A 144,179-nucleotide genomic window follows, 5' to 3' on the forward strand; every position below is an offset into this window, starting at 1 on the left:
TAGTCCTCTTTACCTAGCTATAGTAATATTCTCCTTCAAAATGCCTCCCAAAATCACCTCCTGAAAAGAGAGGCCCTCTCCTAACTCACTGTCTCTTCCTTAATAATCAATAACATACTACTTCTACCTGAAATATGCAGTGAAGACCAGAAAACAATATTTTTTAATCTGAACAATCAACATAAAAAATGGCAATTAAATTTGTGCTTTTTCACAACCTTATTTAATTTGATCTCCAAAGCAACTTTTTGGAATAGGTGGTAGAAGTATGATTATAACCATTTTATATATAAGGAAGTGGATATTCCAGTCCTACAAAAGTCAAATGACTTTTCCCAAGGTCACAACAAAGACAAAGGCAACATTTGAACCCAAGTCTTTTGACCTCAAATGCTAAGCCTTTTTCATGATGTCATGCTATTTCTTAAATGGACATCACAAAGCTCTTTAGTCTTACTCATAGTAGAGTCTTTTGAGACCTCATTCAGAGCCTGTCGATTTTGGGGTCACACACTGTTCTAGAAAGGTTGATTATCTGTTTTCCAAACCCACAACAAATTGAATACAACTTAGGAGGAAGAGACGGATTGTAGAGACAAAAACTATTGACAATAGCAAAAAGGGATGATTGACAGCCATGACAGAGGGGCAGTCACAAGAGTGGGGGCATTGAGGACAGAAAAATAACAAAGCACATACAAGAATCCAAAAAGCACAGTATTATGGGACTGCTGAGTATAAATAGAAGTCAATAGTCTCACACACCAGAGTAAATGCAGAGGGTTTCATTGTATTATGGCACAGGCCAATCATTAATGTTCCTGATGATGATCTTTAATCAGTGAAAATAGGTTGGAATTGTTATATTTTATTATTATTTATCATGTTATTACAACATATTTTGTTTAGATAGATGTGGAAATTTTTAGAAAGATTTCTATTAACCATACTCAAGGTGAACCCTCCACCCCCACCCCCAATGGCACTTAAATGTTTCGCTTTCACTTACTCAGAAAACTCACCTGTCTAGAATGAGATTCATTCACAAGAATTCTAGGTAATCCTAGTTTTTATTAATTGATTCAAAAATATTTATTGTCTAGAATTTGAGAGACAGCATGGCATAGGGGAGTTTAATATGTATAATTCAAGAGACAGCAGAGCTTTAGAGAATTGTCTTCCTTCTGATACATACTGGTTATATGACCATAAGCAAGTAGCTTGGAGTCTCTGACAACTCTCTAAGATTCTGCATTACAAATGGACTGCCAATCTATATCAGAGAAAAGAGTTCTTACACCAGGAGTTCTCCACCCTGATGAAATCACAGATTCAGACCCCCAAGCCCATCTGCACATATACACACAAAGAGAAAAATAAAATGCATTGTGCTAGACACTGGGAGAAATATTGTATAATATTATTGGTATTTGTATATAAGGGAAGGGGATAGGACCTGTGATTTCGGCACTATAGGGAATTTCCAGGTGAAGAAACCTCTCGTCCTCCCAATCATTATACTTTTTCTGCAACTTACAGTCCTAGAGAGCTTCCTTGAACACCTAGAGGTTAAGTGATTTGCCTAGGATAACACACAAGGGTGTGCTAGTAAATGTTTAACAACCAGCTTTCAAAAACAAATGCTGGCACAACACTTTTAAATTTAATCTGTATTATTAATATTTTCTCCATCATGTTCCTAAGTCTAAACAAACAACAGAACAATAAATCAAGCCCTGATCTGTTGTGTTTGCCAATTTCCTAGGTGTAAAAGTTCATACTAAAAATTTAACAATCAGCTCTGTGTTGGAGCTGACTCCAACACACCCCTGGTTACTCAGCTACTGTGTTAGAGCTGGGACTTGAAACCAGATCCTCTGGGCTTCTAGACCAATTCTATCCATCACACGACAAGTATAGACACTATAGGTATAGACAAAAATGGCTGCATAGATATAGACGTATTTTCCAATTCATCTCATGTGTGTGTTTGCATTCTCCCTTCAATGAGATTGTAAGTTTCTCTAGGACCGAAGCCAGTTATTCTCTTTTAATTTCCCAGAACTCCTGGACAGGGCACAGAACAGATACTGAATCTGCTCCTGCTGACTACCTACCTACATTCTACAGCCAGACAAAGGCCTACTGAGGAGTCTGCCACAGCTAGGATACCCATGAGCTTCTCCTTGGAAATTCCTCCCAGAGCTCAGGGCAGGGAAGAGGTGGGAGGGCAGGCTGTGCACATGGTCCCCACCAGCTGTCTTCTATCCTAAGGTAAGCTCCTTTGCATATTATTTGCATAAATTTACATTCCACTTTCAGGAAACCCTAAAATCCAAATATGTAGAACAAGATAAAATTATTTCATTCATGCTGCCTTTCATAATTCCATTCCTAGCATATGTAAAATCAATAGATTTCCCCTCAAAGTGAGAAGGATGGGGGGAGAGGGTCTGCGTGTAGCACCAACCCTATGTGTAGGCAGAATATGTTAGGGGAAGCAAACCTCCCATTCTCAAAAATTTTCCACTAGCCTGCCAGGGTACTACTCTCTCCTTTGACTTGGCCTATAGCTCCTCATCTAGGGGTCACTCCTTTGGGTTATATAACAAAAATGGCAGGTCATTTACTCTAAAAGGTATATTAAGAAGGATAGAGGAGCAGCTACTTGGCACAGTGGATAGAGTACTGGCCCTGGAGTCTGGAGGACCTGAGTTCAAATCTGACCTCAGACACTTGACACTTACTAGCTGTGTGACCTTGGACAAGTCACTTAACCCCAACTGCCTTGCCTTCCCCCCTCTTAAAAAAAAAAGGAAGGAAATGGGCATCTATGAACCACCTATTATGTTTCAGAAACTGCTAAACACTATGCAAATATTATCTCATTTGTTCCTCACAATCCTGGGAGATAGGTGCTATTGCTAATCCCATTTTACAACCATTTTACAAGGCAAATGAGGCAGAGGTTCAGTGCCTTGTCCAGGATCACATAGCTAGTAAGAGTCTGAGGCTGGATTTGAACTCTCATCTTCTGCCTAGCATTCTATCCACTGCACCCACTAGCTACCTAATGATGGGAAGGCCCCAAGAGAGATGTCCTCTCAACCTCTCTCATCAAACATATTTCCAAGAATCAGCTATGTGTCACCTTAGAATGCAAAGAGAATCCAATCCTGAGATTCTGCAGCACAGGAAGAGGCCATTATGACGGATTTGCAAAGAGAGGGTGAAACAAAGCTGAGCAGCAAGGCCTGAGTCTGGTGACGCTGATCTGAGGGAGGGTTCAATGCCAGAGGAGATATGAGGGCAGATATCTGTTACTGTTGAAAAGGGGCAGCAACTTCCCTTGAATGGACTAAAATTGGGCATGGGGTAGGGATGAGGAAGAGGAGTGGGCAGAATCAGGGATGTAGGAATGCCCTGATCTGGACCCATCAGCCACAGGGAAGGGGAAGATGGAGGAACAATACTCCTGTGCCCCAGTGAATGATGCTTATCCTTCTCCTTGATTCCCCCTACGTCTGTCTTATTTGTTCTGCCCCCCCCCCCTTTGTCTCACCCCCAGTTCTCTTCATTTGTCTTTGAAGGCTTTTTTTTTGGTCTTTTTTTATTTTTGGTTTTATAGAGAGGGGTGAAGAAGCTTCTACTTTATTATTAATGCTGTTGCATTAATAATGTATAAATTATACATTGTACCTTCCACCAGCCTCACCTGAATGAGTACTGAGGGTTAACAACTTGCTATTTTAAAAATGTTTTGAAGACCTTGTGAGAAAAGTGAACACACCAGCCCTCCAGCCTGAGGAAAGCTTGTGTGTCTAATAGGATAAGTGCCCACTTCTCTCTCCAACAAGGTGAGGCAGTAACCCAAAAGAGACTAGAATCCATGAGATAGATCATAGAATTTGGAGGTAAAAGAGGTATCAAATATCACCTAGTCCAACTCACACATGAGAAAATGGAGGCCCAGAAAAACAACCTAGAAAGGATTTCCTAGTTCCAATACAGGTCCCCAGATTCTAAGTTTTCTGATTCCCAAATGTTACAAGAAAAAGGAAGAGAAAGGAAGGGTAATGGGATTTTTTAAGTTTGGACACATATCTCTGCAGTTTTCTCCTTATCCTGCTTCGAAAGATGTCTCATATGTTAACTGTCCAAGCAAGAGGCAAGACCTTCCACATTAGCTAGCTTTCTCTGGAGGAGCAGAGAGAAGACTCCTATCTGGTGTGACAAATGTTTCTGATTGTTTTAAATATTTTTTATAAATGCACAGCACCTGATACAATGAAGTTGCATGAAGTGAGTTCCTACATGGGCGATTTTTAGGATATTTTAAAAATATAAATAGCATGGGTCCCACTGAGGCAACTAGGTTGCAGAGTGGATAAAGCACCAGACCTGGAGTCAGGAAGACCTGAGTTCAAATCTGACCTCAGACACTTAATAGGTAGGTGACCCTGGGCAAGTCCCTTAACCTCTGTTTGCCTCAATTTCCTCATCTTTAAAATGAGAATAATAACAGTCACTACATCCCAGGGTTGTTGTGAGGATCAAATGAGACAATCGATGCAAAACCCTTAGTAGTATAGTGGCTGGCATACAGTACATGTCATATAAGTGCTGCCATTGCTGGCAGTCGTGGTGGCGGTGTTGTCAGAGCCCTTGACTACATCAGATTCAATGTGGGATGGTCTGGCTAATCATAATTATTGAAAGTATAAGTACAATTCTGGCATAATTTATCATAGACAAGATAGGAATCATATATGCAATAGCAAAGCATTTAATTAAGACATAAAGGAAGGTATATCACAAGGGGAAAAGATCAAACAATAGAACCATATTCAGAGCCTCCATACACAACCTTTGGGGGCTCAAAACGCATTATAATTGGGTCCCCTCTTTATCTTCATCAATCCCTAATACAAGGGGGAAAGAACAGTCATTTCTAAAATTGTGGGTCCAGTGGTAAAAACCTTAATCCCCCCACTTGAACTTTACCTCTAGTTTGCTTCTTGTCTCTATCAAAAACCTCCTATATCTTTAAAACCTCCTAGTTCCCAGAAGGTTTCTCACTGATCAGAATTCTTACCTCAAGATGGAAACACTCAATAATCCAGACACATAATAACCTAGGATTTTCTTCAAAGAACAATATTTTCTGTGCTTCAGACATTATACAAGATGTAGTCGGAAACAAATGTATACACATATGATGGTATAAAAATATAGTTAGCCTGCATTAAATCAGGTCTCATTAATTTGGAATTTGTGATAATTAAAGGAGAATATATGAAATGAGATTTAATTTAATACTGTCTGATTCCCTGTTTGCCTGCACGTGTGTTGATCCCCTCTCACTAACTGCAGTTTAATCTCCTGGAGAGTATGGACTTCTCCTGTCTCCCCCAAAAGATCTAGCATTCTGCTGAGCACATGGTAAGCATTTCGTGGATTATAATAAACTTGTTATTCCAAAGTGAAGCTCAATCTGTCACTTCTTCCTTTGCATTCTAATGGGCACTCAGCCTCAGAACTAAGAGTATCTTTCTGGCACAGGGATTTGGACATGACTCTTCTGAAAGCATTCAGAACTCAGGGAGGAAAAGGGGGAGGTGTTAAGGGTGGTGCTATGGCCATGTGGCTGGAGCCTGATGGGGGATCAGCATCCACCATCCCCATAGGATGCCCTCCTTACCTGCCCTTTGGTAGACTGCCTAATCTGCTATTTGCACATCCAGATACCACTGTTGACTCTGCCTCTCCCTTTAGAAAGTGTCTCCCAAACGCTGCATGGGGTTCCAGGATCAAACTGAACCTTCAGCTAGACCACAGTGAAGTATTTGAAGTTAGTCCTCTTTGCCCCCTTTCCTTTCCAATAACCCTTCCTCTCTCTCTCCATCCCCCACTGGGGCAAGTCTGTTTTCTTACTCATGGGGTTTGTCTCTGCCCTGCCTTTATTCCCTCTACCATAATTTCCTTCTCTTCAGAAACTGCAGTGAAATTGCCTCTTTCCTGTGCCTAATGCTTCAGGCTCCTACTTGTTACACAATTCATTCATTTTATTCATTCAAAATATTTATTAAGCACCAACTGTATACAGCTCTAGGCACTGGTTGAGAAATAAAGTGTAGAAACAAAGTCCTTATGGAGTTTATAATCTGATAGGAAGATAAGGAATAAATGCAGACAACGAAACTACACAACCTTACATGGAGATATTTTAAACTTCTCTAAGGTCACAATCACTCACCAGAGAATGTCCACATTATCAGCATAGGGTTTTCCATGAATAAGGATGAAGCTTAAGACTTTAATGGAAAGCTGGTCTAGGAGCCAGAAGAACTGGGATCTAATCCTGACTCTTCTACTGATTCAGGAACATAGGCAAGGAACTGAGCCCCAAGCCTCCTCTTCTGCAAAATGGGGATAATTGCTCCCTAACTAGATTGCACAGTTGTGAAGGAATTGCTTTGTAAGCCTTAAGGTGGTATAGAAATGCAATTAATATTTATAGTGAGTGAATGATCCCACACTCAGAGAACTAAGTCCCATGGGTGGATTTGGAAAAGAACCAAAATTTGAGAACAGGAAGAATGGAGAGGGAGGGATGGCTTATCCCTTTTCTCTACTGGCAAGTGGAAATCTCACTTCCTTTGCTTGGTGTTACAATGGGACTAAATATGCCTCTGTTTTGATAGAGGAAACTCTTCACTGCCTCAGTAAAAATTAATTAATTAAAGAACAAACCAATACTGAGCAGTATTGTAGAATAAAGTCAGATTATTAACCCCTTTCTAGTGTCTTTTCTTTCTGACCAAATCAAGAGTGAACTTGTGCTAGCAGCCCTCAAGTGTGCTGTGTTTATCTGTCTTACATGGGCTGACCAGAGTTTTGTCTTAGGGTCTTTCACTCCCACAGACTTGGGATTTTGAACTCCAAAATCTCTCCCCCAAATTGAATTTGTCTTAAAAAGTCAATTTAAAGTGCCTCTTATTTTTTTGGTTTTTCCATCATCTGTTGCAGGACTCTAGCTAAAGAACTGTTCAAGCCATAGAAGGAAATACTCAATTAGTGGCAGATCATAAGATAATCAGGGAAAGGGAAGACTTCATGAGAACCAATGAAATCAGGCTTCATAACCCTTGACAAATAAGGAGAATTTGAATCAATATACTACAGTAAGAAGAGCATTCCAAACAGGGAAAACAGTCAAAACAAAGAGACTAATTATTTAAAACTTGGCTAGATATGTATAGGGAAATAGCATAAGATAAGGATAGAGAATTAGAACGTCTTACATTGGGCACTGGGGAACTACTGAAGGTTTCTAATGGGGGAGGACAAGAACTAAAGCTCTTACAGCAAAGGAGGGATTTCTCAGTGCTCCCAGGTCCTCCTGGAACTCCCTTTGACCCCCTGGAATCAGCTGGTCCTAAGGCTTTAGACAGGAGACAGCTGAGCCTCTGTGGGAGGTGTCATAGTTTGATGGAAAGCAACAATAATGCAGAGCATTTGGATAGCTTTACAGTTTGTAACGCACTTTATTTACAAATATTACCTCATTTTATCCTCACAACAGTCCTGGGAGGTAGGGAATAATTATCTCCATTTTACAGATAAGAAAACTGGTTGGACAATATAATAAAAGACTGCAATGTACTGTGTAGATAACATCTCATTTGATTCTCACAAGTCCATGACGGACTCGCTATTATTATGTCCTCTTTGTAGATAAGGAAACTGAGGTCAGGAGAAAAAAAATAACTTACCTATGTTCACACAGCTAATAAATGTCAAAGGTTAAAATTGAAACCAAGACTTTCTTGACATCAAGGCTGGTATTCTGTTCACCATGCCAGTGATGTCCAAATTTTTCTGATCACCTGTCCCTAAAAGAAAAAGTTTTGAGCATACACTGATGTATGTATATAAAAGATATATTTATACATTAGATAAATATAAAATTAGATGTATATGTTTATATATTAGATATAGATGCATTTCTATATTTTAGATATATATGCTAGTGTACTAATGTATTATGTATATTACAAAACATGCACAAAAATAAAAATTTTTAAGTGGATGACATGATTAAATGAATAATACTTTAATTTTTATTTTACATGTTAACTAAGAAAAGATTCTTTTGCTTTCAAGACCAGTGTTATTGGATATGTTTTATTATGTATGCATATACTTTCCTCATACATTCTGGGGAACAGGACAAATTTGTGCATTTTTATTTTTTAGCAATTATTTGGGTAATTTGATCAATGTAGCTAGGCAAGCAGGTAAATTTCTTTTTTAAGAGACTTTTTATTAAAAATATACACTATAGCAATCAATTAATAGGTAATAATGGACAGAAAAATATAGCACCTTTTAAGTAGAAGTCATATTTCTATGCATGTAGATATTCATCATACACAATGCCAGGTCAAGCAAAAATAAATTGTATCCGATTTCAACTCAACAGAAAGTTTTCAGTATAATTTCATTCTTCTTTGTTTGCGTGGATCTGCTTAGTGTGGGGTATTGTAACTTAATTTTCTATTCGTGTCTGGATATTTTTGTGGTGCTTTTCTACAAATGTAAGAAATAGTGAAAAGACCACAATGGTCCAGTTTGGCTGGACCAGAGTGCAGGAAGAGGGTGATGGGTAGTAAGATTAGAAAGGTAGACTGAGGCCAGGAACTGAATCTGTCAATTCATTGGCATAGGAACTTCATTTGTCAAAGCATACCGGCATCTTCTCTGCAATTTATAAACTTAAAATGCTGCTTCAAGAGTAGAGAGGACAATAAAGGAAGGACACAAGCTTTGAAGTATCTATTATACAGCCAGGCGATGTACTAAGTGCTTTACATTAGTAAAGCTTTTGTTTCATTTGGTCTTCACAACAACCCTATGAAACTGATGCTTTTATGATTCTCCCATTTTACAGTTGAGGAAACTGAGCCAGACTGAAGTTAAGTAATTTGCCTAGGGTCACACAGCCAATATTTGTCAAAGGTGAGACTTGAGATTGGTCTTACTAGAGCTCTTTGTTCATTTTACCACAGTCTGTGTGAAGCCAGGAGTGGCCAGGCTATGAAGGGCTTTAGATGCCAGAGAAGTTATATTTGATTCTACAGGTAATAGGGAGTCACTGAAGCTTATTGAGTGATGGGAATGAAATGTTTAAACCTATACTTTAGGAAAATCTCTTTGGAAGATGAATTGAGAATGAAATAGAATAAAGACATGAAAGTGGAGTGACCAATTAAAAGGCCTTTGAAATCATACAGGTGAGACATGATGAGAGGTTGAATAAGAGTTTATTGATAATGCATTTTGCTTATTGCTAATGTAATTTTACTGGGACCTAGGAAAGACCTGGGAAAGACCTTAGCTTGAAAAGGCCAAGGTCTCCCACTACATTCGAAGTCATCTCCAATCATCCTGATCTATATCTGGCCACTGGACCCAGATGGCTTTGGAGGAGAGAGTGAGGCTGGTAACTTTGCACAGCCCTCCCTCACTTAAACCCAATAAATTTGCATGTCATGACATCACCTTCCTGATGTCATTGATCCTCTTCAAAAAGGAAGAATAAACAACAACAATAATAAAACAATAAGCATTTATAGGACGTTTTAAGATTTGTAATGTACTTTACAAATATTATATAATTTGATCCTTAGAACAACTCAGAAGTAGGTGCTATTATTATCCCCATTTTACAGATAAAGAAAGTTGGGTCAAACAGAAGTTAAGTCACTTGCTGGTAAAAAATAGAATTTAGGGAACAACTACTAATGCAATTTTCCTTGTACTACTACAATTTGTAGCATTCATAAAGGGAAAGTATGACATAATGCCAGAAAGGAGCCAGATCGTATGGATGCCTCTGTGTGTGTGTGTGTATGTGTATGAATACATACATATACATATACACATACATAAACACACACATATACTATAAAGTCGATATAGATATGGTCCATGTATGTATGTATGTGTGTGTGTGTGTGTGTGTGTACCTATAGGTCGAGTAGATATAGATTTAGATATGAGTCATATCTAAATCTATACCTGTTTCTTTGGATATAGATATATATAAGCAATGAAAAATTACTAAAGATTTTTTAGCGAAAGAATGATATGATCAGACCTGTGCCTCAGAAAGATTATTTTGGCAGCTATGTAGAAGAGAGATTAGCAAGGGAGAAGACTGGAAACAGGAAGACCTATTAAAAGTGCCATAACTGCAGTCCAAGAGAGAGGTGATGAGTACTTCAAATCAGCTGATGACCTTTGGAGTGGAAAGAAGAGGATGGGTGGAGGAGGTGCTGAGGGTGTTGAAATAACAAGATTTAGCATCTTAATGGGCACCATGGGGGCTGAGGGAGAGGGAGAAGCCAAGGATAATCCAAGATTGTAAACCTGGGAATATGGCTGTACCCTCAAAAGAAGGAGAGAAGTTTAAAGACGTAGTTTGACAAGAGATAAACTCTGTTTTGGACATCATGAAAGAATTAGAAAAGGCTGTTAACAGGTTTAAACAGAATTCAAGGCAGAAGATAAAAAGTTGGAAGTTAGCATCAGAGAGATGGTAATTAAACTCATGAAAACTGATGAGATCAGTGTCCAAGGGAGAGAATAGGGAGATAGGAAAGAAGAGTATTTAAGTGTTTCACCTTGGGAAACATCCATGATAATGAAGCAGGTGATGGATGGTGATTCACTAAAGAAAAGTGAGGAGAGTCGTCCAAATAGAAGAGAACTGGGAAAAGCAGGCACACAAAGGAGAACTATGTCCAGTATACTTTTTTTCATTCTTCTTTTTCTCTCCCTCTCCCTGCTTCTCTCTTTCCCTCTCACTCCCTGCAGTACTGGCAATTATGGGGCTGGTTTGAAGAAAGAGCCAGAAATGTTCTATTGTTCTTTGGATACACTGGATAACTGGTCCCTCTCATGTAGAAGTAGCAGAAGTGCATATGTACTTCTCAGATTAGCAACCATGCTGGCAACTTTCCCCACCCATACAAGATGCTTATCTTGTGCATGTATACTTGCACTTATGGTTGCTTGCCCCATTGTTGCTAGCAGATTTGAATCTCTTTACTCCTAGTCTAGTGGTCACTGCACTATTGAGTGCCTAAGTGACACTGGCACTTGTAACACTAATTCCCAAAGTGAAAGATGCAGGCACACTTTCTTGAAGCTAAACAATCTGCTAAAGACAGAAGCACTTAGATGTCAGAAGCTCAGATCACAGCTGCAGTGTCAGAAGGGGTAAAGAAGGGAGGGTATCTTGGCCATGCTCCCTGTGCCTAGGAAACTACCACTAGGAATCTGATTTCTTCAAGTTGAACATTATCTGTCTGCCTCCTCTGACTCTTCTCAAGCTGTTTCACTGATCACAGGATAAAGATGCCTTTATTTCTACCGGAAGTCAGGACTTAAAAGTCCTTTATTTTTAGGCCACAAAAATTCTTTCTTTTCAGACTGACCCTAATCCTTTTTTTAAGTTGTCTTTAAAACAAACTTTTTTTTGATATCTTTTGTCTTTATATCACTTTCTTTTCCAAATATCTCCCTCCCATTCTACTACCAAGAGAGTCCATGCCTTAGATCAAAGAAAAAAAAAAAGAATGGGAAGGGGAAAGCAAATTAGCAAAACTAACCAACGTATCATCTGAATCTGAGAGTATGTGTAATGCTCTATATGCATAGTCCCTCACCTCTCCAAAGAAGAGAGGGATGTGAATATTCTCATTCCCTCTTTGAAGCCAAGATTTTAATTTTACAGGGTTTGGTTTGTGGTTTTATTGTTTTTTTCATTTCCAATGTTTTCCTATGTATGTTGTTACCCTGGTTCTTAACTTCACTTTGTATCAGTTCATTTAAGTCCTCTTAAGCTTCTCCGTATTCTATATATTTATTATTTTTTACAGTTCAGTAATATTCTATTATGTTTATGTACCATAATTTGTTTGGCCATTCATCAATCAATGGACATCTACATTTTCTGGTTCAATTCCTAAAGTACAGAATTAGAACTTGAGGACCTTTTTATAAGACCATGAGAATTGAAAAGGCAGCTCAGAAAATTGAAAGAAAAAAAGTTTGAAGAAAAACTGGCACCTGTATTGAGTGGGATGAAAGAACCTGGAACAAATGGTATATCTTATCAGCTTGCATTATCTTATCTAGGTAGACAATTGCTGTACTTGAATATGGTCATCTTCATCACTGTCAACAAAATATATGGAGATTCTATCGCTGTGTCAAGTCTGTGAGGGGTAAATATGACACAGGCCCTGTCCATAGGGACTTTATATTGCACTGTAATAGGAGAGATCTCTACATGTTGTCTTCAACTGGTAGTAAAGGCCAAAGGAATGGTACACACTGCTGTTGGGATATATAAATAGATGATATTGCTGTGGTCTTGGATGTTCAAGAAAGCTTCATGAAGAGGGTTAGAACTTCAAGTCTGAGGAAGATTCAATTAAAGGAAGTTAAATTCAATTAACAGAGTGGAAATTCCAGGCTAAACATTCACCAAGTGACCTTTTGCTCTTTTCCCCCCCACCTATTGCTGGACTGATGTAAATATCTGTCTGCTTGGTACTTATAGTTTTTATTCTTCTCTATTGAATTGGCCCTTTTCCTCTTCCCTGAAATATTTTACCCACTCCTTTCTGCTTACCTAAATTCTACTTATTTTTCATGACCAAATTCAAGACCCAGTTCCTCCAAACAACCTTCTCAGACCACTCAGCACATAGTGATCGATCTCTCTCTCTCTCTCTCTCTCTCTCTCTCTTCCCCCTCTCTTTTCTTTCTCTTTCCTTCTGTCTCTCTGTTTCTTTCTGTCTTTGTCTGCCTCTATCTCTCTACCTCTGTCTGTCTTTGTCTGTGTTTCTCTCTGTTCCCATCTCTCTGTCTCTCTCCAGAGTTTTTTAGCACTTTATTCTCTGTTCTACTCAATGAATGGCTCATTTGGAACTTGGGATATGTTATATCATCATTTCTCATGGATATAGTTTTCATGCCTATGCAAACAACTTCCTTATCTAGCACTAATCTCTCTCTCTCTCTCTCTCTCTCTCTCTCTCTCTCTCTCTCTCTCTCTCTCTCTCTCTCTCTCTCTCTCTCTCTCCCTCTGGAAGTTCAGTTTCATATTAACACTACCTGTTGGGAAAATGATAAATGTTGGAGAAGATATGGTAAAATTGGAACATCAATGCATTGTTGGTGGAGTTGTGAACTGATCTAATCTTCTGGCAAGCAATTTGGAACTATGCCCAAAGGACTATAAAATTGTGCATACCCTTTGATCTAACAATATCACTACTAGGTCTATATCCCAAAGAGAGCATAAAAAAAGGGAAAAGTGCCCACAAATGCAAAATATTTATATTAACTCTTCTTGTGGTGGCCAAATTGAAATTGAGGGGATGCCCATCAGTTGGGGAATGGCTGAACAAGTTATGGCATATGAGTGTAATGGAATACTATTGCTTGATAAAAAATGATGAGCAAGCAGATTTCAGAAAAACCTGGAAAGGCTTATATGACCTGATGCTAAGTGAAATGAGCAGGACCAGGAGACCATTGTATGCAGTAAGAGCAACATTGTTTGATGACCAATTTTGATAGATTTAGCTCTTCTCAGCAATGCAACGATCTAGGACAATCCCAAAAGACTCATGGTGGACTCATCCAGAGAAAGAACTAAGAAGTCTAAAAGTAGATTGGAGCATACTATTTTCTCTTTCTTTTTTCTTTCTCATGGTTTTCCCCTTTTGTTCTGATTCTTCTTTCACCACACGATTAATGTAGAAATATGTTTAATACAATTGTACATGTATAGCCTGTATAAGATTGCAAGCCATCTTGGGAAAGGGGGAAGGGAAGGGGGGAGGAAGTTTATAATTCAAAATTTTATAAAAATGAATGTTGAAAACTAAAAATAAATAATAAATAAATTAAATTAAATTAATAAAAAATAAATTTAACTTAAAAAAACCTTTCTGTTGGACATCTTATTTCATCACAGCTGGAAGGGATCTTAAAGGTTTCATTTTATAGATGTGGAAAATGGAAACCCAAAAAGGTTAAGTAATTGACCAAGGTCACATAAGTGGTGGGTGACACAGTAGGGATCTGAACCTAGGTCCTCTGACTTTAGAGCTTAGAGCTCTTTCTATTATAGGATGGATGGATAGTTGGAGGATGATGAATGGTTAGAGGATGAAGGATAGATGAATAGACAGATGAAGAATGGATAGATGGTAACAACAATAAGGACAAAGGAATTAGAGAAGAGGAAGATCATTACAAGCTGGAATAGTTAGGAAAGACTTTACTCCTAGAGATAGTACTTGGGCTTGCCTTTAATGAATGAATAGTACTATTTTGAGCTCCTGAATCTCACTGATCACCCTGTAGTTGAAACAAGCAGGAAAAGTGGGGGCAGGGAGGAGAGGGGAGAGAACAAAGGTGGAATCAAGAGTTCAGTGACTTCTCTTTGGCTCCCCTCAACTTTGTACACGAGTCCTTATCTCCTTATCCCACCTATGTACTGGCAAATGACCCCATGGACAATGACACTGCTGCCGGTAACTTGTAAGGAAGATTTCCAGTTGTTTTGTTGTCTTTGCTGCCCTGAACTCAGGCAGAATCTAGCCACCCTCTATCCAGAGGAACTGGGGCCCACAACCCTCTGTCCCTCCCTGGCCCTAACCAGCAGGGTTGTTTTGGGAATTGGACTTCCCATTACCTCCTGACGCCTGCTTGATTTAGCACCCTGTGAATTCAACACCTTTTCCCCTGGCAATGAAGTCAACGGGACCCCATGACACAGGAAATGGAACCCAGCTGAGACAAAAGTGCTGCCCCACTGACAAGAGCAGTGACAGCTGCGGCGAAGTTCCTGAAACTGATGACTGTCCCTCTCAGCAGAAATCAGGTGACTAATGGTCAACATGGGTGAAGGGTCTCAGCAGGAATTACTCTCCTTTCTGCTGTACTGGTGGGATAATGGAGGGAGGCCAAGGGGGACACTGAATGGGAGTCAGGGTCACTACTTTGCAGACCTTAGAGCTTTCTAGAAATGTCAGCTATCCATTGAATTAGTGTTACTTGCTGTGAAACCTTTCTCATCATTTTCCTTTTCTTACTACCACCATACAGTATCCAAGATGGAGCTTTCTTTCTACCACCACCCCCATTCTGCAACTCTTTTTCTTCCTTCACCTTGTTCACTAAGCCTTCATTTGGCTAAGATTTGATAAAGGTGGTTAATAGGCCTATTCTGGCTATGAAAGAAAGACAAGCTTTCATCAAAAGAAAATAAGTGTTGGTGTAACTTATATAACAGTTTAAAGATGTCAGTATTTGTCCAGTTCTAGAATCAGTTCTGTTCATTGGTTTCAATCTTCTATCTTAATTAGTCTTACTCTCACAAAAGCTACTCCTTTGGTTTTCATATTCAGTCTACTTGGCTTACACTATCAAGCTACCAGGGCAAGTCTCTTGACCTCTATGGGACTCAGTTTCTTCATCTATAAACAATCATGGGAGCTCTCCTTTGACCACAACCTTTTCCTAGGTATTTAGGTTGCTAGTCCTAGAGAACAGGGTAAAAATTTCAGGAGCTTAAAAATCACTCTTTAAATTTAATTTTACTTTATTCTTGTCTAGTTATCCCTGGGCTTTGTTTCCAGGGATTGAGGAATTACCCAACCTAGTGCAAACCTAGTCATCTATTTCTGGGGGAAATTGAACACAATGCCCATCTTTTCCCCCCTTTACGTTACCCCCCCTTCTCAGTTTTGCTATCTGTCTACCCCCATGCACCCTGTCATGCACTCCTATTTTTTTTCTAAATTTATTTATTTATTCAGTTCCACAAGCTTTTGAGTTTTAGATTTTCTCCCCCTCTCTCCTGTCTCCCCTCCCCAAGACAGCATGCAATCTGATATAGGCTCTACATAAACATTCATATTAAATATGTTTTCACATTAGTCATGTTGTAAAGACAAATTATAACCAATGGAATGAACTACAAGAAAGAAGAAACAAAAGAGAGAGAGAGAGAGAAAGCAAATAGTCTGCTTCAATCTGCATTCAGACTCCCTAATTCTTTCTCTGGACATGGATAACATTTTCCATCATGAGCCTTTTGGAGTTGTCTTAGACGTATACTACTATTAACAAGTAGCATTATCACTCCCTAACTCCTTCAAAAATATCCTAGCCATAGTTGCCCCTTTACCCCCAATTGCAATGTGAGAGACATCAGGGGAGCACAAGATTGGTGGAGAGAAACATAGAACCTCTTTGTCTGGGGTAGAAGTAATCACTCTTCCAGGTTTCTCCAGTGTCCACCATGATTAATAAAGTAGCTAGGCTATGGGTCCATGCAGAACTCAACTGTTCCGTCCGTTAATATTTGGCCCTACAATTATTCTCTCCTCCTACTTCCCTGGTCCCATTTTTATTCTTCAGGAGGAAGAAACCAGAGAATAACGATGGGAGGGAAGAGGAGGATTTATCCCTCTCTCTGTCATATCCTTCTTCCAGGGACCTAGTTGAACTTACTCCCAACTCCTGCCTTTCCCCAGTCTAATGAAATAAAACTTATGATAATAACAAATGCTTTTCTCTAGAAATGGATTTTCTGACTGTAGTCATTTAATTATGGGCATGGTGGGGGCCTTTGTTGTGTTCTGTCCCCTCTTTTTTTTAGGAAATGTAATTTTGAATTTCATTCCTTACTATCTCAACATATGAATAAATTATTAAACTTGGAAAAAAGAGCTAAGAGGAAAAAGTTGACATATTATTTTATTTAAGCCTCACAACAACCCTATGAGGTAGATAAAAACCTCCATTTTATAAAGGAAAATGTGGCTCAGAAAGGCTAGGTCACTTGCCCATGGTCACACAGATGAGATGTCTGACATGGGATCTGAACTCAGGTCATCCTAGCCTAGTTTAAATACCCCTTTCATTCTACCATAATAAGAGGATTGGACAACATTACAAAAAAAGCTGTAACATTCTACCTGCTATGCTGAACTTTTCCCATGTCCTGTGTTTCTCCTCTTTTTTTGCCTTTTTCCAAATCAAGGCTGTTCCTCCTGTTTACCAGAACCTGGGCCAGACCTATTAGTTCTCTGGATACAATCAATCTTCCTTGAACTTTAGTCTCTACAAAATCAGACTCTACCATACTCTAAGGTATCCTTTTTCAACTCTGCATTTATACTATAAAACACAAACCTGTTCTAGCTAGGCATCTTATTCCAGATACCACATTTTAAGAAGTATGTTATGAATCTATAGCTCATGCAGAGGAGGGTGACTGTTGATAATGAGGGACTAGAGACTATGCCACACAATGTTTAGTTGAAGGAACTTGATGTGTGAAACCCAGAAAAGAAAAGGAGGATGAGGGCAACATTCTATCTGTCTTCAAGTATATAAAGGGCTGTTGGGAGGAAAAGAGATTAATTAGATACATCTAACTGGCTACAGAGAATACATGTAGGAGCATTAAAGTGAAAGTTACAGGGAGGGAGAGTTCAGGTTGCTGTGAAGAAGAACTTTCTAACATTTATAGTAATCACAGGGATGATAGATTTAGAACTGGAAGAGATCCTCATGGTTGTCCAGCTGTTTCAATTGTGTGTGACTCTTCATGATCCCATCTGGGGTTTTCTTGGCAATGATATTGGAGTGCTTTGCCATTGCTTTCTCCAGTTTATTTTACAGATAAGGAAACTGAGGCAAACAGGTTAAGTGACTTGTGCAGTGTCACACAGCTAGTAAGTGCTAGCCAGAGGCCAGCTTTGAACTCAGGAAGATGAGTCTTCCTAATTCCAGGCTGGACATTCTATCCACTGAGCCACCCAGCTGCCCTGGAAGGGATTCTACAGATCATCTACTCTAACAGATGAAAAAACTGAGGTCCAGAGAGATTAACAGAATGCAGACTCCCTAGCTTAAATAGAAGACTCTTTTCATTGCTCTTTGCTATATAAAAAATGAATTAACTGACATAGGAGGCATTATATTCTGTTACTGGAAGTCTTCAAACAGGGACTAAATGACCTCTGAAGAACATTCCACACTAGAATTTTGTTGATGATTCTATTTTTTGTGTGCCCCTAATCTCACCTCATATAACCTCGTTGGGAGTCTGCTTTATCTTCCTATTTTTCCACAGCAAGTAGTAAAGTACTTTGCATATAGTATGTCTTCAATAAGTTTTTGTTCAGTGAATGAATAAATGAATGGGGGGAAGAGGAAATCTTATCACAGAGAACATGTGATCAAACCTACCGCCCTCTCCTCTGAGTCTTTCATTAGAAGTCAACATAGAATGGGCTCCTCCTTTGAGATGAACACATTAAAATGGGGTAGGAAAGGAGTGGATAGATAGAAATATAAATGAAAGAGAGGACCCCTGAGACCTTAACCTCTCCTTTGGTTGACAGTTGAGGACATGGTAGCTACTCCCTCTTCTTTCCATGACCTTTCCCCCATTTTTATTGTCAATCCTCTTTACTCTCCCGCTACCTGGGGGTCAATCTTTCCCAACACTAGAAAAGTGATCTCATGTGTTAATTCACATTTGCTAAGAGATCTGAGGAAAGGGTAAAGCTGAATTCAAAAACTAATGTGGGAATGGCAGACTTTCTGACAGAATCCTCATACTATATACCACATAGAAAACTACCTATTCTGCCTCTACATAAGATCAGATCTATTTAAAAGAATCATCTCTGGCTATAAGTTTGAATTACAGGTCCCAAGAAAAACTGACAAAGTCTGCACCACATTCCTTCAACCTAGGCACCTAGAAATGTTCTCAGAATATACCATAAAATGTGTGTGTGTGTGTGTGTGTGTGTGTGTGTGTGTGTGTGTGTGTTGGGGAAATCTCTCCTTTCAAGAAAATCCTGAAAGAAGTTTCATTTCATTTGTATCCTCTGGCTTCATTTAACTAGAGGAAGCTCTCCTTCCCACTCCCTTCAAGTCTCCAAAGCAAGCTCACAACCTGTGGGCAGCTTCCTAGGCCTCTTTAGGCATATACAGTATTTCCTTGTTCTATCAAAGGATAAAATAAAAGAGCCAGACAAAATGACTTTCTTAAGGTCACATAGCAAATTAGTAGCAAAGGCAGGAATAAAGCCAGGGCGTCTTGGCTGCTGGCCAATGAAGGCAGATCATATAGCTTCTCTTTATTCTGTACTTTTAAGTTCTTAATTAAAACATTTATTTTGCTTTCCTAAAAGTGGATCCTATGTGTCTCAGCCTATAAAAGTTAAGCCAATCTGAATAGTTGAAAATGAACACCACCCCTTTTCTACTGGGCCTAATATCTTTTGCTGACTAAAGGCAAACTGATGATAATATTTTAATATTCAAATCTTCTCAACAAAGGGGCTGGGTTCTATATGGGGGAAAAAATGTCTCCATAGTTCAACATCCTCAGAAACCTTATACAGACTGCTCAGATATCACCCACCTAATCCCATAGGGAAAAAAGGGGGGGAACATTTCTATGTCAGGTCAATAAATAAAGTCAACAAATATTTACCGTTTACCTAGGATTGTTCTGAACGCTGTAGGGAAGACTAGAGATATTTTTAAAACATGGTTCTCTTTGTTAAAGGAGACTCATTTAGTTGAGTGAGCACCTGGTTTTTCACAGATATTTACTGAATAAATGAACAAATTAATGCATACATGAATGAATGAAATATAGGGTATTTCAATAAGTACATAAAACAGCTAGAGAATGAATTAAGACAGTGCCACAAACTAGCACTGTCTGTGGATGCATCTGGGTCTCATTTTCCTCATCTATAAAGTGAGAGGGATGGAGTAGATGATCTTTTAGAAAATTTTGCTTTTATTGACCTTTTTTCTTTAGATGTTGGTCTTTTTTCTTTACATCATAGTTGGTTCTCAGACCCACTCCCTTGAACCCTGTCTTGTGACACAGGGAAAAAAGGAAACACAAAATCCAATATAGAAAGCTTGTCTGACAATGTATACAACAGTCTATCCTAGTAGCCATCATCCCTTTGCTGCCAGGGAGGAGGTATGCTTCATTCTCTCTTCTCCAGGGTTTGTCATAGGTTTTTCCATTACTCAGAGTTCCATTTTTCTGGTGACCTTTAAACAAATTTGTATTGATATCTTTTTGCTATTTATATCACTCACATTCCCATCTTATCTCTTCCTATCCAGAAAGTCACCCCTTATAACAAAGAATTTTTAAAATGAGGTGAGGAAAAAACAGTTTGGCAAAATTAACCAACATATTAACAGAATCTGATTGAATATGGTAGTTTCTCCATCCCTAGTTCCGTCTCTGTACCTCTACAAAGAAGGGTGGGAGGGGTTTTTCCTTATACTGCCTAATGCAGGAGGTAGCTAGGTGGTATAGTGGGTAGACTACTAAGCCTGGTGGAGTTAGGAGTTAGGAAGACAGAGTTCAAATCTGGTCTCAGATTTGGTCTCCTAGCTGTGTGACCCTGAGCAAGTGACTTGACCCTGTTGGTCTGTTTCCTCATCTGTTAAATAAGCTGGAGAAGGAAGTGTTAAACCATTCCAGGATCTTGGCCAAGACAACCAAGTAATTGGGTAATTGGGCCTACTTACTTCACTTTGTACCAATACTGTGAGCTTTTCATGTAAACTATTGTAGCTATTGTACATGTTTTCTTAGTTCTGTTTCCTTTGCTTGGTGTGGACTAGATGATTTGAAGCTCCCTTCCAATGCTGATAGTCTATGATTCTAGGGGCTGGATTGTGTGATACCAATTCTAAATCCTACAGGAGGCCTCTGGGACTCAGTTTCCTCATCTGGAAAAGAGGGACTTGTATTAGGTGATTCCTTCAGTTTCTAGTCCTATGATTGCTTTTGGCTGCAAGAATCAGGAATGGCTTTAGAGAGTTGAGACTGGAGCTGGGTCTTGGAAGGTGTGAAAGGAACCACTCTTCCTTCCCACCCTTGGCCTGGCAAAGAGAACCAGTCCCAGTCCTTGTGGAAGAGATAGTTTAGTACTGATGAATGCTGGACTGCTGATTCTCAGGAATGTGAAGCACCTGAATTCTCTTTTTGCCAGTCCTTTTTTCCAAGACTACCTCCCCCAGTTAAATGTTTAATAACCAGTTCTCTGAAAAATTCAATGTATTTTTAAATTTAATAGCTTAATTATTAAACTTTTCTCCACTGCTTTCTTAAATCTAGACCAGGGGTAGGGAACCTGTAGCCTCCAGGCCATATGTGGCCTTCTAGGTCCTTAAGTGAAGCCCTTTAACTGAATCCGAACTTCACAGAACAAATCACCTTAATAAAAGGATTTGTTCTGTAAAACTTGGACTCAGTCAAAAGGCTGCAACCAACGACCTAGAAGGCCTTGAGGTCACAGGTTTCCCACCACTCATCTAGACAATCAATAAAACAATGAAATAAATTCTGATTTGTAGCTTTGTTGTTTTCTTCCCCCAAGTTGTAAATGATCACACTGAAAAAAAATTCAGCTTTCTAGGCTTAGAACTGGCTCTAGCACACCCCTGACCCCTACCCATCACTAGTTTACACCTTTCAGTAGACTTTTTTCAGTCTTTTCTTCCCCAGACTCACCAGTCCACAATCCTTAGTGGATTTTTTTTCAGGGGGCTCATTTTTCCTAGCCATATACTATTTATCATCCCTTTGCTCTGAACTCTCTTCCCTCCCCATCCCTAAAAGACAGAACCTCAGGGATATGATGAGCTGAGCACCCTGAGAACAAAAACTAAGGTTCCATTTCCCAGGCTTCATTGATTAATGGTAGTCCAGACTGCTGACTCATGTTAAAGACACGGAGAGAAAGCCAAAGAATTTTCATCAGCATCAACAAACATTTAATCAGAGGATCCTAGAATCTGAGCTGGCAAAGCCCCTAGACATGACCTAGCCCAAACTCCATCCAATGGCGTGCCCCTGCCAGGATTTACAGAACTTTCTTTGTGGGGAGCACTATGCTAGAACCTGGGGAGGGATCAGATCTGCCTGCCCTTTAAAGGCTTCCAATCTAGTTCAATACAGAGTTTATGTGTACAAAGATAAACAATATTAGACCAAGTGACTACTAAGTGGGGTAGGCAGTAGCTGCTCCTAAAGACGAGGAGAAGACTGTGAGCTGAGACAGTCAGGGCTTCTTGGAGGAGCTGAAACCTGAACCAGGCCTTGAAAGATTGAAACAAGCAGAGAATATGGAGCAGAGTATTTGATATGTGGAAAATAGTGTGATCACAGGTTCAGAGTTAGGAGATGGGGTTAATTCTGAGAACAAGATGGCTAAAACAGTGGATTAGGAGAAGAGTTAGAGATGAGATTGGATAGGTCCCTTCAGGAGTCTCTATGGGGTCCCACATCTACTTCTCTCCTTCCTTTAAGTGACAAGTCTCTTCCAATGTGGAATGGAAGACAAGACCAGAGGGGAACCTCTCTTGCTTGTCCTTTCTTGGGTGGGGTGTTGAGGGCTTAACACAACATGAGTTATTGGATACTGCCCAGATACCTCAATTCCTCGAAATCAGACTGATCAGGAGAGGTCAACCTGCTCTGCCACACAACTTCCAAAATGTTCAGATAAAGCCTTTCTAGCTCAACTAGCTTATCTCCCTGACACAGGTTGACCTCCTCTCTTATATGTGTTTTTTTTGGGTTGTTCTTTCTTGACTTAGAAAAAAAGGTTCATGGAAGTAATTTAGGGTACTTTTCCCCCAAGAAGAAAGTACACTTAAGGGAGAAGAAGGGGGAGGTCTTGATCTATGATTCTGTCAAAGTTGGGAAATCCTGGTGTGGAAAACTCTTGTGCCAACACAGATGGCAACTCTTTTTCATCTCAGTCTTAAAGAGATATCCTGGGTACTGAGGGTCACATAGCTAGACAGAGGGAGTAATTGTACCTCTGATATTCTACAAAAGAGCCTTAGATTCCTCCATGTTGGGGAGTTCCTTCACTGATGTAGGTCATAGCCCTTTCATGCCTTCAAAAACACTTTCCTGAGTTTCTGTGGCCAAAAGTACTAATCTAATGATGAATCCTCCAGTGAGCCTCTCCAGACTTACTCTTGGAAGACACCTAGTTCATTGCTGGGTCTGTAGTCAAAGCCCTCCCAACACAGCAAGATTCACCAAAGTTGGTACGTAGATGGCATAGCCTTAGGGATTTAGCATCAGTGGAAGACTTTAGTGGAGGAAGCTGATGGTAATAACTAAAGTGAAGCCTGGGTCAGATGCACCTGAAGCCTACTGCTATTCAGGGGTTTTCTAAAGACAACCTCTTTCAGAGAACCTGAATTCATTTAAGTGAGGAGGGTCTGGGAACTCATAACTGGGCAGTGGAAGATAGCAGGAGACAGGGTTCAGCTCCTCTTTAAGAGGACAATACAGTGGAGATACTGAATCCGGACCAGATATCCTTCCCTCCCGGTACTAAAGACTAAGGAAGACAGGAACATCTCAAGAAAACCTTGGGAGTAGAGTGGGAGTAGTGGTTTGCTTCGGGGAAAATTCTGGAGTGAAGGTATGAGGTTCCACCTACAACCTCGGAAGAATTTAAACTTGAAACACACGACTCAGAATCAAAACTATCTTCTTTATCTGTAAAAGGAAGGGGTTGAATTAGACGGCATCACGGTCTCTCTCAGCATTGGCATCCCAGAAGGGTGGGGCTGGTAGGGACCTTGGATAGCGATCTTCTCGTTCTCGTCCAACCCTTTCATTTTCCAAATGAGGAAACTGAGGTTGGGGAAAGGGAAGGGAGCTTTCCAAGGTTACAAGATGTAGAAGGGGCAGACTGCTTTCAAGGCCCGAGCTATTTCCATCACATAAGAAGGGGGCCCTCACTCTTCCCCGTCCCCATCCTGCGCCTTTATGTGGAGCGCAGCCCCAACACACTCCCGGTTCCTGGTGCTTGTAGACATCCCCCCTCTTCCCGGCCTCATCCCGGCAGTATTAAAGGGTGGTCCCCACCCCAGGCTTTAATGTTCTTTAGGAGGGGCAGGCTGCTGCTAGGCCGGGGCCGAGGAGGCGGCTGGAGCGAACAGGTGGGGGCGCTCCCTCGTCCCAGCCCCAGGCGGGGCTGCAGGTGCCAGGGAGGTGGGCACTGCTCCCAGCCCGGCCCAGCTCCAGGCGCGCCCCGATTGCGGCGGGCGGGAGGTGGCCGTCCGGGATAAGAGCGAAGTGGCCTCATCGCCCCCATCCCCCTCCCACGCTCCTTGGGGCGGGGAACACAGCGGGAGGAGGAAGAGGAGGAGGAGGAGGAGTAGCCCGGCACGCTGCAGACTTGGAGCCACCGCCGCGCGGAGGGGCCCGGGCCGCAGGAAGAGGTGAGTGACAGCCGGCGGCCGCTCCGGCTCCCGCCCCGGCCCCGCGCCGTCACACCCCAGCGCTCGGGCGCCGCAGGGAGTCGGGGCCGGGGGCCGGGGGTGGAGGAGGCTGGGTACCGATCGGCGAGCCCCCTCCCTCTGCCACCGCCTCCCCCTTCGGCTGAAGCCACGTGCGCCCTACCGAAAGTACGGGGTAGGGGCGGGGTTTTCGGAAAGCTGGCCTTGACCTTAAGGATCCTGGAAGGGTGTCGGAGATCCGCCGGGCGAAGGGAAACCCTGGGGCTGGATGGGGAAGCCGGGGTGCGCTGCCCCTGTGCCAGGCCTGAGAGCCTTGCCCTAGTCCATCTGCTGTCCTGATTCCCCACCCCCCAACCAGGAACTGCAGCCCACCCTGGCTGTGTGTGTGTGTGTGTGTGTGTGTGTGTGTGTGTGTGTGTCTCTGGGTGTGCAGGATGGTGTATGTGTGTGACTGTGGTGTGCGGGACGGTGTATGTGTGTTGCTCAGGACTGGGCTGGGTGCTGAGAGGGAGGGGCCTTCCCTTCCCTGACGGCCCTTCCAGCCCCCAGGGAGCCGCGGGCTACTTGAGGAAGTGATGGTGGGATGGCAGCTGGGGGTTCAGCCCATGGCAGCCCTGGTGGAGGAGGGTTACCTTCCCACCCTTTCCCTGAAGTTTGGCAGGAAGGCACCCAAGGGAGAAGGTTGTTGACTCTGGCTTCCCAGTGGAGTTTGGGGCTTTGAAGGGAGGAGGTTCTTTTGAGGGCCTGTGGGGTGCGTGCCAACAAGGAAATGCAGGCTCTTCCTGGCAGACATAAGGAAAATACTATACTCACAAAAGTATAGAGACCTTCCAACCTCTCCTTGGGAAAACCAGAGACATTTGTTGTGATCCTGGGTGCCCCAGCTCTCATTAAGAAGCGACTTTCAGTCAGTACGTGTTTGTTGAATATCTACAATGTACCAGCCCGTGGTGGTAACGATGGGGGTTCTAAGAGTCTAAAATGCCAGTTTTACAGTTGAGAGAATACACAAGTAAGAGGGCAAATAATGCCAGTATTTGTAGCCTAAATGCCAGATGAGGGATATAGGTTTCAAGTTCTGGAGGAGGCTGGAGGGACGGAGCACTGTGGATGATTTAGGAAACTGATTGCTAAACTTGTGCGTGACAGGAGCAAAAGAATTTAAATAGGGAAGTAGTGGGAGGAAACAAGCCTGGATGGGTAGGTTGGGTCCAGGTTGTGGAGGACCTTGAATGCCAGGCCAAAGTTTTTGAACTTGGTGTTTGGACAGGGACTTGAGTTTTCCTGTATTTCCACTTCATTTCTATCCCTTCTCTGGGTCAATGTTTAGAACCCTGGCCTCTAAGTACCCCCAGAGTGGGAGGTTCTCAAAGGAGGTTGGTGAAAGAGTTTCTAAGGACCAATGGCTAAAAAAAAAAAAGGCAGTTTGCAAACTTTTGGAAAGGGCCCCAGAACTTAAAGTATATATGTTCCACTAAAGAGTTATTGTTGGCAGCCTTCATACCTGTTTTCCGCAGTCCCTAACCTTCCATTTCTCTTTCCCTAACTGTCAATGCTAAGGAAAATCAGTTAATCCTAAAATATTAGGTGGGAAGCACTGTGCTAATAAAGACCAAAGGGGCCACAAAAACCTGTAACAATAAACATTAAGTACCTACTGTGTGTAGACCATTGACCTAAGTGTTGACTGGGAGATTTAAAGTTTATACATAGTCCCTGCCCTCATAAAGTTTATTAGGAGGAATAAATACAAACACAGATAATTGTAATAAGCACTATTACTTATGTATATCAGAAAAGCCCACAATAAAATGATAAAGTTTGAGATAGATAGAAATTACTGAAGGGAAGGAGAAAAAGTATTGAGGAAGTTTTCATAATAGAGTTATACTAAGGGTGGCATCTGATTTGATCTTTAAGAAATGGATTAGAATTCCAAAAGTAGAGGAGTGACAGCACGGCAGGCATAGGGAACATGATGAAGAAAGCAAACAGTGTTGGGGACCAGCTTGGCTGGATTATAGAGTGCATTGAAGGGAGCAATGTGAGACAGAGCTGGAAAGGTGGAGTATCACTATATTGTTGGAGGACCTTGAATGCCAGGCAAAAGACTTTGAACTTTAGGGATCAACAGGAAGCCTTTGAAGACAGGAGTGATGTGACCAGATCCCTACGTGAGAAAGATTATCCTGATGTTATAAAGAATGGATTGGAAGAAGGAGGAAGGGAAAGTAGGAAGATCTGTTAAGAGGACATTGCAATTAGGTGGTAACAAAGGCCTGTAGAAGAATAGCAATATCAAAAATAGAAATAACATATTCCCTCTTTTCAAGGAGCTTACAATGTAATTGGGAAAAAATAGTGTGGTTTGGTGTTTTTTTCCACTTAATAGTATTTTATTTTTTCCAATTACATTTAAAAATAGTTTTTCAACATTCACTTTTAAAAGATTGAGTTCCATTTTTTTCTCCCTCCCCTATCCCCTCCCCCAAAGGGCAAGCAATCTGATGTAAGCTATATACATGTACAATCATATTAAATATATTATCACACTAGTTATGTTGTGAAAGAAGAATGAGAACAAAAGGGAAAAATCAGAAGAAAGAAAAAAAGAGGGAGAGAGAAAATAGTATGCTTCCATCCACATCCATGTTGAGCTGTATATCAAACCTGCTGTTGGAGTCCTATCAGCTTCAGGTTTGAGCCACCTTTAATTGTCCCCTCCCTTTCCTTGCTGCTCCTGGCCAGCTTGGACTGGATGTGGATTTTCCATGATGAGTCCCTTGGAATTGTCTTAGATCGTTGCATTGCTGAGAAGAATTAAATCTATCAAAGTTGATCATTGAACAATGTTGCTGTTACTGTATACAATGTTTTCCTGATTCTGCTCACTTCACTCAGCATCAGTTCATGTAAGCCTTTCCAGGTTTTTCTGAAATCCACCTGCTCCTCAAAAAATAGAACTCTGTAAGTAAAAGATATCTAGGGAAATCAGTAAAACTTAAGCAGACAAAATTGGTAGACAAACATACTGTATTTTACAGCAGAGGTGTCAAACACTGGGTCAGGGTCTAAGTGCAGCCCACAACATTCCCAGGTGCTGCCCTGACAAGATTAAAATATAATTCAGAAATCAAAAATACAAAAAAAATTTTAAAATCCAATGAAAGCTAGATAATATTATAAAACTAAGTCAATATATAGCCCATAAGGATCCTTATGTGTGGATTAGTGGCTCTGGTTTCTATTTGTATTGTGTGGTATAGATAGTAAATTTGACAAGAGTTCACAAGAGGAAGAGTTCATTAAAGGCAGTAATAGCAAGAGAATGCCTCATGCAGGGGGTGGGTGATCTTTGGGTTAGCCTCTAAGTATGGGAAACAAAATGAGCCAAACTCCCCTCTTAGATCCCAAGTAAATTATTTTGACTATTATAAATACCCAAATTAACTATAAAGGACATATGAAGACTCTTCATCCAGAGAAAGAACTGATAAATAGAATATTTAGAATAAATAGAATGTATAGAATAATTATATGTATGTATATATATCTATATGTAGATATATACACATATATCTGTTTGTGTCTAATGGTAACTATCTCTTGGGGGGAGAAAAATTTACATGATAATTTTGTTGTGTATTTGGAAGGAATAGCAAATTGTGCATAGTAGATTTGCAGTTCCGTGGGAAATCATCTTTTTTATTATACTTTGTTATGGAAGTATATTTGTTATTGTTTTATTCCATAAATTAAAAATAAAATCAATTTTAATTTAAAGGTCCCCAAAAGCTTAGATATGCCTTGGCCTAGAAACTTCTTAAGGAGGAGATAGGGCTTCCTACTAAAGTGTGCATGGGATAATCCATTCTGGGTCCTAACAAGACTTGTAATGTTGACCGTAGAATGAACTGCTTTTCCTGACACCTGGCCAGACCATGCCAGCTGCAAAGAGGAACCGGACACTTGTACTGGGGAGGGGCATCCTCAACCTTCAGGACCATGGGAGCTGCCTATGGCAGAAAGTTCCAAGCTGGCCAGGAGCACCAAGGAAAGGGAAGGGACAATTAAAGGTGGCTCAAACCTGAAGCTGATAGGACTCCAACAGCAGGTTTGATATACAGCTCAACGTAAAATTTGGTTCCTTGGGGCCTGTTTAGTAAAAGGCAGAACAGCTTCCCTCCAGTAGCCTGAGTTTGTTCTGAGGAGGCCCGGCTGGGCAGAATATGCCATGGCTAGGGCCACTGCCACGCCCCTCCCCAACCTGGGAGAGTTCAAACAAAGCAAATTTCCTCTTCTAGGTCTATTTTTGGGCAGCTATTCTGTTGTCTTATCAGAGAGCCCACCTCCTTATTTATCTAAAACCTGTGAGATCAAAAGCAAGTTTCCAGGCAATTACAAAGTAAGTGTCTTTTTGAAATCCAGGGGTCTCTTGTTGAACAATATATGGAAGTTGTAGTTGTTCAGTTGTGTCAAATTCTTCCATGGAGTTTTCTTGTCCAAGATATGGGAGTGGTCTGCCATTTCCTTCTCCAGATCATTTTACAGTTGAGGAAACTGAGGCAAACAGGGTCAAGTGACTTTCCCAGAGTCACACAGCAAGTAAGTGTCTGAGGCTGGATTTGAACTCAGGTCTTCCAGACTACAGACCCAATCACCATCTTGCTGCCTCCCTCCCACTCCACCCCTACCCCTATATAGGAGGCAGTTAGGTTTAGAGGATTTAGAGTTAGGAAGATAGGATGGGAACTCAGCTACTGTGTGTAGTACAATGAATGTCTCTTAGTAGAGACTGTGGGATCTCATGGCTTTCACTTCTCTTGTGAACTGAGGCCCCCAAGTCATTGAAACTCTTTGAATCTGTTTCCTCCTTTGTACAATGAGATACCCTGAAAAACATACCTCAAAGGGTCCTTATAACCTTCAAAAGAGATAATGTATGTAAAGTGCTTCACAAAATTTAAATAAAGTCTATGAAAATGGTGATGATGATCATTACCTTGTGGGTGCTGTATGGATCTAAAATGAAATTCACAGGGTTCTTTTTGAAGCCTCTGTACTAAATTCATTGATTCAAAGAATACCTGAATTGGTAGAACCCTAGAAATCACTTAGTCTCTAGATTGAGGGTTCTTAATCTCATGACTACAGAACTTTAGAGAATCTGAAAATAGACTTCAGGAGATCTCTCATCTTGCGGGGGTGGGGGTGGGGGGAGGAGGAATACATCTTTATTTTCGCTAATCTCTAACTGAAATTTAACATTTCCTTCAATTATGAATTTTAGAAAAAACCTAACATTCTAAGAAAGAATCCATTCATATATTTTACCACACTGTCAAAGGGATCTGAGAGAGAGAGAGAGAGAGAGAGAGAGAGAGAGAGAGAGAGAGCGCTCTTCTTTCATTTTGCAAAGGAAGTCCAGAAAGAGGATGCAATTTTCCTAACACCTGGGCAAATCAGTGACAGTCAGGATTAGAATCCATCTCTTTACTCCCCTTGAAGTGTGTTTTCCCATAATGCAAATTAAACTCTCATGCCACCCTTCAGTCTGGGACCTGCATACTATTTCGGTAGTACTGTATGACTCTACCATGTGTGTCTAATTTCCTGGCAAAAAAGAGCAAATGAAAAGACCTTAGGCAGGCTGGCATGAATTTTCAGGCATCTGAGAGGCTCTGATGGTAGGGATGTGGTAGAGGAGGAGGAAGAGGGGGAGGGTTGGGCTGACTCAGTTCACAGGGTAGTGGAAGCTATGCTCTTCTGTGGTCTCCACTTAGAGACCCTCCTTGTACTGTCCTGTGAAGGGACAAATAAAGCTTGAGGTGGAGGGGTATTGGAACCAGGAAAGGGACAGCTGGCATATTAAAATGTCTCCTTGTCTCTGACTGGAGGAGGCTACCAGGGGACAAATTTTCTAAAAATAGGACTGCTACCTTACATGGATTTGTCATAAGTACCAAAGGCTTTCCTTGCAGAAATCTTTTGAGGTTAATGGACCCAAGTATTGTTATCCTCAATTTACAAACAAGGAAAGTGCAGCTCATAGAATGGATCACTGTGAAGGCCCATCTGGGGACTAGAATCTGGCTCTTCTGATTCTGATCCCAGGCTACCTCACCCTACCCTCTCCTACCCTCCAAAACAAACAATGGCTTCCCAGAGGCAGTAGCCTAGGTAGTACCCATAGTAGGGTGGGAGGAAAATGGATCCTCATTGGTCCAGTCAGTGCCTATAGAGGGAAGCTGATTAAGTTAAGCACTTAGTGAAATTGCTTTCTAGTATCTGCACAAGCAATGAGATTCTTTATTTAAAGTGAGACAGCTGCCGGCCTAAGTGGTTATTAAAAGCTAAGGTCAAGGCTCATTGTGTATTGGGGCAGGAAAAGCTTTTCTTTCTTTTTTTTTCTTCACGCTAAGGGATTGTGGGAATTATAGGACTGGAGGAGGCAGCCGCAGAATAGGAGAAGAGGCTTGAAGTAAAAAAAAAAAAATAGGGCTGGAAATTTTCTCTCTACCATATCAAATCTCAGCTCCTCTTGTTGGTCATTAGGGCCCCTCCTAATCTGACCACAGGCTTCTCTCTCACCAGTCCCAGTACCCATTTTCTAATCCAGCTTGAATCTTGTCATCTCATGGAACACACCTCCAAGATTTCCAAGGCTTATCTTGTCATTCCTACCTTCCAGACGCCTAGAATGCTCTCTCTTTTCATTGCCTATCCAAATCCCACTAGACTTCAGGGCCCAGCTAGATTTCCACCTCCTCTGTAAAGCTCTACCTGATGACTCCACGACCCCTTGCTCATCTCCCACTGCCCTAAATGTGCACTTGTGGTCACTCCCGCTTAGTTGAACGTTTGAAAATAATAATTGCCCAAGCACATTCAGTAACCCCAGACACCCCAAATTCCTCAGAACACTCATCTTAAATCTCTTCTTGCTCTCTGGGGGCTACAAACTAATCCCTTAAAGGTGAAAGATCCATTTCTAGACTGAATAAGATACAGGGGAAGATGACCAGGTCACATCATGAAAAAGACAGTGATTATTTGGAAGAAAAAACAACTGGGGTTGTTTGGCCTGTAGAAGAGACAATTTGGGGGATGAGGGATGGGGATGCTTACTGACTTCAAATGCAGTGAACAGAGCACTGGATTTCCAAGAAGGAGATTTAGACAGACCTCATTCAGAAAGCCTGGGCTCAAAATCTGGCTGTTACTTTTTAAGGCATATGTCTTCCCTCCTCAGTTTCCTCATTTGTAAAATAGAGGACGTTGAATTAAATGGAGAGAGTTTCTTCCTGCTCTAAATTCTGTGGTCCTAGGATCATTATATTCAGTCTTGTATTTTCTAATTACAAGCTTCTTATTAATTAATGGATTAATTCAATAGGAATTGTTGAGTGTGTGGTTTTTGTGTTTGTGGCCTCATTACCTAGTGCAGTACCTGGTATAGAATAGGAAATTAATAAATGCTTATCAAATTGAATTAAGACCCTACTCTGTGTGTACTAGGCTTGGGGGATATAAAGAAAAAACCAAAACACACTCTGTCCTCAAGAAGCTGACTTTTTCGGGGCTACACCTTGTAAGTCTATGTGAGGCACAGAGCATGGCATGTATTAAGCATTCAGTACAAGTTTAGAACAAACTTTTCACCATATTCCTTCAGGGAATGTGGCCACTGGGTGTGCAACCAAAGAGCAGCCAGATGTCGCAGTGCATAAAGTATCAGGCCTGGAGTCAGGAAGGCTCATTTTCCTGAATTCAAACCTGGCCTCAGACATTTATTCCCTGTGAGACCTGCACAAAGCACTTAGCCTGTTGGTCTCAGTTTCTTCATCTGTAAAATGGAAGAATGAAATGGCAAACCATGCCAGCTTCTTTGCAAGGAAAACATCAAAGGGGATCAAGAAGAGTTGGACACAACTGAAAACTACTCAACAATAACACAGCAGTAATCAAAAGATCTGAATTCAAATTCTACCTCTGATATTTCTTGTAATGTATAAATTTTTGCTGGTCTCCTTTAGCCCCAATTTCCTCATCTGCAACATGACAGACAGTTGGGGACCTCTTGAGTTTCCTTTGAGTTCTGCATCTATGATCTATGTATGCATGTGAGCTAAGCACACATTAATATATTATGTTTTAATTATATTGTATATTAATATAATTATATAATTGTATTATATTACATTAACTGTAGTAATATATATACAAAGGCTTTTTCTTCTTAAATTTGACCAACTCTCTCAAAAGACCTTCCAGGAGAAAGAGAAGCTTCTCAGAGGAAGAAGACATTTGTTTCTATAAAAATGAAAGAGCCCATTTAAGAATAAGCGAATACCTAACTGTTACTCACTAATTTGCCAACACACACACACACACAGACACACACAGACACACACACACACACAGACACAGACACACACACACACACACACACACACACACACACACACACACACACACACACACACACACACACACACACTGGCAAACAGGTGCTTATAGCTTTCCAAACTCCCCTGGCTGACTCCAGTTGCCTTCCTCTTTCATCTTTTGCTGATGAGGGTCCTTAAATTGTAGAAAAACAGCAACAAAGCCCCTGCTGACTTCAAGTCAGCATTATGGAGCAGATGGGTCATGAACATCACGTCGTGAAAAAGGTCCCAGGACCATGAAATTTATTCTAGGGGGATGGGGGGAAGGCTTGGGTACTTTGCCAGTTGTCTTTCCAAGCTGGGATCAGCAAGGCTAGCTCTTTTTCTTATATATTCTTAAGTGTTCAAAAGTGTCATTATAGGAAGAAGGCAAAAGACCACAGCTTAAATCCAGACTCTGACATTTGCCATTTGTGTGGTCTGGGGAAAGTTATTGCACCCTTTTTCTTGTCTGTAAAGTGGAGATTATAATACTTGTACTATTTACCTCACAAGAATTAGTGGGAGGTAGGCCTGGAAGCTTTGTATTCAATTCAGCAAATTCAATAAACATTTATTAAGCCCCTAAAGCACTGGTGTTCCAGGAACCCATTCTAGGCCATTGAAATACAAAGACAAAATGAAACAACCCCTAAACTCAAGGAATTTTCATTCTGTAGATGAATAATTATTTTTAGGTTCCCTAGCTCCCTATTTACTAGATGTGCTTACAAATAAAAGCCAGTCTGTGGCCTTTGGAAATGGGATGTATTTATGGCACAGATCAGCACACCTCTAAGTGCGTGTAGCACAAACATTCCCCTTTACTCATAACAAACATGACTTTTTTCTCATAGCATGGGGAAACATCACTTTCTAAGGATATTAGAGATGAGATTATCATAGTAGATAGTAGAGATATAGGGATAAGATTAGCACACTAGCCTTCCAGGGATAGCTAGCATTTATACAGGGTGTCCCCAAAGCCCTAGAGCAGCTTTCACTAAGACTTTGGGGATACTATATATTGATTTAAAGTTTCCAAACCACTCTGTACACATTATCTCATCTGACCCTACCCTGTGAAAGTGGGTACCACGTGTATTATTATCCCCATTTTACAGATGAGAAAACTAAGCCTGGAAAAAGTTGCATGCCTTCTTTATGGGCACATAGCCAGTAAAATCAGGTACAGCACTCTATCCACTGTGCCACTGATCTGGGGTAGGGGTGGTTTGTCCATAGGAATCAGGAGATTTTGGTTTGTTTCTCTTTCCTATTACCAACTTGATAAATCTAGCCACAGTTATCTATGGTGGCTTTGGTATGAGTAAATCCCATCCATACCACTGCACCCCATAGTTTGTCTATTTTGTTTTCTTCAAAACCTCTGGAATTTGTCAACTTCCCTGATCATTTTTCTCCCATTGGCTATTTGGATGATTTGAGCCCCACTCCCTTTATTTTTCCATCTGCCCCTCAGGTTAAAGGGCTGTGTTGATATTCACTACCTGGTAAATCCAAAGGGGAGCCATCTCCAATTATCCTGATGAATATCTGGTCACTGGACCCAGATGGCTCAGCCGGAGAAAGTGAGGTTGGTGACTTGCACAGCCCTCCCTCACTCAAAACAAAATCAAGTCAAAGTCATGTCATCATTTCTCTGATGTCATGGTGTTCTTCAGCAGCAAAGGACAAACGCAACAAAATCCAAAGGGATGTTATAAGGATTCATTTATCCATTCAGTGAGTATCTTTGTTCACTTGTTTCTCGGTTGTATCCAACTCTTCCTGGCCCCTTTTGGAGTTTGCGCGGCAAAGATTGGAGTATCTACTGTCTATTAAGTGACTGGCATGGTGACTCTAGAATGTGGTGTTGTTCGGCTCTATGAGACAGTGGATATAAAGGACTTTTCAAACCTTAAAGTGCTATATAAATGCCAGTTATTATTAGCCTGTAGTCTGGAGATGACTTTATTCTCTGAGCCTTCTACTGTGGACCTGATGAGAAGGTGGTCCAGTTTATAGAGGGTTGATACAGGGGTGTGCTGGTAAATGTTTAACAATTGTGCAGGGATGGGGTGTTAAAATCTATATGTGCAAATACTAACACTTTCTTTTAGACTGGGCAATCAACAAAACAATAAACCAAAACCAGATTTGTCCAGATTGCTGGTTTCTGAGGTATAAATACCCAGGAAATTTAACTGTGGCCTCTTAAGAGTCCTTGGAGCTGACTCTATGGGTAGGTAAAATGTGAACTCTCCCCTCAAGGAATTTAAAGCCCTGCTGGATAAAAGCTCTTTTCCTTCGAGAGAGTATTTTACCTTTGCATCCCTCAGGCCTAGCACTGTGTGAGGGAGTTAGAACAGGCAGAAGTTGTTTTATGTTTCACTTTGTTGCCTTGCGCTTTTTCCAAATTGAAGTTCTGTAACAGCCTTTCATGAAGCAAGTCTATCCATGCCATTTCCCCAACAGCATGTGCTTATATGTCTCTATGTCACATTTTGGTAATTCTCGCAATATTTCAATTTTTTGTTATTATTATATCTGTTAAGATGCTCTGTGATCAGTGGTTTTTGATGTAACTATGGTAATTGTTTTGGGGTGCCACTACCCATTCCCATATAAGACAATTATAAACGTTGCACGTGTTTGCAGTGCTCCACTGACAATATTGAAATTAGGCTTATTAGTAAACCTTACAGTGGCCTTCTAGGGTTCAGGTGAAAGGAAGACTAAACCCATGTGGCAGACTTCATTGTTGTCTTAGGTTTTCCCAGCCTTCTGGCAGCTACAACCCTGATCAGTCAGCAGCCTGCAACTTTGAAACAAGACCCCTACCAGCAAAAAGATTACAACTTGACAAATGCTTAGATGATGGTTAACAATTTTTTAACAATAAAGTACTTTAAGTAAGGAATGCACATTTTAAAAATGTAGTACTATTGAACACTTAATAGATTAAGGTATAGTATAAAAATAACTTTTATATGCACTGAGAAACCGAAAAATTCATATAACTTGTTATTTAGAAATATTCGCTTTATTTCAGTGGTCAGGCACCGATCTGCAACATCTCTGAGGTATGCCTGCTGATGCTTAATAAATTCTTGTTAATTCATTAATTGATTGATAAATGCATAAAAACAGTTAAAAGACAAGAATTAATATGAAATGTATACATGCTGCTCGAATGTGATTAAGTACCAAAGGAGTGGAACAGAAAACAGGTACAGTGAGTGCGGAGGAGAAGGAGGTTGCTAGGGTTAGAGATGGCTGGGGAAAGAATCTATGGGTGTGGTGCTGCTTGGATCCGACTTGGAAAGATGGGAAAAGAGGTGTGATTTGGTTAGAGGAGAGAGGAAGACATTTCAAATGGGAAAATCACATGAGTAAAGACAAGAAGTAGGAAGGAATTACTGTGTGTTAGGGTTCGGATTTTGTTGTTTTTGCAGGTATAACAAATAGACCTATCAAATGCTTGTATTTCTATAATGCTTTCTATCTTACTGTCATTCACTAGTTGCGTGCTCTTGGGAAAACTGTTTTCCCTGTCTCTATATATTTTCTATGTGTCTGTGTCTATATCTATTGATAGATAGATAGATAGATAGATAGATGCTTTCCCTCATCTATAAAATGAAGAATTTGTATTGGATTGTTTCCAAGGCCCTTTGTGTTCTACACTTGGAATCTTATGAAGTAATTAGTGAAATTACTGTTATTGTTCCTATCATTATGAATTAGTTGACAGGTCCTATGGAGTCTTGATTATGTGCCCAACCCTATGCTGGAGGCTAGGAGGACACAAGAGAAGTCAGACAAGGCATATGTGTGCCTTTTGCCAACCTTGGAAATTTTGCTGCACCAATACACTTGCTTAATGTATTTGAAAATTGTACACTCAGGGATTCACTGTGAGATGGAACTTGAAGGCACAGAGTTAATACTATTAGAGATTGGCGTTTGTAGAGATTCTTGATTTCAAGACCAGGTCTCTGGCATGACTTTCACTAATAATAAACAGTAAGCTCCTGTTAGTTCAGAAAGGGTAAGGAATAGAATGGTCATTTTAATCATATCAATTTACTTAGTTATATCATATCCATCAAATATGGATTTCTGAATTTCAAAGAATGAATGTACTCCTTTTTATGTTTATTTAATATTTAATATTTTTCCCCAATTACATGTATAAACAACTTTTACTAATTTTAAAATTTTGAGTTCCAAATTCTCTCTCCCTCTACTCCCTCCCACCCCATTGAGAAGGTAAGCAGTTTGATATAGGTTATACATGTGCAGTTATGTAAAGCATATGTCCTCTTAGTCATGTTGGAACATCCATTATGAGAGCTCACAAATATATGCTTCCCACTAAAGCTGGAATCTATCCAATAAGACTGTTCTTTGATCACCCAGGATGCACTTTGGGCCTTGGGCCCCCACCATAAAATCTGTCACAACCAGACAAGATGGTGAAATAACCATTCTGGGTAACTGAACTTTGCTGCTTGGTTGGACTGAGGATAAATGGGTGGTTCCCATAAGAGTGCCCAGAAGCCAGGTGCTTACAAATTGCCTTCTTTGGCTCAGGTGCATTATAGCTAGCTGCCCAAGGGGAAGAGCAGAAAATCTGGGTTCTGTTTCCCTCCTAGGTCTGTTTTCCTCTGCCTGGGACTGGTAAATAGAGATGAACAAAGACACAGAAAGTTGCAGGAATAATCACCAGATAATGAAAGCTGAGATGAGTAATATAGACTCCCTACCCTGGCAAGGGGCAGATTGCCACTTTCATCTGGGTCATTACACTTGGCCTTCTGTCCCAAAGATCAAACAAGCTCTTGAAACATACAGTTCATTTCTTGGGTGTAAAAGTTGGAAGGCAATGCATTGAGTGACTTGTGAGTTGTCTTTATGTCAGGATCTAGTGATGGTCCCACAGCCTAGAGTCTCCTGTGGCTGGCCTGTAATTAGCAGGAATGAGATTTCCTCCCCGAACAGGAAATATCTGCCCAGAAACATACAGTCTAGCAGTGCACTCTCTAACCGTGCATCATTCACCAGCCGACACTCCTCCACTGTGTGGTCTGGCATCCGGAGCCCGGGCTGATGAGATATTTGGACCCCAGCCCTGCCCCCTGCCTCCAGCAAGTGGCTCAGCTCTTGCCTGGAGTCCCAGTCTGGACCATCAGACTCTTCTACCGGAATTGTTTAGACTGGGCTTAAATAAACTTAGGTTGGGCTCAAAAGAAATCAGGCTTTGGGAAGATCTGAACCCTGAATGGGAATGGAAAGATCCAAGTCTGTTCAAAGATTAAAGGAGAATTAAGAGTTCTTCAGGATAGACCAGTCATCACTCAGTTGTTGGTAAGTGTGCAGAGGGGCAGGGGGCATGGAAAAACACTTCCATTTGACATTAGAGGGCCTCATTTAAAATACCTGCTCTGCTTCTTAATAGTTGTGTGATGTTGGCAAAAATAACTTCATCTGTCTATGGGCCTTATTTTTCTCATCTGCAAAATCTAACTCTATTATGTCTAAGGCCCTCTCCATCTCTTAAATCTGATCCTAGGACCCCCAAGGCCCTTGTCAGCTCCTATTGCAGCCCTCATTTATCCATTATGCCTCAGTTTGCCTCCTCTTACTGAATGGGCAACGTGTGTGTGTGTGTATGTGTGTGTGTGTATCTTAGGGGTGTTATGAGGACAAATTTGAGCTCTCCCTTACAGGGATGATTAGATTGGGGGACAGGATCAGCAAGACCTGGGTTTACACCTTACTCCTAACATTCCTTAGCAGTGTTACCTTGGGCAAGTCATATAACCTCTCTGAATCTCAGTTTCCTCATCTGTAAAATAGGGATATTGCCTTGTAGCACCTACTTCACAGGGCTGTTGTGATGCTAAAATGTGATAATATATACAAGGGCTTTTGCAAACCTTAAAGCACTCTACAAATGTTGCTTTTTATGTTTCTGCAGAGTGGCACTAAGTCAATTTAGACCCTTCTCATTTGGAATTTAGACATGTAGTACACTAGGTTTTTGCCAGATAAAAAGGTAAGCATCATTTATACCTCTGAATCTTAGAAGTCCTCTTCACATATGAGGGGAGTCTGATAGACAATGGGTTTTTAATAACAGGGCTTAACAAAATGATACCCTACAGGTTGTGGGTCCAGCTTTTAGTATTATTATTAAAGGGTTTTTTATATTCCTGATGCTGTATTACATCATGCAGCCCAATTCTGAATTTAGAAATTTGTATTAACTTTTTTCATTTCAGTTCTTAGTACCTGCTTCTAAGTTTGTAAGCCATATTGCCCTTAAAAGTAATAAAACTGTACCTCTTTAGAAATAGTTTGGAATTCACATTTTCTTCTTCCATCCTACCCTTCTGTCATTTCTTTTTTAAAATAATATTTTAATTTTTTCCCTCAATTATGTTAAAATAGTTTTTTCAGATACACAAAAGCCTGTGAACTGTGTATTCATACAGTGCCATTCTCATGCCAAATGGTGGTATAACCATTTCCTTTTCCCTGTCTGACCAAATTTAGGATTTTCACGTAGACAAATGGATACCTCTGCCATTTGCATTTTCTTCTTTTGTAGAAATCTTTCAGACTTTGGAAGAAGGGGGGAGATAATGACTTAATTTTCATGGTTTCTGCATAACAATTCCAGGCAGTATTACAACAGCCAGGGCCCTGGAAAATGCTTATCACAACCCCTTAGGAAGGGGAGAAAATAGGAGTGCTGCAGTTAATGTGTTTGTGAAAAGAACACAGCTTTTAAAACCTGATTTGAGACCAGCTTCTTGCTTCCTCTCTTATTTTGTCTCAGGTCGCCAGGATAATTGCGTGGGCGAGAAAAGGACAGCAGCCTGCCCATGGGTAGGTAGAAGAAAGGAGAGGATGGCCTTAACTGGACCCCTCATTTTCTTGCTGGAGAAGGATAAAGAAAAAGTATAGAGGGATATGGGACCAGAGAGAGCAAAGTGTTAGCCCTTCTTGGGTTGGCATGCCTGGTAGGCCTAGCAAAGAACTGACACTTCCATGTCTGACTTAGAAATGAGAATCTGGTCTGGGTCAGAGACTGCCCCAAAGATGATAATAAGGAGTGGGAGAGGTCTGAGTAACTAAGATCCTTCTGCTTGGAATGGAAAAGACTGAGTGAGGGTGGGGAAAGTCAAACATCAGTTCTGACACACAGGATAATGACCAGCTATTACTCATCACCCACCCAGACCTTCCTCTTTTCCTTTCCCCTTTCATACCCCTGCCCTGGAATACAACTAAAATAACTACAATCAGGGGAGCTGAAGGCAAGAAATCCAGACAAGTTACATCTTTACTTTTAGAGGTATTGTGAAAACAAAGCATCTTAGTCGAGGGACCTCAGAAGTTATCCAGCCTAGCCTGCATCTAAAGCATGAATTCCGCTCTACAGTATTCCTAATAAATAGTCATATTACAATGAGCCATTAACCTCCTGTAACTTCCACTCATTGTCAGTCAGTATTATTAAGCACCTACAGTGTGTCAGGCACTGTGCTAAGCCTGGGTTTACTTAAAAGGGAAAAGACACTCCTTACCCTTGAGGAACTCACAATCTTGAGGGGGAGATGGGGAGATAACAAGCAAACAAATATGTACAAACAAGCTATTTACAGGATAAATGGGAAATAATTAAAAGAGGGATGGAACTGGAATTAAGAGGCATTAAGAAAGACTTCCTGCAGAAGGTGGGGTTTTAGCTGAGACTTAAAGGAAGCCAGGAGGCTGAGATGAGGAGGGAGAGCATAGGGGATGGACAGAAAAATCCCTAGAGCTGAGAGACGGGAGTGTTTTGTTTGTGGAACAGCCTGGAGGCCAGTGTCACTGGATCAGAGAGAACATGGGAGGGTATAAGGCATAAGAAGTGTGGAAAATGGTGGGATTCAGGGGAAGCTAGGCTATGAAAGGTTTTGAATGTCAAACAGGGTTTTGTATTTGACCCTGGAGATGATAGGGAGCCACTGGAATTTATAGAGAATGGGATTGACGTAATCAGGCTGGTGCTTTTAAGAAAATCAGTTTGGTGGTCCAATGGAGGATAGACTAGAAGGGAAGAGACTTGTGGCTAGCAATTTGTGACAGACCAACCAGCAGACAATTGCAGTAGCCCAGGCATGAGGTGATGAGAACCTGCAGCAAGGTGGTGGCTGTGTCTGAGAGAAGGGGATGTATTTGAGAGACATTGCAAAGGTGAAATCAACAGGCCTTGCAACAGATTGGACGTAAGGGGTGAGAAATAGTGAAGAGTAAAGGATAGCACCTAGATTTCTAGCCTGGGGGACTGGGAAGATCTTGGTACCATAAGAGGGAAGCTTGGATGTAGGGGAGGTTTTAGGGCAATTCTATTTTAGACATGTTGAGCTTGAGATGGCTGTTGGATATCTTGTCTGAGATGGCTGAAAGGCAGTCAAATGTACTAGCCATAGGTCTGCAGAGAGGTTAGTAGAGAATAAGTAGATTAAAGATTTAATCAAATAGATGATAATTAAATCCTTGAAAGTTGATGAGAACATCAACTGAAGTAGTATAGATGGAGAAGAGGGCCCAGGACAGAGCCCTATGGTTAGTGGGCATGACAAGGTTGAGGATCAGTCTTCTTTAGAAGAATGAGGAATGGCCAAATAGGTAGGAGGGGCAGGAGAGAATGATGTCCCAAAAACCTAAAGAGAATAGGGTAATTCAAAATGTACTATAGGGAGAAAAAAATTAAATGCTTTGCAAAAGCCTTGATGATAATTATGTTTCCTATGAATCTGGCCTTGACTTAAAGTAACATTGGCCAGGTATGTTCAATAAGCCCTAGACACCCCCATCCAGACAGGACACCTTTATCCTGTATTCCATTCTTTCTCTCAATTATCTACAAATTGATCTCGGCCAAGAAATTTCAAGTGTTACTTGATAAGGCTGAAGGTACCACGTTTTAGAAGGGATATTTACAAACTGAACCAGGTCCTAAGGAAAATAATCAGGATAGTAACCTAAAGACCACTTTATCTAATGATCAGTCAAAGGAACTGTCATTTTTGAGCCTATAGAAGAGAAAACATGAGGGTGAGGTGGGAGGCATGGTAAAAAAGAGTTTAAATAAAAAGGCGGATTATAATTGATGGAGCGCTAGATTTGCAAGAATTAAAAAGAATTGTAGATGGACAAATGAGTGAATGAATGAATGAACAAATGAGAATTTTATTTGTTTTATTGGTTTCTTTTGTTTTTTTACATTGCCTAGTTCTATCCCTTTATCCCTTCTTTCCCCTCTTCCCAGAAAGCCATTCCTTATAACAAAGAATTTTAAAAAGAGAAAGAGAAAAATATTTAACACAAAAACTCATCAATAATTTAAAAAGTCTGACATTATATGCAGTGTTGCATAGCCATGGATCCCTCACTTCAGCAAAGGAGTAATGGAGATCTATTTTTATATTTCTTTTTTGAGGCTAGTCTTGTTCTTTATAATTTCACAACATTCATTTTCTTCTTTTGTAAAATAAATTTTTATTGCCATCTTTTTATGTTACCTCTGTTTCCTTCTATATCCTTCCAAGAGAGCCATTCTGTATGATAAGTAATTTTAAAGGAAAAAAAGAAGAGAAAAACAATCAGAAAAACTATTGAATTGAAAAAAAATCTGAAAATATATATAATGTTTCAGACCAGTGGATCTCTCTCCTTTCAAAGGAGTGAGGGGGAAATGTCTTTTCATATCTTTTCTTTGATGCCATGCTTGTTTGTTGTCATTTTGGAATATTTTGATTGTTTGGTGGTGATTCTTTCCATTTAGGTTGTAGTTTCTGTGTATCTTGTTTTCCTGGTTCTGTATAATTTACTTTGCATCAGGTCACGTAGATCTTTCCATGCTTCTCTGTCTTCACTGTTTCTTATAGCACACTAAAAGTCCATTACATTCATGTAATACAATTTGTTTAGCCATTCCCCAGTTGATAGATATTTACTTTGTTCCATTCTTCACTACACAGAAAATGCTGCTCTAATTATTTTGGTATATATAGAATCTTTCATTTTGTCATCGACTTCTTGGGGGCATATGCTCACAATGGAATCTTGGGTCAGAGGAAAAGTACATTTTAGGCATTTTATTTGCATAATTCAAAGTTGATTGAAATGAATTGAAATGAACATCAAGCATTATGCTGAGTACAGGACATACAAATAGAAAAAAGGACAGTTCTTGCTCTTAAGGAATTCACACTTTAATTGGGGAAAATATTACAGGTGATGTGGATGGCAAGCCTGGTGGATTTTTAGTTACCTAAGCAGATAGTAAGGCCTGGTAGTCTGCCACCTTAACAGAAGAGAGTTGGTGACTCCCATCTTAACCAGGTTTTCAGAACAGTCAAGCAGAAAAGATGGATTCTGGAGAGCCTGAGGCTGGGGAATGGGGTGAAAAGGTAAGAGAGAAGGATGCCCCAGGTGTTAATGGGTCTTCCTATAGCCCTGCCATCCAGGATGAGTTCTAGGTGGCTTGGGTCTGAAGGAAAAGGTCCCAGTTGCTACATAATACCTGCTACTCGGACCATGTCACTTTATCTTTGGGGGCCTCCACCTACAAAATGAGGTGGCTTTTCTAGATCTGGGGTTCTTAACCTGGAGTTCACTTATATAAATGTCAGGAAGTCCATTAACTTGGATGGGGAAAAAATTACATCTTTATTTTAACTAACTACTAACTGAAACTTAGTATTTTCTTCAATTATGAATGTTGGCAATAAACCACAATAATATTAGGCTTTACCAAAATGCCAAAGGGAGTTATGACACAAAAAAAGGTTAGGAATCCCTGGTCTGGATGATCTTTATGTCCTTTTCCAGCTCTAAGGATTGTTCTGTGAAAGAAAGATTGCATAGGAAGTTGCATAGGGAAGTTCTAGGGGCTTAGGATGGAAGTTATAGAGAGACAGATTCCAGTTCAGTATAAGGGGACACTTCATAATGATAAGAGCTACTAAAAAATGAAACAGGATATATTGTGAAATAATGAGGTTCTCCATTCCTGGAGACCTTCAGGCAGAGGCTAGATGGCCACTGGTTGAGGATTTTATGGAGTGGATTCCTACTCAAGGATGGGTTAGACTAGAGGACCACTAAGGTCCTTTTTTACTCTAGGATTCTGTATTCTATAAAGGTAAAACCCATGCCAGAGGCATTTGAAAAAGTCTTTAGGAGAGAAAAAAAATGAAACTATAATAAGCTCATGGCAGATTAACAGGTTTGTTTTGGATTGCTCATCTCTCTACTTAGTAAGGATGACCCTGAGCACAATGGCCATGTTTGGAATAGAGTATTCCAAGAGGTGGGGTTAGGGAAGGAAGGAGAGTTCTGCTCACCCTCCCCAATCTTTCCTTTTTTCCTTATTGTCCTTTTGGTAGCCAGAAGGCTAAAATTCAGAGAGCCTGGGCTATCCCCAGCTGCAACTCTGCCAGTAGGCTCCATCAGACCTCCTTGTGTCACTGTGACTTCTCAGATACCTCTTTACTCAATACTACCTGCCAATGGAAGAAGTCAATAATAGGATTTTTCATGCCTCTGAAAAGCTTACAGACTCTTATCTAGTAGTGCCACCTTCTGAGTAGATACTAATGCAAAACAAGAGTCCCAGATCCCTTAGATGAGTAAGGAGGGTACATTAAGTCATCCAAAAGCTTGGCATCACAGTAACATGTCTATATGGATAACATTTTGAAGTTTATAAAACACTCAAATGAGATAATGCATTTCATAAACCTCAGAGCACTATGAGAACATCTGCTATTATTACATCATCATAATCTATTCATATGATCAAGCAGGAGGGAATCTGGTTTGTCACCCTTATCATCATGTAGACAGGACATTTTTATTAGAATTTTTGGTCTGTACTTGTGATTTCATCAGGACTGGCAAGCGTAGTGAAGAAACTCCTCCTTGAAAATGCATGTCAGCACGTGGCCTATAACTTACAGGCTTAGAAAGTTGTTTGGGGACACCGAGAGGTTCAGTGCCTCTTCTGTAGTCATGTAGATAGTACATCAGAGACACAACTTGAGTCTTGACTCCAAAGATGTCCCTCTGTCCAGTATGCTATGTTGTCTTGAGTAGAGTGTCAGGGGTTAATTCTTCTTATTAGCATCATAGTTACTAGGATTGGATGGGAGCCAAGTCTATGTATCCAGGATAGATTAGATTTGGGATTGAATTCTGGTTCTGCCATTTTCTGCCTGTGCCACTTTGGGCAAATCACTTGCTCTCTGAGCCTCGGTTCCCTCATCTAGGAAATGAGATCAGATTACATGACCTCTAAGGTCCCTTCTCGTTCTGAATTGATGAACTTACGATCCATGTGGCCTAGGCAATGTGCCATTCTGTCTTCCAGAGTTAGCTTTCTAAGTCTCCTAGTGACTTTGAGCAAATACTTAGTGCTTTTAAAGTATCTGATGCTATGCTGGGTGTTGTTGGGAATATAGGCTCAGTATGAAGTATTTTCTCTGCTCTTTGGGAGTTTACTTTCTAGTAGGACAGACACACTTGAAACAATGAGGCAACAGATGAAATCAAAATGAGTGCTACTAATTCTAAGTGCTGGGGTTGTGGGGGTTCAAAGGAGGAAAAGTCATTGTGGTGAAGAGTGATCTGGGAAGGCATACTGGGGTAGATGGAACTTGAGCTGACCCACTAAAAAAACACAAACATAAATAAACAAACAAAAAAACCACTGGGATCATGTGTCCCTGAGCTAATCATGCTAAATCCAGGAATAGCAAGCACATGAGAAAAACCAGCTCCCTCGGGCTCTGTGTCACATTTGATCTTCCGCAAAAGTCCTCCGAATAGGGAGTGCTTTGTCTCGGTGTCTCACCCCCTACAGTCTCTGACCTTCTGCCTGAACCAGACAACAGAAGGACTAAACTGGTGGTGGGGTTCACCTGCCTTGGAAAATCCCAGTGTCATAGAAGAGGAATTGGCGACAGCATTAGGGAGTAGCCTTTAACCACTGTAAGACTTCATAATCCTAAAACTCCTAATCGTTCTCTATAAAAGAAGAAAGTACCTAGTGGAGAGGAGGTTGGGGAAACTGGAGGGGTGTGTGTGTGTGTGTGTGTGTGTGTGTGTGTGTGTGTGAACTTTTGGCAAAAAGATAAGTGGAGGAGTAAGGTGAAATGTGGGTAAAATAGTTGGCTCAGTATAGTAGGGAACCTTTGAAGTATTCACCAATCAGGAGCTCAGCAGCTCTAAGCATTTTGGGAGAGGGTCCAAGAAACTGAAAGGGCTAAGTCCTCTAGGACATTGTTTCTGCCCTGGGTTGTCAAGATATTTGGGGGAGGAAACGGCAAGTGTCATTGGCATTCAGAATGTCCTAGAAGGAAAGTAGATTCATGGGATTTTAGAGCTGATTGGGACCTTAGAGATTACATAGTCCAACTCACTTTATTTTACAGATTTCAGAAACTCAACATCCAGATGTTGAGTGAGGATCATACAGCTAGTTACTGCTACATCTGGGGCTCCAAGCCCTTTTGCTTTTTCCATTACACAGGCACTGAAGAGTGTCTCAGCACTATGATACCTGAGTTTGACACGTGGTTGAAAAAGTGCCTCTTAAAGGCTACTATCAACACATATTTCCCACTCCTTCCAGCCCCCAAAAAGAAAAGCATTTTTGTTCGTTGTCTGAGAGGGAAGTACACACTACCTCTGGGCCATTATCTTACAGCCCATTTATAGAATTTTCAAGTCTTTGCATTCGGCAGAGAACACAATATATTGATTTAGTTGTATCTATTTCTGTTTTTCACAGAAGAAAAGTAGAAAAGAAAGAAAAAAAGGGAGTTAGTCCCAGCTAACTGATCATGAACTGGATAAGAGCAGTGGAGTCGGAGCAATCCCAAGAGAAGGCAATAGTGCCCACAGGGTTCTGAAGTACCATCTTTCCTGCTCTTAGCAGAGATCTCTTGGAGCCTCTTGCAAAGACAGCAAAAACAGATTATTTGCCCTGTGATCAGATTCAATTTTTTTTTAAGAGGCAAGGTGGAACAAAGGGAAGAGAACTACTTTGAAGGCAGGAGACCTTTATTTGAGCCCTGATTCTGCTACTCAACGGCATTATAAGCATGGTTAGACATGCTACCTTTCTGAGCCCAAGCTCACTTACTTTCTCTGAGTCTCAGTTTTCACCTCTATAAAATGGGAGGGTCAAAATAAGAAAACCTGACTTTTGGCATGAAGACACTCGGCTAACCATAAAGTGCTGTAGAAACGTGAGCTGTTGTCATTGGGAGGTAGAGAGACAGGGCACAGTGAATCATTTTCCAAGGGTTTGCTAGGTTTTCTCTAATGCTGGGCTTGGACCTTGCTTTCCTTTTTCTACTTGTCAATTCTTCCCTGGTCTTTTTAGTTCTCTGGAAGAGTCATTTCCCCAAATCCCCTCAAGATCTGTATCCTTGGTAAAACCACCCTGAGAAAATCCCCTTGAGCTTGACTGTCTCGATGCTAAGAAGCTTGAAACAAGCAGCTGCACAAGAAGGCACCAAACTCGTTTACATGAAACAAACCCAAGCAATATTTTTTAACCAGACCTTGAATTTATTCAAGTTTTTGCTTGAGCCACAACCAAAGTCATGGGTTTTCTAAAAACGACTGAACCAGAACAAGATATTTTCCAGATTTAGCCAATGAGGTTCTTTCCCGTTCTCGAGCTTAGGATTCCAAACATGGAAAGGATACATATTGCAGAAGCCAGCTTTTGGGGGGAGAGAAACAGAGAGAGAAAGAGAGAGACAGACAGAGAGGGGAGAGAGATAGGGAAGGAGGGAGAGAAACAGGAGAGAGAGGAAAAGGAGAGAGGGAGAGAGGCAAAGGAGGAAGAGGGAGAGTGTGTGTGTGTGTGTGTGTGTGTGTGTGTGTGTGTGTGTGTGTGTGTGTGTGTGTGTGTGTGTGTGTGTGTGTGTGTGTGTGTGTTGGCAGGAAGGAGAAGACTAGGGGAGAACAGACAGACCAACAGGTGCCAGGGAACTGCACCAGGGAACTGCAGATTCCTAAATTACTTACAGAATTGCTTTGTCACGATTTGGCAAGCATGAATACTCCTGCTTCTGACAGTTTAAAATGATGGTAATCCCAGGATAATGGGAAAGGATTAGGAATGGGGTGGTAAACTAGGGAGAAGAGAAACTGAACAATAGCTAGAAGTAATCCTAGATAATCTACAGATAAGGATATTGAGGCTCAGAAAGGTTATCTGACTTCTTGAGGTCAATGGAGAGCCAAGATTAGAGTTCACAATTTACCTATATGACCTTGGACAAGTTGCTTCCTCTCTTTGGGTCTCAGTTTCCCAATTTGTAAAAATAAGGGTGTTGAACCAGATCAGGGGTCTTAACTTGGAGTCTGTGAATATATAAGCATTGTACCCCTGAGATGAATATGTCTGTTTTCTATGAGTTATTCTGTGTTCAGTGCATCTGCCTGGTAACGTAACTCATAGAAAACAAACTCAGGGGTACTTCCACAACATACACATATATAGATATACATGCATACACACATACTATACACACTATATTTCAATATAATTGGTTTCCTTTATAATCCTATGTATTTTATTTTATGCATTTAAAAATATTCTGAGAAGGGGTATAGGTTTTTACCAAACTACCAGAAGAGTCTGTGACACAGAAAAGTTAGTTAGGCAACTAGCACTTATTAAGTGCAGACTATGTGCTGTGCTAAGCACTTGGGATACAAAGAAAGGGAAAAAAAATAGCCTTTGCCCTAGAGAATCCCTAAACTGCTTTCTGACTCAAAAATCCTATGAAACCACCTGTAAAGTCTCCCTGCTCCTAGTCAACATATTTCTGCAGCTTCCCATCTTCTATGAGAAGCCTTTTTTGATGCACCTTAATGCTAGCGTCTTCCTTCTGTGAGTTCGCTCCAGTTTATCCTGTGTGTCCATATACATACATACATACATATATATGTATATGTGTGTATATATAATATATACACACATATACATATACTTTGTACATAGTTGTTTTCATGTTGTCTCCTCTATTAGACCATCAGTTCCTTGGGAGCAGGGACTACCTCCTTTTTGCCTTTTTTTGTATTTCCAGCACAGTGGCTGGCACATAGTAGGTGCTTAGTAAATGCTTATTGACTGATTGGGTAGTTAACCTGAACTGTAATCCCTACTCAGTAGAGTTTTGTGTTTCTTGTTATTAACTAACACATTTCCCTTTCCTGTATTTTCAGTACCTTCTTTTTTCAGTGACCTCTGTGGTTGGAGGATAGGCCCAGATCCTCTGCATGCTCTCTGCCTTTCCCCATTGCACCTTCTATATGAAAAGGGAGGGCTGGATTACAACAATATGGTGGGGAATACAAAGGCGGTGGGAGGGAGGGGTTAGGGGGGAGGGAGGAGTGTGTGGGAACAGATGGAGGTAGAAGGACACATCCTTAAGGAATAGATCTGGGAACCTGACAGATTTGATGTACCAAAACTGTCCCATTTACAAAATGGCAGACCAGGCTTGCCTAGAGAAAAGAAAAACTTTAGCTCTGGGCTTAAGAAGGCAGTCAATTACAAAAAGCACTTTTATTGAGGTGTTATTATTTATTCATTCAATTTAATGTTTATATACTTCCTTCTTCCAAAGGGACTTGAGGTTCTTAGGCCTCTATTCAGGTGAAAAACAATGGATGCCCAAAAAAAGCACCATTTTTTAAACTTTATGTTATAGATACATTTTACCTTTACTTCTTACAAAAGACACAAACCTTCAAATGTATAATAAAGAAAGACAACTCAAGCAAAATCTTAACCAAGAACGATAAAAAAACTTGTAACCCCTCAATAGCTAAAATGATTAAACAAAATGTTTTTTAAATGATTACAAATCATTATACCCTTTGCCTTTAGTTTAACAAGAAAGGTAGCACTAACATTGGCTATGACAAGTTTGTTGTTTTTTTGATATCTCATTTCACAGTTGTAGTCACAGCTCCTTTGGGATATGCTTTTTTCAATCTTCATCACTTCATACAAGTCTTTCCATATTTATTATTCCATACAATTCAATAATAATCCATTGTGTTCGTGTACCATAGAACTTTCAGCCAGTCTTTCATTGTTGGGCACACACAGAGTTGGTTTCCAGTTTTCTGCTTTGGTAAATAGTGCTGCCATGAGTATTTTTGTACAGATCGACCCTTTTCTTTCTTTTACTTTCCTCCTTAGGGCATAAATTTACAAGTGGAATTACTGAATCAAAGGGTCTAAACATTTTTGTAACTTTTATTATGTAATTCAATATTGTTCTCCAAAATAACTGATTTCAATATTGGTTTTGTTAACTCAAGAGTGGTGGGGCTTCCTTCTTTCTTTCTTTCCCTTCCTTCCATGCCCATGTCTCCCATGTTGTATGGAACTGTATGCCCCACCCAGTACCTGACCAAAGTAGGCACTTAATAAATGTATCAATTGGTGGAATGATAAATACAAGAAATTATATTTGTTTCTTGAGCCTTTAAAAAAAATTCATCAGTTTCACCTCATTTAACATTTTTTTTTAGTTTATCATTTTCACAAAATTTTGGGTTCCAAATTTTCTCCCCATTTCTCCCCTTCCCGCACCCCAAAACGCCAAGCATTCTAATTGCCCCTATCACCGATCTGCCCTCTCTTCTAACATCCCTCCCTTCCCTTGTCCCCATCTTCTCTTTTGACCTGTAGGGCCAGATAACTTTCTATACCCGTTTACCTGTATTTCTTATTTCCTAGTAGTAAGAACAATACTCGACAGTTGTTCCTAAGACTTTGAGTTCCAAATTCTCTTCATCCCTCCCTCCCCACCCATTCCCTTTGGGAAGCAAGCAATTCAATATAGGCCATATCTGTGTAGTTTTGCAAATGACTTCCATAATAGTCATGTTGTGTAAGACTAACTATATTTCCCTCCATCCTATCCTGCCCCCCATTGCTTCTATTTTCTCTTTTGATCCTGTCCCTCCCCAAGAGTGTTGACTTCAAATTGCTCCCTCCTCCCATTGCCCTCCCTTCCATCATCCCCCCCACCCTGCTTATCCCCTTCTCCCCCACTTTCCTATATTGTAAGATAGGTTTTCATACCAAAATGAGTGTGCATTTTATTTCTTCCTTTAGTCAAATGTGATGAGAGTAAGCTTCATGTTTTTCTCTCACCTCCCCTCTTTTTCCCTCCACTGAAAAGTCTTTTGCTTGCCTCTTGTATGAGAGATAATTTGCCCCATTCCATTTCTCCCTTTCTCCTCCCAATATATTTCTCTCTCACCCCTTAATTTCATTTTTTTAAAGATATGATCCCATCCTATTCAACTCACTCTGTGCGTGTGTGTGTGTGTGTGTGTGTGTAATCCCACCAACTACCCAGATACTGAAAAGTTTCAAGAGTTACAAATATTGTCTTTCCATGTAGCATTGTAAACAGTTCAACTTTAGTAAGTCCCTTATGACTTCTCTTTGCTGTTTACCTTTTCATGCTTCTCTTCATTCTTGTGTTTCAAAGTCAAATTTTCTTTTCAGCTCTTGTCTTTTCATCAAGAATGCTTGAAAGTCCTCTATTTCATTGAAATACCAATTTTTCCCCTGAAGTATTATACTCAGTTTTGCTGGGTAGATGATTCTTGGTTTTAGTCCTAGTTCCTTTGACTTCTGAAATATCATATTCCACGCCCTTTGATCCCTTAATGTAAAAGCTGCTAGATCTTGTGTTATCCTGATTGTATTTCCACAATACTTGAATTGTTTCTTTCTAGCTGCTTGCAATATTTTCTCCTTGACCTGGGAACTCTGGAATTTGGCCACAATGTTCCTAGGAGTTTCTCTTTTTGGATTTTTTCAGGTGGTAATCGGTGGATTCTTTCAATATTTATTTTGCCCTCTGGTTCTAGAATATCAGAGCAGTTTTCCTTGATAATTTCATGAAAGATGATGTCTAGGCTCTTTTTTTGATTATGGCTTTCAGGTAATCCCATAATTTTTAAACTGTCTCTCCTGGATTTATTTTCCAGGTCAGTTGTTTTTCCAATGAGATATTTCACATTATCTTCCATTTTTTCATTCTTTTGGTTTTGTTTTGTGATTTCTTGGTTTCTCATAAAGTCATTAGCCTCCATCTGTTCCATTCTAATTTTGAAAGAACTATTTTCTTCAGTGAGCTTTTGAACCTCCTTTTCCATTTGGCTAATTCTGCTTTTGAAAGCATTCTTCTCCTCATTGGCTTTTTGAACCTCTTTTGCCAATTGAGTTAGCCTATTTTTCAAGGTGTTATTTTCTTCAGCATTTTTTTGGGTCTCCTTTAGCAAGGTGTTGACCTGCTTTTCATGCTTTCCTTGCATCTCTCTCATTTCTCTTCCCAGTTTTTCCTCCACCTCTCTAACTTGATTTTCAAAATCCTTTTTGAGCTCTTCCATGGCCTGAGCCCATTGAATATTTGTTTTGGATGTTTGGGATACAGAAGCCTTGACTTTTATGTTTTCCCTGATGGTAAGCATTGCTCTTCCTCATCTGAAAGGATGGGAGAAGATATCTGTTCACCAAGAAAGTAACCTTCTATAGTCTTATTTTTTTTCCCTTTTTTGGGCATTTTCCCAACCAATTACTTGACTTTTGGGTCCTTTGTCAAGAGTAGGGTATACTCTGGGAATCTGTGAGATCTCAGTTCCTCCAAGGTGGCACGATCAAGCGTGTACTAGTCTGGACGCAGAGAGGGATTTTTATGCCCAGAATCTTAGCAGATACCTCTCCACAGCCACTTGGCCTCCAGTTCCCAAGTCAGCACTGGGGGATGATTTTCAGATAAGCTGGATGGGCAGGGCCGCCATTCAGTGTGAGACAAAGACCAGCTCTCCCAGGGCCTCCACCCAGGGTGGAGGCAAGACTCAGCTCTTCAATGCCCCCAGGGGTTTTACGCTTCAACAATTGAGCTTCCCTATGGGCTGCTGTGTGGGCTCTGTTGCTGCTGCCTGCTGCTGAAGCTATGAGAAAGCCCTTCTCCCTTCCTGGCCTGCTGATTAAACCCCATCACTGACCTTTGGCACCTGTGGGCTGAGGGATCTGAGGCCCTGCTACTGCAACTGGAGATTCTGCTCCTGAGGTATTCTCCTCCCAGAGTCTCCTTGCGCCATGCTGCTTGGCCAAGGCTGGGCTGGGCTCTGCACTCAGCTCCTCGTCCTGCGCACCCGACATTTCCATGGGCCTTTCAGGTCACCGTGGGCTGGAAATCTCCTTCACTCTGTTGTTCTCCACTTCTGCTGCTCCAGAATTTGTTGAGAGTCCCTCTCTACAGGTATTTTATGGGCTGTGGGGAGGACCCTGCATAAGTCTGTCTTTCTAGTCTGCCATCTTGGCTCCACCCCCTCATTTAACATTTATTGATAGCTTCACTATGAGCTTAGGTGTTATGGGTAACACAGCAATGAATCAAACCAGGTCCCTGCTTTCATGGAGCTTCCAGTCTGGTAATGAAGAAAAGGCATGTGGGGGGATACTAATAATACAACACTGACTCCTCCCTTCCATTAGTTTTCATATTTACTGTTTAGATGACTCTACATGGAAACCTCAGAGGTTTTTTTGTTGTTCTTTTTAGTTTTCAACATTCACTTTTATAAAATTTTGAGTTCCAAATTTCCCCTTTTCTTTCCCTTCCCCTTTCCCCAAGATATCTGTTATACATATGTGTGTGTGTATACACAATCATATTAAGATATTTCCACATTAGTCATGTTGTGAAAGAAGAATTAGAATGAAAGGGGAAAACCACAAAAAAGAAAAAGAAAGAAAATAGTATGCTTTGATCTGCATTCAGATTCCATAGTTCTTTCTCTGGATATGGATGGCTTTTTCCATCATGAGTCTTTCAGCATTATATTGCTGAGAAGAGTTAAGTCTATCAAAGTTGGTCCTCACACAATGTTGCTGTTACTGTGTACAGTGTTCTACTGGTTCTGCTCACTTCACTTAGCATCAGGTCATGTAAGTCTTTCCTGGTTTTTCAGAGTTGTTTTAATTGATATTTCCCTTGTTATTAGTAATTTGAAGCATTTTTTTTTAAAAAACACAGTGATAGATTTATTCACATTTCTTGTTCTGAAAACAGTTGTTCATATCCTATGATTACTTAACTTTTGCGGAATGGTTCTAGGTCTTACATCAATTCCTTGTACGTCTTAAATAGCAAACTTTGGTTGGAGATTAGATGTGAAGCCTTTCCCCCCAAACAATCTTCTATTTTTCCCCAACCTTCTTATTCTAATTACATTGTTTTGTTTGTACAAAAGGTTTTTCGTTTCATATAATCAAAATGGTCTGTTTTTTCCTTTTCTGATGTCAAGAGCTTTCATTTGCTGAGGCCCTCCCCCTCCCCAATGTAACAGCCACTCCATTTCCAGCAGAGCCTTCAGAAGACTGTGCTCCCTGGCTTTGCCTCCATAGCAAACTTTCCATTTTGTATATGAGTCTTTGTCCTGTCATACAGTTATAGACTTAGAGGTGAAATCTTTGAGGTCACTTATTCAAACCCCCTTATTTTACAGATAAGGAAACAGGGAAGTTAAGTGACATACCCAAGGTCACATAGGTAGTTAAGTGGCAGTGCCAGGATTTGATTCCAGCTCTTGGAGTCCAAATCCAGCTTTCCACTGTACCACCCTCACTCATTTCCACTACCCCTCACTTGCCTCAACATAGCTCCATTCCCTTCTATCCCCAAAAAAGTGGAACTATCTGGTTGCTGTTGACAAGGATTATTTTAAAATAAAAATCAAATCAGGCAATGGAAACATTTGCAGTAAGCTCTGGTCTCCTCCCTTCCCCAAGGAGGGCCTAGTTCGTTTTTATCTTCTTCCAGATTCTTGTGATACACTTACATAATGGTTTTCTCTATTTTGTGTAGTTAGGAAATTATTTTTTTTTCTCTGCTGTGACTTTCCTTCCGTGCCTGCAATGGTACCTGATTCAAAGGATTTAATTCTGGAAGCAAAATCAATCCCAAAATGTTGGACTCCAGGTGCTGTAAGAGATACAAAGCCATGTAAAACACAGCCCCTTTCCCTTGTCATCAGAGCACATGTAGACTAGAGATCACTTAACAAACAGAATAGCAGGAGGGAGAAAGGCTACATCGACTAAATGCCAAATGGTGGGTACAGACCGTCAGTGCTCCAGGTGTTCAGGGGAAGCAGATCACTTCCAGCTGGGGTGGTCAGAGTTTACAAAGTGTGTCCCTCATAATAATCCCATGTGGTGGTTAGTAAAAGTGTAACCCCAACCCCAGGGATATTTGGCAGACCCCTAAAGAACAGTTCTGTGATGTTGTCCATTGAGTGTGGGGAGGTAACTCCTAGATTGCAAGAGAGATTTCTAGGAGAAGGGGAAAAATGCAAAGAGATCAAATTAGTAGGTTAGTGGCTTTCTCGAGTACATCAATTCCAGTTACAGGTACAGTATACCTGCAGGTGCTCTGAAGTAGAGAAAATAGGCCTCTTCAATCGGCATGCATCAGGCACTTCCAGATGATGGCTCACTAACCCTCCCCACCCCCACCTCAGGACATTGCCAGCTGGCAGATCTATTTTGCCTGCTCCCAGAACTGGATCTTCATTGGTCATTACACAGGTACTGTCCCCATTTTACAGATGAGAAAATTTAGATTCATTGATTTCCCCCAAATGACACAGCTAGTAAATGTCTGAGCTGGGATTTGAACTTAGTCTTTGGAATCCATGATCAGTGCTACTTCCCATCCTTCCATTCTACCTCAGAGAAAGTTAATGGGAGAGGGGTGGTGGTGGAAATTAAGCCAAACTTTTATGGATAGGTAGGCTTCAGTTAGGCAAGAGTAGAGGCAAGGGCTTAAAGAGATAGGGCACTCAATGCTGTTTCCCAGACATGGGAAACTACAAGGTATAGTTGGAGGACAGTGAGTAGATGGATCTTTTAAAAACAGAGGATTCATGTAGCAAAGTAATGGTAAATAAATCTATAAAGACCATAGGTCTTTCCACAGAAAGAGCCAGAAGGTGCCTTAGAAATCATCTCATCCAACCCCTTTATTTTTATGAATGAAGAAACTGAGGACCACAGAAGTAGACCAATGGGTACCAATGAGCAAAGGCAACCTCCAAAGCCAGTATGCCATGACAGATGCATTGAGAATATGTTGTAAAAGGTTTCATATACCAGATTAAGTTTGTACCTGCCAGAGGTTTGGAAGGGAAGATAAATTGTTGGTATATGTGGAAACAGAATATGGGCTAAGGACATTACCTGGAAGGGAACCTTTCAGCAGTAGAATCAGATTGAGGGAGTTGTGACAGTAGATCTGAGTTTTCCACATTGCCTTTGGGTGATGTTCCTTATTTCTCAAATGTCTCTTTCCCAGTGAAAATGAGATAGTGTCAAATCCAATGCAACCAAAATTTGGAGGGATGTACTATATTGGGAAAGAATTTTTACAGCTAATCTCGAGGATAAAGGCCTCATTTCTAGAATATATAAAGAACTGAGTCAAATGTACAACAATACGAGTCATTTCCCAATTGATAAATGGTCAAAGGATATGAACAGGCAATTTTCAGAGGAAGAAATTAAAGATATCTATAATCATATGAAAAAATGCTTTAAATCACTTGATTAGAGAGAAGCAAATCAAAACAACTCTGAAGTACCACATCACAGCTATTAGATTGGCAAACATGACAGAACAGGAAAATGATAAATGTTGGAGAGGATGTGGGAGAGTTGAAACACTAATTCAGTGTTGGTGGAGCTGTGAGCTCATCCAACCATTCTGGAGAGCAGTTTGAAACTATGCCCAAAGGACTACAAAAATGTGCATATCCTTTGACCCAGCAATATCACTTCTAGGACAGTATCCCCAAGAGATCATAAAAATGGGAAAAGGTCCCACATGTACAAAAATATTTATAGCAGCTCTCTTTGTGGTGGTTCAAAACTGGAAATCAAGGGGATGCCCATCAATTGGGGAATGGCTGAATAAATTATAGTATATATGGTATATGAATATAATGGAATACTATTGTAATATAAGAAATGATGAACAAGAAGACTTCAGAGAGGCCTGGAAAGACTTATATGATCTGATGCTGAGTGAAAGGAGCAGAACCAGGAGAACTTTGTGCACAGCAATGACCACAGTGTGCGAGAGGTTTTTCTGGTAGACTTGGATCTTCATAGCAATGCAAGGACATTAAAAAAAAAAAATTCCCAATGGTCTTCTAAGGCAAAATGCCTTCCACATTCAGAGAAAGAACTATGAAATTTAATCACAGAATGTAGCAGATCATTTTGTGTGCGTGTGTGTGTGTGTGTGTGTGTGTGTGTGTGTGTGTGTTATGTTTTGGTTTGTTATATCATTTCTCTCATTTCTTTTACTTCTTCTACACAGCATGACTATAGTGAAAATGTATTCAATAGGAATGTATGTGTAGATCCTATATAGAATTGTATGTCGTCTTGGAGAGGGAGGGAGGTGGTGGAAGGTAGGTATGGGGAAAAGAAATCTAAGTTTTATAGGAGTGATTGTAGAACATTAAAAATAAATAAAATTATTATTTTAAAGAAAAGAAAAAGAAAATGAGACAGTGTCATTGACACTTTAGAGAAGGGAGTTTTAACCTTGGGTCCATAAATGTTTTTTAAAAATATTTTTAAAATTATTTTTAAAATACTTTGATCACTAAAATTGATTTTCTTTGTAAACCTATGTGTTTTATTTAATATGTGTATGCCATTCTGAGAAGTCCATAGGTTTCACCAGCCTGCCAAAGGGGCCCAAGACATATAAACAAGGTTAAGAGCTCTGTCTTTTCATTGTGGGGGGAGGGTCACAATCCTAGTTATTTTGCCCTAATTTTCTGTTCAGGGTTTCATGGGGAATTTATGTCTCAGGGTCACCACAACATAACACCACAATATAACAATAATATTAGCACCACACTCCCTCCATTATCTGGCAGCTTTGGCTGTACAGCCCAAATATAAACCAAAGAAAATAAGGTCTCTGCTCTAAGCAACCCAAAGTCCCCACATGAAAGTTTGATAAGATTGATAAGATCATAAGATTGATTCATAGGGCAACCACAGAAGACTTGGCTAAAGCCTGTTTACTCTGCATTTACACAGAATTCTAACAAGGGTGAAGATCTCATTTCTAATCTTCCATTAGATTAAGCAGCATTAGGAGGAGAGGGAGAGCTACTCAAGGCAGGTATGATGTCACAGATGACAATGAAGGAGGAAACCATACCAAGAATATCCAATCAACAACCCCATATGCCTCAGTTGTTCCAGAGAAGGTTCCTTATTGCAGGATAGAATGACCACTGCTGTTCATGACAGAAGTTTGTCACTGTCATCAAGAACAAGTTACAGTATATTCCTCATGCTTTCTTTTGGGAATGTATAATGTATTTTACACCAGCAAAGGTGGCTTATGTCTGTTCAGGAGTTGTGAGCTGCAGTGGATTGAAAGGTGGTTGGGTATCCTCACTAAGTCTAGCATGAATTGGAGCATGGACTGGGTTAGTTACTGGGATGACTGGGAATTGGTCTAGGTCAGAAAAACAGCAGGTGAAACCTTCTGTGCTGATCAATATTAGGATTGAGCCTATGAGTACATTCAACCTGAGAGATAAGAGTGATAACCAGTGTGAAAGAGAGGAGAAGAGGGAAGGGGAGAGAAGAGGAAGGGAAGGGAGATGGGGGAAAAAAAGGCAGAGAAGACAGGAAGAGGAGGGCAAGGGAAGGAAAAGCACAGGAAATATTATGTTTCAAAAAAGATTTTCACCAAAAATGAATAAAATGATACTTCATTGGATGCTTGAAGGAATACTTTCATATACTGCACTTACTTGGGAAAAAAATCACTTGGAACTCCAAAGAAGCCAGTTAAATGAAAGGTTATGGTAATAATGCCATGTTCCTTTTAATTGCTTTGCTAACAGGAGGTAGGTAAAATGGTATGGTTGTCTCCATTTTATAGATGAGCAGACTGAGGAACAGAGAAGACAAATTACTTGCCCAAGATCTCAAGTCTAATAAGTGACTATCTCTGTATTTCTAACACTTAGCCAAGCATTTTGCACAAAGAAGGCAGCTGATAAACTTGTATTAGATTGGAGAGGACTGAACTAAATCAGACAACCAACAAGCATTTCTTAAATGCCTACTAAGTGCCAGCATTAGGGATACATGGGATGAAATAATCCCACTCTCAAAAAGTCTACATCCTAATAATTCTAATGGTTGAGGACAGATTATAAATTCTGAGAACTATGTTTTATTAATTTTTTGAAATATTTTTTGGTACCTAACCTTGCACAGACAGTAGGTTCACAATAAGTGGTTACCAAATTGAACCACTGTCTCGACTCCCAATCTGGTGTTCTGTTTTCCATTAGAATATGCCACCCCCGTGGTTTTTTATGGTGTGAATTTTGGTTGTAAATGCTATTGGTGTCTTTTTTCTTTATATCATGATCTTTCATTACTGTTGACCTATATGTTCCACTGATTTTGTTTACTTTGCTATACATCTATTTATAGTTTGTTATAAGTTTGTTTTCCTTCTGAAATTTTTCTATTTATCATTTTTATAGTATAGTAATATTTCATTATATTCATGTATTCCAGTTTGTTCAGCCATTTTCCAATCAATGGACATCCATTTTGTATTTTCAGTTAGTTTGTTTTTTAATACAAGCAGTACTCTCACAAATATTTTGTTTCATATGGGACCTTTCTTTTTTCTGCCTCCTTGGGGTACATGCCCAACAGTGGGATGATCTCTGGGTCAAAATCTATATTGTTTCTTAACTTTTCTGTGTGAAACACTTCCTTATAGGACTTTTTGTGCTTATCAGTCATTGGCCACAAAACCTGGAGGGTGAGAATAGCTTAACCATTTGACAGTATGTGCTCCAAAGGAGCTGCGTCTTCTGCAGCCATGTTGCAGATTTCCTGTAATTAGTGTTACACTGCAAGGCTATCTACTCGCTACCCTCACCCTGACAACTGGCTAGCTACCACTGACCCAGTTTAATCTTCAGGCTCTCAGAGGTCACGAATTCTTTTAAATTTTAGCCCAAGCCAAATCGAAATCAGACTATATGATCCCTGAAATCTCTTCCAACTCTGGGAGGGATTCTATGAAATAATTTTTTGGATCATCTGTGGCTTTCGTTTATCCATTCCCTGGCTCTCCTGTTAGTTCAACTGATTGAGAGTTGAGTGAATTGCTAAACTGTGACACAGGCCAAAGGAGTGGAATTCAAATGGCATTTCAAGCCTTCAGAAGAAATAGATATTGTGTCATCTATCCCAAGAAATGTCGTTCATAATGGATAGATACATGCTTGCAACATGGTGACTGTGGAGTTACAATTACAGTGTCAATCGGTCACTAGGTCCCTCAGCTGCCACGTGTTAACTGTGTGTATACAATACTCAGCCCCTGATAAGGAGGGAGTCTTCAGGTCTATATTCAGAATATATACTCTCTGGCAGAGTACACAATTGGATACCTCCCCCTGCCCTCATCCCATGAATCTGCTTGTACATCATCCAATCTCTTTTGGAGTTCAAAACCCAGAAATAGGTGCCCACATGTCAGAGGGGCTGATATAATGGATTCTTAGAGACCTCTGCAAGTCATCAAATCAAACTCCATGCCTTTATAGGTAATTTCAGGCAACAAGGAATAATAGCGATATTCATCTAGGTCTTTACAGTTTGCAAAGTGCTTTGCATGTATTTTCACATTTAAGTCTCATAACACCTCTGAGGTAGGTAGTATGCCTATTTTACAGATATGTAAACTGAAGTTTAGTGATTTGCCTATGGTCACATAGCTAGTAAGTGGGACAGGGTAAGGGACTGGTAAGGTTCAAATCCAAGTCTTCCTGCCTCCCAAACCTCATCCATGGTGCCATAGTGCCTGCTGGGAACCGAGCTCCATGTTGGCATTGAGGAGTGAAAGGGGTAGGGTAAACAAGTTTAAGACCTGGGCTCTGCCCTCAGGAATCTGGAAAAACAGAGCACATATGCACAGAAAACAGAAAACAACAATTCTGAACTATCTGGTTGTGAAAGAGGAGTTCAAAGACATAAGTGTGGACCAGAAGAGTCAGGGAAGGACTCTGATTAAGATGGCACCTTGAACTGGGCCAGTTCTGCATCCCAGTGATTGACAATGGCTGTCTTTATTCATTCTTCTTAATGAGGCCAAAGTCTTTTCCCCACTAAAGATCACTGAATTTTCTTGGAATCACAGAATGTGATGTATCTATATAACTTGAGAGATCATCTCACCCACACTTACCCTCTTGCAGATGAGGAGGCTGTGACCCACTGAGTTGAAGTCACTTACCCAGCTAATTAGAGACAGAGCCAGGATAATTACTCAGGGCTCCAGACTTTATATTTCTACCAGGTCATTCTGCCTTTTTCAGGAAGTCATTCTCTAAATAAGAAGTGTTCAAAAACAGCCCAGAATAACACCTCCCAAGGTTAAATTAGGCCTTGTGATTTTTTTCTTAGGGTTACATTTGTGGCAGATGAAAAATCTTATTTTTTGTTTCACTCAAGCTTTAGGGATTGGATTTGAAGGATACACACACTATTTTTAGTTTAAAGGATTACAGAATCAACTTTTCTCACCAATAAAATGGGGATAATACTTGCAATATGTATCACACAGAGTTGTTATGTTTCTAACAAAGCACTTTCTACTCAACAACAGTCTGTGAAGTAGGTAATTACTATTGTTCCATTTTCTACAAATGAGGAAACCGGAGCTTAGAAAGATCATTAGCTCCTATAAACTATAGTTATTAGCAAGCAGCAAAGCCAGGATTTGAACCCCAATCTTCAGCCTGCAAGTTCTTTTTATCATAACAAAATTTGCCTGCACTGTCCCCTTCTCCTTTTTCTGCCTTTTTACCTCCTTCCTACTTCCAATCAGGTAAACACATCCCTTCTCACGAACCTAATAAAACCTCAGGATCTCTTCCTTGATAATTTAAAGACATAAAGCCATGAAAGTGAAACAAAGAAGGAACAAAGAGGAGTAAATTTTATTTATTTGTTTATCTGTTTTTAAATTTAATTTAGTTTTAGTTTTCAACATGCACTTCCATAAGTTTTTGAGTTTTAAATTTTCTCCGCCCCTTCTCTCCTTCCTCCCCAAGACAATTTGATATAGGCTGTACATATACATTCTTATTAAACATATTTTCACATTTGTCATGATGTATAGAAGAATTAGAATGAATGGGAGGAACCATGAGAAAGAAAAACAGAACAAAAAAAGAACAGATAGTCTGCTTCCCTCTGCATTCAGACTCCATAGTTCTTTCTTTGGATGTGGATGGCATTTTCCATCATGAGTCTTTTGGAGTGATCTCAGATCCTTCGTTGCTAAGAAGAGCTAAGTCTGTCAAAGTCAGTCTTCACACAATGTGTGTGTACTGTGTACAGTGTTCTCCTGGTTCTGCTCACTTCACCCAACATGAATCATAAATTTAGAGCTGCAAGGGACCTTAGAATCCAAAACTTTTGTTTTTCAGATATGGAAACTGAGGTCCACAGGGGTGAAGTAGTCAAGCTTTAGGTCACATGGGTCACAAGTGGCAGATCTAGGGTTCAATTCAGGTCCTTTGACTGTAAATCTAGAGCTCTTTCTACTGGACCCCAAACACTTGGGTGTGCCCGTGTGTGTGTACATGTGTACACATGTGCATGTGTGTATACATGTGTGCATGTGTGAGATTGTGCCCTTTAGCAGTCTAGAAATTTATGACCCTTTCCCAGAATAATAAAATATATATGTTTACAAAGAAAACAAATGCTCCTAAAATACAATTATCAGGATACTAAAAATCCAAAACAGAACCCTCAAACCAAGGTTACAGACTTGTTGTAGTATAACCCTGATGGTAAGGCTAAGAACCCTTGATAGTGTAATCCCTGTAACATGAAGCTTACTGTCTTACTTCTCCCCATGATATGTGCATTTAAATGGAAGACAAAATACAGGAAAGCAGTATCTCTAATAGTGAAATCAAATGCTTGCCATAGTAGTGACAGAGCCTACAATCACACATATGACATGGTCTACTCTGTCCCTTCATAAAAAGATCAGCTTTGCGTCTGCTGTTAGAAGAGGGATCTAAGTTCCCACTGCCCCCATTCACAGATATATAGATACACCATTTCAAGAAAGTCCAAATGGAAGGGTAAAGGCTAAATTGCAGCCATTACATTTCTTTTAGGTCCGAGGGCCAGAGCCATGGGCAAGTGCACTGATATACTTAGGTGGTCCTGTCAACCCAGACTTCTCTTTGACAGATTTTATCCAGGAAGTTAGAAAGTTATGGAATAAGGAGAAGGGGACACTAAACCTGGGTTCTAGCTCTGGCTTTGCCACTGGTATGATCTTGGAAAAGTTGATCTCTAAGGTCCCATTCCAGCTTTAACATTTTGTGAATGTATGTGTCATTGACCAGGGGACAAGAAAGGGGAGCAAGTGTGGCATGTAGAGGTGTGTGTGTGAGTGAAGAAAGAGACAGGCAACAAACATGATAGAGTGAAAGAAGACTGACTGAGGAATCCTGATATCTGGGTCCTAATCCCAGCACTGCCCCTAACTTGCTAGGACACTTTTTATCGTCAAGAATCCTTTCTTGAAGTTCAATTACCCCCTGATGGGGTCATATGGTGAGCTATTTTCAACAAACATTTTAAGGGTGGATGATTTTATACATGTCTAGGGAGACCAGATCACCTTATAAGTGAAGTGTTAAGAGAGAAGATTGGTTGGCCTCATAGATAAATTTCACTGACTCAATTTTTCTTAGTTATGACCTTGACCTAAAAATCTCTAACTTTCCTAATTATCAAAAGTCTATCATTCATCACATCTAAAACTTTCTTGACCCCAGTTATTATTATGAGGCATTATATTCTTATTTCCCTTAGTTTACTCTCTAAACATAGAATCAGACTTCATTCAGCACCACCCCTAAACACACACACAGACACACACACACACAAAACCACCACCACCACCACCACCAAATCTTTCAAGTTGGATTATAGAGTGTTGAGGAAGGGAGAGTTGGCTAAATCTGCTTGTTTTTTCATTTCAGCTGAAAGGATGTCTGGAGACATGGACAAGCCCCTAATTTCCCATCAGTTTTTGGAGAGCAACCCCAATCTCCCAGAGCTTCCCAGCCAGGCCCAGACTGTGGGCATCCTGGGCAGTGGAGACTTTGCCCGTTCTTTGGCCACACGCCTGGTGGGCTCAGGCTTCGAGGTCATGGTTGGGAGCCGCAACCCAAAAAGAACAGCAGGGTTGTTTCCTGCTGCAGCCCAAGTAATCTCCCAAGCAGAGGCTGTGAGCACACCTGAAATAATCTTTGTGGCCATGTACCGGGAACACTATTCTACGCTCTGTAGACTGAGTGACCTGCTGGTGGACAAGATCCTTGTGGATGTGAGCAACAGCACAGAGCAAGAGCACCTCCAGCAGCGGGGGTCCAACGCTGAGCACCTTGCTTCCCTCTTTCCTGCCTGCACAGTTGTCAAGGCCTTCAATGTCATCTCTGCCTGGACCCTGCAGTCTGGCCCAAGAGATGGGAACAAACAGGTAGGTTTGTGTGAGAAAGAGAATTGAATGAGGTACTTCTGAAGGAGGGAAGGAGGAGAGAGAGGAGTAGCTTTCAGAGCCAAACACAGAAGTCTAAGTTAGAATGGCCACTAAACCAAGAGGTCGAAATGGTATAGTGATGGTATTTGGAGCTCAGGCTAGCGCAGAGAGGAGTTTCATGCAAAACAGCAGTGTGTTTGGTTGAAAAAGAAAATGGAAGCCCAGATACAAGCACAGGAATTTCTGTCAGTCATTCATACAAGTATTCATATGGTGCTTAATATGTGCACAGTTGTGTATCCTGCTATAAGGGATACAGAAATAAGAACGTTGGAAACAGTAGTCAAGAAACATTTATTAAGCATTTACTATGTGCCATGGATACAAATAAAAAAAACAAAACTGAAAACCAGTCCCTGTCCATGAGAAATTCCCAGTCTTAATAGAGAAGACAAGGCACACAAAAGAAAGCTAAAATCAGGGCAGGAGAGTCTCAGGGGAAGGTGCTCAATGATGGGGCATGATGGAGGGCTTAGAGAAGTCCTTTAAGAGTAGTGCAGCCAGGGGGGAGATGCAGTGTCTGTCCTGAGTCTTTTCCTTAGAGAGAGATTTGAGTGTTCATGGCTCTGCCCTCTGATCACAGAGGCAGAGGGTAGTGATGAGCTGTGAGAACCACGGCTGATTGGAACTGAGGCTTAGAGACTAGAATGCTCATGGTGTGTTTGGTGGAAAGTAAGCCCAATATAACTCAAAGGAAGTGTTCCTGTAGGAGAGTAATGAGGGGTCAAGCTTTTTAGGTAGGATGCTCTGCTGGAATCATTGACGTTATTTTATGTCTTTATTCTGAAAAGTAAGGCAGAGTTTGAACTTGATTTGATGGGCAGCAGGAAGCCAATGGAATTGATCTTCCCGGCACTGTACATAATTCAGAAAGGAAACCAAAAGTATAGAGTCCAAGTCCCAAGCAAGAAAGAAAGACACTTTCTATAGATAGTGGACTCCAGAAGCACTGTTGGCAAGCACCTGGGGCAGCGAAAGCGAGGGGAGAGGGAGGATAGAAGACACAGTATTCTTTCATGGACCTCTCAGCCATGGAAAAACCATTTGGGAAGATGTAATGTGTATGACTGATGAAGTAATAGAGCCCTATTCAAAACTAGTCCTAATTGCTAATGCCTATGCAACATTCTATATGGGGCAGCTAGGTGGCTTTAGTGAATAGGATGCCAGGTCTGGAGTCAAGAAGACTCATTCTCCTGAGTTCAGATCTGGCCTCAGACACTAGCTGGGTGACCCTGGACAAGTCACTTAATCCTGTTTGCCTCAGTTTCCTCATCTATAAAATGAGCTGGAGAAGGAAATGGCAAACCACTCTAGTGCCTATGCCAAGAAAATCCCAAATGAGGTCACAAACAGTCAAACACCAATGAAAAATGGCTTAACAACAACACCATGCAGCGAGTATTCTGAGCTTCTAGTTCCCCGGTTTAATTCCTAGTGATTAGGGATAGAATCCTTTACAGTCAATTCAAGTCCCCACACATTTAGTAAGTACCTACTATGTTCCAGGCACTGTGCGAAGCACTGGGGATACGAGCAAAAAATGACAGTCCTTGACTTCAAGGAACTAATTCTAATGACAGAAGATAAGACATAAAAGCAAACTGAAAAGGAAGGGGGGAGATGGGGAGAAGGGGAATGTTGGTGAAGTCTAGAGACATATGAGGCCTGATCTGCACCCTGCCTCCAAAGGGTGGTTCTGAGAGGAGAAGGAGCCCATGGAGGTGGAGGGAGAAGACAGCTGAAGCCTGCTGGCAAGTGAAGAAGGCTCTACTGTGTAGCCAGAGGCCAGGAAGCAGCATGGTATGCAGGAAAGGAAAAGTGCTAGTCTTAGACTCAGGAAAACAGTATTCCAGTCCTGCCTCTGCCACTAACTCACTCTATGGTTTTTAACCTCTCAATCCTTAAAATGAGAGTAGTAATACCTGAGGTCATTAATGAATGTTGATGCCCTTTGCATTAAGTTTTGTTCAAATGTAAGTGATTATCCCCAAGGTTCTCCCCTCTAAAGAATGCCGTCACCATGGGGGTGAAAGCGCACACCTGTCACAGCTAGAAAGTAGCAGGGGTTGGCAGGCTGGACCAGATTCCTCAACTGAACTAAGTGATCTCTAAGATCCCTCCCAGCTCTAACTTTTTATGATCCTATGACCCTTTTATGAGCTTTTTTCCCTGTTATTAATTTTCCTTCAGGTGCTAATCTCTGGAGATCAGCAGGAAGCCAAACGTAAGGTCTCAGAGATAGCCCAAGCCATGGGCTTCAGTCCAGTAGACATGGGGTCACTGGTGTCTGCCAGGGAGATTGAGGCCATCCCTTTGCGGCTCCTCCCCGAATGGAAGATTCCAACCATCTTGGCCCTGGGCCTCTTCATCTGCTTCTACACCTATAACTTCATCCGGGATGTGTTACATCCATATATCCAAGAGCACAAGAACCGCTTCTATAAACTCCCTGTCTCCCTGGTCAATACCACATTGCCCTGTGTGGCTTATGTCATGTTGTCATTGGTATATCTACCTGGTGTCCTAGCCGCCATCCTGCAGCTCCACCGGGGCACCAAATACCGCCGATTTCCTGACTGGCTTGACCACTGGCTCCAGCACCGCAAACAGATTGGCCTCATCAGTTTCTTCTGTGCCTCTCTGCATGCTGTCTACAGCTTCTGCCTGCCCCTGCGCCGTTCTCACCGCTACCAGATTATTAATGATGCTGTCAAGCAGGTATTCTCTCCTTGACACCTAGGAAACCCAGAATGCCATATAACATCTTTGGGAGTGGGGTCAGATAAATATCTCGACCTAAAAACCAGAAACCTCCTTGGTTTCTTAAGTCCTGGGATGTTTATTTCTGGGCCAGAGCTCTTGAAGTGTTATATGGGGGGAAAAGAAAAACAGAACACTAAATGTAGAATCAGGAGAACTATATTCTAGCACCAGTCCTATTCCTAACCGGCTATTTGACCTTAGACAAATCATTTCCCTATTCTGGGCTTCAGTTTCCTTGTCTGTAAAAAAAATAAGGATTGGATTGGATTGGATTTTCTCTAAGGATCTTTTCAGCCCTAGCATTCTAGGCATTAAATAATGACTCATCATCATCATCATTTTTCATTGAAATTTTACCTCTTTGTTGTATGTATTCAATGGCACAGCACTGCTCTCAAATTCTTAAATGGCCCAACACTGCTTTGTGCAGCCATGGCTACAAGTAAGCTCATGCATTTGACTCCATTTCTCTTCTCATTCCCCGAAAATCCCTCTATGAGGATTTGGGTTACGTTGTACAGTAACTGAGCAAAAGCTGCCCAGACCTTTAGAGGTACCCTTCTATAGGATATGGGACATTCATTCTGTTGAGAGACAGCATGGAATAATGGATATAGGGCCAACCTTGGAGTCAGAAAGACTGGGGTTCACAGCCTATTTGACATATATTGGCTGTATGACCATTGGCAAGTCACTTAATTTCTCAGGGCCTCCAGCAACTACCTCAGGGTAAGTCTGCACCAGTGGAAGGAGATTACAGATTGGAATTTGATACCAGTAAGATTCTAGATTCAAACCCGTGAATTCCCCCAAAACAAGAGGCAGCATAGTAAATAAGGAAAACCTCTGGATTGGATGTCAGGAGCCCTGAATTCTAGTGCAGGTGACATGATCTATGGTGATCATATTTTCCCTACTTACTTGGCAGAATTGTTTTGATGATCAAATGAAATCATGTGTGTGAAAATGATTTTAAAAGCATCAACCCTAACAGAATCACAGAATTTGGTGTTGGAAAGGACCTCAGCAACATCTGGTCTGATTCACATCTGAAAGACATCCCTACTGTAATATATTTGTCAGGTGGTCAGAATCACAATTATAGAACTAGAAGGGATCTTTAAAAGCCATCTAGTCCAACCCTTTCCTTTTACAAATAAGGAAAGTGAGGCTTAGGGAAATGAAATGACTTGCCCAAGGTCATACAGCAAATAGCAGAGGTGGAATTTAAATTCGGGTCTCCCAATGAAGCCCATGCTTAAAAACCTCCACAGACTTGACCTCAGTAGGCAGCCCTTTTGGTTCTAATTTTTAGGAAATTTTTCCTGATTCAAGACTAAATTTGCCTCCTTTCAACTTTTACCCCTAGCTCCTGGTTCTGCCAAAGGAAATCCAACAGAACAAGTCTGATACCTCTTCCTTATGATAACAGCTCTACAAATACCTGCAGAAAGTTATTGTGTCTTCCATGAGTCTTCTCACCAAGCTAAACATCCCCTGTTCCTTCAGTTGATCCTTATACAACAAATATTGTATGTGAAACACACTATACAAGTATGAGATATTATTATCTCTTTAATATCTTACACAATATTCAACCCCATATCTTCTACCTGGGAAGATTAGGTCTTGTGAAAGCTGGTCTCTAGCCCACAACACTGGCTGCCAAAACATCCACCTCCCACTCCCAAACCTGAGCAGAGGTTTGGACTTTGTCTTCCTTGCCCCTAGATGGCAGGACAGAGCAGCCCTAATGACTAGTCTTCACTTAGGGTGCTCCTACAGGGCTCTGCTTCTCAAATTTCACCTGTATAGAGGTGTTGGAGGGTCAGAGAGCACACAGCATAGGATTTATCTTTTAGCCCTCTGCCAATAACTTTGGTCATAGATGCCAGTGCGTGGGATGTTATAAGTTCACTAAGGTATTACAGGAGTGGGGAAGATACCACAATCCATGCTGAACCTTATAGCTTTCCTATCCAGACCCACTGTGGTTTGTTTTCACTTGCCCTTCCTTACCTGCTCTGCATGTGTGGGACAAAGTTAGCAAGTGGGAGCAAACCCACTCTAACCACTCTGAATCCACCAAATTGATAGAAATTCTGAGACCAAACCCTAGAGGTACAGAAAACCTCTGCATTTCATTTGCTTACCTGCTTCCTAATGCAAACAAATTTTGAGCACAAAATCAAGGAAGATACTTTCCCTTATACCATGCCTCTTCCCCCAGTAGAAACCCTTTTTGGGTTATTTTTTTTTTCAGTGCTCTGAAGTGGGAACCATTTTACCGGTAGACATTTTTCTAAGGAAGAAAATACTTGGTTTTAGGTTTGACAAAAGATCAAACTGCTATGGGGTTGGTGAGGAGAGAAAAGAGAAGTAGTTGGCATTTTCTGATTTTACCCCTCTTCCCCAGGGATTCTTAATTTAAATTTTGTGTCTTGGACCCCTTTGACTTTCTACTAAAACCTACGTATTCTTTCTCAAATAATGTTTTTAAATGCATAAAATACATAGGATTAAAAAACAACTAAACTCAGATACAGATATTAAAATATTTAAAAACAATATCAAATTTGTGGATGCCAGGTTAAGAACACCTTGCCCATATACCATCTACCATTCTGACTTGTTTCACACCTACCCTCTCTAGGCTCCTGATACATACCATAGTGCACTTCCAGCCCCATGAGAAAAACTACCCATGTACGTAGAGGAACATACTGGGCCTTTAAAAAAAATTATTATTTTGTTATTCTGAACTTAAAGTAGAATAGAAAAAGAGAGTATTACACCTGAAATTGCAGATCCATTATGTACAAGTTGCTATTCCTTTCAAATATACCCCAAAGTTATCAGAAGTTCCTTTTTGTTTCTTCCTTCCCTTCCTATTCCCCACCCTAGAGTTGGCTACCACTAGACACAAACATGTATGTATACACACACATATACATATACATATACGTATGTCAGTTCTTTCTCTAGATAATAGGCCTTTTTTATGCATTTAAGTCAATTAAAGTCTTGAACTAGGAAAAGAAGTCAAAAGGAGACATTTTACCTTTCACTCCTTTGCAAATCATCTCTTCCCACCAGATCCATATATGCCACCCAAACAATTTTTTTATTCTAAACATAAAACCATTTCTGAAGAAATGGAGTTATGCTAGGAGTGCTAGATTCTAATTAACTTTGCTGTTTAATGACTTTTTACTTCTGGAAGTAACCATGTTCCTTACTAAAATTGTGGGAGGAAGGAAGGAGACAGCTAAAAGCTCAAAGATTAATGAAGGTGACTGGTTGACTGGGACTCAGATTCTCATATGCATCTTCCCTTTTTGCCCACCCCAGTTCTTCCTTTTAAAGTGAAACTATCAACAGAGAGAAAAAAAAGGGAAATTGCACATGTGAATGTATGTATACCTTAGTCAAAGCTCTAGCTTTCAACATCAGCTGGGTAGTTTTAATATTACCCAGTTATGATTGCCTCCTAGACCTAGACAAAAATTTCAACATGGATTTAATTAGTATCATTAAAGTCCAGTAGATGTTAGCATGTTAAGTGTGGATAACACCTCCCTGTGTTTAAGGAGAAAATTGGCACTATTCTTTGTGAGAAGTAGCATTTGCTACACACCTTCCTAGCTAATGTTGATTTTTTTTTTTTAACAATTGCACATGTATACCATTAGAATTTAGGACTGGATAGGATATTTGAGATAATTCGCCCAATATCAGCAAATAAGGAAACTGAAACCCACAGAGTGAAAAATGTCTTGTCCAAGGTCACACAGCTAGTTAGTGGCAGAACTGGGACTAGAATCTAGAACTCCTAACTCCTGACTCTGTAAACTTTTACATGTTTAAAGGGACTTACAGCTGATGGGAATGATTATCTGCATATACAGATGTGAAAGAACTGATAGACTCCCCTGGCATATCCATAATTTCCTTTGGCTTGCAACAACAGGTTCTATCTGTCACTCCCAGCCATCCTAGAGCTACAGTTGGGAGAAGTATCCTCTCCTTCTCCCACTGCCGGTAATCCATATTATTTATTTGGAGCCATAAGGGTCTTAAGAGGTCATCTAGTTCAACCCATTCAAGATGACCACCATACTGGTCTGTCAGAACAACCTGAAGGTGTGTAAACTGTTACACTGAAAGCATTTGCAAAACATTGAATGTTTTTTTTTTTAAATCACAGAGTTACAGTGGTTTTCCAGAAGTCATAGCATCTAATCACTTCTACCCTTACATTTTCCTAAATCCAAAAGAACAGTTCAGATTCTATCTCTACTCCAGTTAATCCTATTTGGAAAGATCTCCAAGGAAGAACAGTTCACATGTCTTCTAAGTGGTTAACTGACTTAGTCTTCATTATGTGTGTTCTAAGTTCTGTGTCTGTGCCACCCTCTCACCCCACCCCTCCCTTTGATGGCCTTTGAAGCCCACTTACTTCTAGGACCTGAATGAGAAACTGGATGTTAGTCACACTATCTACCCTCAGCTGTTGATGACAGTATATATTTCTTGATTTTATTTTTGTCTGTGATAGGTCTTGGCAAACAAGAGCAATATATGGAATGAAGAGGAAGTCTGGAGACTGGAGATTTATGTCTCACTGGGTATCCTGGCCCTAGGCATTCTGTCACTGCTGGCCATCACCTCACTGCCTTCTATCTCAAATTCTCTCAACTGGAGAGAGTTCAGTTTTGTTCAGGTAAAAGAAACTCAGTTATTTCCTAGAAAGTGTAGACCTAGACTGTATAGTCTAAGCTCTTGTCTCTGATTGCCAAAAACACATCTGTATTTTTGATATAACTGTGTTCTTTGATATAACTCAATTTTCCTAGTCTGTAAGGATGAGCTAGCAAATGGCAGCCAAGCAGCACAGTGGACAGAACCCTGGGCCTGGAGTCAGGAAAACTAGAGTTCAAATCCCGCCTCAGACAACTTGCTAGGTATGTGATCTTGGGCAAGTTACTTAACCTCTTTCAGTCTCAGTTTCTTCAACTATAAAGTTGGAATATTGTCTACCTCCTAGGATTGTTGTGAGGATCAAATGAGATAATATTTGTAGAGCAATTAGCACTGTGCAGTTGTTGACTTCATAAATTACATCCCTCTAACTTATTTACCATTTCTGTGGCATTTCTTTGGCAACCTTGCAAAAACTATGGACCCCTCCTAAGAATCATATTTTAAATGGATAAAATGAAATACACAGGATTAGAATGAAAAGCAATTATTTTAAGATACCAATTATCAAAAAAAACTTTAAACAAATTCAGAGATTCTAGGCTATAAAATCCCCTGTTCTTACTAATTAGAATATATGATTAATAAGAGCATCCTGTTCTCCAGCAAAATTTGATAAATGGGAACTACACTGTGATAATATGGCATGATTTGATAAATGGGAACTACACTGTGATAATATGGAGTAGAATTGTTTCTGCTGTAAGGGATGTGGCAGACTACAATTCTACAAAGTACTGTGAACAGCTCAAAGGGAAGGAATGGCAAAGTCATAGGGACCAAAAACCAGATGGGAAGACAAGACAAATGTAAATATGCAATAATTTGTGAAAAAATACAACATTATGAATGATAGTATTACATACTTATAGAATATAATGCTTGATGCTCTATGTAGCCATTATGGAAAGAATTGTATTTCACCCGAAATTCTTTGGAGTCATAGCTACATACTCTCAAATAGGGTTTAGGAGCATGAAGAAATGCCACTATTAGTGTTTTAACAATATCCATGAAACCAGCCTATACTTTATAGGAAAAATCACTTCATAATGAGATCCTTAGAGCACCCACCCCAATTAACATATTCACACCTTATCTATAACCTTACCTTCTCTTCAAAGTATGGTTGAAGACACCCCCTACTCCTGCCTTCCTCCAAGGTGCCCCTGCTATTCAGCCCACACTAATCCCTTTTTTCCCAAACTCCTATGAAACATTATGCACCATCATTAGAACATTATTTCTATACTGTCTTAGTTCCTAGTGGTCTACACTGCACGATTAGAACCTTGCACATGCTGCCCCTTGTATGTTGGCTGAAGCTCTTTTGGTCACTGTTGTGGCAACTATGTCACACAGGTTTTTGGAAGAAATAGTGACAATGAGTCTGTCATTACTTGTATCCATTTGTCACTTTTCAAAGTCAACAGCTTGTTGTTACGACTGCACAGAATTTTTCTTGCACTGTGGAACATTAAGGAGAACACTGGATTTGGAGCCAGATGATTTAGATTCAAATTTTAGCTCTATCACTTACTGCCATTGTGTCCTTGGCCAAGTTGTTAGCTTCTCTGGACTTCAGGTTCCACATCTGTATGTAACATGAAGGGTTGGAGAAAATGACTTCCAATGTCACTTCCTGTTGGTCTCTAAATCTTGGATCCTGTCATTTAGCATTGATCTTGACCTTTGCTCTAACAAGTCACTGGTCACCTTGTACACAGAGAGCTTATTTAGGAATGACACTCATGTTAGTGACATGATTCTGACTGATAAAGGGCCCAATTTAAATTTTTAAATGTTTATCACTCATAATGCCTAGTGTGAAGCTTCTGAGTACTCTAGAGAGAGGCCAATTTGGTCTCTTGTTAATCTCAAACTATATTTTCTGGCATATTTTTCATTGTCCTCTCCTATGTAAGATCAGATTCATGTACCAGGGGCAGAGTTCACGTTCTGAGGTATAGAGGATTGAGAAGGATGGCCAGATTACAGGAGACTGTGGTTTCTTTATGAGAATGATCTACACACATATTGAAGGTATATCTAATGAAAATGAAAAGAATTGAATGAATGAAAAAGCATTTATTAATTTGTCAGGTCGAAGTAATAGTTTCAGAGTATATGTAGACTTGGTTTAAAGGATCCTGTCAAATCCATCATTAAATTTCTTTACCTCTTCATCTTAAGGAACAAACCTTGATTTGTAACCTATAAGCTATCTCTGTGATAGTATTTTTACTTATAATTATGAAGCCTGCATAGCAAGATGATCTGAAACTAATATTTCTTTTTATGTAGGGGCACATGACTTCACCAGCTTTTATTCAGTTCTCCAAGGAAAATATGGAAACTATACTTTCATTTAATGATAAGTGTCTTGTGTTTTTTGATATCATTTTTAATGACAATATCAAGTAGTTTAATTTCTCCAGATCAAATTTGCTGGTTACTGAACAGAGCTCTTGCACTAGGAATACTAATAGTTAAATTAATATTTATAGATGATCTGAAAGTTGTCTTTGTTAGCACCCTTTGCCCCCTTTCTCATTACTTCACCACCATCACTGCAAAGCAGATGGGGATTATATAGCATTGAAGGCTATTTTGTACTTTCCTTTGTTTCATGGGTTGTCACAGCCAAAGAATTCATCACCAGTTGGGTAAACATCTGGTAATAAGCCTCTCTGCACTTACCTAGACAGGTCCTTGGATCACAGGTGGTCTCTTGCCAGGACCAGACTCAGAGCCTTTCTAACGTGGAAAAACTTGGCAGAGCTTATGCTTCCCTTACACAGCTTTCAAGAATTCAGGGTCACCTCTATACCACCATGAGGCTTCTGAGTAGAAATCTTGTTCAGGTCATAAACTGGCTCAGCCAGCAAACCCTTGCTAACTTTGCTAAATGGAAAGACATGGGAAATTGAATACAAGTACAATTGCAAAACATTATGATGCAAAAGGTGGATGGGTACACAGTACTGCCTCACTGAGGAGCGGAGGGGAGAAAAGAGTCTACAGATAGGGTTGATACCTTTAAAAGAGGGAGGGCAACAAATAGACTTAATGAGAGATTTATCATAATTTCTGCCATTACCTATCCTTATCATCAGTGAGAGTAAAATGATCACCTTTAATATAGAAGTGATACCTGAGTTATCTAACAGGTTTACAGAGATTTTATACAGATGATCTCATCTGAGCCTTACAATAGCCCTGTAGGATAGTTTACAATATGAAAAAACAGAAACTCAGAAAATTGAAGTGATTTGCCTGGGATCACATGGTTAGCCTCAGAGGCAGGCTTCAAACTCAGTTCTCTCTTGATTCCAAGTCCAGTGGTCTTTCTACTACAAAATGCTGGCATTCTGGTAGAAATAGGACAAAAACTTAACCAGGTAAATGTATGAGTATAACTCTGGCCAAAGTATTGAAACCCCTTGTGGGGCCTCGGGTTTTTCATTTATAAAACAAAAAAAGTTAAAAAAGATGATCTCTAAGATCCCTTCTAGCCCTAAGAATTGATGTCTCTAAATGTTTAAATGGAGGAACACTACTGGCCTAGGAACCTGATGCCCTGGAATGCAGTTCTACCTACTGCTTATAAGCTGTGGGATCAAGAGTGACTTTTGTACCTACAAAATGGGAGCAGTAATATGTATAGCACTGAATTCCAACACCACAGTGCCAGACTGCAACGTAAGGAAATAGAAATGACACCTATAAAAGTGAAGTCAGGAATGCAAGACCTAACCAAGTACAGAAAGGAAAAAATCGTTAGAGTGACAATTTGGGAGAAGGAGAACAAGCATTTATATATTGCCTGCTGGGTGCCGGACAATATACTCAGCACTTTTCAAATGTTATCTCATTTGATCCTCACAACTAGAATGGGAGGTAGATAATAGCATTATCTCCATTTTATAGTTGAAGAAACGAAGAGAGGCAGAGGTGAAGTGACTTTCCCAGGGTCACACAGCTGGTAAGTGCCTGAAGACAGATTTGAACCTAGGTTTTCCTGACTCCAGGCCCAGGGTTCTATCCACTCTGCCTCCGAAGGCACAAGGAATCCGTTCTAAAATATGTACATCTAAGAGAGGAAGATACCAAAATAGTGGAAAAATAATCGGTTCAATTCTATAAATATGTACCTGCTATGTAGAAGGTAGTGAGCTAGGCACTGAAGATACAAAGAAAAAAAATGTAATAGTCCCTGCCCTTAATGAGCAATTCTACCGGGGCAATAATTTTTCCTCAGAAAAGGCAACAGAGAAGACACCAGGAATTACCAAATATATGAATATTCTTCTTGTCTATAAAATCTTTATGAGAGAGAGACAGAGAATGTATTAATCTAGGCACTATACTGAGTCCTGGGTATACAATACAAGCAAACAAGACAGTCCTTACCTGCTAAACAGCAAAGACAACCCATGAAGGAGATCTAGAAGGGAAGGATATTGGTGGAAGATATTGTGGTTTGTCTAGTTTGGAAATGGCTAGAAAGTGAGGTGAAGATCTGGTTCTGAGCAAGATTGGGTTTACTTCTCAAATACCAGGGGCCAAGTTCAGTTTCTGGGTCATAGGAGGATAAGGAGGATGGAGTACAGGAGGCATGGCTTGGAATTCTTTATGAGAATGATCTATATATTTACATAATGATCTATATATGAGAATGATCAACATATACATTGAGGGTATATGTAATGAAAATGAATGAATTAAACAGCATTTGTTAAGTACTTAATATGTGCCAGCCACTATACATAAAATCTAAAAGGTAGAGGAATTCCCTACAGATGGTGATGTCCTCCAGATGCTTCAATTCATAATTGACATTGTGCTTATTACATGAAGTCCCCTTATGTGGGCCCCTCAAATGATCCATGGTCATTCCAAAGAAATCGGCCTAACAATCTAACAAGTGGATGAAGCAAGCACATTGTCCAAATTATTATGTGCAGTTGGGTGAACAGCCCATTGACTTGGCCTGTCATCACATAAATTTTAGACAGACACTGCAGGTGGACAATGAGCTAATAAGCCCAGGTTTAAGTGGGAGAAGAGTATTGATAAAACATAGTGCTTTCAGTGACTTCAAACTATTCCTTGACATAGAAATTTATACTTTTTAATAAAAATATTCTCCCTGGGTTTTGAATCACCTCATAAGTTTAATTACTAATGATAACATGTATACAAGAAATGGCACTATCATCCCAAAACTATTTTTAAAAAAAAGAGGTGCTCTAGTCTCACTAGGAGGAACAAAGCATAACAAATAAATGGTGCCATAGGAGTACCCACAAAATGTTAGAAGACTTAAAGGAAGGTCTGCAGCACATTGGGTAGATGATCTGTGGTAGATTTATGCCAGGGAGGTACATGAATCATACGGGATTTCAACTTGCACTGTTACAGGTAAGCCTTCTATCTATGAGGTCCATCAAAAGGATGCTGCCCTATTCTCCAGTTATCTATGACATAAAGCACTTATAGTTTATATAAGAGCTTTCCTCAACAACTCTGTGAAATAAGGAGTACGAGTATTATTATCCCCATTTCACAAATGAGAAAACTCTGGCTCACAGAAATTAGATAACTTGCCCAAGACCACATAGCCACCAAATAGTGAAAACAGCATTCGAATCCAGATCCCTTTACTTGTCCAATGCTCTTCCTATTACCTCACATAGTACCTTATTACAACAGCATTAAATATTGGTTTCAAATACTATATTGTTCTCTAATTGTTTCATTTGTTTCAGCATAGATTGTCTCTCTGCCTAGACCGTGAGATTCCTTTGGCAGGGACTCTCTTTCTTTGGATGGCGCCCAAAATGTACTTTTCCAGGAATCAAATCTCATATCATGTCATAGCAGGCCTGCAGTGCCACCACAAATAGAATCATCATCATGGTCAACAAATGTTGGTTGGTTACCTACTAGGCTGTAGGCGGACCCAAGAGTAACCAAGTTAGTATTCTAATAGAATCAAAATAAGCAGTCCCTAGTTAATGACTCTTAATAATAAAATTAATTCAGTGATTTAAAATGATTTCTACAACTCCTCAACTTTTATACATCAGGAAAACAACTTGCCTCCTCCAGCACAGAATCTCTAGAGAGGTTCTGAAAGCTATGACATCTGCCAGTTTAAAAACTGAGGAAAGAAAGGAATTTTATTTATCTACCACTAATCCTTCTCTCTCAGACCTGACTCCAGGATTTTTCTGTTTGAGACCACAGTATCCCATGGTGCATGATTTATCCACAATTAAAATAGACGGCAGGTTCCTCCTCAAACAGAAAGTTGTTCCTCTAAGCAGGAATAGATTACATATCGTGGACTGGTGCTGCTGAAGAAAGCCGGAGGATTTGATTCTGTTAGCAACAACCGGCTGCGGCTTCCAAGTTCTGCCACATTGTACTCTACATATTGAAAAGGAAGGATAATAAAATTTCAACACTGCAGCAGGGAGAGACATTTTTGTAAGAACTGGGACTAAAAGTGTACCTTTTATTTTTAGAAACAAAAAATGAATGTCCTTCCTCTGCTGAATGTTGATCTGGGATACAGGATCTGTGAATAAGCCTCTGGGTGCTCCCAAATCACATATTGTTGTTAACCAAGAGCTAAACAAGTTGATTTGAGTTTCAATTCCACTTTGTTTTCCCTGCCCATCCAGTGGTGCCATATAACACAATAAAATGTCCAAAAAGGGAGAAAAAGCAAATCCTTTAAATCTAAAGCATCTTTTACCTTTGCAAAGGAGTTTCCTCATATCTTCCCACAAAATTAGGCATTCTTGACAATTGGAGTCAGGCAGACCTGACTTCAGATCACAATCTAGACAACTTATTAGCTGTGTGACATTTTTTGTTCAGTCATGTCTGACTCTTTGTGACCTCATTTGGGGTTTTCTTGATAAAGATACAGAAGTGGTTTGCCATTTCCTTCTGATGAGGAAACTGAGGTAAATAGGGTTTTAAAGTGATTTGGCCAGGGTCATACAGCTAATAAGTGTCATAGGCTGTTGAGTTCAAACTCAAGAAGATAAGTCTTCCTGACTGCAGACTCAGTGCTTTATCCACTACACCACCTAGCTGCCCATGGCTCTTAAGTTTAAATTTGACCATCTCTGCGCCTGTCTTATCTATAAAATAAGGGGTCTGGACTTGATGGCCTCTGAGGAGTTAGTTCCCTCTCAGCTTCATATTTTATAATTCTCAGTTGCTACAGTGTCTCAGAAGAAACTGAGGTGCAAAGAAAAAGCAATTTGTCAAAAGGTTATGTTTAATATAAGTACCAGAGACAAACATTCTGTCTCTGAAACCAGCGTTCTTTCCACTATGCTAACTACATAAATATCTTATTTTCTATTCCATAAGCATTGTCTGAGACCTGCTACATTACATGCCAGGTGTTATGCTAGGCATTGGTGGGATAAACACAAAAACGAAGCAGTCTCTTCCCTTAATGAGCATGTGTTCTAAAGGGGAAACCATGTACATGGGTATTGTAAGTGCACACACACATATATAGAGTAAAACAAGGGGACTTTGGCGGGGAGGGGCAGAACAAAGAGGACAAAACAATTAAGGAAGGCCTCCTGCAGGAGGTGGCACCAAAGGTGTGCTGTGAAGGAAGCAAAATTTTTGCAGATGAAGGAAAATGGCTGATATCCATCAGTAATAAAAATCCAGACAGCTATCAAATGGTTTTTTTTTTTACCTGACAACTTTGTATTCTTTAGGAACTATTAAAATGTCAAAACATTGGGTTAAATTGAGATGCTCTGTACTTATACTTACCCTTTTGTTCCCAGGGCTATTTGACCTTTAATTAGACCTTTAATTTAAATAAAATGAACTAGAGGAGAATCAGAATCTGAGGCAAGAATGAATCAAACAAGACTAAACAAATTTATAAGATAAAAAAATGACTGAAGTCTAAAAAGATCAAATGTATTCCCAAACTGTAGGATCCTGAAATTACAAATTTCTGCCTCATGACCAGAAAGAGAAGTAGTTTAAACAGGAGGACAACATATATGTCCCAGCCCCTGTGACACAGAAACCGTGTCAGGGTTTTGCTGTGGTCACCTCCTCAAAGTTCAAGGAGTTCCCACTGACCTTCACCCTTTGCAGCCACCAGCCTTCAATGATGGCAGATAATGACCATAAACCCAAGAGTTTTGGGGCGTTTTTTGAACAAATTGTCCCAAGGATTAGAGTAGCTGAGTGTCAGCTCAATTGCCCAGGTGTTTCTTTTTTTGGTAACAAACTTGATAAAAATAGCCTGAGTATGATAGTGTTATTGTCTTACAGCACACCTCCTCTTCTCTCAGTCTCCTTTGGCTATTTTAGTATTGTTTTTGCCTTGTTACAGGGAAGGAAACAAACCCCCAAAAAATAAGATCTGGAGAAACAAATTACCCAGGCTTTATGCTGGGATTTAAAAGTCAAGAGACTACCTTCACTAATCTAGGATATTATTACATCCTGAGCCAGGAACACTTCCTAGTCACGCACTTTCCATGAAGAATTAGCAACAAACCCATGTTTCACTGTGGGATCTCCATCTGAGAGCTCATAGTAAACACCTGATACATGAACTAAGAGGACCTGATTGCTACTAGTAGACAGTTTTTCTCCATACTTTTTCATTTTACAAATGAGGCTACATCTAATATTTACAAAGCACATTAAGGTTTGCAAAGCACTTGTATTTAGTATCTTATTTGGATCTAACAACAACCTTGTGAAGTAGAGGCTGTTATCACTATTTTACAAATGGCAAGTGAGGTTGTAACTCGTCCATTGTCTGAGGAAGGATTTGAACTCGAGCCTTCCTGACTTCAGGGCCAGGACACCCTCTACTGCATTACCTAGCCTTCTAGATAATGGTTATCTTGACTATTGGATCCCTGAAATGGGAAAGGGTTAGCAGTTAGAGACTTTTAATTTATTATGTCACCCAGACAAAGGCTCCCCGAAATCCACCCCTTTGTATATAATAGTTTTAGATTTGTTTTTCCCCTAATGCCAAATAAGCTAAGACTTTGATCTACTTCTCAGGGACTGAGAATGTTTTTTATAGTAAGCATCACTTTTCACTTGGGGCCAAAATGTTTCTTTTGATAACATCTCACAATTATAATTATGTCAGTAGAAGATTTGCTTTCCTGTGCAAAAAAAAAAGTTTTAAAAGCAACCTTCAGTAATCATGTCTCATTCGGTGAGATACACCCACACTAGCAGTTATGTTGGGTAGCTGGAAGGTCCTTCTAGACCTTCTAGAATGAACTAGATGAGAATCAGAATATGAGTCAAAAATGAGTCAAACAAGATTAAACGGAAGTTTACAAGGTAAAAAATGACTAATTTCTAAAAAGATCAAAGTATTCCCAAACATTACAATCCTGAAATTACAAATTCTGCCTCATGTGATATAGCTGTTTATGACATTTTAAATTAAATACTGGGGGTATTTGGGAGAACATTTTGGCTTGCATCCTACTATATGTTATTATTCTTTCATGTTTCATATGCTGCAGTACCACCACATGCTTCCATGCCATAGCTTATACTTTCAAAAACTCATTCACAAAAATTACCTCACTCGATCCTCACCAGTACCCCCATGAGGTAGGTAGGACAGATGTCATCCTCATTTTACACTTGGAAATACCGTCTAGAAGTTTAGACAAGATCTAGAGAGGTAAAGCAACTTGTTCAAGGTCATAATTATTCTCAGCAATAAAACTAGAACCCAGGTCTCTTAGGCCACTGATCTTTGCACTGATCACACAGACTTATTATAGGGACTAGTAGGGTGGATACCTGGCTTTATAAAAGCAACATATAACAATATTTCCCTGAAAATTTTAACTTTATAATGCTTCTCTTCACTGTTAGAATAAACGAGTCTACATTCTCTGACCGTACTGTAAATCAATTCTGGGGTAAGGAGAGGATGAAGCACTGAAAGATGGACCCATAAACAGGCTAGGCCATAGAAGGATATAAAACTAAACAGAATAGTCATTCATATACTGCATCACTGCAAAGGTTAGAAGCATTTGAAATGGAAATTTCCAACTATCTGACGTGTTTTCTTTTATTTCCCACCAGTCCACCCTGGGCTTCCTGGCCCTGGTGATCACTACCTTTCACACGCTCACCTATGGCTGGACCCGGGCCTTTGAAGAGAGCCGCTACAAGTTTTATTTACCTCCCACCTTTACACTTACACTGCTTGTGCCGTGTGTGGTTATCCTGGCCAAAGGGCTGTTTCTCTTGCCTTGTCTTCGCTGTCGACTGGCACGGATCAGAAGAGGTTGGGAGAAGGAAGCTACAGTCAAGTTTGTGTTGCCTACTGACTACCCTAATACTGAAAAAACAAGTCACGTGTAAATTGTGTGTTCTCTGTGGGACATATGTGTGATACTTAATGCACTATCAATACCTTAGGGCTTTTTTTCTTAATTGTGCAATTTGATATAATTGTGGATAAATATGAATATTTGTTGATAAGTTCTGAATTCCTGGGAAGCTACTTTATGCAGTAATATTCAAGATATGCATATATATGTATATATAGAATTTATTAGAATTATCATGTTTAGCAAAAAAAAAAAAAGTAAAGCCACAGAGATGTTAATATCTAGCTTTAAAAATTCCAGATGCTAGCAGAACAGATCACAATACTCTTATGACCACATCTGCAGAAAAGTACAAATGTAGGCATATTTTTTTTCTCCCACAGGCAGGAAGGTAAAATGTATATACACATTTATTGCTCTGACAAATGTGTTTTATTCTCTCCCCTTCTCCCAAAGGCTTTACCAGAATTGAGTCATTAAAATAACATATGCCTAAAGCACAGTTAAAACGGTATTGTTAGCAGAAGTTCTCCCTGGTATGGCTTCAAATATGTAGTGTAAAAATTATAAGGCAGTTAATGAATGTCTCAGAATGCAACTTTCCAGGTTCATGCAGCAACAGCCATCAGGTAGAAGTGCTACTGACTCTTCATGGCCCACTCCCCAGAAGGTGGTCCCCAGCTAATAAAGGGATGCTGACAGGAGATGACTGTGGGTGAACAGGAGGGAACAGAAACATCACCCATTGCTCCAGGGGGTTTTGGGACTGGAGCTATTCTACCTGATCCTTCCCCTAGCTGGGGAAGATTTCTTTCTGAAAGTCAGAAATGACCACTGGCAACTGAAAATTGATTATCCTGCAGAAGTGTGGAGTCGTTTTCCTTACCAGAGCAGCTAATGAACACAATCCTGAGTAGAAGCATAATTTTCTTTCCTTCCTTTAAGTTTCTGATGACCATCCTTGAAACCATTGTGCCTTCTCACCTTTGAAAACATTATTTTGATTCTCTCCCAAGAAGACAGAAAAACACCATTCTGGAAACTCAGGTCAAGGGGGAAAAAAAGGTCCCAGCTTTGAAGTTAAGCCTTTCTCAAGGCCCTTCTTCACAATGCTGGTGTGAGACAGATAGCTATAGATATACAACATATACATATGTATGTATGTATTGTCCCACAAAGTGATCTATGTCACAGTTGTGCAGAGTGGCTGCTGTACAACAGAGTAACTACTCTAGGACAAACTACTGGTAAACCACAACGTTGCTGATTTTCTCCTAATGGGAGAACTATTTTTTTTTTTTAATTACCAGAAGGGTATTTTTTCTGCCAGGGCTCCAAATGTGAAGTGTTGCTGCCTAAAAGTATAAGAGCAGTGTGCAGGGTTTGGAACACTGCCCAGGGCTGTAGGATATTTACCATCAAATCATATGCCATCCCTTATGGGTTAGTATTAAAAAGCCTCTTCAAATTCCCAGTAGAGGAAAATGGAGGGGAGGGGAGTGAGGAAAGGTGATAAGAAGAGAAGTGTTCTTCTGTAAGCCAAGCTCTCTCTCCTTTGACAGTTAACAGATTTCCTATCAGGAAAACATGATCTTTGAACAAAAAGGGGAAAAAACATCTGTAGTAATATAAGCAAAGGAATCAGTATTCCATCACACTGGTGGGGAATATTGGTCCCAGTACATTTCCTGAGTCTGTTGGGGCAGGCCCAAATCTATGGCCTCTCCATAGAAAAGACCACAAGCACAGTAGTGGCCAAAGTACAGAAGAATCTGTCCAGTTGATTAGAATACCACCATCTTGAGAATCAGTGCCATTTCCCAGCCAGCTTGTGAAATAAGTAAGGCACTGCCTTCCCTCACAGGGATGTTCCATGATTCATGTCTATGCAGTGCATTAGAATCCTTAGGATAACAGAAGTGCAAGGTGATGTGATCAGTACATTGAACATCATGAAAAGAAGACTGTGCAAAGTCAACTCTCCACTTCTTGGCAAATAAATGACTGGACATCTGCTGGTCTGAGGCCAAGCAGTAGAAATCTGCCTCAAGATGACTCTCTCGGATGTGTCAGTGAAGGAAGAGGATGACTGACAACAGGTTTTATCATTTGCTTGGTGTAGTTAAGGAACCATCAACTCCACGCAAATGGAGCACAGGAATAACATGGAAACTTGAAATCTACCAATAATCCCAAAACCTCATTAGACAGTGTTCTTATGTTCTTCACCTTAAAAAAGAAATTGCTGACAAGTAGAAGAATGATTTCTACTTCTCCCTTCCCCTACCACCTCTTGCAATAGGTGCTAATGAGCAGCAAAATGCCTAAAAGGTAAGCAATGGGAGGAAAACAAGAAGCAAAGAACCTGGAAAATCCACAGTTTAGATAATCAGCTTCTGAACAATGGACTCGGCTGTATTTTTATTCTTGGCCTCTGTCTGCAGCTACTTTTTCCCTACCTCACCAGGAAACTGATTGACTATATCATTGCCAAGACAGCAAGTCACCTCAGTTACAGCCTCATCTTTTCTCTGTGCCTAGAGGTAAAAACGTGCCTGAACCAGTTCTTGAAATCCTAAATGTCACAATGTAAGGTTCACGTTTCAAATCTATGCTATTTAAAGTCTGTGTACCTTGTTTTTACTTTGTAGAAAACATTTAAGAAGCAGTCACAATAAACAAAGATACTGATGAGTGTGGGTTCCTTATGTCTCTTAGTAAGAGGGCTCAGATTGTACCTTCTTAAAAAATTAGCAAGGGCTAAACTGTATCAAATTGCTTGCCTTCTCAATGGTGGGGGGGGGGGAGCAGGGAGAAAGAGAAGGGAGAGAATTTGGAACTCATAGTTTTAAAAACAAATGTTAAAAATTGTTTTTACATGTAACTAGGGAAAAATAAAATACTAAATAAAAGCTTTAAAAAGGAAAATCTGAAAAAAAAAATATTTAGCAGGGGGTTGGTCCCCTATGTGATAACAATATATAAAAAGTTTGTCCTGAAAAACATTTCTTGCAAAATTGGTACTAGGCATTATTGCAAAAAGCAGTAATGAGAGGGAGAATATCATTGACCCCAATGGGTGTGTGATCAGTCAGTTGTAGGATAAGGTAGGAAAACATTTCATGTCCCACCCTTCTTATGATGATGGAGCTTGTCTCCAAAAAAAAAGAACCAAAACAAAACACACCTACCCTCATTCCCCATGACTCCTTAATTCTGCTTCTCCTATGCAAGCTCCCAACTTGCCCCATCTCACCTAGGTGTTTGGTCCCTCAAGGCAGTTATAAACTAAACTACCCTCAACACAGGATAAACCATCACCCATAGCAATTGCATAGGTATGTCTCTAGGACAATTCTCCTCTGTCCCTGGGCTCCAGATCACCTTGGGGGCTTCAGTAGGGACTGGGGCAAGGGCAGGCTCTTCTTGGGGTCAGGACCAATGAATAAGAGCCCTGCCGCAGGAAGGCCTGAGTTCAAATGTGACCTCAGACACTATTTGTGACTGTGCAAATCATTTCATTTGTGTCTGCTTCGGTTTCTTCCAACTGTAAAAGGGGTAATAATAGCACCTACCTCACGGGGTTGTTGTGAGGATCAAATGAGATAATTATCAATTATAAAGTTTAGCACAGAACCTGGCATATAGGTGTGTAACAAACGCCTGTTCCCTTGTTGCTTCCTCTTTCCCCTTTGCATTGTAGGTGGGACAGAATGAATATCAAAGAATGAGTCTGCATGGGTGGCTTGTTACTTGGATCTCAGATATCATTATATTATATTTTCCCCTTAGCCCATCAATCTCCCAAATTTCCCTGTTGCTGTCCAGGGTACCACCAAGGTTCATCTTCAGTTCCTCATTACTCCTCACTCTACCATGGTCCATGTATCTGGTTTGTTTTCAGTTATTGTCAGTTCTCCATCTCTATCTCCATCTCTATCTCACTCAGTCTATTCACACAATCTTAGTTCAGGAAGTCATCACCTGTGCATGGATACTATAGTGCAATAGTCTCTTAATTGATTTCCCAGCCTCAGTTCTTTCCCTTTTCCAGTCTATCCTCTATACCAGTGGTGTCAAACTCAAACAGAAATGGGGCCATCAAACCATATGTAAGAATACCTGCAGGGGCATCTTGATTTTTGTTGTTTTTCAGTTAGGTCTGACTCTTCATGACCACACTTGGGGTTTTCTTGGCAGAAATACTGGAGTGGTCTGCCATTTTCTTTTCCATCTCATTTTAGAGATGAGGAAACAGAGGCAAATAGGGGGTAAGTGACTTGCTGGGGTCACACTGCTAGTTAAGTGTCAGAGGCCATATTTGAACTCAGGTCTTCCTGCCTCCACTATTCCACCCAGCTGCCCACCCTGACTTAGAAAACCACATATTAACATTATCTGTGCTCTATTGTGCTTTTATTTTATTAAACATTTCCCAATTGCATTTTAATCTTGTTCAGCCACTTGGGAGTGTTGTCCACTGTTGATGCCTCTGCTTTACACAGTTGCCAGAATGAGGCCATACCTAAAGAACCATGTTTACTTTCCTACTCAATAAAATTCAGTGATTCCCTATTGATTTTGGGATGAGATTGTGATGTCATTGGTCCTCTTTGAAAATAAAGGATGAACAACAAATTTTATATTTATATCTTCCTTGAAATGTTTCTGTTTGTGTAATTTTATATGTACATAATTATGACTACAGTTATGCATATAATTTATAAATAAGTAAATGTATACATATTAGGGCCATATGCTTAAACGTTTTACTAAGAGAGATGTCAAATCCAAAAAGCTTGGAGAACACTGACCTAATTCAATCCATACCAGAACAAGATTCCCTCTACATCTTGTCCAACAAGTGGTCATCTGATCTTTGCCAGAAGACCTCCGGTTAGGGGAAGCCTACTACTTCCTTAGGAGTGCATCCCACAAATCTTTCCTCACATTAAGCCTAAATAGGCCTCTGCAAATTCTACCCACTCTCTGATCTGCCATCTAGAATCAAACTGAGTAAGACTACTGCCATTTTCTTACGACAGTCCTTTAAATAACTGAAGACAACTATACTGCCTTCTTGAAGTTGTTCTTTTCTCAAGATTAAACGCAGAAGTTCTTTCAACTGATTTTACCATGCCATGACTTCTAAACTCTTCACCATTCTCAATCACCTCCTCTGGATACTCTCCAGCTGGTCAATGTTCTTCATGAAAGGTGGCATCCAAAACTAAACACAATATTACAGATCTCTGACTGAGCTAAAAGTCAGTAAGACTCATACCTCAGTCCTGGACACTTTCAATGGAAGCTATGATCACATTAGCTTTTTTGGTTGCAATATCTTATTGTTAACTTGTCACAGATCATAGATTTCGTGAAGTAGATATTATTAAGCACTTACTATGTGCCAGGCATTAAGCTAAGTGCTGGGGATACAAAGAAAAGCAAAAGCAGTCCCTGTTCTCAGGGAGCCCTATTAGGGGAGACAAGTAAACACCTATGTATAAACAAGATAAATGTGCAGTAAATTGGAGAGAATCTCAGAGGAAAAACATTAGCATTGCAAGGGATCAGACAAAGTCTCTTGCAGAAGGTAGGTTTGGGAAGGAGAAGGAAGAAGGAAAAGAGGGGGAGGGGAGGAGAAGGGAAAAGAGAATAGGGCCTAGTCCCAACCTTAGGAAATAACCTTAATTAGGGTGCTCAACCTGGATGAAGATCCAGTAAAGGAGACTAAAAAAAAGCTGCTAAGAGAAAAAAGCTGAGAGAGAGAGGTGTCATAGAATCTAGAGAAAAGAGGATAATCAACAGTGTCAAAGGCTGCAGAGAGGTCAAGAAGGATGAGAATTAAGAAAATGCCATTAGATTTGGCCATCAAGAAATGATTAGTAACTTAGGAGGGAGCCATTTCAGCTGAATGATGAGGTCTGAAGCTAGACTTCTGAGAGTTTAGGAGAGAGGAAGGAAGGCATTGATTGTAGATGGCTTCCTCAAGAAGTTTTATCAAGAAAAGGGAGGAGATATAGGATAATAGCTAGTGGGGATTGATGGATGAAATGAAGGTTTTGTTTTAAGGATGGGTGGACATGGGAGTATTTCTTAGGCAACAGAGAAGTATCCAGTAGACAGAGATCAAAGAATAGTGTGAGAGTGAGAATGATAGAGGAAGTAATCTGCTAGAGAAGACTAAATGGAATGGGACAAAGGATGCATCTGAAAGAGTGTCCTGAGAAGAAAACTCACATGAAACAAGTGAAGGGGAAGATAGTGGAGGAAGACATTTGAGTAGGGTGAGATGAGATGGAGATGAGGAAAGGGAAAGGGCACTCTGAGTGAAAGGTCTAAATTTTTTCAGTGAAATATATGGCAAGATTCTCAACTGAAAGAGGAGGAAGAGGGAGTAGCATGACAGGTGGAAGAGTGAATGAATTAGGAAGGCAGAAAAGGATTGCCTTGCTTAAGTAAGGTAACAAATTTGTAGTGGACTCACTTTCTTTTATTCCATTAGCAGCACATGATTAGAAAACAGAAGGCAGCAGTTGACTTTCCAAGGCAGGGGCTTGAAAAAGAATGATCAATAAGATAAGGGCACCAAGGGAATTGAGTGTAAAGGATGGTGTAGAGTAGAACTAGCTCACCAAGAGATCATGACAGAAAAGGGAAGAGAGTACAGCCAGTACAAGGATGATAGCCTAGGAAACCACTGAGAGATGGAAGTACTGGAGGTTACAGTGAGGACACAAAACAGAAGTAGAGATCAGAAGAAAAAGAGAAAGATGGAATGATAAAATAGGATCAGATAAAGGAATTCATGAACATGGAAGTGGAACACTTGTTGGTGAAGGCAAGATCAAGGGTACAACCTTCAGTGTATAGTTAGGGGTAATGGAGGAGCAGGTCATGGAAAATGAGTTACTTAAGTATTTGAGGTAGTATCACTACGTATATTAATAAGAGGGCAAGAGTTGAGAAGGAAAGAAAGACTGAACAAGTTTCTCAACTCATTGAGGAAGGAAAGTCTCCTAGGAATAAATAATGGCTACCTTAATTTTGACTGGGTGATAAATATGGATTGAATAAACATCAAAAGAGACAAGTTTACTGAATGATGGCAACAGAGTCAGAGTTTAGAAGGGGTAGGATGAAGCAAGAAGTATTCAGGATTCCCCACACACTTTCAATAAGTCAAATATGAGTGACAGTCTAATTGGTATTGAAAAGGGTGGCCACAGATACCATATGATCAGGAGGGAGCCAAGTCTTTGTGAGTGCCAGTTAGAAGGAGAGTTAAAACTGGAAGAAACCCATGAGGGCACTAAATTAAACTTTCTCATTTTATAAATGAGGAAAACTAAAGCAGAGAAGTTAAATGACTTACCCAGGGACACACAATTATTAAATGAGTAAAGCAGAGTTTAAACCCAAGCTTTGACTCCAAGTTCAATATTCTCCCTATCTACTACCCTATTCTTCCTCTACATATGGAGATCAGAATCCATTGAAACAATCCTTCCCCCTCCCTTTTTTTTAGCTGAAACTACTATTCTATCTACATCTCACTGATATTGTACTTGTGAAGTTGATGTTTTGGCACCAAATGTAAGATTCGATTGTCATCCTTATTAAGTTTTATTGTATTAGATTTGGCTCAATGTTCTAGCCTCTGTTATCCAACACATTAGCTACCCACCTACATCTCCTCCAATTTGTATCATTTGCAAAACTGGTAAGTATGCCATCTACTCCTTCATCCAAGTCACTGGAGGAAAATGTTAAAATAGCACAGACCTAAGGACAGATGTGTGGGAATTCTACTAAAGACTTTCCACGATGTTATCAAACCATCAATGAATGTTCTATGGATTCAGCCATTCAGCCAGCTCTAAATATATGTTCTTTAGCATATTTTCAATCAATAAACATTTATTAAACACCTGCTATATGCCAGACCCTAAGCTAAATGCTGGAAATACAAAAAGAGGCAAAGGACAGTCCCTGCCCTCAAGGAGCATACTACCTAAAGGGGGAGACAATGTGCAAACAAAGAGAGACAAAGCGAGGAATGATTAACAGAGAGAAGGTATTAGAATTGAGGGACTGTGGAAGGTTTCCAGTAAAAGATAGGGTTTTTAATTGGGATTTAAAGGAAGCCTGAGAAGTCAGTAGGCAGAGAAGGCTAATGTCACTGTATCAAAGAGTGTGCCAGGATGGTGTAAGATGTAGGGGGTTATGCCATCACTTTCTACACAATGGTCTGTCTTTACAACAACACGAATACTGTCAAGTGTGTATTTGTGCCTAATATCAAATGAAGGTGGCAGAGGGAGGGGAGTGAGATGCAGTAATAACTATGTATAACTTAAAAAGAGAATAAGAATACACCCTTATAATTATATTTATTATGAAGCTCCCTGTGTTGAGGGTAACTGACTTGGAAGCAGGAATGGCAATGAAGAGAGTTTGTTAATGCTTTGGACTGAACTTTTCGCCACACCGAGAGCTGCTGGGGTGGGCCTGTCACTCAGAAAAGCCCTCTGTGTCCTTGAGCTCACACAGTTGTGTGATTCCAGGTGACAGCCAACAGCCCTCTTTGGTTCTATTTTCTTCCATAGGCAGTGTCTAGACTTTTAAATGTGTATATACATTCTTCCCTTGCTCCTCCCCCCCTTTTAAAAGCACCCATGTCATCTGAGATAGCTGGCTGGAGGGATGGTGATGGGTAATGGATACTTTCACCTCTGAGCTTCCTGTTCTGTGTAGCCCAGTTACAAAAGACTGTAAAATGTCAGTCTTAGCTAGGTCTTGATGGATAGGTGTGAGCACCTCTGTTACCTTTCCCTGGATAAGAGGATTAAAGGGGATGTTTGGAAAGCACAGCTTGATCCCCAGAGGAAAGTCAGTAGAGAGAAATCAACAACAGAGTATTGCATAATCAGTTCAATACCCAGGACTATAAAAATAAGGTATGATTAAAAAAATAATCCAAATTTCACAGCATGGAGGGGTACGACAAAACAGAGAAGAGAATTAAAATATTAAGCCTGGTACTAAAATCTAAAACTGCCTTCCACTCCCATTCAACTTAAACTTATTAAAGGTGGTACTGGAAATATCTTTTTGGAGAATTCTTCTAATGTCTTCCTCCATTGTGTTTCTACTCCTTAATTTTAGTGATTATCATTGAGATTTCACTGTCTGAGTGAACACAATGGTAGAACTATAAAAGGCAGGGGACTTCCTTTTATATGGCAATTGACCATTTGCAGATCATTTGATAAACGCTATATTATTTGATCCTTACAACCCCCCGTTAGGTGGATAGTACAAATATTATTCTTCCCATCTTACAAAGTAGAAAACAGGCTCAAAGGGGTCATGTATTTTGTTCAAGAACACCCGCTAAATGAATGGTACAGCTGGGACTTAAACCTGAATCTTCTGACTCCAAAATGCAGTAATCTCTGCATCACACCGTTAGAAACTGGCACTAAAGATTAATTGGGCAAATTGCAGATGTATATAGCTCTAGGCTGGTCCTCCCCAAATACCTATCTCGTTGGTATCCTTAGAAGGAAGTCCTTGGGCTCCTGAGAAATACTGGCTATATATTTCTCAGGGCTTTGGGGTGGCCACTTGCATTGAATTTGAATTTGCCATTACCTTCTATCATTACTCCCTGGCCCCTAATTCTGATTCACTGTGGCCTGCAAGCACCACAGGGCCCACTAGCCTCACCTTCATTAGAGACCCTATGCCTCGGGGCATCTGTGCTCTGAGGGACTTGGATCAGGAGGGCTTACTTCATGATAGTGACTTAGGAAACAGCCCTTTCTGTTCATAATCTTCTATCCTCCTTATCCATCCTCCACCACCTCACTCCTCCTAAATCTGTTCTTTGTCCTCAACACCACTCCCAGCCTCTCCCACCTTCTCCAAGTCCATCAGTCCTATGTTGTGCCCTCTAAATGCTGTCCTCCACCCCTGAATCCCTTGCCTCCTTGTGCTACTACCCCATTCATATCTTACCAGTCCTCTACTTTGAATTATCTCTACTATCTATATTCTCCACAGTCTCACAGAGGCACAGCAGTCCTTTTATTCTTCCTTGGGCTCTCTATTCCCTTTCCCTCAGAAGTTGTTCCAAACCACTTCCTCTCTCCAACTAAACTGCCTTATCTCCACCTTCACTGGGAAAATCAAGTCCATGTATGTGGTCTCTCCTCATACTCTAGTACATTTCTCAAGATATTTACTACTCCCATCCTTTACTCTGACTCTAGTCCTGAAGGAAGAGGTGGTCCTTCTTGTCATGGCTAACATTGCCATCAGCCTCATCATCACCTGCTTAGATTAACCTGCTGTAATAGTTACCTGTCTCCTTGTCTCCAAGCTAATATCCACAGACCTGCCAAAATAATCTTCATAACACACAGGTTTGACCATGTCAATTCCCCGAGCATGTCAAACATGCTCAAAAAATTTCCATGGCTCCCTATTGCCTCTAAGATAAAACATTAACTCCTTCCAAACTTCATTTCTCTTCTGAAATCTAGTCCCATGCCACCAGCTGTATATTACACATTTCCAACTACATGTCACCTTATGTCTCAAATATAACTGATCCTCATGTCTTTCTAACTTTCTTCTTCGTTGAGGACATCGTCATCCTTCCAATCACCCAGATTTACAACCTCACAGGCAATATCAGCTTGTCACTCACTCTTCATGTCTGATTAGTTACCAAGTCTTTTTGGTCTTATTTCTCTAACATCTCACATCTGTCCCCTTTCTCTACACTTACACTACAACCTGGCCTTCATATTCTTTTGCAAGGACTACTGAAACAACAACATAATCTGAATCCCTGCAATAACATCTCCCCTCTGCAATATCTCATCTACACATCTTTCAAATTAATCTTCCTAAAACATAGATCTAATCATGTTACTCCCCTCCTCAAGAAGCTCCAGTGACTACCTCTAAAGTAGAATATAATCTAGTCTGTTTCGCTCCTAAAGCCCACAATTTGGCTTCAGTCCACCTTTCCAAATTTATTGAACATGACTCTCCCCTCTCTACATGCTTTTGTTCCAGGCATGCATTCTCAATACCATCCTCTTTGCCTCTCCAAAGGCTATCCCCTACACCTAGCTTGTATCCCTGTTCTCATTTCAGCCTTTCAAATTTTCTCTATGACATAGAGAAATTCTATTTAAAATAAATGCTGACAATATAAAATTCCTGGGAGTTTACCTGCCAACATACACACAGGAATTATATGCATACAATCACGTAACATTTTTCCCACAAATAAAAACCGATCTAAAGTTGGAGAAATATCAATTGCTCATGGGTAGGCTGAGCCAATATAATAAAAATTACAATGCAATTATTCCTTTATTACAATAAAGTAATTTATTTATTCCATGCCATTTGAATCACATCACCAAAAATCTATTTTATAGAGCCAGAAAAATAATAATGAAATTCATCTGGAAGAACAAAAGTTCAAGAATATCAAAGGAATTAATGAAAAAAAATAAGAGGGAAAGTATTCCAGCAGTATCAGATCTCAATCTATTCTACAAAATGTAATCATCAAAATAATTTGGTATGAGTTAAGAAATAGAGTGGCTGATCAATGAAACAGGTTAGGAATACAATATAAAGAAGTAAATGAGCACTAATATTAAATAAACCCCAAGACTCCAGCTATCAGGACAAGAACTCACTATTTGACAAAACCTGCTGGGAAACTGGAAAGCAACCTGGCAGAAAAACTGGGCATAGGCCAACATCTCATACTATATACCAAGATAAGTTCAAAATGGGTCCATGATTTGGACATAAAGGAGGATACCATAAGCAACAGTAGAACATGGAAGAAATTACTTGTCAGATCTATGGACAGGAGAAGAGTTCGTAACCAAATTTCCTCTATGCTCTTCTCGCTTTTGCCTCAGAATTGATCCCTAGCTTCCTTCAAAGTTCAACTCAACACTTCCCTCTTTCAGAAAGCTCGTCTTGTTAGTGCTCTATCCCCCATCAATAATCCATTTTGGATACATCTTAATGTTTTTCCTTATTCAATAAAAGGTACACTCCTTGAAGGAAAGTCTTTCAATTCTTTGTCTGACCTAATACGGTGCCTTGCCCAAAGAAGCTGCTAAATAAATGTTCTTCAATTGAACTGAACTGTTAAATTAGTCTGGCCTGGGCTCCACTACTCTGACTTCAGTCTGCCTTTCTGATCTTTTTTCATATTACTCTCCTTCACAAACACTGCTGAGTCAAGCTGTTCCCCAAAAGTGATGGTCCATCTCCCACTGCAACACATTCACAACTCACAAATGGCATTCCCAATGCTTAGAATGCATTCCCTTTCCTCATTTCTTCCTTTCAAATTGCCTATATTCCTTCAAAGCCTAACCACCATGAAGCCTTTACAAATACAAATATTAGTGCCTTCCTTTTCCTCAAATATTCCTATAACAACTTTTCTGATTTCACCATTGCTTTATTTCCTACCGTGTGTGTGTGTGTATACGTACAGTTCTCTCCACACTAGAACATAAGCTCTTTTGTTCCTCAGGGACAGGATCAGAAATCCAGAAAAAAATCTGACCAAGGTTATTATGTAATTATGTGGATGGCTTTAAAAAAAAAAAAGCTGTCATACAAAAGTTGTTTTGTTTCTTTTTAAAATGACCTAGAAACAAAAACACAATGGTATTTGAAATTATCTAGAGTGCCACAGCATTACAGTCACAGAATTTTAAAGCTGGAAGGGGCCTTAGAGAACGTTGTATACTGAGAAGGATAGAGGAGGGCAGTGCTCTGTTGCCTAGAGTGGTTTTAAGACAATAATTCCAGTTTTTATAGGATAGAAGCTACTTTTTACTCCCAAACCTCTAAGCACTGTTTTAAAGTCTGACTTTTCACTTCCAAAATGATACCTCCAAGCATGTACACATCAGAATAAATTAAAAAGTGAATTTGATTCTGGAAGATGTATATTTGAACATCTTGCATTTTCTCTTTTTTAATTGTTCTTTTGGGGGAGGGAGGGGGAAATGAGGTAATCGGGATTAGGTGACTTGCCCAGGGTCACTCAGCTAATAAGTGTCAAGTGTCTGAGGCCAGATTTCAACTCAGGTCTTCCTGACTACAGGGCCAATGCTCTATCCACTGAGCCACCTACTTGCCCCACATCTTGCATTTTCTAAACAAAGTAAGTAGCACACAATCAAAAGTATACTTCAAACCTTCAGAAAGTGATCTACTCAAATCTGCTTATCTTATTCAATTATTATAATTTTTTAAAAAAGAATCCTAACTGTGACATTTTACAAGTTATATATGATAATACATGCAACAACATCAGCAGCAGCAGCAGTAACATTAACAATAGTATTTAAGGATTGATTGGAGTATATATGTGGATAAAATTAAGAGATACCAAATGCTACAGTATAATGGACATCAGACTATATTTGATCAAATTTAAATATAGGTTATAGTAGTAATATACTTGCATTTCAGGGCAGCAACCATTAACAAGCTAGAAGCTTTGAATTTCAGCAATACCCCCCCCTCCAAAACCCAATGCTAACCCTTATAAGCTAAATTTACCAACCCTATTAATCATTGTCGTTAATGAGCAATTCAATATTTTCTTGCTCATTCATTCTCAAAATGCCTATGGAACAGACTATGCTGACACCTGGTGGTAATCAACACAAAAGAAAAGTAAAATTTCCTAGTGCCTTTCCACATTAACCACATTTTCCCTCTGTTATTTTACCTGTTTATTTTCTTTTAATGAAGAAATTTGATGGTGGTTTTAGGAAGAAACTCATTTTCTTTACAGATATTCACTCTGTAACGCCAGCCAAAACATAATATAAAACTATAAGGCTGAGTATATAGTTAGAAAATACAGTCCCCAAATGTGCATTTTAGAAATATTTCTACCTGGGTACCTTTAGACTAACTAGAAGAAGTTTTAAATTTTCCTTTAAGAAACAGCTTGTGTCCAGAATTTTCTAAAGGAGTCTGCAGAAGTCTATATCATTACCTGCTGTTGTGCTGGTTCTTTGTTACCCCATGGACCACAGCACACCAATACTGTCCATAGGGTTTTCCTGGCAAAGACACAGGAGTAATTTGCCATTTACTTCTCCAGTGGATTAAGGCAAACAGAAATTAAGTGACTTGCCCAGGTTCACACAGCTTGTAAGTGTCAAAGACAGGATTTGAACTTGAGTCTTCCTGACTCCAGGTCCAATGCTCTATCCATTGAGCCACCTAGCTTCTTCATGTCAATTATTAATTTGCAGAAAGCCAAGGCAAGGAATGCATTTAAAGTCAGATGCAGCACTAAAGGACACATTTTGCCAAAAGAGATTGGATTAAGTGATAAAGTATACTAGAAAAAAGGACATTTAAAGACAGTCTTACAAGCACTGCAGGGGTGGATACTATTGTTGAGGGACAAGGATATGGATGGTATCCAAATGGTAGCAAGAGGCCTGGATCCTATTGCCACATATGTGTCCTGGGACAGTCTTTTCTGGCATGACACCTCAGTTTCCCCATGACAAATAATATGGAATTTCTATCATTTGCCATGTATTTCATGCAAATAACATAATCACAAGTATGCAAATTTATGCAAAGTTTTTTTTAGTTTCTAAGAAACTATTATTATGGATATCAAGAAAATTCATTAATAACAGCAGTAACTACAAAACTGAAAATATGATGTTAAGTAATAGCACTACAGGGAATATTATCTATAACCAACAGAAAAATATAAACAGCTTTAACATGTTGAAAGGTATGCCTGCTACCTTTTTTGGGTGCTTTAATTTTAAATGCCAGTAACAAGTTCACTTCTAGATCACTTTTAAAACAAGTAACTTTGTTTTAAGGTAGTTGGGGGAAGAAAAAAAATGATCATTTATACAACTGTGGAATCTTCCTTTCTCCCTCCTCCCTTCCCACCCCCCTCAGCTTTCTAGGGACATTTCAAACAGAAACAAAAGACTATCATCTAGGACACTTTTGTGCCTACTGCTAATAACTACCACAGCATTTTCTTCTAGATAGGAAAAAAAAAGTACTCACGGAGGACGCACCAGAATTGCCTCAAGGCATACAAAGGAACTGAATGGCAGAACAAAAATGAGTCAGCTGCATGAAAATGCAAGTGCCTGTAGAAACTAAACTCAGAACCAATAGACACAAACTAACTTTTAACAAGAATCAAAAAAAAAAGATCTTATTCACCTGATTCTATTGCAAACACACCAGAATTCAGACTGCAGATCCAGAATCTCCATGCCCAATATAATTCAATCTGCAAACCAATTATCTAGTCTATCAAATATCTGGATTCTATCTCTTTCCACTGGCGACAGCCTTTTCTTCCAGCTGCTTCCATTCATAGGTTGCCCACTCTATACGGTTTGTCTTGTTATCATCAGTTTTCTCCTGCGCTCCGTTAGACCCTCTATCTGTGATGACTTCTTCCTTGCTCAGAAAACTTTTCACCCTGTCCACTCACACTAAATTCCATTTGGAGGGTACCTGTTTTGCCATAAGAATTAAACCTCTGAAAGGCCATGCAAAAGTTTTCCCATTAAAATTGGAAGGAACATCTCAAATGAGATTTTGTACTTTCTTAAATAAAATATAGCACTAACGAAAGGTTTCATAATAGCAGGTATAAATATAAATGAGAATATAATATATAAATAAATGAGAAATGGAGGTAGAAGTCAGTCCCCAAAAACATGCCTTTGTCCTGTCCTGATTTAGACAGGATCTTTGAGCTCTTCCATGGCCTAAGACCAATTCATATTTTTCTCGGAGGCTTTGGATGTAGTTTTGACTTTGTTGCCTCCTTCTGGTTGTATGTTTTGATCTTCCCTGTCACCAAGTAAGACTCTATAGTCTGATTTTCTTTTCCTACTTTTGCTCATTTCCCCAGCGAATTACATAACTTTTGAGCTCTTTGTCTGCTTCCAGTGGGGGCGTACTGTGGACCTAAAGCTCCAGAAACAGCCACTGTTGCAGCAGCTGCCAAAGGCTCCTCCACCTCATCCACTGCTCTGGGCTGGGGCCAGACGACTCTACTCTCTCACACAGGTCTGACAGATTTTTTCCACTGACCTTCCAATTTGTCCTCAGCATTTTGGGGTCATGAAGTCTGGAAATTGCCACAGGTGTCAGTGATTCAGTCCCCCAAGGCCTGCTCAGGTCCCATTTGTGCTGGCACAACCCATGCTAGATTGGTCTGGTGTAACAGATGCTTCCCATCAACCTTCCAAGCTGTTGTGGGCTAGAGATTTGCTTCACTCCATCATTCTGCAGAATCTGCAGCTCCAGAATTTGTTTAGAGTCATTTTTTACCGGTACTTGGCTAGGTTTGGGGGGAGAGCTCTAGCAAGTCCCTGCTTTTACTCTGCCATCTTGGCTCTGCCTCCCCTCCCCTCAATGATTCTTAACACTTATGGGTGGTCCTTTTTACAGAATTCTCACAAAGTATCATAAACCATAGGAACATTGTGTCACTGTCCTACAGAAACAAATTCTAAAGCACCATTGACATACTTTGTGTGCAATCCATGAATTCAACACATAGTACAATAACCTGATCAAAGATCTAGAGAGCAACTTTATTTCAGTAACAAAATTACTTGCATTTTTTAATTAGTGCATCAACAAGTATTTATTGAACATGTATTATGTCTCAATCACTGTGTTAAATACTGATAATACAAGAGAGGCAAAAAAAGATAATTGGGAGTACTCTAAAAAAGCTGCTAAACTACCACTTAGCATATACAATAAATACACTTCCTTTGACAGAAAATGAAGGAAGGTTCCACAATCTTGTGTGCATTGCTAGGAATTTAAGCTGAAGAGAACAGTGTACTAGGTTTAACATAGTAGATAATTATGAAAGCTGGATGTGAATCTGGGTAGATTTGTTTTCCTGGCCATGCAATGAAATAGAGGTACATTTTCTGATAGTAACATAACTAGTTTGGAATGGGAGCACAGAACAATTAATAAACTCTATTCTACAATTACCATCATTTGGATGACCACAACAATATCCACCAGTGCTCATTCGTGATATTTTCCATAATAAATTAAGTATCTATTTGAGGTAGAGTGGGAGAAAGATAATCTCTTCTTTATCTATAATCCTCACTGAAATAGGCTGGGTCATCACTTTCATGCCTTCATCCATCTTCCTTCCTCTATCAATATGATAATAACATCATTTATAGCATCTTCAAGGCTTCCAAAGTGTATTTGCAGAGGGTACATTTCCTTATTTTAGCCTTGCTACAGCGTTGTGAAGTGTGTACTTTAAGTTTTTTTCCACTTACAGGTAAGGAAAGACAAATTCAGTGACTTGTCCCATTGTCACACAGATAGTACCAGAGGCAAGGTGAGAACCCAGATCTTCCTGACTTTATCATACGATCCCTGGCTCCCTTTAGAGACATGCAAACTGTAGAGAACTCAAGAGAGGCTCCCAACTAATACCCGTTCAACAGCATCTCTGAGAGATACACATTGACGTCTGTCTTTCAGAGTAGTGTGGACAAATTTTTTGCTCTGGGAACACATCTGAGAGAGATAAAAGGAGAGTGTCAAAGATGAAAGGTTTTTGCTAAAGCAAACCTGCCAAAAGCATATGCAGATGTGTATACACAGGCATTTATATACGTACATTGCTTGCTGTCCTTTGTTCTAGAAAGGACCAAAATGACATCACTATGTCAGAGTCAAGTTTACACAGAAACATACATATACATTATTCCAAAAGTCCATTGGTTTCACCAGACTCCCTAAGGGGTTCATGACACAAAAAACGGTTAAGAACTTCTGGCCTAAAGGCTGCATTTTCAGTCTGCAAATTAAAGAAAGCAAACTTTTTTTTCCAGTTAAAACTGCCAAGAATGCATTGTATTCAACAGAACATAAGCTCCCTGAGGATAGGGATTATTTTGGTTTTTGTAATAATCTCAGCACCCAAGACAGTTTCAGGCATATAGCAGTCACTTAATAAATGTTTGCTGAATAAATGGGGATGTTGGTAGGAGGCTGACTTAAAGCAAAAAAATTTTGATAATTTAAGGAAAATAAATATAACCACTGATTTTTATATCTGATACTACTTCATATTATTCAATTCTATTCAGTTAAATGAATACCTATTAAGTGCCACTAAGGTGCTTTTGCAAGGAACAGAGTTAGGTGCAGGGGATACAATGGTAAAAATGAAAAAGGGTTTCTTCCCTTGGTGGGGCTAATATTTTCTTTGGAAGATATAAAATGTACAGCTAAATAAATTCAAAAGAAATAGAATGGAGAAATGGAGCAGCACTATGTACCAAGAAATACTCATTAAATGATATCCAAAAAAAAACGGTGAAGAACATTTGGGTGAGAATGAAGAGGGGGATAAAAAGTGACACTTTAATGGGAATATGCTGACTACCTAGAAAAGATTACGGAAGACAAGATGCAAAACTGGTAAAGAGGCATAATATTGTAATGATGAGCAGAAACTCAGTCAACTACCTGGATATATGCTGGAGTATTCCCTCTGTCATAAGAACACCAAATGATAACTCTATGACTTCCTTTAATGATAATTTCACAAAAGCAGAGAATCTAAAAGTTGGAAAGGACACCAAAGGCTACATAATCCAACTTGTACCTGAAAAAGAATCATTTTTTCCAAGGTTTACTACTTTTTTTCCATTTGGAAGGAGGAACAGAAGAAAAAGAGATATGTTTAAGGAGAAAACAAGTGTAGGAAATATTTATTGTACATATATGCACACTTTTTTAACAGTATTTCTGTTAAAGTGACAATATACACATATGGGGTAACTCACTTTAAGAAAATTATTGTTAATGAAGTCCATATAAATTTAATTTTTATAATTAGAATATTTTTGAAATACACTGAGAGTTCACTATTTTAAGGAGTCCTGTGATGACTCACTTAGCAAAACAACACAAAAATCATGTGGTGCAAAGACTGGTTTTTGGTGCAGAGATCTGTGATTTCGTTAGTATAGAGAATTCTAGTTGTGAAAATACCCTCACTAGTACAAACTGCCAACTCTTCTGTCATTTGTAGCCTTTGTGGGTTGCTTAAGATGTTGAAAGTTTAAATGAGTTGCCCCTGGTTATGGGAAGGACTTGGAGTCAGTCCTTGATACTGTAATCAAAACAGAACAAACATTTCTGCCTCTCTGGCTTCAAGGAGCAATAAAGAGCCTGGCTGACGTTACACAGGGAATTTTAATTTTTGGACTAAGTTTCTTTCTAATGACAATCGGTTGGTTTTCTATTGGAAAAATGGTGTTTTTTTTCCCTCCAAAGTTATCAGACCTCTTAATTTTGCAATTTAATGACCTCTTCTCAATCCTCATCCTTTTTGACCTTCATGAAGCAGTTTAGTGTTGACCATCCTCTCCTCTTGGCTACTCTCTCTTCTTGACCCTGTCTCCTCTTAGTTCTTGTTCTACTTTTCTGATGGCTCTTTTCAGGTCTCCTTTACTGCAACCTCATCTATGTCATGCCCCTTCGCTGTGGTGCACAGTTATGCTCCATCCAGAGCCTTCTTCTTTCTGTATATTCCTCTGGGCAACCTCATCAGTTCCCATGACTTAAATAACCATCTCTGTGATGATGACTCCCAAACCTACATATCCCACCTGGCCTGAGCTTTAGTTAACATCAAAAATGCCTTTTTGACATTTTCTACTGAATGTCCTACAGGTATTTCAAATTCAACACATCTAATAGTAAACTTTATTCCAAAAACCATCCCTCATCCATTGTCACTTAGACTATTATGAGTTTCCTAATCAGTCTTCCTATATTTATTCTCTCCTCTCTCCAATATGTCCATTAGACATCTGGCAAAGTGATATTCCTAAAGCATGGGTCTGACCATGAAGTCTTTCCCCGGCTCAATGAACTCCAAAGCCCCTATTGCCATTAGGATCAAATATAGACTTTCCTGTTTGTCATTCAAGGACCTGGAAAATAGGTTCCAATGTATTCTTCCATGTACATCATATATTTCTCCTCTTTATACTCTCTACAATCCAACCTAACTTGTGGTCTGGGTGTTCTGCACACACAACATTCCATCTCTCATCTCCATGCCTTTGCACACACTGTCCCTAGGCCTGGTACACACTCCCCTTTTTGCCCCTTTCCCTCTAAGAATCCTGGGCTTCCTTCAAAGCTCAGCTCAAGCACGGGCTCCCCCTTGAGGCTTTTCCTAATCCCCACCTTCCCGGTGTCTTCCCCGATATATTTACTTTCTATTTGTTTTCTATAAACTTTTATGAGTACACATTGTTTACCCCCCAAAAACAGAAGCACCTGGGGGGCAGGGTTATTTCCTTTTTTGTCTTTGTAACCCTTGTAACTAGAAGAGTTCCCTGGCACACAGGAGGGGCTTATTGATTTGAAGATCTTGAATGAAAGTGCTGCTAGAGTATGAAAGATTTTATCTTCAAGGAGGAACTTGTTTTCAAAGAACAATTTTCTCTGAGCAATACAGATAGATATCTTTTCTCCACACAGATATGAATTTGGGTCTATTTTATTTTACTTCTCAAGCCATCAGAAATTCAGCCATGCTACTTATGCTGACTAATGTATTTTAAAAAAGGAAAATGCATGACCCTTAGACATCACAAAATACTTATTTTCCTTTGTGGCTGTGTGTCATACATTCAAGAAACTGAAAAATGGATGAAATGATCACGCTAGGCCTCCATCTCTTTGGGTGGAAAAAAAAGTAATAAATATCTCCAATTAGAAACTATGGATGACACAAAATAAAAGATCTCATAAGTTCTTTCAAAAACAATCTGATATTAGCTAGTCACAAGAAATTCTAAGGTTTTGAGAAAATATTAAAAGCAAAAACTATAGGTGAATGAAACAGTGTTCCATTAGTATATCTTATCTGCCTTTTCAGTTCTATTATTTTTTTAAAATCTCAATATGGTTTTTATCATTAAAAAATGCTACATTAATTACAGTGCCTAAACAATAAAATAAAAGTGGGGGAGAGGAGACATGAGTGTGTCTGAGAAATGTAAAGGCATGTATCACTAACAGAATTTGGATACAAATTGCAGACAGTGAAAAGAAATTGTAACTCAGCATGGATTAATGTTTTAGGATTTATTTATCAGTTAAAAAAAAAAACCTCTCACTAAGCAAAATAAAGAGCTTACTATAGGCATGCGAAAAACAAGCTCCCGAAAAGTCTTCACCAGGATGAAACAGGATTAGCTTTGTAGCTCTTGTAATCTTCTTCACAGAAGAACGCAATTTCGGTTTCATTGGCTGAAAAAGGAAAAATATGTTTTTGAAAATTTTTAATGAAAAGTTAAGTTTAAATTTAAAATGGGAAACACAGGCATACTGATTCAGAAATTTTAGCTTCCAGGAACCTTAAGTAAGAAAAATAAGAATACATCTTGCTGAATGTAGCACAAGAAAATATTTCTGTTGAAGAGACAGATGATGTAATAGAGCACTGGAGCTAGATTCAAACCCTGCCTCCATTATTTACAAACCACATAACCTCTCAGAAGCTGTTTTCTTTACTATAAAATGGGGATAATAAAAATTGCCCTACAGGGTTGTTGTGATAAATGAACTTTGATCTTAAAGCACAATCAAGACATAAGTTATTTGCTTAAAATAATTTTTAAAAAAATCCTCAACAATTATAAATAAAAAGAAAAAAATCACTCAAACCAGTTCAAACAAGGCAATATGGATGGTTTTCATTAAATCACCAGTTCCCCTTCATTGTTCTTCTTATAGTTCTAGGAAATAATGGACCTTGATTTTTCAAGTTCACTACTGAGTTAGTGAGAAGGGGGGGAAAAATCCTTCTTTTTTTTCCCCTGAAATTAGCCTGTAGGTATAATAATTTAATACTTAGAGGATCAGTAGAATATTTTACAGATCACTTTACATTCTCCCTCATGACCCATCAAAATATGTGTCTGAAGAAGTTAATTTTTTGCCCTGCTTATGATTAATTCATGAGGCTTCAACAATATGCAAAGTGAAAGACACAAATTGGCTTCTACAGCAATACCTTCAAATACCTCTAATTATTCACAGGGGATATGGCACAGCTACAGGACCCACAAAGGTTCAGAGCAGTCACAATTCTTTCAACCTAACAGGTCAAGGACTTCTTCTAAAACAATAAGTCAGCAACATTATTAATTCAGAACTGAGACAAATCTGATGGAAAGCCTTCACAATTATTAAACATGCAATTCTTTAAGGTGTGGAGCCAACAAGTTTCACAAACGCTTTTTAAATTAAGGCAGAAGTTAATATAGTCTGCTTGGCTATACAGAAAGGGCAAGAAGGTTTTCAGAATCTTGACTAGAAAACAGACAAGATTATTTGTAATGAATATTGAGCACTTTATTAACATAAACTCTTCTCTAAAACAGACATGCAAAACTCTACCAAACATACGCTAAAATAGTAACAGTAGTTATTAAATAAAATTCTTAAGTCTTTTGAGACTTTAGTCCCAAAATATACAATTTCAGTGCCTTAGAATTTATCACCAAAAATATTGATAAGTTTTAGCATGCAATTTCATTTGATTTTTTTTTTTTATAACATCCCAAGGTTGAAATTTAATCAGAGTAGCTAAAAATCAGATTGCAAAGATCAAGTCACACTGGGTCTGTGGGTGGACTGCAGATAGCACTCAGAAATCAATGAAAGGGTACTGGAGACAGACTGAACTCCTGGAAAACATCCCTAATTTAAAGTGGGTTATGGTTCATAATGAAATAATTTCAAAAAGGAGTTCAAACTTATCATGAAGAAAATGTTGAAAAAGAAGACCTCTGCCTTTGCCTAGTTAAATAAATTTAATATTAGAAGAAAATAAAATGTTTCAAAACTGATCCCAAAAGCATAAAAAGCACTTAGGACTTTCCCCCTCCCAATATGCCCAAAGGGGTGGCTTATATATAATTTGCAAGTAATTCTAATTAAACTTATAATGGAAGAAAGGCTAGAAATTTTGCATTCTCAATTATCATAAAGCAAGTTTTTACTAATGCAATAGTCTATTACTACATGTAACACTTTACAAATATAGCTATGCTTATAGCAATCCACTTAATAAGTTTGTTGACTATCACTACGCATTTCTTTTATGGTGGCCAACATTATTGTACAGACCTTTCCAGGGGCAAATACATAATATTTTCACCTTCAATTACAGGTATAGATTGAGTTAATATATGGAAAGTGCTGACAAACAGAATTATGTTCCAACACATGGCTTCTCAATCAGATCTAAATAATTTATAAATCAATCCACTGTTTATATAGGCATTTAAGTCCTTTCTAAGACATCAGATCAGAATTATCTTGGGAAAGAAGGTAGTAAAATGATGTGCCTATTCTTAGGTGCTTAAGTTTAACACATTATCCTAAAAGATAAACTTTTTACAAGCTTCTAAGCTTGAAGGCAATTTTTTTTCTCCAAGACAAATTTTTTAGCTTGAAAAATTTTGGGTATGTGTTTTTAGTAGTGTGAGAGATGAAGACTTTTTCCCCTCTCACTAAGTCAACAAAAAACATTTCAAAAGTCAAAAAAGCATTTATTTAAAATTTAGAACAATATGGTCCTCAAGTAACAAGAGAATTAAACTTATAAAATCTATATAACCCTAATAATAACTTGTGAGTTCCTATACATGTTCTAGAAATTTGTTTACCAAATTAAATGTATAAGAGATATATATGTATATATGTGTGTATATATATATATATATATATATATATATATACACATAGCTTCCCTTTCAAGACTCACTCTCAAACTATCCTTATCCTTCCTACCACAATTGCTTGAATTCTTACTACCTTTAAAAGTGGCTCCTAAAACAATTGTAGGAAGTCTAGCAGTGTGTTGGTCCCCGAGGGCACCCGATTTTAAATTAAATGTGCTGTAGGCTGCAGTGCACTCAGGTGCACAAGCCCACGGCACGTGAATCTGAAATGAATGTGCAATCTAAAATCCAATAAATACATTGCCAGCTCTTCCCCTCGTCTTACTATCAAATAAAACCAAGAAAGAACCCCCAAATCCATTTATGGAACATTATAACAATGACTTTCAAGTTTAATTAGCTGAACAGGAATCAGGATATCCAAACTAATGATCTAAAGTAAATTATTCACTATTTCCAAATGTTACACATATTTTTCTTAACACTTAAAAAACACTTCTGGGAACAATTTTTAAATTATCATTTAAAAAAATCAAATGCAAACAGGCTGCTTAAATCAACTTTTCTGTCAATTAACCAACTAAACAGTAAGAATTCACTGAAGTCATATTCTGTGCCTAGCCTTATGTGAAAGATTTATGGAATACTAGAGTAGATTCAAACACCATTTCTGTCCACAAGGAACTTACAATCTAGTTGGGGAAGATAAGACATAAACATATGAACTACTGAGTGGACAAGAAGATATGATAAGGTACTAAACTGTTTGGTGCAGATAATCAAAGAACAAAACAGTAAATAATAAGATGCTGATTATGGAGTATAGGAAATAAATGGAAAAGGAATGAGTGAGAAGGCAACAATGGGGTTTTTATATATTAGTTTCATGTAGAAAAGAGGGAGTTCCAACCCAAAATAAATTCACAAAATTCAGATGCACAAGCCCTTCAAAAGTTTGTAAACAAAAGAGCACCGTACCAGGTAGATCAGCAATCTAAATTAAATAGTTTCCAATTACAGAGTTCAATCCTTGATCTGAAATTGAGATGTGAAGAAAGAGCATAATCAAAAGCTCAGTTTTAACATTTACTATGCTAGTCATATACTGAATGGATAGAGGAAGAACAATCTATGACAGTTCTTCAAACCCCAGCTATGAATTTAGGAATATTTGCAAATTTCCTGGTCCTAACTTCTTACTTAACTAGGTATGAGGTTATATTAGTATTACAGTGACAAATAATTACCTAAACATGTTAAAGGAAGCCAAAATAATCTTTAATGAAACACAAATTAAATATGATTTTCACCATGAATATGGAAATAATATGTAACTGTTATTAGATATACATAACTGACAAGATTTTTAGCATGAAAAAAGGTTCTGGTAATGAGTAGAAGACTGAAACAACACTCAAAATGAAAGCATACCACAAGGGAGTTTTGGAATCATTATAGAAATATGCTCAAAGGGAACTCCCCCTTTCTCCCCCACCCAAAAAAAGCCCTAATAACCTCTGAGTTTAGCCTACACTATCTTGTCTCAAAATATTTCTAATATAATATTAGCTCCCAAATGAAGTGAAAATGTTACAATTTCTTTATCAAACTAGAGAGAATAGAGCTAATCACTTGAGAGAACACAGAATAAAAAGGAAGTAAAATGTAACTAAATAAACTTACTCTGTAAGTGATTTTACATTTCACTGTTAAAAAACTGAGACACCACACATTCTTTAAATCATAAATAATAATTCCTGCTAAAACTACTTTCTTACATTCGCAAAGCTTGGGGGGGGGGGGGTGATGTGTGTGTGTGTGTGTGTGTGTGTGTGTGTGTGTGTGTGTGTGCGTATTTTAAATGCTCAATCCACATGCAAACACTACTGACGTCAAGTACAGAATATGCAATTGGGTTCTGCAGTGCAGATAAAAGGCCAGAGTATAAATTAGAAAATTTTACCCTGAAAGTCAATCTTCAATAAGTTTTTTTTCCTCTCACACAGCTTTTCTTTGCCTTTCATAGATTCTGTAGAAAAGTCATAATGATAAATTTGTAACATTGCTATTATTTCCATGGCAACTGGCTGTGATGTCAAACACAGAGTGTGAAAGCTCTACTCCAAGATCAAGCAGAAAAAGGGATGGGCACTGATGACTTAGAATTTTCTTTCAACCTTTTTTTACACAACTAACTTAAGAAAAAAAAGGGGCTGAGAACCCCCTCCCCCAATGCTTTTTAAAATAATGAGTTTCAAGGATTTTTTTAACAGCTCTGTTCCCACTCAGTATCCCCTACTATTCTCAAGGGATCATCTCTATTTCTCATGTATAATAGCATCCTTACCTCCAGAGTACAACAGTGCTCTAGGCAAGAGGGAAGGAAAGCCCATGTAGGGGAAGAAATGGCCACAAGTAAGGGAACGAACTATCTATCTATCCCCAGACTTCCAAATGCTAACTGGGCAAAATATGGTTTGGAGCCCAAAGTCTTCATTCTTTTATGTGACTACTGGGCTCTTGAAAAGTACTATTACATAGAAGCTAATATACTCAAAACACTCAGCCATAGAGGGCTTTAGTCTGACATTCAAGATATTTGTGCTATTTCCTTATATTTGATAAAAAGCTTCTCCCCAACACATAAGTGGACAAAGAAAATGAGTAATTTTCAATAAAAAAATGATAAACAACAAGAATATAAAATGTTCCAAATCATCAATAATAGGAGAAATACAAATTAAAACAACTCTGAGACTCCATTTAAAGTCCAGCAAATTCACAAAGATGATAAGAGTTGGAAATGGTTCTTGCTGAAGGGACTACAGTAAGATAAGCATAATAATGTACTACTGATGAAACTGAACTGGTCCAACCATCCTGGAAAACAATTTCAGAAATATACAAGAAAACTACCAAACTGTTTGTAGTGCTCTCTGACCCAGTAATCCCACAACAGGGTATATTACCCACAGAGGTAAAAGACTGACTGAGAAGTCTCACATATATCAAAATATTCATAAGCATTTTGTGTTTGTGGTAGGAAAACACTGGAAAGAAAGTAAGTGTTGTTCAGTTAAGGAAGGGTTAAACAACTGTATTATATGCAAATAACAGAATGTTATTGTATCATGAGAAATAATGAATGTGAGGCATTCTGAGAAACAGGAGGCAGCTTATATGAACTGATCCACAGCTAGAACTATGTGTGTATGTGTGTGTGTAATGTATTTTATACACATACATGTACACACACACACACACACACCATGTAATGTAAAAGAAAACAATACTAAAAGACAGTTGAACTCAGCAATGAACTCCAAGTTCATGAGGACAAATTATGAAATGAACCATCTTCCTTGGAGAGAGGAAGGGGCTGACAAGTATGAAATATTGCCTGCAACATCAGACATAGTTGTTGTGTTTCTTGTTTTATGTGAAAAAGATAAAGGAAATTAAGAAATGTCTACAATAAAAAAATAAAAGGCATCAATAAAATCAAAAAACCCTTCTTTCTGTTCAACTCAAAAAGTAATACAAGGGAACTTACATGAATTGCAAAGATGTAAAGACTCAAACTTCAAATAATATTCTGAATTCTCTGCTCCTCATCATCACCCACACTTCATTTCTTCCTACCTAGGATTTTTTGTCTAGTTGTATAAAAATGAAAAAACTACATTTATTCACTGTCAATTTAAAATAAAAATCCAACATATATAATCTCTACCACAGAAGTGTTACACTGGATGTGTGATTTGAATTAATTAGTACCATAATTTTTTGGTATTGCCAAATTGTCATTCCAAAAATAACTCATATATATGACTAAAATAAGATATGGAAGAATGGTCTGACATCAGGAAATAATGAGAATGCTCAAACATAAATTACAAAAACAACAAAAACCATATGATTATTTCAAGAGATGAAAAAAATAGAAAGGCTTTGACAAAATGAACATTTCAGTGTTCAAAACCCTAAAAAACAAAGGCACAGAAGGTCCTTTCTATAACATGATCAAAAGTAGCTAGCACTGAGCTAGTATTATTTGCAACAGAGAAACATTAGAAGCTTTCCCAGTGCAAACAGGAGTAAAGATTCCCTCCTCTAGAATTTAATAGAGTTCTAGAAATGGTAGCTATACCAATAATACAAGAGAATAAAATTGAAGCTATAAGCATAAGCAAAGACGAAACAAAATTAACCCTGTTTGCAAATGATATAATGGTATATTCAGAAAATGCCGGAAAAAATCATCTAAGAAACTGAGCAAGACAATCAATAGTTCCTTAACAAGGCAATGGAATACAAAACACAGGAAAAGTATGAACAGTTCTACATAGGACTAACAAAAATCCCCCCAAAACAATGAAAACTGTCTTTTAAAATAGCTAAAAAGTATGTAAAATATCTGGTTGTTAACTTCCACAAGTTACATAAACACAACTACAAACACTCTTTAAAAAATAAATAGAAAAAAATTACTAAAGAGATATTGCTTGGACATGGTTGGGCCATGAGAATATAGTACAAATTTGATTAATTGACTCTCTCTCTCAACCTTTGTCCCTCCCACTCCCTCGCATCCTATATATAAATATATATATTCACACACATAAATGTATGTATCCGTGTATATATACTCAATAAAACAGTAACATTTCATTTGGAATGAAGGTCTAGAATCTCAAGGAAAAAGTGAGGGAAAAGTACATGTGGAGGTCATAGCACTAGCAGATGGCAAAACAGGAAACAAAGCACTGAAAACAGTAGGCTAGAGTGATAAACTCAAAAACAGAAATCACTGGTGACTACCAAGAAGTACTAGGAAAACTAGGAAGCACATAGGCAGATATTAGACCCAGGCTAACATCTTAACCCATACATCACTACAAATTCAAAATGAAGGTACAACAAGAATATCAAAGATCAGATAATAAATCAAAAAGCATTTTTAGGTACTTGCTATATGCCAGCTACTGTGCTAAGCACCAAGGATATAAAGAAAGGCAAAAAAAATTAGTCCCTGCTCTCAAGGAGCTCACATTCTCATGGAATGGAAACAGCCAAAAACTATTTACAAACAAGCTATGTTAGAGGTAAATTTAGAATAGCATTAAGGTGCACCAGGAAAGGCCTTTTACACAAAGTGGGGTTAGAGCTGAACACAGGAGGCTGAAATAAGGAGAAAGCCCATTCCAGTCACGGAAAACAGTCAATGAAAACTCAGTGAAAATGACAAACAAGGAGGCAAGAACATCAATGAACTTGCAGTCCATGGAATGGAGTAAAGTATAAGAATGAAAAGATAAAAAGGGGACAGGTTATGAAGGGCTTTGAAAGCCCAACACAGTATTCATGTTTGATCCTGGAAGACACTGCACTTTACTGAGTAGGAGGATGACATGGGTCAGACCAACACTTCAATAAGATCACTCTGATAACTGAGTAAAAGAACAGACCAGAATGGGGAGAGACTTGAGGGATGCCTACCAGAAGGCTCCTGTAATACTCCAAGCTTGAGCTAATTAAGGCCCACAGCACGGTAGTGGCAGTGTCAGAAGAGAGAAGGGAGCATATGTGAGGGATGCTGCAAAGGTAAAACTGGCAGGATTTGGCAAAAGATTGGATTTGAGGGTGAGTCAAGCAAAAGTGACACTTAGATTGAGACACCAAAAATAAGGATAGTGGAACCTTTAAATGTAACAGACAAGTTCATTAAAGTGAAGGGTTTAGGGGTGGGGGTGGGGAGTGGGAGATAACGAGTTCTTATTTGAAGATGTCTACTGGATATCTAGTCTGAAATGTCCGATGGGCAGCTGGAGACAATGGACTGGAGATCAGAAGAGAGGTGAAGGTTAGATAAGTAGATCTGAGAATTATCTGCATAGAGATGATAAAATCGTAATGGGAGATAATGAGATTACCAAACAAAACAGTAAAGAGACAAAAAAGAAGAAGAAAGCCCAGGACAGAGCCCTAGAGATCCTGCAAAGGACTGAGGAATGGTCAGAAAGAAGGAGAACCAAGACAGAACGATGTCATAGAAACCTACAGAGAAGAGGGTGACTGACAGTATCAAAGGCTTTAGACATCAGGAAGGAGGAAGGCTGAGGAAAAGCCATTAGATTTAACAATTATGAGATTATTGGAGAGAGCAATTTCAGTTGAATGAGGTCAAAAGCCAGAGTGCAGGGAGTTAAGATGATAGAGAAAGGGAAGGAATGGAGGCACCATTGTAGACAGCATTCTCAAGGAGTTTAGTCACCAAAGGGAAGAGAAAAGACAACAGCTAGTAGGGAGGGATGACTAAGTGAGAACTGACCAAATTAAGAGTAAGATGAGGTACCTTTCACAATTAAAGCTTGATTACATAAAATTTTTTTTAAAAAACCTTTTGGACAAATGAAATCAATAAAGACAGAATAGAAAGAAGAGGGGTTTGGTGCAGTAAAAAGAGTGAAGCACCTGGAAAGGAGCTTGGTTCAAATCTCAGTTCTTCTGGTTATTATTTATGTGACCTTAGGCAAGTCACTTAACCTCTTTGTGCTTCAGTTTGCTCATTTATAAAATGAGAGGCTCCTATGAGTAAAGAAATAGATTTGGAAGATGGTGGAGTAACAGCATGCACTTTCTAGGGCACTGCCCCCACGCCCAGCCAAATAACTGTAAAAAATGACTCTGTGTGTGCTTGTGTGTGTGTATGTGTTCGTCCTTCAATGCTGAAGAAGACCATGCCATCAGATAAAAAATGACTCTAAACAAATTCTGGAGCTGCAGAACCCACATAATGATTGACTGACGCAAACCTCCAGCCCAAGACAGCCTGAAAGGTCACCTGGAAGTGTTTATCTCACTAGGCTGGGAGCAGAGCTTAGTCCAGTGGGGGTTGCGCCAACACAGACAGGACCTGAGCAGGCCTTGGGGGGACTGAATCTCTCACACCTGTGGCAGTTTCCAGAGTTCAGGACCCCAAAACTCTGAGGACAAATTGGAAGGTCAGTGGGAAAAGTCTGTGGGACCAGTGCAGGAGAGTGGAGTGGTCCTGCCCCAGCCCCAGGGCGGCAGAATGGGGAGAGGGTGGAGGAAACTGCAGCAGCCACAGCAGTAGCAGGAGCAGCAGCAGCAACTGTTTCTGGAGCTCTAGGCCCATAGATGGTGGGCGGATCAAGAAGGTGACAGTATACCCCACCCCCACTGAAAGCAGAGAACTACCTTGACAAAAAGCTCAAAAGTCAAGTAAATGACTGGGGAAATGAGCAAAAACAGGAAAAAGAATCAGACTATAGAATCTTACTTTGGTGACAAGGAAGACCAAAGCATGCAAACAGAAGAAAACAATGTCAAAGTTCCTCCACCAAAGCCTCCAAGAAAAATATGAATTGGTCTCAGGGCATGGAAGAGCTCAAAAAGGATTTTGAAAATCAAGTAAGAGAAGTAGAGCAAAAATTGAGAAGAGAAATGAGAGTGACACAAGAAAATCATGAAAAACGAGTCAACTGCTTGTTAAAGCAGACCCCAAAAAATGCTGAAGAAAATAACACTTTAAAAAATAGACTAATTCAAATGGCAAAAGAGATCCAAAAAGCCAATGAGGAAAAGAATGCCCTAAAAAGCAGAATTGGCCAGATAGAAAAGGAGATCCGAAAGCTCACTGAAGAAAATAATTCCTTAAAGATCAAAATGGAGCAGATGGAAGCTAATGACTTTGTGAAAAATCAAGAAATTATAAAACAAAACCAAAGGAATGAAAAAACAGCAGACAATGTGAAATATCTCATTGGAAAAACAATTTACCTGGAAAATAGATCCAGGAGACACAACTTAAAAATTATGGGACTACCTGAAAGTCATGATGAAAAAAAGAGCCTACACATCTTCTTTCATGAAATTATCAAGGAAAACTACTCTAATATTCTAGAACCAGAGGGTAAAATAAATATTGAAAGAATCCACTGATCACCTCCTGAAAGATACTTGAAAATAGAAACTCCTAGGAATATAGTGACCAAATTTCAGAGTTCCCAGGTCAAGGAAAAAAATATTACAAGCAGCTAAAAAGAAACAATTTGAGCACCGTGGAAATACAATCAGGATAACACAGGATCTGGCAGCTTCTACATTAAGGGATTGAAGGGCTTGGAATAGGATATTCCAGAAGTCAAAGGAGCTGGGATTAAAACCAAGAATCACCTACCCAACAAAACTGAGTATAATACTTCAAGGGAAAAAATGGTCACTTTCAAGCATTCTTGATGAAAAGACCAGAACTGAAGAGAAAATTTGACTTTCAAACACAAGAATCAAGAGAAGCAGGAAAAGGTAAACAACAAAGAGAAATCATAAAGGACTTTCCAAAGCTGAACTGTTTACATTCCTACATGGAAAGTTAATATTTGTAACTCTTGAGACTTACCTCAGTATCTGGTAGTTGGAAGGATTATATACATAGATAGAGGGCACAGGGTGAGTTGAATAGGAAGGGAAGATATCTAAAAAAATAAAATTAAGGGGTAAGAGGAATATATTGGGAGGAGAAAGGGAGAAATGAAATGGGGCAAATTATCTCTCATAAAAGAGGCAAGAAAAAGCTTTTTCAGTGGGAGGGGAAAACGGGAGAGATGAGAGGGAAAAAGTTAAGCTTACTCTCATCACATTTGGCTTAAGGAGGGAATAAGATGCATACTCAATTTGGTATGAAAATCTATCTTACACTACAGGAAAGTAGGGGTGAAAGGGATAAGTGAAGTGTGGAGGGAATGATAGAAGGGAGGGCAAATGGGAGGAAGGGGTAATTAGAAGTAAACACTTTTGGGGAGGGACAAATTCAAAAGAGAGAACAGAATAAATGGGGGACAGGATAGGATGGAGGGAAATATAGTTGTCTTTCACAACATAATTTATGAAAGTCTTTTGCATAACTACACAGTATAACCTATATTGAATTGCTTGCCTTCTCAGTGGGGATGGATGAGGAGGGAGGAAGAGAGAGAAGTTGGAACTCAAAGTTTTAAAAACAAATGTTAAAAAATTATTTGCAACTAGGAAATAAGAAATGCAGGTAATGGGGTATAGAAATCTATCTTGCCCTACAAGAAAATAGAGAAGATGGAGATAAGGGAAGGGAAGGGTATGATAGAAGGGAGGGCAGATTGGGGGAAGGGGTAATCAGAATGCACGATGTCTTGAGGTGGGGGGAGGAGAGAGATGGGGAGGAAATTTGGAACTCAAAATCTTGTGGCAACTAAAAGTAAAAAAATTTTTAAAAATTTTTAAATAATAAATAAAATGAGAGAGTTTTGTAGGGTCCCTTCCAATTCTAAATCTATGATTCAATGATACTTATAATCCTAAAATATAGAGTGGGGGGGAAAGCAAATTGCCTCAAGTATTACCAGTAAATCTCTCATATGCAATATACATTGGGAACAGAAATGACACAAACATGTGACACCAAAAACCACTGCCCAATAAATGGTCAAAGGGCAGGAATAGTTTTTGAAATAAACAATACATTATGACTGCTGGAAAAATAATTAATAGTAAGAAAGCACAAATTAAAATCATCTTAAGGTTTTACCTCTTAAACCCTACAAACTAGAAAAGATGACAAAAAACATTCATGTTGGAGAGGCTATGGGAAGGTGAACTAGTAAACTGCTGGCAGAGCTGTGTTGGTCCAGCCCTTTGGAATTATGTAAGAAAAGTAACTAAACCTTTCATACTCCTTGGACTCAGTAATTCCATTATTGGACATTGTAATGTTAATAAGATTTATGTTAATGGGAGTTAAAGATCTTCCCTGCCCATTAATAGGCTTCAGGTAGAGCCCATTAAGGGAAACTTGATTAGGGGAGGCTTGTTTTGTAGGAATGCCCACACTTTTTGTCAATTTCTAATGAGGCACTGGGTCATGAGGGTCTGATGTCCTCCAGCTTTGAAAAGTGTATATATACTCTGAAGTGAGGTTTTGCTTTGGGGGTAACTCTTTGGAAGAAGGTTTCTGTGCCACATGAGACTCTGCATAGCCATCAAGGAGCCCACGAGCCTTGAAAAACCCAAATGTTGATACTTCTCTCTCTGGTAACTACATATATATGTAACAGACAGTTGGATCTGTCTGTTGATCTGTGATGTATGTACTGCTTATGGTCAGACAGTTAGAAGCCCTGTCTGTTGGTCTTCATTTTTCTGCTTGTATTTTCTCTGTTGGTATACATGATTAAAGAAGATTGCTGACCCTCTTCTTTTAAGTTGCTTTCCTTAGAGAAGAAGATCCAAGAACCTGTATTAGCAAGCCATCCTGGGCATGCCAGGGAGCTTGCCTTTAAGATATATACAACAAAAAAGTTCAAGAAAAATAAAAAGATCCAAGATATACCAAAGTATTAATACAGTACTCTTTGTGGTAGCAAAGAACTGGAAAAAAAGTGGGTGATCATCAGTTGGAGAATGACTGAAACACATAGAACACATCAATGCCCTGCTAGTGGTGGAGTTGTTAACTGAAACAACCATTCTGGAAAGCAATGTGAGCCATACTCGAAGTCAGTGAACTGGGCAAACTCCCTAACCCAATGATATCACTACAAAGTTTATACCACGCTACCCCTAAGAGTTTGTCAAAGACAGAAAAAGAGCCCACTTACAATAAAAGCTAGCATTTGTATTTGAAGGTTTGTAAAAGGCTTTACATATGTTACCTAATTTCATCCTTGCAGCAACTCTGTGAGGCAAGTTCTATTATCATCTCCATTTTCCGGATGAGGAAAATATATAGAAGCAGCTGGTACCGCTCAATGGACCTGGTGTCAGGAAGACTGGAATTCAAATCCAGACTCAGACACTTACCAGCCTGTTACCATGAGCAAGTCACTTAACCTCTATCTGCCTCAGTTTCCTCAATTAAAATGGGGATAATACTACCTCTCAAGGTTGTTGTGTATAAAGCACTTAGCAAGTGCCTGGCACATAGTAGGAACTTAATAAATGCTTGTTTCCTTTCCCTTCTCCCCCTCCCTACTTCCACTAACTGTGGGTATCCTCCAGGAAACTGAGGCTGAGCGGGGTTAAAAGACTTGCCCAGAATCACAGAACTAGTAGGTATTTGAGGCAAGATTCAAACTGAGGTCTTCCTTTACCTAAATCCAACACTGTATCACACACTGCACCACTTAGCTGCCTTGACATACAAAAAAAACACCATACAAAAATATTTATGGCAGCACCTGGTACTGTAGCTAAGAACTGAAAATAAATTAGGAAGCATCAACCAGAGAATGGCTGAACAAATCATAGCATATGAACGTAAAGAAATATTATTGTACAAGAAATGACAAACATGATGGATTCAGAGGAGGTTAGGAAGACATTCAAAAATCAGTTTAGCAGATTCAAGTGAACAGAACCAGAAGAACAACTTGCAGAATGATCTCAATATTACAAAAGGAAATAGCTTTGAAAGACTCTTAAGAACTCTGAACAATCTGATTGACCAATCATGGCTAGAGAAAACTGATGACAGAGCTCACCACATCGTGGCACAAAGCAAAGTACACAGGTACAAAGGTGAAGTACACAGGTACAAAAGGAGGCCAACATTCATAGACAGAGCCCATGCAAGAAACTGGCTCTGCATGACTCCCCTTGTTGATTATACGCAGAGGTGTGCTGGGGTTAGCCCCTGTGGAAGCCAAGTTTTCAGTGTAAATGTTATAGCTTGGAAATAGGCAAATGCTACAGCTCTGGGCTTGGTTTATTGTACTGCTGACTGTCCATGAACTTGAGCATAACGCCTTTCATTGATGATGTATGGATCTTGTATGGATTGCTTCCCTCACTAGAATGCAATTTCCTTAACAACAGGGCTGTTCTTGCTTTTTTTCCAGTGCCTGGAATGTAGGAGGCACAACATGCTTGTTGACTGCCTGAATGGTACATTTTCCTTTTCAGCAGAATTCAGTGATGATACTGCATGTTTTTGCTATTATTATTTTTCTTTCCCACAAGAGGGGCGGAGGGAGTTCAATCTGGAAAGGAGTGAAAGGTTTTTTCTTCCAGAGATAATTGTTGTGTAAAGACAAAAGATGTAAATAAAATGTATCAAAAAGCATATAAACTGTTAATAAACGTCCCTAAAAGGATCACAAGATCCTAGCTCTAGAGCCAGAAGGGACCTCAGTGCAATGCCTTCATTTTACAGATGAGGAAACTGAGCACCCAGGAAGTTAAGTGACATGCCCAAGGTTAAGTCACTTAAGCATCAAGTATCAGAAACAGGTTTTGAACCCAGGTCCTCTGACTCTAGCGTCAATATGCCTTTTACTATACTTCAGACTTCCTGCTATAGGCAAAGCCTAAGTATTCTGCAATCAAAACACCTAAGAGATTATAAATTAAACATTCTATAGCAGTGACAGTCACTTTCATTGCCAAAAAAAAAGATATCGAATGGCAAAACTCTAATAGTATTCAGCTGTCTCTTCAAGTCCTGGGTTGTTCTGTTATCAGATGATTTTTTTCAGATCCATGTATAAATAGAATTGCAGTGACATCTAATGGTCACAAAGCATGTCACATGTACAAATCTCATGTAGTATTTCTATTGAACACATTTTTAAGTGACACACACCATACTCAATTTTAAATTCTATTATTAAAGCAACCTGGAATGACTTGAATGACTGTCAGAAACCACGATTCACATTAAACAAACAATCTCATTTTATTACTCCACACTAGCTTGACTACTTAAATTTCTATCCAAAACATCAGTTTAAATGTTACTGATAAGACTAAGCAGACATGGTACTAATAACCTGTCAATCACTTAAAATTATCTTCTACAAAATTCTGAGCATACCTTCTGAAAAACACAATTTGCATTCTGAACATTTGGAGAGCAGACACCTGTTGCCCTCAGTCCAATGATCTGAATGTACATCATCTTCTTTCTCTTGCCTCCCTGAATAATTATCAGAGAGTGTAAAGAGCATCAGGGATAGCATTTACTTTTCAGCAAGCTATCCAAACATAATCAGCCAGTCATCAGCATAAAGGCAAGCACAGTAAGTGCCATCTTCAGGCAATATAAATGCACTCTTACCGACTCCAGCTGCTTTCATAGTCCAGTCTTCTTTTAACAAGAGTCTATCATCATCTTCTAAACTCAACACAAGCTCATTAGTCTAAAAAGGAAAAATGAAAAAAGAATAATTTTATCACCATTTCTAGAGCTCCATATTCCATAATGGATTCTAGGACTCTCAAATTGAGTCAGATTATTTTATAGTAAGATAATTAGAATAAAGGAAATGTATGAGAAAAGACTCAACTATTCATATACCTAAAAACCTAAGCTAATAAGTATTTAGGGATATTTCAATGAGAAGTTTAGTTTTAGTTTTTCATGTACTTTTGTGAAATGATATTTACCAACATGATAAAATTTCATTAATATAGACTCCATTAATTAGTACCTTATAATAATTCAGACAGAACTTCTATTGTCTATGAAAGAATGGTTTAACATAAACATAGGGAAATTTTCAATTATTTGACAGAATAAATGGAGGCCATAAGTGTTACAGAAGAGTTAACTCATTCCTTTACTCAAATTACTTATTAATCAACGAATTTTCCATCAGGGAGTATGCTCAAAACAAATTCATTCTCTTCATTATAGCTGGTTATTTTAAGGATCATAAGATGACAGATATAGAGGCGGAAGGTATTGTAGAGTTCATCTAGTCTAAACCTTTCACTGTACACAGGAGGAAACCAAGGCCCAAGGAGATAAAGTGATTTGCCCAAGGACACATAGGTAGTATCAAAAGTGAGATTCGAATCCAAGTCCTCTAATACCCAATCCAGCATATTTTCCACTGCCTCCTCACTAGGCAACACTTTTTTAACCTAATAACCCAATTTCAATTACATTTACTTCAAAGTAATCAAACTGAATTTCTTTCAGTTATTTTTTAGCTAAAACTTTTAGCTAATTGAGGCCAGCTGCATGCCAATGGAACCTTTATTCCTGTTTCCATGCTTTTACTCGTGCTGTTTTCCCCTGTTCAAAATGCCCTATCCACTTATCTAAAAACTTTCTAGCCTTCAAAGCCCAGCTCAAGTCCTTCTTCTTCATATATCTCTCTCCCACAGTGATCTTTCTCTTCTCCGAGTTCTTTCCGAACTCAGTCAGTTTGATAGTTTAGCATTTAACTGTTATCTGATTGCTTCATGTGTCTTTCAATCCCACTGAGTTTAGTTCTGTGGGGAACAAGAACCATGTCTCTGTTTTTTCCTATCTGCCATCATGCCTAATACAGTGCTAAACACATAAGAAGCACTTCATCAATACTTTTTTTCTTTATCTGATTTCACTGACACAGGAAACTCTTGGCTTGAAAACTTTTTCTAACAATGCTGATCATCAACTTACTTAAATCTTAGGAGAGTTATCTGGATGCGTTGAGTGATTAAGGTTCTTGTTCACAGACATACAGCTGCTAGGTCAGAAGCAGAACATGAACCCTCTATCCAACATAATACAATGTCTCTCCATTAATTTATCAATACTTAATTAAATAATCTGATAGGAATTTTTTTTAAGGCTCAGCATTCTACTATTGATTGAAACATTTCTCCCTCTTTAATGAGGTCTATACTTGATAGTATATGTCAATGTTGGAAGCACAGGAGCACCCATTCCCTCAGGCAGTTCTCTAAGACTACCACATAGGAAGATTTTTCTATGCTGCGAATTCCCAATACCAATGAAAACAAAGCTCTAGAGGAGGGGTGGGAAACCTGTGGCCTCAAAGCCACATATGGCCCTCTAGGCTCTCAAGTGCAGCCCTCATAGAACCCACTGAAGTTTGAATTCAAAGGGTCATACTTGAGGGCCTAGAGGGCCACATGTGGCCTCATGGCTGCAGGTTCCTCACCCCTGCTCTAGATCAAAACCCTACAAACACCAGACCTTTTCAAAAGGTTTCTCTAAGACATGTTTTAAGTTTGGAAATGTCGTTCATTTGTAAACTGGAAAATGCTAGTAAAGAGTATTAAAGAGATCATCGAATTTGGCACATACACTTAAAATTTCACCTATCCAAAACTTAGCCTCTGGTAATAGCCACCTAGAGCTTACTCCAAGGAGTAAGCTAAAAGAATCCGTCAAAATAGATTTTATAAAGTCCATTCACATTTACTATTTTATTCATTGAAGAACCTCTCAGATTCTTCTCACAAGTTATTATGATTTTACATATATAAATCTAAAGACTGGTTGGTTGCCTGGTTTCTAAGCAATTAGGAAGACTACAGTTAGGCACTCTGAAAATAGCAAGAAGTGACAAGGAAGACCAAGAGAAGGAACAGAAAAGTTAGAAAAGAGATGAATTTAAACACACAGTGTAGGAAACAAGTAGTCCTCATCAAGAAACCCCAGAGGAGTTCCTTGTATTAATGTGCAGAAATAATCACTGATGTTCATAGTCATGACCCCAAGCCAGTTTAAATTATGGTCTGCATACTTTAAGAATGGAGGGACATACGCAATACATTTTTGAAAGATTTCTAACAAAACAACTAATATAAATAGTTTTAGTCAATTATCAATTAAGCTTAGGTAACCAGAATGATTAGTAAACCAAGAGCTTACAGATCAGAATTATGGATTGTGAGATTAACTAGTTCAATACTTTCAATTCGTAGATAAGGTAACTAAAGACTAGAGAGGTTAAGTGAATTGCCAAAGGTGGAAAGAAACTTGAGCAGAACTTGAACCCAGGTCTGCCTACATTTTGTTTCCACATCACAGCTAAACATTTATTGTTTACATTACATGTATAAATACAGTTTAGCCAAAGTCTGTCAGCAAAGATTTATCAGTTTGTATACATACTTTCTATGGAATACTTTGGGCATAATTGAAGATATCAGACTCTAGGTGACTGAGTTTCTAGATTTCTGAAGGTTAAGCCTATAAGAAAAGCAGCATGAAATAAAGAATAGAGAGACAGCCTTGGAGTCCAGAGCACCTGGATTTAATCACTGTCTCTCTGACATCTGCTGACTGCAGAGCCCCAGGCAGGTCATGTAACTCTTCAGTTCTCCCAGGCAACTTTCTTGAACTACTGTATTGGAAGATGTTGCTTGCTGGGAATTCCCAAAACCGATTAAAAAAAAAAGCTCTGAACCAAAATCCTTTTTATAGGTACTTTTTTCATATTCATCAAAAAATGTTAGGATTCAACAACATATTACATAATTTTTCAATTATGGAAACTATATAAAATGATAAACAATTTCTTGATGATGATATATGTCAATATAATTTACTTATTCAGCAACCTGTGAGTTTCAGCATTCTTCCAACTATCTATATCCATCTCCTCTTTGATTTAATAGAGAGTCTTCAAGAGTTATTATGACTGATATTATTTATCTATCTTCAATCACTATGGCGAAGAGCCTCACCAGACTTAACTAGGTTGGTCCTCAGGAAAAAGAAATGAGTCCATTACCAAACCTATTTCCATCTTAGCAGTATCTGCCAGCATTAACATTCCCCAGGCATAAATTTTGAAAACCCAAAGTCCCACCTCCAGGCCACAATAAAGCACCATCATGATAATTATTTCATGATGACACTGATGCAGATGACTTGGGACACTGCGTGGGTGTGCTACTTACAGTATTTGACCTGAGACTTAATGTTTAAATCCCCAAATATAAGCTTGATTTCTTATCATTTGACTCTTCTTCAATTAAAAGTGGTATAGAACATACAAATCTCCCTATGTAAAATGTCTGTGTCTCCCAAGTTAACTGTTTAATCAAAGGCTGATGCAATCTCGTCTTACAAGGTTATTTTGCCTTAAAGACAGAGATGATCAAAATTTTATTTATCATAATGACTTTTAGTAGCATTAAAAAAACATTCTCTTATTTCAATTTCGTTATACCACATCAACCTACTCTCTTGCTTCACAAGCGACAGTGCTCCATCCTGTGGACTTTAAGGATATTACTGCTAGACTGTTAAAAATCAGGCTATACTTTTGCAGTAATAGACATCAATGGGTCAAATTATCTTTTGCTGATCATTTCTTTCTAAACCACTGTATTGCCAGTTCCGTGAGAATTCTAGGTGCCAAAAAGGCAAGGTTTCACACTGAATGATGTCCCTTAAACACAAAGACAACACTAGGCCATGTTGCTGTTTTTCTAGTAGCGCTAAAGGACATCCTGATTTATGCAAACTCTCCTAATACTGCATCATCCTAACAACAACTGGCACACATTGGCTAGATAGCTGGTTAGGTTTACAAGTATGGTCTGTGACCACAGAATAAAATGAGAGTGCTTAGCTTATATAAGGATCAAACTCTTAACCTTTACTTTACTAACACACTAGACTGTTTAAATACCAGTAAGCCAACAGGTATAACATAACAGGCTTGTAAAGAGAAAGAGAGACAGAGAGAGAGAAAGAGAAAGAGAGAGCAAGAGAGAGTGAGTGTAAGCCCTTAGAGGCAAGTGAGAAGATTATTGTTGTCTAGAGTTCCCTGTGTAGTTCAAGAAAGTTTTTTTCCCAATAATCAAACTCACTATATTATGCTCACAATCCATACAATCTGGACAATATTTAGGTCACTACAGTCATATTATTTTTACCTGCCTCTGCTCCAGTCTCTCTGGTCACAAGTGCATAGGGGTTAATGAGTAGCCAGAGTGAAAGTAACAAGTTTTCTTTGCAAATAATCTGAATGACATAAATTTTGGGACTCTGTTGTATTTATTTTTTCTATATGAGTGTGTATGTGTGTGTAATCATACATATGCATGTATGTATATATACATGTGTGTATACATAAATATATAGACATATTATATACATAAATGTGTGTATATTAGAACCATTGTTAATATTTCCATATTAGTTATATTATGAAAAAAGAAACACACTAAAAAAAAAAAAGGCTTCAAACTGCATTCAGAGTTCATCAGTTCTTTCTCTGGACGTGGATAGCATTTTCTATCATGAGTCCTTTGTAATATTTTGGGGTCATTGTATTGCTGAGAAGAGCTGAGCCATTCAGTTTATCATCACAGAGTGTTGCTATTTCTGTGTACTCTGCTCATTTCACTTTGCCTCAGTCCATTTAAGTCTTTCCAGGTTTTTCTAAAATCGGCCTGCTCATCATTTTTATAGCACAGCATTATTCCATTACATTTACATATCACAGCTTGTTCAACCATTCCCCAAATTATGGGCAGCCCCTCAGTTTCCAATTTTTTGCCACCACAAAGAGAGCTGCTATAAATATCTTTGTGCATATGGGTTCCCTTTTTTATGATCTCTTTGGGATATAGACTTATTGCTGGATCAAAGAGTATGCACAGTTTGGTTGCCCTTTGAACATAGTTCCAAATTGCTCTCCAGGGTAATGTTTTTCAAAAGAATAACTCCAAGAAGTTAAGAAAATAGAAAATCATTTTTATACTAATGTTACCTAATAATCAGTGTCACAAATAATAAATCTCAAGTATACATCTATTATATTAAACATACATATTAAACATACCTTTGATTTGTGTGCCTGATGAATAATCTTCATTTTATCTGAAAGAAGAATAAAGTCTTATAAATTAATGCAATGGATTTTTATTTTTGGCAAGGTTAGAAAATTGAGAAATCTGGATGCTTGCCCTTTCTATAGAAGGCAAATAAATTAGGAAAGAGCAATCAGAAAAATGGCACATTTATTTTAAAATCTGACACTCAGTATAAGACAAAATAACTATTTCAATAGTTAGAATTCCAGATCTATAAAAATATTTTATAAGATTTTGTTGGATCACATGTTTTTATTATGTGAAATATACCACTACTTTAACCCAATTTTGTATAGTTCCCTTTAGAATAACAGATAAATGAACAACACAGGTTTTTCTTAATGTTCAATGTTGGAAGTACAGAGTAGCAAGCCTCCAATTTCAGCACAAGTTTTGAGGGTTTTAAAAGTAAGACATAAACAGAAGTGATTCACAGAAATATGAAAAGTCAACTGAGTACACTAAAAAGATCATTACCAGAATCAACTAAAAACTAGTTGAAACAATTAATAACTTTAGCAAAGTTGCAGGTTACAAAATATGCCTACAAAACTCATCAGCTTTTCTATATATTACCAATAAAACCCAACAGGAAGAGGTAGAAAGAGAAAATTCATTTTAAAAAACTGCAGACAGTATAAAATACTTGGGGAGCCTACCTGCCAAGACACACAAAGGAATTATATGAACACAATCACAAAATAATCTTCCCACAAATGAAGACAGAGCTTAACAACTGGAGAAGTATTCGCTGCTTATGGGTAGGCTATGACAACATAAAAATTACAATACTACCTAAATTAATTTACTTATTCACTGGCATACCAATCAAACTACCAAAGAATTATTTTGTAGAGGTAGGAAAAAAAATAACATTCAAAAATAACAAAATTCATCTGGAGGAATAAAAGGTCAAGAATATCCAGGGAATCAATGAAAAAAAGGAAAGGAAGGCAGCCTAGCAGTACCAGATGTCAAACTACACTCAAAGTGGTAATCAAGACAATCTAGTATTGAATAAGAAACAGAATGGTTGATCAATAGAATAGCTAGGATATACAATATAAAGAAGTAAATATAAATGAAGTAACCTAGTGATTGATGAATCCAAAGATTCAAACTTTTAGGAGGCAAATTCACTATTTAACAAAAACTGCTGGGAAAACTAGAAAGCAGGGTGGTAGAAAGTAGGCACAGACCAAAATCTCACACCACATATCAAAAGAAAGTCAAGATGGGTACATTATTTAGACATAAAAGGTGATATAAGCAAATTATGGGAGCATGGGGAAAAAAGAATACAGAAGATCACAGAAGGTAAAACGGATAATTTCGACTGCATTAAATTAAAAATGTTTGCACCAAGCAAAACAATACAGCCAAAATTAGAAGGAAAGTAGGAAACTGGAGGGGTATGTGTGGAATTTATAGCAAGTTTCTCTGATAAAGGTCTCATTTCTCATATCTATAGGAAACTGAGCCAAATATATAAAAATAAGAGCCATACCCCAATCAATAAATGGTCAAAGGATATGAACAAGCAGTTTTTAAAAGAAGAAATCAAAGCTATCAATAGTCATATGAAAAACAACTAGAAATGTTTAGCATGACTTCATATGTATAATATGTATCATATATCTTGCCTTTTCAGTAGGTGGGGGAGTACAGGGAAGGAGAAAATTTGTAATTTAAAAAAAAACTTTAATTTTAAAAAGAAAGAAAATGCATTACTATTACTTTATTTCTCATAAAGAACCACTGCTAATCTCCATAAAGGCTTCAGACACACTAAAAATATTAACTTCTACCTTGTGGTACAGTTTCATGTCACTTCACACCAACCAACCTGCCTACCTTGATACCACCCCTATGTAATTCAATTACAGTTAAATCAAAGCCACACTGCTTTTCCTGTTCAGAAACATAAAAAATATTACCTAAGTAAAATAAAAACTAAGGAAATAAATAATTTCTTTTTAAATTTTATTTCTTAAAATTAGCTCCTCTTCCTACCCTCTCCCCCCTCATTGAGAAGGAATGAAAAAAGAAGAAAAATAAAACTGTTATAGTCAAGCAAACCAAATGCCACTTCCAAAAATATATACATACACATATACATGTATATGCAAGTATATATATATATATATATATATACACACACACACACACACACACACACACACACACACACACGTGTGTGTGTGTAAAAACCATTCTCCACACTGGGTCTTTAATCTATTAGGAGACAGGTAGCATATTTCATCATTAGTCCTCTGGAATCATGGTTAGTCATTACACTGATTAGAATTCTTAATTTTTTCAAAGTTTTTTGGTTGATCATATTGTTGTCATCATATAAATTGTTCTCCTAGAACATTTACTTCACTCTGAATCAGTACATACAAGTTTCACCAGGTTTCTCTGAAATCATCCACTTCATTTCTTATAGTATATTTCATCATATTTCTATACCATACTTGTTTAGCCATTTCCCAATTTATGGGCACTCCCTAAGATTTCTCAACCTTTGCCACCTCAAAAAGACCTATAAATATTTTTTGTACATCCTAAGAGTTTGTTTTACTTAGAACTATTTCCTCACTTAATTCACCCTCCCTCCAAATCCCCCTTTTCCTTTTTCAGATGAGAATAAGATGAGAATAAGATTTAAATGTCAGCTGCTCTCCACTGCTTTCTTTTCATACGGATGTCCACTTGTGTGCCCTGATCATGAGATAATTTTCCCAAACCTTCCTTTGCTTTTCACCTGCAGTGTATTCCTCTTCCCTTCTCTTTCCATTCTTCTCTTAAGATCAGAATCACTCAAAACACATCAGCCCAGAATGGGAGTCCAGTGGAACTGTGCCAGAGAGAACCACACAACCCCAGGTAACTGCAGCAGCCACTCCAGAGACTATCAGCCCACAGATTAAATGTCTGCAAGTCACCTACTTGAACTTCCAGGAGCCAAGATGGCAGAATGACTGGTAAATGCTCTACCCCTCCCCTTGTTAACCTTGAAAAACCCAGAGAATATTTCCCAAGGAAAAATACTGGCACAGTGGGAACAGCCAAAGGGGTAAACGGTCTCTTAGCCTGTGAGGCTAGGAAAATCGCAAAGGGGGTCCCTCTTGCTATGGCTGAAGGGGACCAATGCAGGACTGGAGCTACACCAGACAGCCCCATCTCAGCAAACCCCAGGAGGAGATCCTGAGTCCCAGAGGGGTGGAACCCGCAATCATCAACCCAGGGATGGGTTGGGTAATACAAACGGGGTTCACCAACGACTGAGCCTGCCTGTGCTCAGGAGAGAAGACCTCCTGTGGCCAGACTACCCCTCCCCCACACTTAACACAGCTAGGAGTTCCAGAGTAACTCCGGGGAAACTCAGAAAGACTTCACCTGGTTTCTGCTTTGGCACATCAGCCAGCTCAGCACCAGGTAAGCTACAACATTCTAGCTTCTAGCTGAAAGAACCAGAGGCCACAATACACAAAACCTTAAGTTCTAAGCACAAGAACCATGGGACAGAGCCCCCTGTACCCCAGAAGCAGAGATCCACTTTAAAAGCCAGGAAAAGGGCGATCATTAGGAGCAAGAAGCAAATCAGAAAAGATAAGACCATAGAATCTTTCTATGGGGACAAGGACCAAAACACGAATACCAAAGAGGTCAGCTCTGAGACTGTACTCCCATCTGAAACTTCAGAAGGGAATACGAACTGGTCTCAAGCCCAAAGATCAGAATCACTCTAAGGCCTTGTCTAATTAAGACTCTGATTATGACCCATGAGAGACGGTTCAGGAGGAGAAAGTGAGGTTGGTGACCTTGCACAGCCCTCCCTCATTCAAAACAAAGTCAAGTGCAACTCATATCATCATTTCTCTGATGTCATGATCATTCTGAAGCCCACAGACTGGACAACAATAGGTTCATGCCCAAGTTCCACTTAATGGCTGCTTAGAGTGATTATCAATAGTAACAGTTTCTGTTTCCCTTCCAGCCTGATTTATTTTTGCTTTTGTTCATTAAAAGGGGCATTCCCTAACTACTTCTTAAAGAAGCCTATTCACTCAATGGGCATTACCTCCCTCTAACTGAGCACCTGAAAAGGCCAGCCTAAAAAGGCCCCGGTCTCCCATTGCATCCTGGGCCATCTCCAGTATCCTGATGAATATCTGGTTACCAGACCCAGATGGCATTTCAATGCATCACTTTATTCAAAATTTATCAAAATTATGTATATGGTATTTCTGAACTTTAAAGAATACGAGAAAGGGAAATGTATGTGACAAGTATAATTTGAAAATGTCTCTGCAATTGATTCCGGTTTAATATTGTATCCCAGACTATTTTATTTTGAAAGCCATATTTAAGAAGTCTCATATTTACCTTAACCATGCTTTTCACTTCATTCTCTGATTTAATATTTATTATGTAAATTCTTTAAGAGCATAAATCTAAGGATTTTCGACTCACTGCCTTCAACTCTTGCTTGACTACCCCTTGTGACCTCACAATTAGTCTCTAGATATTAAAATGCATAAGCATGGAGAGAACTGTGATTTCAAAGTATTTGGGGTCATAAGTTGCTCTACACCAAATGGGAAAAAAGTTAAAAGTCATTCAAAAATGATTTAAAGTAATAAAAAATTAATATTCTCAAATGGCTCAACCAAATAAGAGAAATATTTGTTGTATGCATCATAACCTTCAAGTGAATACTCAAACTTTATGAACTATAGCATCCCACAACTTGATAAATCGTTCCTGTTGATATTAATCTGTACCTGGACCTGAAATCTAATTCCTTCCCATACTTTAAATCATTAATTTATTATATCAAGCCCAATGGATAAATATCTTGAATTTTATTTAAAATTTCAAAACTATTAGGCAAACTCTTCTTAAACAATTTTCCTTTTCCAGTCACTTTATAAAGAAGTTTTTCCCTGCATACTGTATTTATAAGGAGTTCTATTCAAAAATACCTGAAAATTTAGTATCCTAAATAATACTTTAACACTTCAACTAAGGTATATATACATCGACACATACTTGCCACTTGGTTCTGTTTATAAATATTAACTTGATCTCTGTACACTATACATTTTAATTCAATTCAACTTAAAATATATTATACTAAATTTACATTTTCAAGAATTAAGAAAATTCACATACCGTATTTATAATGCTTGAATGGGGGTGGGAGGCCTGTCCTCAAAGGGACATCTACAAGAGAAAAAGTTAAAAGGAAAAAGCTTTTTTTACAAATACATTATCAGTCACTGAAAAGTTGCACATCAATGCAACTAGAATAAAAAAGACAAACTTGGTAAGGAAAACATTTTTTCATCAAGTGTCTCTAATAAGGTTCTGATAACCAAGATATATAGATAAGCAACATAAATGTATAAAATTAAAAGCCATTTCTCAATGGATAAATGGTTAAAGGATATGAATAAACAACTCTCAAAGAATTACAAACTATTAACAATCATATTAAAGATTGTTCCAAGTAACTAATAATAAGAAAAATGCAAACCAAAACGAACTATGAAGTTTCACCTCACATCTAGCAATTTGGTCACTGGACCTCCTGGTATGCTCATTTAACTTAGCTGTTGCCCCCACACACAGAGGTATTGAAAAAAAATGTATCTTCCTCCCTCACTGCAGAAACAGGTGCCTCACTAGAGGTGTAAAATAGCATACGGACGTAACACATAATCGATGGGTTACATTTCAATTGTGTCATAACCCCATTAGAGATTTTCTTTGTAAAGATATGGGAGAAGTTTGCCATTTCCTTCTCCAGCTCACTGAACAGATAAGAAAACTGAGGCAAACAAGGCTCAGTGACTTGCCCAGGGTCACATAACTCCTAAGTATCTGAGGTCATATTTGAACTCTAAATCAGTCTTCCTGACTCCAGCTCCAGCATTCTTTCCACTGCACCATCTAGCTGTCTGATGTGCTGCATAGTTACACTAATTTTTTAAATTTTTATTACAAAGGACAGGCTTGCTACATAAGGGAGGCAATAGGGATATACTTGGAAAGGAACATAATACTGTTTAAAAAAAAGAAGACATTAAAAAAATTTTATTGAATTCATAATGGATATATTCCTTCTTATTAATTCTCTTTCACCAAATGTCTAGTTTGCTTTTAAAAACAAGTATTTTTAAAATATATATAATATGTATATGTACATATATATATAACTTACCAAAAGCACCATTTCACCTCAATAATCTTTTTGTTCTCATTTGTATAAAATTATGCCATAGAATGACTACAGAATATAGTCCAACACAAAAAGTTGGACTGAGAAACCAGTTAGACTAACTTGTACTTGAATAAGAATCTTCTCTATGACATGCCTCAAAACTATTTCATTTGCAAAATCTGGGGGGGCAAAATACTATTCCATCTTCAGTGAAAGAGAACCATATTATCTCTCAAAGCAAACTATTCCACTCTGGGATGATTTTCCTAAACCAAACCTCAATTTGCCCCTTGGAAATTTCTATCTCTTGTTGCCATTACTGTTAGGTGTGCCACAAACTGGTTCAACCAACCTGGAGAACAATTTGGAATTTTACCAAGAAAACTGCCACGCTGTATACACCCTTTGTGAGAGCAATAACACTACTTAGCATATGAGTAGGTTAGGAACAAAAGGAAAAGTCACGTGTATTTTTAAATGGCAAAAAAAACCTGAAAATAAAGCAGATATGGATGGACTGGGGAAAGGCTAAACAATCTGTGGTACATGAATTTAACAGAATAATAAATACTGTGCTGCAAGAAATGCTGAATAGAAAGAATTCAGGAAAAAACTTGGGAAGACCTATAAAATGAACAGAAGAGGAAACAAATTTGCTTGATAACTAGAGGCATGTACAGCCTAGTAATAAAGCTAAAACAGAATTTTTCCAGGTCATGTCAGATAAACTAATAAACATGTCTATTTATCTTTAATATGACAGTTGGTATTTGTCAAATGTTACCCCAAAATAAGTTTCTCATCATATACTGGGGAATCTGACACCTCAGGTAAATCTTTATTTCTTTGTTTTTCATTGTGAAGCAATCCAGGTTAAGTGACTTGCCCGGGGTAACACAGTGAAGTGTCAAGTGTCTAAGGTCACATTTGAACTCAGGTCCTCCTGATTCCAGGGCCTGTGTTCTATCCACTGTGCCACCCTAGTTGTGCCTTGCAAATGTTTCTACCTCTATAAGTATCCACCTGTAAAAAGTGACATTTGAGACTAAACAATATCTAATCCCTTCTAGTTTTAACTTTTTTTAGTCTAAGACAGAAAAACCTGGACAACATGATGGAAAAAGTTGGACTCTTCACTGGTTGAACATCCACACCACCAAAATATTAATCCATGTTAAGTGGAAAGATTCTAGGGCTCTTGTCCTCCCAATGTCCATTGCATAACCTAACACAATTAGAATATAGAGAAATAACTTTTTTTTTTTAGCAAATGACAGTTTCTAGCAAATCACTGGAGTTCCTGGCTCTCAGTAATCCTTTGTGCTCCAAATGAATAATGAATATCTCTCTCCGGACTTCCTGGTATGCTCATTTAACTTAGCTGTTGACCATTCCACATTCAGACTCTGCTTTGAGGAAGAAAACCAATAGGTTGGGAAAAACTAAGCCTCCTAACAAGGCCATTTCCTTTAACCCCATAACATTCCCTGATTGGAGGTTATCCATTTTCTGTCTACATAGGCTAAGGATGGAGAGCTCACAACTTCACAAGTACATCCCCTTCTATTTTCAGATCACTGTCAAAATACTTTTTATATTGAATCAACAGTCTGACCTGCAGTATCCACTAGCCATTAATTCTAGCTATGTTCTCTAGAATTAAGGGGAAATAAACCAAAAACTATTATTTCCTCATGGTAAACCTCCAAATATCTGAAGACTATTATCATGTAACCTTCCTCAACTTTTTCTTCTTGTTCAATATCAAAATGTCCTTCAATTGTTTCCTCATATGTGACATGGCTTCAAGTCCCATCACCATCGTAACAATCTTCCCTTGAATGTTAAGAGAATCACAGACCTAGAGGCAGGAGGGACCTCCAAGATCATCTAGTTCAACTTTTCCATTTCACAAATGAGAAAACAGAAGTCTATGGAGACTACTTTGATCAAATTCACACAGGCAGTAAATACCAAACACAGATCTAACTCCAGAGACAGTAAAGATCAACTAATTTCAATGTTAAATAAATTATTCAGAATAATAGTCAAAGAAGGATTCCTACAAAACTTCTTTTATGAAACAAATACAGTGATAATATCTAAACCAGGAAGAGCAAAAACAGAGAAAGAAAAGTATAGACCAATTGCACTAATGAATATGAATGCAAAAATTCTAAATAAAATACTAGGTAGGAGACTACAACATATCACAAAGATTATACATTGTGACCAAGTAGGTTTACACCAGAAATTCAGGGATAGTTTAACCTAAGGAAAATTATTAACCCAATTGATTATGTCAATAATAAAAGTAACAAAAATCATATGATTATATCAATAGGTGCAGAAAAAGCTTTTGATAAAATACAACCTATTAAAGCTAGATGGCACAGTGGATAGAGCACGAGTCCCAGAGCCAGGAGGACCTGAGTTCAAATTCAGCCTCAGACACTAACACTCATTAGTTGTGTGACCCTGAGCAAGTCACTTAACCCATATTATCTCACCAAAAAAAAAAAAAAAAAACCATATGAAAGCATAGGCATAAGTGGATTTTTCCTTAAAATAATAAAAAGCATCTACCCAAAACCATCAGCAAGCATTATTTGTAAAGGGGATAAACTAGAAACCTTTCAAATAAGATTAGGAATGGAACAAGGATGCCCCTTTTAACCAATGCTGTTCCATACTATATTAGAAACACCAGTAAAAGCAATAACAGAAGAAAAAGAAATTGAAGGAATCAAAGTGGGCAATAAGATAATAAAACTATCTCTCTTTGCAGATGACAATGATATACTTCGAAAATCTTAGGTTAAACGAAAAAGGTAGCTGAAACAATTAACAATTGTAGCAAAGTAGCAGGATATAAAATAAATTCACATAAATCATCAGCATTTCCATATATCACCAATAAAACCCTGCAAAAAGAAATAGTAAGAGATATCCCATTTAAAATAACCATAGACAGCATAAAATACCTGGGAGTATACCTGCTGAAACAAACCCAAGAATTATGTGAACATAATTATAAAACACTTTTCATGCAAACAAAGTCAAATTTAAATATTTGAAGAAATATTAATTGTTCATGGATAGGCAGAACCAATATAATAAAAATGACAACTAAACTAATCTACTTATCCAATGCCATCCCAATTACCAAAAAATTACTTTGTTGAGCTAGAAAAAATAATAATCTGAAAGAAGGAAAGGCCAAAAATATTAAAGGAATTAATGGGGAAAAAAAGTAAAAGAAGGTTTAACAGTACCAGATCTTAAACTAGACTATAAGGCTAATTATCAACACTATGTGGTACTAGCTAAGAAACAGAAAGATATCAATAGAACAGAATAGACATACAATGTACAGTAGGAACCAGTTTGATAAATGCAAAGATTAAATGCTTTGGGAATAAGAATTAATCATTTGGTAAAAACTACCGGGAAAACTAGAAAGCAATCTGGCACAAATGGGGCATAGGTTCGTATTTTATACCACTTATTAAGACAAAGTCAAAATGAAAATATGATCTAGATATAAAGGGAGATATAAGTAAATAAGAAGAGCACATATTACCTATCAGATTTATGGACAGGAGAAGAATTTATGAATAAACAAAAGATAGCATTGTAGGATGTAAAATGGATAATTTTGATTATATTAAATTTTAAAAGATTTGTACAAATAAAACCAATGAAGTCAAGAATACAAGGAAAGCAGAAAACTGGGGGGAAATTTTATAGACAGTTTCTAGGATAAATGTCTCATATCTCAAATATATAGAGAACTCTCAAATTTATAAGATTTATGAGTTCTCATATCTCAAATATATAGAGAACTCTCAAATTTATAAGATTTATGAGTCATTCACCAATTGATAAATGGTCAAAGGATATAAACAGGCAGTTTTTCAGTAATCAACACCATATATATATAATCATATGAAAAAATGCTCTAAATCATTATTGATTAGAGAAACGTACGGTAAAACAATTTTGAGGTACCTCACACCTATCAAATTGGCTAAAATGATAAAAAGGGAAAATGATATATGTTGGAAGAAATGTGGGAAAATTGGGACAAAAAGTACTGTTGGTGAACTGTGAACTGATCCAATCATTTTGGAGAGCAATATGGAATTATGCCCAAAGAGTTATAAAACAGGTGATTTGCTCAGGGTTACACAGCTAATAAGTGTCTGTATACCCTTTGACCCAGCAATACCACTATTAGGTCTCTTTCCCAAGGTGATCAAGGAAACAGGAAAAGAACCTAGATGTTCTAAAATATTTATGGCAGCTCTCACTGTGGTTGCAAAGAACTTGAAATTGAGGGTATGCCATCAGTTGGGGAATGGGTAAACAAGTTATGGTATATGATTGTGGTGGAATACAATTGTGCTATAGAAATGATGAGCTGGCTAATTTTAGGAAAAACACAAAGACTTGTATGTAATAATGAAAAGTGAAGCGAGCAAACCAAGAGGACATTGTATTCAATAACAAAAATACTGTTCAAAGAATAACTGTGAACAACTAAGTTATTCTGAGTATTTAAATATTCAAATCAAATAAAAAGGACCTATGAAGATGTTATCAACCTCCAGAGAAATGATCAATAGAAGTATATATAGTATGGTTTTATGTGTGTGTGTCTGTGTGTGTGTGTGTGTGTGTGTGTGTGTATGTGTGTCAAACGGTGGCCTTCTCTCGTACACCAAGGGGAAGGAGGTGGACAAGGAGGTGGGAAGGGAGAAAAGGAGGTAGGAGAGAGAGAGTTCACAACTTAAAATGTAATCCCAAAAAAATGTAATTTAATTAAAAAAAAAAAGAAAAGAAATTTCTATCCATTCCAGGTGTGTTCCACCACCCTTACTGTTAGGAACCAAGTACTAGTACCTGGTTCCATCTGAACAATTAATATCAATTTGTTTTTATAAAGGGATTTCTACTTTAAAGATACAGCAACATCAGAAGTATAGACTGTGCTCCATACACACTTTGGGGGCACTCCCCCCTGTATCACTTTAGTCCCTAATAGTGAACTCACTTAATGCAGTTTCTACCTAGCAGTGATCCCACTAAGTTCACATCCATACATGGCATCACTGCTACATGAACCCCTGGGTCTTAGCTATTGAAGGGCTCATACTGATAGTGTGCCCTTCACCTGAAAAGGGGGGGTAGTACCTTCTCACCTCTTTTTTGGCTGGACCAAGTGTGGCTATCATAGTTTCACTGCATGTAGGTTCTATTGTTTTGATATTGTTGTTCTTTACTTTTCACATTATTAAAGTTAAAATATATTTTCAGTTATGCAGAGTATCCACTCATTGGTCACTCAGTAAGGATTTCATACTTAGAACACCAAGAGTCCGTTTAAAGTTTGTAGAAAGTTGAAAAACCATGTAATTGAAATTGTGCTCCAACCTTCTCCTAGAAATAAAAACCCATTTTTAAATACCAATATTCTTCTAGTGATGTTTTATGATCTTGATGCATAGAATACCAGTTTCAAAAGAAGTTTCAGATCACCCAGTGGGCAAAAGAAACCCATATGATGTGCAGGAGTAGGCTACAGATGTTAACAACAGGGAATTATACAAGAAAAAAGCACAAAAATATTATTAAAGAAATCTATGGAAGATGGCGGAGTAGAAAGACACACATACACATAGCTCCGAACCCACAACCCACAGAACGGCTACAGGGGAGTAAATCACGGCAAATTCTGCACCCAGAGGCCACGGAATATTGGAGCGAGGGAGATTTCTGTTCCAGAGAGACCTGAAAACCTCTTGCAGGGGGTCCTTCGTGCTCCGGACTGGGCGCCGGGACTGGGAGCTGAGTGCAGCCCTGCCGCGGCCTAGGCACCGAGAGGAAAAGATCCAAGCGGGCTTCGGGGACGGGATCTCCAGCGGCCACGCGGGTCCCTCCACCCACAGAGGGACCTGAAAACCTCTCGCAAAAGGTCCGTGGCGCTGCAGACGCGGAGCCCAGCCCAGACCTGCCGCGGCCACGGCACCAAGAGAAGCAGACCCGAGAAAGCTTCAGGGACGGGATCTCCAGGGGCCACACAACTGCCTCCGCCCACAGGTGAGGGGGGTCGGTGAGAGAGTCTCTTTGGCGGGTGGAAAGGGGAGTGGGGTGCCCCCATGATTTGGGCCCCCCCGGGAGGTAGAAGCTGAGAGGCGGCTGCAGACTGGGGCTCCCCAAGCGGGCGGGAGCTTGAATCCATTGTAGAAGGTCTGTGCATAAACCCCCTGAGGGAACTGAGCCTGAGAGGCGGCCCTGCCCCGACCTGACCACCTGACCATAATCTCATACTGAATAGCAGCCCTGTCCCCGCCAAAAGCCCTAAGGCTGGAAGCAGCATTTGAATCTCAGACCCCAAACTTTGGCTGGGAGGATCAGGAGGCGAGGTGGGTGTGAGGAAAATATTCAGAGGTCAAGTCACTGGCTGGGAAAATGCCCAGAAAAGGGAAAAGAAATAAGACTATAGAAGGTTACTTTCTTGGTGAACAGGCATTTCCTCCCTTCCTTTCTAATGAGGAAGAACAATGCTTACCATCAGGCAAAGACACAGAAATCAAGGCTTCTGTGTCCCAGCCCACCCAATGGGCTCAGGCCATGGAAGAGCTCAAAAAGAATTTTGAAAATCAAGTTAGAGAGGTGGAGGAAAAGCTGGGAAGAGAAATGAGAGAGATGAAAGAAAAGCATGAAAAGCAGATCAGCTCCCTGCTAAAGGAGACCCAAAAAAATATTGAAGAAATTAACACCTTGAAAACTAGCCTAACTCAATTGGCAAAAGAGGCTCAAAAAGCCAATGAGGAGAAGAATGCTTTCAAAAGCAGAATTAGCCAAATGGAAAAGGAGATTCAAAAGCTCACTGAAGAAAATAGTTCTTTCAAAACTAGAATGGCACAGATGGAAGCTAAGGACTTTGCAAGAAAGCATGATATCACAGAACAAAGAGAGAAGAATGGAAAAATGGAAGATAATGTGAAATATCTCATTGGAAAAACAACTGACCTGGAAAATAGATTCAGGAGAGACAATTTAAAAATTTTGGGACTACCTGAAAGCCATGATCAAAAGAAGAGCCTAGACATCATCTTCCATGAAATTATCAAGGAAAACTGCCCTGAGATTCTAGAACCAGAGGGCAAAATAAATATTCAAGGAATCCACAGAACACTGCATGAAAGAGATCCAAAAAGAGAAACTCCTAGGAACATTGTGGACAAATTCCAGAGTTCCCAGGTCAAGGAGAAAATATTGCAAGCAGCTAGAAAGAAACAATTCAAGTATTGTGGAAATACAATCAGGATAACACAAGATCTAGCACCCTCTACATTAAGGGATCGAAGGGCATGGAATAGGATATTTCAGAAGTCAAAGGAACTAGGACTAAAACCAAGAATCACCTACCCAGCAAAACTGAGTATAATACTTCAGGGGAAAAAATGGTCTTTCAATGAAATAGAGGATTTTCAAGCATTCTTGATGAAAAGACCAGAGCTGAAAAGAAAATTTGACTTTCAAACACAAGAATGAAGAGAACCATGAAAAGGTGAACAGCAAAGAGAAGTCATAAGGGACTTACTAAAGTTGCACTGTTTACATTCCTACATGGAAAGACAATATTTGTAACTCTTGAAACATTTCAGTATCTGGGTACTGGGTGGGAGTACACACACACACATGCACACACGCACACATACATAGAGGCAGAGTACACAGAGTGAATTGAAGAGGATGGGATCATATCTTCAAAAAAGAAAAAATGAAATCAAGCAGTGAGAGAGAAATATATTGGGAGGAGAAAGGGAGAAATTGAATGGGGCAAATTATCTCTCATAAAAGAGGCAAGCAAAAGACTCATTAGTGGAGGGATAAAGAGGGGAGGTGAGAGAAAAACATGAAGTCTACTCTCATCACATTCCACTAAAGGAAAGAATAAAATGCACACTCATTTTGGTAGGAAAACCTATCTCACAATACAGGAAAGTGGGGGACAAGGGGACAAGCAGAGTGGGGGGGATGACAGAAGGGAGGGCATGGGGAGGAGAATGCAATTCGAGGTCGACACTCATGGGGAGGGATAGGATCAAAAGAGAATAGAAGTAATGGGGGACAGGATAGGATGGAGGGAAATATAGTTAGTCCTATACAACACAACTATTATGGAAGTCATTTGCAAAACTACACAGATTTGGCCTATATTGAATTGCTTGCCTTCCAAAGGGAAGGGGTGGAGAGGGAAGGAGGTAAAGAAGTTGGAACTCAAAGTGTTAGGATCAACTGTAATGTTCTTACCACTAGGAAATAAGAAATACAGGTAAAGGGGTATAGAAAGCTATCTGGCCCTACAGGACAAAAGAGAAGACGGAGACAAGGGCAGAGAGGGATGATAGAAGAGAGAGTAGATTGGTCACAGGGGCAATTAGAATGCTTGGTGTTTGGGGGGGAGGGGAGAAAAGGGGAGAAAATTTGTAACCCAAAATTTTATGAAAATGAATGTTAAAAGTTAAATTAAAAAAAAAAAAAGAAATCTATGATTGGTCATGAATAATTGCTTCTATGTTCCAAGCTATATCATGAGATCCAAAGGAAGGCCCACCATGTTGTTGAGTAGATGCCCCATGGAAGATATATAGGAAAACATGAGATCAGAACAATAATTTCAAGGACAGAGACTCAGATTAAAAGGCTAGGAGGAAGAGGGGAGCAAGTAAGGAGGGGAGGTTATTGAGAGAGAGATGCAAACTTCATGATTCAGGAAGACATAAGAATAGGAACTGAAGACACTTCTTCCAGGACTGGCTCCCCAGGCATTCACTTTCATCTCCTACTTTGGCCTTAAATATTGGCCTTCCTGTTTTCCTTGACATTGCTACCCTCTGTTGCTTTCAAAAAGGATTGCTCTCTTCTTCCAGTGCAGAACATAAAAGTTTTCCTATCCCATTTCAGGTATTAGTCCCACCATACTCTAATCTAATACTTTAAAGAAATATAGAGCCAGGACTGGGTTGGGTAATTAAGATAAGAAAATTCATAAAATTAATATAAAAGAAAAACAATAATTGGAATAGAAAGCAGGGTGAAGCCTTTTTTTATGAAAAAATTAACAAATCAAGTTCAAAGACAATTTTAGTTTTTGAAAAAAGGTACTACCTCCTATCTTCCTTCACAATGCAGCTACTTTTCCTTCTGAATGCAAACCAAACTACATACAATGATGAAACTATGCTCATAATATTTCCAGCATTATCAATCAGCAAAGACTTATTTATAGTCTTTGTGCCTACTATGTGCCAGGCACTGTGCTAAGTGCTAGAAAGATAAAGACAAAAAACAGTCCCTGCCTTCAAGAAGCTTACTTTCTAATGGAGGAAGCCACATGTATATTTCTGCGTGGGTGTGTGTTGTAAACTTCAAACACATATACATAAAACACACAAATTAAAAACAAGATAAACTTGGGGAGAATGGAACTACTATCTGGGGGCCTCTCACAACTGGTGTCACTTGAGCTAAATCTTGAAGGAAACCTTGGATTTCAAGAAGCACAGATGAAGAGATGGAGCATCCCAGTCACTGAGAAGGCACAGAGAAGAGAGATGAACAGTGAGTAGGACAGTGGGGTTGGACTACAGAGAACATGCAGAAGAGTCATATGTAAGCAGATGAGAGCTAAGGAGTCAGACTGTAAAGGGTTTTAAATATCAAGCAAAGAATTTATGGTAGAGGTGATGGGGAGAAACTGGAGTTTATTGAAGAGGGATTAGATATGGTAATGATAATAATAGCAAGAGTAATCACAACAATAATAATAGCTAGCATTTATATAGTATATGTTCTAAATAAAAGCTTTATAAACATTATCACAAATGATCCTCACAACAGCTCTGGGAGGGATGTACCTTTATTATTCCCATTTCACAGTTAAAGAAACTGAGGCACAGAAGTTAAGTGACTTGCCCTAGGCTGCATTTGATCTCAGGCTTTCCTGTCTCCAGGCCCAGCACTTTCTCTACTTCAATACTAGCTGCCTCACCGAGTGCTTTAAGAAAATCATTTCCAAAGCCAAGTGGAGGACAGACGGAAGTGAAGCAGAGATCTGAGTTAGGAGGCTAATATAATAACAGAATCACTAAGTTACAAGAGGGCCTGAACTCAGATGGTAGTTGCACAAATGAAGAGAAGGTGAGAGATGTGAAAGATGCGGAGACAACAACAGGATTTGGCATGCTGAGAGACTGGTCATGCGAGGAGTGAGAAGAAGTCAGTGATGATACCACTGAGTGATGACACAGTGCTTGGTACAGTGATGACATCACCAGAAGAATGATGGTGCCCTGGACTATATTAGGAAAGTTCAGAAGAGTTTTAAGTTTGGTAGTAGACTGTGAAAGATTTAAATATCAAACAGAGGCATAGCAGGTATTTGATTCAAGAAGTAGGGAGTCACTGAAACATCTGGAACTCTGACGAGGTTCGAGCTAGGCTTAAGGAATATCAATATCAATGCAGGGGGTGGTGAAGAAAAAATGAAGAGTGGAAGATGACTACAAAGTGATGATGCCGAAATCCTGCCCAGTTCTAAATCCTTCAAAAAGAGTTCCCAACTTACCAAAAGGTACCATTCCAAAAGTCTATTGTATGGTAATTATTTGGAACTTCAGACAGAGTTTGTCATAGAAAAAAGCATGGATTATCATCACCATTGGTAACATTGTTTCTTAGGGGAAATGTGTTCTACAACACTGGGCAATGAGGAAGTACAAAAACACCTCCCACACATCTTCCCAACTCCAAAGCTAGTGGTCACTGGGGACCTGACATACATTGAGAAGGGAATATGATGGTTCAGGAACATTTATTCTTTTATTCGACAACTTTGACATTTGAGTCTAACAATTTAAAAAACATTGCTTTCTCTAGTCCTCAAGTAGCCAGAGTAAAAAGGAATATTCTCAGGAAACAAAATTTAAATCCACAAAATTTAAAAATTTAGTTGAACAGGACAGCAACACCTCTTTAGCAAGTATGTTAAAAGGCCTGAAAACAAGAGGCCACAATAGCTTTAAGTTTTTTGTCAAAATCATTCTATTCTCTGGTCAAAGAGTTAGAAATTAAAACTAGAAAGGAGCTTTGAGATCATCTTGTCCATCTACCCAATGTACAGATGATGGAGCTGAAGATGAAACTAGAGAGATGAATGGCATGTCTTGGAGAACTAGAGGTACTCGGATAAATTTAAGTGACTGAAGCATCATATCAATTATATGTATTAGAAAAATCCTACCCTTTTAAGTCCTAATCACAACAAAAAGAATGATACCTCCTTCTCTCAGTTATCCTAAACACTGAGGGAAACAGTGCTGAGGCAGGAAGGTTGAGGATGATGAACAAAATACAACATTTGGCTCCTCTAAAGGACAATGCATATAAATCATCAACTTGGGGAAAAAAAGAGGCAAAAATGACACAAAATGTCACCATGCTGTGCAAATGCAATATCCCTAATATGTGCCTCCTTGGCAAATAACTTCTGTTAATGCCAGTGACTAGAATACTAGAATACATGTACCATAGCTATACCAGACATCAAATCTAAAGAACATAAAGCTTAATCTTCTCTAAACAAACCAATAATAATAGTAATACTTCAAAAGCCCACAAGTTAGCTTGGATTGGAATCTATATTAAAAAACATGATTATTACTAAAGCAATAATTGAGCTAATTGGTAAAGTGCTAATAAAATCATACCTTTTTTTAGGAATACAATAAATTCTTTTACAGTCTGGTCCAAATTCACTCCATGGTAAACAAGAGGCTTGAAATTGCGATGCTCAAAGGAACGAATGAGACGAACTGTAATTGTTGCTTTCTCAGAAGACATGTGAAAAAATTTCCAGGGCCAGCTAAATGCAGAAAAAAACATGTAAAAATAAATAAACCATGATTTATCCTGACAAAATTAGCTTATATCTTGACAATTATTTCACTGCATTCCAAAGCCATCTCCTTCTCTGGGATGTGATACCAGGCCAAATTCCCAAAACTTCCCAACAATGTCAGAGATCTCAGACTCAACCCCAGGATGCTCCTGGTTCTGTTACCTCAGGAAATTCTAACCAGAAACAATCCAAGTGCAAAAGAGAAGAAATGAGAGTGGAAGGGAGAAGGAGGACCAAGAATGACATAACCACAGACATGAATTTTCAAATGATATATTTTAAATTATTTATACTAATGCTTCCTTCAACTGCCAAAAATAACTATAATTTAAATTTTCATACATCAAGGGATTTCATTAAATGTAACTTAATGTTTACACAAGATACTAGGTTTTAAGTAGTACCACATGTAAAACCTATTTTTTTTACTTTAATTGCTCATATGGGACAAATTTTATAACCAGCCCCCCTCAAAAAAACTGATATAGGGATAAATATTTTAAGTACAGCAACTGAATCCATTTAGTACCAGTAGAAGCAATCTCAAACACAATTGTCATGATGAGTGGGATAGGTTTAGTGAAGACTTCTCAGATTGTAATTCTTCTCCCAGGGGTGAGGTAAGACCTAGAGGCCCAAGGTTACAATATTTTTAGAATAGAATAGTTCCATATAAGGATATAAAACTGTGTAGTACATTAGGGTCTCAATGATTGGATAAAACTTACATAATTCCTCAATGTCTTCATTTCAAAAAGGATTGGTTAGATTTCGTGTCTAGAATGTAACATCATATTCTCAGCTAATGAGAATAATGGTCAGTGGGGGAGGACGGAGTTGCGTTAGGGTCTATATAAATCACTGCCCTTTTCTTTGTCTTTGGCTTTCCTAC

General features: G+C 39.0%; 2 protein-coding genes across 16 annotated transcripts in view; one reads left to right on the forward strand and one right to left on the reverse strand.

The window, feature by feature from the left end:
• Nucleotides 1-14,628: 14,628 nt before the first annotated feature.
• Nucleotides 14,629-87,251, forward strand: STEAP3 (STEAP3 metalloreductase). 6 transcript variants are annotated; one of them, XM_072613314.1, is made up of 6 exons: nucleotides 14,951-14,971; nucleotides 39,706-39,755; nucleotides 64,125-64,624; nucleotides 66,878-67,405; nucleotides 72,009-72,173; nucleotides 82,352-87,251. In XM_072613314.1, exons 2-6 carry the CDS (start codon nucleotides 39,752-39,754, stop codon nucleotides 82,631-82,633), a joined length of 1,479 nt encoding a protein of 492 aa, XP_072469415.1. In that variant the 5' UTR covers nucleotides 14,951-14,971; nucleotides 39,706-39,751; the 3' UTR covers nucleotides 82,634-87,251. The 6 variants fall into 6 exon arrangements, with proteins under 6 accessions (XP_072469414.1, XP_072469415.1, XP_072469419.1 ...); XM_072613315.1 differs by lacking the exon at nucleotides 14,951-14,971 and adding an exon at nucleotides 24,394-24,408; XM_072613313.1 differs by lacking the exon at nucleotides 39,706-39,755 and having other exon boundaries at nucleotides 14,629-14,971.
• Nucleotides 87,252-103,833: 16,582 nt separating this feature from the next.
• Nucleotides 103,834-144,179, reverse strand: part of C5H2orf76 (chromosome 5 C2orf76 homolog) — a 79,096-nt gene continuing 38,750 nt past the window's right edge. For 7 of the 10 annotated variants that reach the window (XM_072613319.1, XM_072613326.1, XM_072613322.1 and 4 more), the window contains 5 exons: nucleotides 143,097-143,251; nucleotides 130,263-130,313; nucleotides 125,051-125,088; nucleotides 119,566-119,647; nucleotides 103,834-104,013 (listed from right to left, as the gene is read on the reverse strand). In XM_072613319.1, coding sequence (XP_072469420.1) covers nucleotides 103,937-104,013; nucleotides 119,566-119,647; nucleotides 125,051-125,088; nucleotides 130,263-130,313; nucleotides 143,097-143,251 — 403 coding nt within the window. In that variant the 3' untranslated portion in view covers nucleotides 103,834-103,936. The remainder of the gene's footprint in view (nucleotides 104,014-119,565; nucleotides 119,648-125,050; nucleotides 125,089-130,262; nucleotides 130,314-143,096; nucleotides 143,252-144,179) is intronic. The other 3 variants (XM_072613329.1, XM_072613325.1, XM_072613328.1) reach the window with 1 other exon arrangement.

Source organism: Notamacropus eugenii, chromosome 5, assembly GCF_028372415.1.
Source record: "Notamacropus eugenii isolate mMacEug1 chromosome 5, mMacEug1.pri_v2, whole genome shotgun sequence".
Classification (NCBI taxonomy): Eukaryota; Metazoa; Chordata; class Mammalia; order Diprotodontia; family Macropodidae; genus Notamacropus; species Notamacropus eugenii.

What these genes read in the sequence shown, in the direction of transcription:
- STEAP3 (XM_072613313.1), top strand. Translation starts at nt 14,839, where the DNA reads ATGAAGTCAACGGGACCCCATGACACAGGAAATGGAACCCAGCTGAGA. An exon ending in TTAATGATGCTGTCAAGCAG is followed by an intron (nt 67,406 to 72,008) that starts GTATTCTCTCCT and finishes TGTCTGTGATAG; the next exon opens with GTCTTGGCAAACAAGAGCAA. An exon ending in GAGAGTTCAGTTTTGTTCAG is followed by an intron (nt 72,174 to 82,351) that starts GTAAAAGAAACT and finishes ATTTCCCACCAG; the next exon opens with TCCACCCTGGGCTTCCTGGC.